This window comes from Juglans regia, chromosome 7, assembly GCF_001411555.2.
Source record: "Juglans regia cultivar Chandler chromosome 7, Walnut 2.0, whole genome shotgun sequence".
NCBI lineage: Eukaryota > Viridiplantae > Streptophyta > Magnoliopsida > Fagales > Juglandaceae > Juglans > Juglans regia.
The window spans coordinates 4,596,024-4,735,867 of record NC_049907.1 but is presented as its reverse complement, the minus strand read 5'-3'; the positions used below and the strand labels follow the sequence as shown (position 1 = coordinate 4,735,867).

General features: G+C 34.4%; 12 protein-coding genes across 17 annotated transcripts; 4 read left to right on the top strand and 8 right to left on the bottom strand.

The window, feature by feature from the left end:
• Positions 1–7,496: 7,496 nt before the first annotated feature.
• On the bottom strand, positions 7,497–8,141 carry LOC108981724. The gene has a single exon (XM_018952972.1). The coding sequence runs from the start codon at positions 8,139–8,141 to the stop codon at positions 7,497–7,499; it is 645 nt and encodes a 214-aa protein (XP_018808517.1).
• A 19,738-nt stretch (positions 8,142–27,879) lies between these two features.
• On the top strand, positions 27,880–30,534 carry LOC109021800 (protein FAR-RED IMPAIRED RESPONSE 1-like). Its single transcript, XM_035691376.1, has 4 exons — positions 27,880–28,745; positions 28,845–29,268; positions 29,852–29,926; positions 30,472–30,534. The coding sequence occupies exons 1-4, from the start codon at positions 27,880–27,882 to the stop codon at positions 30,532–30,534; spliced, it is 1,428 nt and encodes a 475-aa protein (XP_035547269.1).
• An 11,820-nt stretch (positions 30,535–42,354) lies between these two features.
• On the bottom strand, positions 42,355–45,954 carry LOC109021801 (disease resistance protein At4g27190-like). 2 transcript variants are annotated; one of them, XM_019004520.2, is made up of 2 exons: positions 43,651–45,954; positions 42,355–43,226 (listed from the first exon to the last, which is right to left on the bottom strand). In XM_019004520.2, the coding sequence occupies exons 1-2, from the start codon at positions 45,845–45,847 to the stop codon at positions 42,508–42,510; spliced, it is 2,916 nt and encodes a 971-aa protein (XP_018860065.2). In that variant the 5' UTR covers positions 45,848–45,954; the 3' UTR covers positions 42,355–42,507. The 2 variants fall into 2 exon arrangements, with proteins under 2 accessions (XP_018860065.2, XP_018860066.2); XM_019004521.2 differs by having other exon boundaries at positions 43,059–43,198.
• A 26,454-nt stretch (positions 45,955–72,408) lies between these two features.
• LOC108997975 (probable disease resistance protein At4g27220) lies at positions 72,409–75,756 on the bottom strand. Its single transcript, XM_018974367.2, has 2 exons — positions 73,511–75,756; positions 72,409–73,252 (listed from the first exon to the last, which is right to left on the bottom strand). The coding sequence occupies exons 1-2, from the start codon at positions 74,154–74,156 to the stop codon at positions 72,594–72,596; spliced, it is 1,305 nt and encodes a 434-aa protein (XP_018829912.1). The 5' UTR covers positions 74,157–75,756; the 3' UTR covers positions 72,409–72,593.
• Positions 74,647–75,741, bottom strand: LOC108997976 (disease resistance protein At4g27190-like). Its single transcript, XM_035691375.1, has one exon. It carries the CDS (start codon positions 75,739–75,741, stop codon positions 74,647–74,649), a length of 1,095 nt encoding a protein of 364 aa, XP_035547268.1.
• An 8,391-nt stretch (positions 75,757–84,147) lies between the features above and the next one.
• On the bottom strand, positions 84,148–93,606 carry LOC108987168 (protein FAR1-RELATED SEQUENCE 5-like). Its single transcript, XM_035691374.1, has 6 exons — positions 93,536–93,606; positions 92,717–92,933; positions 86,757–89,075; positions 86,557–86,646; positions 86,377–86,442; positions 84,148–84,375 (listed from the first exon to the last, which is right to left on the bottom strand). Exons 1-6 carry the CDS (start codon positions 93,604–93,606, stop codon positions 84,148–84,150), a joined length of 2,991 nt encoding a protein of 996 aa, XP_035547267.1.
• An 8,483-nt stretch (positions 93,607–102,089) lies between these two features.
• LOC108987177 (U-box domain-containing protein 5-like) lies at positions 102,090–108,122 on the bottom strand. 2 transcript variants are annotated; one of them, XM_018960052.2, is made up of 7 exons: positions 107,699–108,122; positions 107,520–107,635; positions 107,008–107,086; positions 105,857–106,042; positions 105,021–105,128; positions 103,270–104,474; positions 102,090–102,902 (listed from the first exon to the last, which is right to left on the bottom strand). In XM_018960052.2, exons 3-7 carry the CDS (start codon positions 107,062–107,064, stop codon positions 102,152–102,154), a joined length of 2,307 nt encoding a protein of 768 aa, XP_018815597.2. In that variant the 5' UTR covers positions 107,065–107,086; positions 107,520–107,635; positions 107,699–108,122; the 3' UTR covers positions 102,090–102,151. The 2 variants fall into 2 exon arrangements, with proteins under 2 accessions (XP_018815597.2, XP_018815596.2); XM_018960051.2 differs by having other exon boundaries at positions 107,520–108,122.
• A 2,783-nt stretch (positions 108,123–110,905) lies between these two features.
• Positions 110,906–112,756, top strand: LOC108987163 (protein RADIALIS-like 5). 4 transcript variants are annotated; one of them, XM_035691789.1, is made up of 3 exons: positions 110,906–111,009; positions 111,088–111,365; positions 112,531–112,756. In XM_035691789.1, exons 2-3 carry the CDS (start codon positions 111,130–111,132, stop codon positions 112,535–112,537), a joined length of 243 nt encoding a protein of 80 aa, XP_035547682.1. In that variant the 5' UTR covers positions 110,906–111,009; positions 111,088–111,129; the 3' UTR covers positions 112,538–112,756. The 4 variants fall into 4 exon arrangements, 3 of the variants coding, with proteins under 3 accessions (XP_035547682.1, XP_018815578.1, XP_018815579.1); XR_004801927.1 differs by lacking the exon at positions 112,531–112,756 and adding an exon at positions 112,311–112,522 and having other exon boundaries at positions 110,906–112,208; XM_018960033.2 differs by having other exon boundaries at positions 110,906–111,365.
• A 1,543-nt stretch (positions 112,757–114,299) lies between these two features.
• Positions 114,300–121,393, top strand: LOC108987182 (ATPase family AAA domain-containing protein 3-like). Its single transcript, XM_018960058.2, has 8 exons — positions 114,300–114,788; positions 115,236–115,331; positions 115,859–115,969; positions 116,069–116,378; positions 117,962–118,052; positions 118,897–119,230; positions 119,354–119,502; positions 120,454–121,393. Exons 1-8 carry the CDS (start codon positions 114,513–114,515, stop codon positions 120,965–120,967), a joined length of 1,881 nt encoding a protein of 626 aa, XP_018815603.1. The 5' UTR covers positions 114,300–114,512; the 3' UTR covers positions 120,968–121,393.
• A 781-nt stretch (positions 121,394–122,174) lies between these two features.
• LOC108987164 lies at positions 122,175–124,251 on the top strand. The gene is made up of 3 exons (XM_018960035.2): positions 122,175–122,524; positions 123,322–123,431; positions 123,530–124,251. Exons 1-3 carry the CDS (start codon positions 122,235–122,237, stop codon positions 124,084–124,086), a joined length of 957 nt encoding a protein of 318 aa, XP_018815580.2. The 5' UTR covers positions 122,175–122,234; the 3' UTR covers positions 124,087–124,251.
• Positions 124,252–128,312: 4,061 nt separating this feature from the next.
• On the bottom strand, positions 128,313–129,302 carry LOC108987169. The gene has a single exon (XM_018960039.1). The coding sequence runs from the start codon at positions 129,300–129,302 to the stop codon at positions 128,313–128,315; it is 990 nt and encodes a 329-aa protein (XP_018815584.1).
• Positions 129,303–131,958: 2,656 nt separating this feature from the next.
• Positions 131,959–134,476, bottom strand: LOC108987183 (zinc-finger homeodomain protein 6). Its single transcript, XM_018960059.2, has 3 exons — positions 134,073–134,476; positions 133,798–133,906; positions 131,959–133,476 (listed from the first exon to the last, which is right to left on the bottom strand). The coding sequence occupies exon 3, from the start codon at positions 133,319–133,321 to the stop codon at positions 132,257–132,259; it is 1,065 nt and encodes a 354-aa protein (XP_018815604.2). The 5' UTR covers positions 133,322–133,476; positions 133,798–133,906; positions 134,073–134,476; the 3' UTR covers positions 131,959–132,256.
• Positions 134,477–139,844: the final 5,368 nt, after the last annotated feature.

Sequence of the window (139,844 nt, the reverse complement as noted above, 5' to 3'; positions counted from 1 at the left end):
TATTTTTGTTGCTTCCACTTGTTTAGCTATGTCACTTTTCAGTGCGTATTACTTTTTGTTGCTTCTATCTCCTGATTTGGTTAGATAAAATTAAATTATATCATCTTATCTCATTTTATATAATTATTATAATTTTCTCAAACTCTCAAATAAGATATAATAAATAATTCAAAATTTTTAATTTTTAAAATAAAAATTATATTAAAAAATTATATTATAATAATATTTTATTTAATTTTTAACAAAATTTTTTTATTTCATTTCATTTGAACTGCGTAACCAAACGAGACTGACTGAAATTTATTCTTTTTTAAATTTTTATCCCATCTCTATGGTAAGATACAAGAGAAGTGTTAAAGATTTATAAAAATATATTAGGCGCGTAAAACTTATAAACTAATACTGTTAGATGAGATACATTAAATTTACTTTATACTAAAATCTTATAATATAATATATTATGAGAACAAGTCATATCAATTTATAAATTTTACTTTTTCATAAATTAAACATTTCTTAAAGAAATAGCTATTAATATAAAGTAAATTTCAAAGTATCCGTACAGATAATATTGCCTTTTAAGAAAAGATCATATAATAAGCTTGATTAATTTCATGGGTTAATATTAAAAATTAAAATGGAGTAGCAACTGGTATGTACTCGGCCAACCATCCTGTCTGACTGTTCTAGAACCTATATATATATATATATACTAGTTAAGGGCAACGTGCGCTGCACGTATGCCCAGTTGTCTATTATTAAATATTGTAAGATGTATAATAGGTAGTAAAATATGACTAATTCCAGATAGAATCATCGTGTAAAGCAAATCATCATATTATCACAAGCAACATATGAATAAGGATTTTTAACTAAATCATTTTCCTTTTTATCTCATATTATAAACCTTAATATCAATGCTTATATCCAATAGTATTTTTACGAGTTCTAGATAAAATAACGTATAATGAGAATCTTGAATCTTGTTAGGCAGCAAACTCAAGAATTGAATGCATTTAAATGAAATGTAGCATCCATAAGCAAATTAAGATTATTTCTTTTACTAAAAATAAAATATTATTTGGTTAACCTTACCAAAATCTCTTGTTTAAAAGACTAATGTTTCTATAATATTAAAAAATAATATTCTAACGATATTTTATTTAACTTTTAATTTTCATTTCAACTAATCCCATCTCAATTAGGATCTAAGCTATCAAAAAAAAAAAAAAAAACCTCAGTATCCAAACTCACCTAATCAGCAAAAGAGCAAAAACATAAGAGAACCGGATTTGATGAGAAAAAAGGAAAAAAGAGAGAGAGAGAAATTGATAAGAACACTGTTCATCCCTTACTTATTTTCAAATAAAAGTCTATTTGAAAATATATTTTATTCCAAAATTTTCATATCATATCCTATCTCCTTTTTAAACATAACTGAAATACAAAATTTTAAAAATAATCATTACAACTTTCTCAAAATTTCAAATTTCAAATAAAATATAATTTATCTTTTTAAATTTTAAAATAAAAATAATATTATAAAATTATAATCTAAGTGTCTGATAATATTTTAATTTTATAATATTTTTTATTTAACTCTTTCTCTTTTTCAATTATTTTTTATAAAATTTCATCTCATCTAATTCTCTTCAACATTATATAAATTTTCAGAGAAGGAAAAAATTAAAAATGTTCTAATATATATTAACATATTCTAGACCATATTATTTAACACTACAAATAATGTTAAATTATTGCATTAGTTCAAAGGCATTTTAGCTTTTAATTTAAAAATGCAAACCAAATCATCTTAATTTACTTCAAAAGTTTTCATAACTCTTTTTAATATTATTAAAACAGAAACACTATAAAAAAATAATAACAATAAAAAGCATTAATTTATTTAACATTTTCACATTTGGCTAAATAAAATAGTAATAATGACATATTATATTTTTAAATTATTAAGAAGTTATAATTTATTTTCTTATGAAAATTTGTAATTATACTAACCAATCTACTATTATTACTCTTAATAATTATAGTTGGATGCGCATGTTGTATATTTGTTATTTTCAAAATAAATATATAATGTGTCAGTTTTAAAATTCAAAACTACAGTGGTAAGTATTAAATAATTTAATTATATATTTTATAAAGTCTCATCCTTTACATTTAAAAAAAGGAAATGATAGGGTTACTACCATATTACTACCCAATTACTACTCATAGTTAATTTCAAGTTTTTTATTTTTTTTATCATTTTCTTTGAAATATTTTTTTAACATCCTTAATCGAAAAAATTAAAAAAATATATAATTTTATTAATAATCACTTCCTTAACCATTAAGTAAAATAAAAAATTAAAAAAAATCAAATATAAAAAGAGTAGTAAATGAGTAGTAGGAGAGTAGTAACCCTATCATTTTCCTTTAAAAAAAATTAAACAAACTATAGTACATTAAAAATTATAGATCTACCTCAAATAGTGTAATTAATTTCAAGTTAATTAATAAACTATTCAATTTATCCGAAAATGAAAAAAAAAATATTTAAGTTTATTTCTTAATAAATCATTAAACAAAAACCATTAATAAAAGAAAAAAATTAGATTTATACTGAAACTGTAACAATTCAATTCAATATTTACATAATTCAAAATTAAAGGAAATAAAACACAATAAAGACACAACGCTCCTATCAATAAAATAAAATTAAAAAAAAAAATGGTGCCGCGGCGGCTTGGATTCCTCGTGGCGGTTAACGGCGGCACGATAGGAGCTGATATTGGAAGGGGAGGAACGCCGGACGGAGGGGAAGAGAATGGGTGGGGCGGTGTTAGCCACGCCGGCGTGCGGCGGAGCACTGGAGGCGACAAAGAATCGGACGGGCCGCGGCTTCGATTCGCTCGTGGCGGTCAACGGCGGCACGAGAGGGGCCGAGATTGGAAGGGAATGGACGCCGGTCAGAGGGGAAGAGAATGAGAGCGGTGGTGTCGAGCACGACGGCGTGCGGCGGCACACCATAGCAGATGAAGAAACGAACGGGGGAGGAGGGGCTCGCGCGAGGGAGAGACGGGCAAAATGGAAAAATTATCAGTGGCAAAACCGTAATTTTGGAATAAAAGCAAGGGCAAAATTGGAAACGAAAATATTAGACGAAAACACTGTTCATGAGCGATTCGCACTTTTTATATATATAGAATATATATATATATTTTATGCGTTTTTTTATATGGTTAGATCAATATATATATATATATATACAGAGAGAGGGGGGATTGGACAATTTCTTTTCTTTTATTTTCTTTTGTTTTAAAGTTGAATATTCTAAGCTCGGTATTATTAATGGTATTAATATTATATCCAAAATATATCCTTCCTTACTTATGATATGTGTGAGTTGGAACGTTTCAAAGTCACTAATTATTCAACCTTTCCAAATACTTTGTTAACAATTAATGTTATCCACCAACGGGCAACATATATTTATTCTATTATAATAAGTGGCAATCTAATTGTGAATAGTAATTTTTATTTTTTTTTCGTCAACTTTTTTTATTTTTCCGTTAAGTCCATTAAGTTTTGTTTTACTAAAAAGCCCTTAAAACTATTAATCATCTAACGTGTAACTCTCTTGTAAAATTTAATGAAGAATCTTGTTTTACCAAAAAGTTCTTAAGACCCTTGACCATTTGACGTGTAGCTTTCTTATAGAATTTAATGAATGATCATGTTTTACCAAAAAACTCTTAATAGCTCGTGACACACATGAATTGATATCTCTTTTTCATGTCCTTTGTGTTATGATAATATGCTCATTTTCCTTTTTTTTTGTTTCAATTTTTTTAAAATAAAAAAAAATTAAAATGACTTTACTCTTTAGAACAGAAACGCTTTAGAACATTCTCATTATAAAATTCAACTTTAAGTAAATTTAACTAATAAAATACTTAAAAAACTCAATATATAATATTAATTAGAATATAATTATTATTAATATTTTAATTAGTAGAACTATAAAATGTGATAAAAATAAAAATTAAGAAAGTTATTAAATTAATAATATTTTATTATTATATAGAGAGAGTAAATAGATAATTCAATATGGATGCAGACCAATATTTATACTTTGCTGAAGTTTAGATTTTTTTTAATCTAGATTTTTATTTTTCTTTAATCTTGCATTTTTTTTTCCAAATAAATAAGCTACTGACTTTTTTATTTTTTTATTAAAATTATTATGTCCGGTACACCTTGGGGCTAACGCATGGCCCCACATATAATAAAGTTTTTCTACACAACCTCCACTACACTCCACACTCCACATTTTTTAAAATTTTTAATATTTTAAAAAAAAAAATTTGAGTTTATTCTTTTTAAATTATTTCAAATTTTCTATTCATTATTCATATAATAAATATTTGATAAAAAAATAATAAAATTAAAAATAATGTGAAGTGTTAAGAGGTTGGGAAGATTTATTCCATATAATATGTATGATGTCCTTGTGAAACATGAATGAGAGGTTTCAAATATCTGAATTAATGTAGCGAGCATGCACAACAAGTCAATATATGCTTGGACAGTACTAGGAATGCAATTATTTATAAGTCCTAATTAGCGTATGAATTTGTCAAGCAGAGGACAAGAAGTCAGCAACATTGTCTTCTGATCGCAAGAAATTATACATGTCTGTATCTTCTAATATCCATATGATCTATTCCCATTTAATATTGAATAAATCTTCACAACCTCCTTACACTCCACATTCCAATTTTTTTTTAATTTTTATTATTTTTTTCTTTTATCAAATATTTATTATATGAATAATGAATAGAAAATTTGAAATAATTTAAAAAAAAAAATTGAAGAATATTAAAAATTTTAAAAATTTTAAAAAATGTGAAGTGTGGAGTATGGTGGAAGTTGTATAGCAAAACTCTTTAATATTACATATTAAGTTAAAAACCGAGTCACAGTGAAGGGCTAGCTTAGCTAGCTATATTCAGAAGATTGATCATGTACATGAGAGTAATTTCATGATCATCGTAATTAGTGTGACATCATGTGTATATTTATTGCATTATTAAGAAAACATTTACGTATAATTTCAGTTAATAGGTAATTTACGTAGTACTTTTTTTCTGGTATGGTGTTAAATGTAAGATAAGATCATTGATCGAATTAGCTGGTGCAAGATGGTGGCCAATCGTTCTTGAAAATGATGTCTGAGAAAACCGGATCAGTGGGGCTCTCTAGCATGGACCTGAATCATCTCCAAGTTGGGGGGTGACATGAGAGGAAGGTGGGATATTCACGTAAAGTGATTACTTTGGGTAGTTTTTATCTAAATTTTTTAAAAGAGAAATGATACTTGCAGTTGTGAGTGTGCAAGTACCGTACAGTCATTTTGAAAAAAGTGAATAAATATGGGACTCACATAAAAAGAAATTAATGTTTTAATAGTTGACTCTATTTTTTTTCAAAGCGACTGCACGGTATTTACACATTTCACGATTGTATGTAACACTATTCTTTTTAAAATCATGTTAAGTGAGACAAATTAATAGAGCTAAAGAGGGATATATCTAATTAAGATGAAAGAATTAACAGAGACTTTCAAGTCTTTGTTTTGTTATTTTTTCCTTTTTTCACATTAATAGTCTAACCTCTAATATCTCATCAAACGCGTTAACGAAGACTTAACTACTAAAAGACGAAATATCGAAAACAAAATATATTAATTAAATACACTTACCTACTCTTCTTCTTCCTTTTTCTTCTCTCTTTTTTTTTTGCCAAAACAAGTTTCACAAGCCGGCCCCTTTGGCTCTCTTTGACTACCATTATGCTGACTTGTAACTTTTGATCTTCCCTCGGTCAAAATACATATATATAGGTTATAAAAATTCAAAGCCATAGAGCTTAGTCGATGCCACATCATGCAGAGCCGGCTATATTGAGTGAGTCGGATACCAAAAAGGGCATCATGTGTGCAATTAATGGACCCTACGCCCAGAAAGAGCGCAGAAGACACATGCATTCATATAATATTTATGTTAAGGGGCCGGGTGAGAATGCGTCCCTGCAACCGCAAGTTGGATCTGGGAAAGTTAAAATTTTCAACAAGTGGGCTTGATTTCTATTCATGTACTTTTTGTATTTATAACTTTGAAGAAAAGGCCAGGCCAGACCAGCATTCAATGCATATTAATATAATATCGAAGCTAGCCTGTACATCGAGTGGTAATAAAAGCAAGAGAAAACTAAAGGATAGTGGCCAGGGGTTGATGAGGCCACTACTTTTCCTTGAGGCCAATGGAGCTATATAGAGCTAGCTCTCAATCGTGCACTGCATCATATATACCATTGAACCAGTTTTGACTGCAAACGTGAAACGTCAGGCCACTGAGCAGCTTATAATGCATTTAACCACTCATGAACTGGTCGCAGCTGACTTAGTAAATTGCACTATTATTAGTTAGCAATGATACATACACATTAATTTTTACACAATTATTATACACCTTCGCCTATGCAGGATTGTTTGGATGAATGAACCCGGACGGCATGAGGATTTTTGGATTTGGAGATTTGAAATCCAAATGTCTTATTTGGATGATCATATATTAAAAGAAAAATTATATTTACAATATAAGGTTGCATATATAAGTTCCGCATATTCTTTTTTTTTTTTTTTTTTTAAAAAGTGGATATATCTTATCAAATCTGCATTAAAAAAATTACTTTTTTAAATATAATTGATCCCATTTTTTTAAAAAAAATAGTGTGTGGGGCTTGTATGCTCTAAAATTGTATATAACATTACACATATTAAAATTTAGATTTGTATCAAACCCAAATAAGCTTTTACACTTTCCAAGATTTTAGATTTGTGATTATAGTTAATTTTAGATCCAAATAATTATAATCCAAATCTAAATCTAAACTCAAATGAACTCTTCCACCTAAACGCCACCCTAATGATATTATCGTGTAATATTGAAATGTTTAGATACCATTATTAACTCAAAATAATGATATGATCAGTTTGAATAATAATTGTGAAAGAAGTGTATCTTTATTTTTTGTTTTTATCAATTGACCATTTCTCATACTAGATGAATTTTCTCGGCAAGTGTTTTTCTCGAAAGAATATATTATAATCATTGAAAAATTTGTTCAGTCCATATATAATTTAGTTCAAATTGATGAATTTGATTAGACATTAATATTTATTGTAATAATAACTCCCTTTAATTTATTGAGATAAATTTTCAACCCGGGATTTAAGTCTCTCGTCAGTTTCGTCATTTTTACATACAGATCATCAAGTATAAATCTATAAGTTTGGATGAAAGACAGCAGCCCCTTGCTCTATCTAATAGTCGGAATTTAAGCTTCTTTTTTTTTTTTTTTTGATAATAGGACTGATCTCATTAATCATAAGAATGATTTACATCAACTCAAGCTAAAACCAGGAGATAACAATTACAACATTTCCTTAGAGACTATAGGAAAGATACATGAAGGACAAGTTTCAAGATCATAGGTATCCTCTGTGGCTTCCAGTGCATTGTTGGCTAGGAGATGTGATGCCATATTGGCCTCTCGATATGCATGAGTCACAGACCATACTGCATACGAGTTGAGTATCTCCCGTGCATCTTCCACAAGACAGCCTTCCAAACTCCAGTTCCTGGCGCAGTTTTGCAATAAATCCACCACTTGCTTAGAGTCCCCCTCTAGACAGACCTGTGTTAGTCCAATTTCTTTGCAGAAAACAGCTGCTAGAAGTAGGCCATAAGCTTCCGCATCAAAAGGGGTCCCTTTCAGGTTTCTGCTTGCCCGTAAGCTTCCCATGACCAGTCCATCATGATCTCTAATGAGCACTCTAATTCCAATTCTCCCTTCCTCTAAGTTGACAGCCGCATCCCAGTTCACCTTTAAGGAACCCACCTCAGGTTTTTTCCATTTTGGCACCCCTGCACGAGCATTAAACTTAACTGCTCTATCCTCTGTAATAGCTTCCTGGTAGACTGCAAGATCTGTCTTGGCCTGTTGATGAAGAGCCGTTGGATGTTGGAACTCCTTACCATGGTAGGTGTTGTTCCTTCTGGACCATAGTCCCTTCATAGTTGCTGCCACCTCCTCTAGTTCCTCAGGCTAAGTATTTCTTCAAGTCTTGACCAAATTTCAAAAATCAGATCACTTTGAAGAGATAACTTTTGCACTTTCCTCATTCCCTGGCCCCATACATCTTTGGCAGCAATACATCCCCATAAAACATGACCTGAGGTTTCTTGCTCCTGCTTACAAACTGGACATAAACTGTTTTCAACCACTTTCCTTCTCTTCAAATTAGCTAGTGTAGGAATGGCTTCTTTGCAAGCTCTCCATAGGAACATCTTGGTAGCAGGAGGTACTCTTAGCTTCCATATGTATTTCCAAGCTTGTTTTTCCTTAGCTTTGCCTGAGGTCTCCCCTTCTAGTTCACCTTCCAATTCAATATTAAGGTGATATCCACTTTTAACTGTATAAATTCCATTTGGTGTAAACTGCCATACAAGCTTATCCTCTCTTCCCCCCAAACTAATTGGGATGGCTGTGATGTCAGCCACTTCCTTCTGGGAGAACATCTCATGGAGAATAGGTTTGTTCCACTGCTGCAGATGGGGGTCTATAAGGTCATAAACATACTCACACCAGCAGTCCACTTCTCGGGTAGATTGAATTCTATATGGGGGGTAAAGGGTATCCATTTATCAGTCCAGATCTTCACTTGTTTGCCATTCCATACCCTCCATACGAGCCCTTCTTTCAACAGCCTTAGACCAGCATATATGGATACCTCTCCAGGCAAATGATGGACCTGTCCCTAGCTGAGCTTCCAGCAACCCCCCTGATTTAAAATACTTCTGCTTGAGAATCCTTCCCACCAGAGAATTTGGATCTTGTAAAATCCTCCAACCTTGCTTAGCTAACAAGGCTAAGTTAAAACCCCTCAAGTCTCGAAAGCCCAGTCCTCCCAATTCTTTGCTGCAGCTTACTTGTTTCCAATTGACCCATTGGATTTTGGAAGAGTCTTCATTGAATCCCCACCAGAACTTCCTGAGTAGTTGATTTAACTTGTTTGTTATAGAGGCTGGTAGCATAAACATCCCCATGGCATAGGTAGGGATGGCTTGTAGGACAGCTTTTAGCACTTCTTTCCCAGCTGCCGAGAGGAACTTGTTTTTCCAGTTTGTAACTCTACTCCATGTTCTATCAGTTAGAGAGTGAAAAGAAGCTACCTTTGCTTTGCCCATCAATGCAGGAAGCCCCAAGTATTTTTCAAAGGTGCCAGAAGACTTCACCCCTGCTAGCTCCAAGATTTGCTGTTGAGTTCCCAGGCCAGTATTGTTGCTGAAAAATATAGATGACTTGTCTTTATTTAGAACCTGTCCCGAGGCCTTCTCATAAATATCCAATATATGGAGCACGGACCTAAGTTCCTCAGCTTTAGCTTGGCAGAAAAGCAAGCTGTCATCAGCAAAGAAAAGGTGATTAACAGAAATGGGGCCTCTTCCAATGGGGACTGGAGTCAGAACTCCACTAGATTCAGCTTTGTTTAGAAGTGCAGTGAGGGTTTCTGCACACAAAATGAAGAGGTAAGGGGACAAAGGATCCCCTTGCCTAAGTCCTCTAAAAGGTAAAAATGGTTTTTGAGCCTCCCCATTCACAAGAATTGAGTAAGAAACTGACTTGAGGCAGGTCTGAACTAAGTCAATCCAATGAATAGGGAAACCCATCTTGGACATAATGGCTTCCACAAAATTCCATTCCACCCTATCATAAGCCTTGCTCATGTCTAGTTTAAGGGCCATAAACCCTCTTTTGCCCTTCATTCTTGATGTCATGGAGTGTAGGATCTCATATGCTACCATAGTGTTGTCTAAAATAAGTCTCCCGGGTACAAATGCACTTTGGTTGAGAGATATAAGCTTAGGCAGAATGATCTTTAGCCTGTTAGCAATAGTCTTTGAGACAATTTTATAGACAACATTACACAGGCTAATTGGTCTGAAATCAGTCACTCTTTTAGGGTTTTTAATCTTGGGTATGAGAGAGATATAAGTATCATTAACCTCTTTTAGTGAGCCACCTTGGTTCAGGACTTTGAGGGCATAATTGCAGACTTGCTCACCCACCACCTCCCAATGTTTTTGATAAAACTGAGCAGGGAAGCCATCCGGGCCAGGGGAGCCTAAAGGGTTCATCTTGGAAATGGCTTCAATAATATTTTCTCTAGTGAAAGGGGTCATTAACCACTCCTTCATCTCCATATACAGTTTGGTTTCCAGGGCATGCAAACATGAATCAAAATTAGAGGGATTTGTGGTTGTAAAAAGTGAAGAGAAATAACCTATGAATACCCCTCCAATGTCTGCCTGCTCAGTTACAGCTCTTCCATGAGATGCCTCAATACTTTTAATGGTATTGGTTGTCCTTCTTTGACTTGCTTGCATATGGAAGTAGTGAGTGTTCTTGTCACCAAGCTTGAGCCAATGCTGCTTGGCCCTTTGGCGCCATTTTAAGTCCATTTTTGTCATTGAGGACACCACTTGCTCCTGTGTTCTTCTCAAGGTGGCAACATGATCACCTGTGCTAGTATCCTGGAGGTGACCAATTCTTTGTAGACCCTGTATGATGTCCCTTCCCTCCATCTGTTTTGATTTATGCTTCCAGGCCAGTAGCTCCTGTTGGCAAGCTTTCAATTTGTTTCTCATTAAGCTGGCCTCACAGCCTATTCCATAGCCTTTCTTCCAAGCGTCACTTATTACCTTTTGGCATTCTTCCTTTAGTTCCCAAGCCATCTCATATCGAAAACACTTTCTTTTCCTCCTTATCTCCTGTCTTACACTGTATGTATCAATGACAAGGGGTGAATGGTCAGATTTAATTGCAGCCAGGGCAGTACTCGATCCATGAGTGAAAAGGTCAGACCACTCCTTGTTCCCGAGGGCCCTATCCAGTTTCTCTTTTGTGAACTCCCTTCCAAATCTGTTATTAGACCATGTAAAATACAACCCCAGTGAGTGGATATCATTAAGACCACAGAACTCTATAGCTTGCCTGAAATCCTCAATTTGTTTGTAAGGTCTGCTTGCCCCACCCACTTTCTCCTTTTGGTGAAGGATCTCATTAAAGTCTCCAGCCACCAGCCAGGCCATGGTGCTGGCTTGTTTTAACATCTTCAAAAGCTGCCAGCTGCTGCTCCTCTTTCTAGTCTCTGGGTGGCCATAAAAGCCTGTGAATTGCCAACTTGGACCACTTTCCTCCTCCTGGACTAGTGCACTAATATGCCATCTCGTGAAGTTAATAACTTGGACCTTCCATCTTTCTTTCCATAAGAGAGCTATCCCACCACTAAGTCCCATTCCCTCTACAGCAAAACAACCATCCATCTTCAGAGACCTCCTGATCTCCTCCATCCTTCTATTTCTATTCTTAGTTTCCATTAGGAAAACTAATGAGGGGCACTTCTCCTTAGATATGTTTCTAAGGACATTAACTGTCCGAGGGTTCCCAAGCCCTCGGCAGTTCCACACCAAGATACTCATTATGTTGGGCAAGGCTGGAAACTAGCCTCTGCCTGTACAAGAGAATTTTCCTTTGGAACAACATGTTCCTTAAATTTTTTTGAAACTGCATTAACATGTGTTTTCCTTCTTTTACAGCCTCTGGTAGATCACTCTGCCTGGTTTATTAGAGATCTCAGCCAGTGAATTAGCACCAGTTCCATCCTCCTAGCTGGCTCTTTCTCGTGCCTTCCTCTTCCATCTTCTTACTGTGCTGCCCAAGACTACCCTCCCTGAAATCACGTGATCTCCAGATCTGTTTAACCTGTCTCTCATCATCTTCTTGTCAGAACTATGTGAGCTATGGGTGACTTGACTTCCAGACGATGGCAACTCATTACACTTAAGGGTTTCCATAATTACGGGATTTTCTGGAGGCCAATATCCGCCCCCATACTCATGTGCTTCTTTTGGAAAGTCAGGCCCTGGCTCCATACTCAAGCTGGTTTCATGTGTGACCTTTTCAAATGTTCCTCCCACGTTGTCAAAGCCATCTTGCACATGAGAGGAAGGTGGGATATTCACGTAAAGTTATTTTTCAAAAACATCTCATCTCATCTCATTTCATCTCACCTCATCATTACAACTTTTTCAAATCCCCACACAAAATAAAATAAACAATTCAACTTTTTCAAATCCCAAAACAACAATAAAATTAAAAAATATATTCTAATAATATTTTATTCAACTTTATAACTTTAATATCAATTCATCTCATCTCATCTCATTTCATCTCTGAAAACAAACGAGCCCTAGATCTCCTACCTCTGAGTTTTTATCTAAATTTTTTAAAATCATGTCAAGTGAGACACAAATTAATAGGGCTAAAGAGGGATATTACATCTAATTAAGGTGAAAGAATTAACAGAGACTTTCAAGTCTTTGTTTTGTATAGGTTATAAATAAGTATAGGTTATAAAAATTCAAAGCCATAGAGCTTAGTCGACGCCACATCATACAGAGCCGGCTATATTGAGTGAGTCGGACACCAAAAAGGGCATCATGTGTGCAATTAATGGACCCTACGCCCAGAAAGAGCGCAGAAGACACATGCATTAATATATTAATGTGTCCCTTCAAGCGCAAGTTGGATCTGGGAAAGTTAAATGCATGTAAAATTTTCAACAAGTGGGCTTGATTTCTATTCATCTACTTTTTGTATTTATAACTTTGAAAAAATGGATATTAATATAATATCGAAGCTAACCTGTATATGATGAATATTATTCCATGCTCGATCGGAGTCATAGATTTGGTTAAAATGCTAGGAATGATGATATCGAGTGGTAGTAAATGCAAGAGAAAACTAAAGGATTGTGGACAGGGGTTGATGAGGCCACTACTTTTCCTTGAGGCCAATGGAGCTATATAGAGCTAGCTCTCAATCGTGCATTGCATCATATATACCATTGAACCAGTTTCGACTGCAAACCGCGTGGAACGTCAGGCCACTGAGCTTATAATGCATTTAACCAGTCATGAACATGAATTTTTACACAAATATCATACACCTCGCCTGTGCAGGTTTGTTTGGATGAATGAACCCGGTCGGTAGGAGGATTTTTGGATTTGGAGATTTGAAATCCAAATGTCTTATTTGGAAGATCATATATTAAAAGAAAAATTATATTTGCAGTATAAGGTTGTGTAAGTTCTGCGCATTCTCTTTTAAAAAAAAAAAAGTGGATAAATGGATCAAACCCGCATTAAAAAAGTAAACTTTTTTAAATATAGTTGAGCCTACTTTTTTCTAAAAAAAAGTGTGTGGCTTGTATACTCTAAAATTGCATATAACATTACTCATATTAAAATTTAGATTTGTATCAAACTCAAATAGGCTTTTACGCTTTCCAAGATTTTAGATTTGTGATTATAGTTACTTTTAGATACAAATTATAATCCAAATCTAAATCTAAACTCAAATGAACACTTCCACCTAAACGCCACCCTAATGATATTATCGTGTAATATTGAAATGTTTAGATACCATTATTAACTCAAAAGAATGATATGATCAGTTTGAATAATAATTGTGAAAGAAGTGTATCTTTATTTTTTGTTTTTATCAATTGACCATTTCTCATACTAGATGAATTTTCTCGGCAAGTGTTTTTCTCGAAAGAATATATTATAATCATTGAAAAATTTGTTCAGTCCATATATAATTTAGTTCAAATTGATGAATTTGATTAGACATTAATATTTATTGTAATAATAACTCCCTTTAATTTATTGAGATAAATTTTCAACCCGGGATTTAAGTCTCTCGTCAGTTTCGTCATTTTTACATACAGATCATCAAGTATAAATCTATAAGTTTGGATGAAAGACAGCAGCCCCTTGCTCTATCTAATAGTCGGAATTTAAGCTTATAGCTAGCTACCTAGAAATTGCATGCCTTTGGGAATTAAAAACAAGCAATTGGAAGGCAACGCGTTAAAGAAAATAATTAAAAGAAACACGTACGCGTATTTGCTTTTAACATGTCAATTACAAGCATGCATGGATAAGGTGAGGTTTCTTATCTTTTAGGCCTTTTTGTCAATATTACAATTAATTTGATATATAGTCATCATCAGGTACCGTTTTAATTTAAAAGGCAATTACATTGCCTGTCAGTGTTTTGGACAGAGTACTCCAAAATTCTTTATTTCAGATATGAATTATAATGTAGGAAAATGTTATATTATCAATTTTCTTTCCATCAAAAAATAAAAAATATCAGACTATATTCATTTTTTTTAATCAAAAAATAAAGGCAAATGATCATATGCATGGATATTGTTTTATTATTTTTCTATTTTCTTCAAAAACAGGACAGTACTCTAATTTTTTTTTTTTTTTTTATGTATATGCAATATTATCAATATGGTAAGAACATCTTTGGACTCCTCGATCCGTAGTTATAATTATTCAAGAAATCTAAAAAGCAAATAGTCGTAAGACCTATATAATATCGTATTTGGACATCGTGGAAATTACATTTATTCAAGAGATCACTCAAAAACCAAGTTGCTGTAAAAAAAAATACTATACACTACCCTCTTGCTTTTATCAAAATTTTATAAATGCGGTACTTTTTTATCAAATATTTGGATCATTTTTTTTTAAAAAAATCAAAAATGGGATGAGCAATGCATGTAATCTCATTGAAATAGAATATAATGATAGGCTGGTGGTTATGCTACTCATCATCTCATACCAAACACCATATATATTTTAATTTTTTTAATTTTATTTATGTTAAACTATTTGAGTTGTTCTACTCATCTTCATTACACCACATACTTAATATGGAAAAAAGAAAAGAAATTAAAAGAGGTGTGGTTGTAGGATTATAATCTGTAAATCAATTTTTCATGATGTAATATGCAGAATTTTCTCTACTCAATTCCCTTGTTTGGTTTGTTTATGACAGACTTTTTTTTATATATACAAAGGAGTGAGGGGGTTTTGAGCCCAAATTTTTCATTTGGAGAACATGGTCATCTGCCGTCAAGCCATCAGACTGATCTTGGTTGTTAGACGTTTATTTAAGCTAGCTTGCTTGATATCATTATTGATAAGATTGAGCATGAAATTATTATTAATTTATCAGTCAAGTACTAATTGTATCTCATTTTGAGTAATGTTAGATACAGTAGTCCTAAGAGGTGCAAGTCTCGTGTATTTCATTTGAAAAAGAATGAGGACTACTGCTAAAAAAATAATTTTTCATATAAGTTTCATATTTATTTATTTATTTCAAAAAGAGTGCACAAGATTCAAACATCCGAGGGCTGTAGAAATCATTTCTTATTTCTTAAATGGGAGAAGCAGATTAATTTCAAGAATTTCCCTACCACCTGGGAGGTCAATGATTCCTCGAAATATTCTGTCGATCGATAGTCCATTGTTCTTGGTAAGATTTATAATTTGTTACGTTTACGTACATAACACAGTTACTGCTTTTCACAAACCACTGGATTAATGACCATTCGGGGACCAATAATATTGTAATTTGTTGCCTTCAGTACTCTTTGTACGTAATCGACAATCCTATAGATTTCTAACATATTGATTCTTTACGTCCCAAAACGGCCAGATTACTAATTCAATCTTCCAATCCTTTACTATTTCTCTAAGCAACTTAAAGTTTTCATATTCCTTGATTGGTCCAAATCCTTTCAAGGGAAGAACACGATACGTAGTTTATTTTAGATACGCTGTAAGCTGGAAGAGCTAGCTGCAGGAAGGCACCAACTGGCAACAACTGACCGCGACATTCAACAACTATGTTTGAACAGAAACCATCAACAAATTATATGCTTTATCATAGGCTTTGACAGGTGCATGCACAACAAAATCCAAAGAACTGCAAAAAAAAAACGTGTTTTAAAAGTTCTTTTTTCTTTTTTTGTCCTTTTACGCAGTGGAATCCAATCAAACGCGTTCAAAAAGTTTTTTAATCTTCTAATAAAACGCGTTTTTTTTTTTTTTTTTGACGAAGAATCTAATCAGAGCAAGCAGTGCTGCACCACCGAGGGTGTACACGACGGTCCCGATAAGATAAAAAAGTTTATTTTTTATTTTTTACTTTTTATTTTTTTATTCATTTTTAAAATATTTTATACAGTTTTTATAATATTATTAACAAATATTTTATTAATTAATTAATAAAAAATATTTACCGGGATCCTATCGGGAGCTGTGAGATTTTTTTTCCAAAAGTACTTTTCATAAACCCTCAAATGTTTTTAGAATATTTTATTATTATTTTTAAATTACTTTATACTATTATTTATAAATTTTTATAATTATTTAATATTCTATTTTTTTTTATTATTTACAAATATTTTTAACACTTCTCAAATATTCTCACTACCAAAATTAAAAGTTAAAAGTTGAATAAAATATAATTATTTATTTGATAATTAAAAAAATTAAATTATTTATTATATTTTATATAAAAATTTAAAAATATGAAAATTATTTTTTTCTCGAAATTGAAAGATAAAGAAGAAGAATCATATAATCGATAGAATGCCACCAAACTGAGTAACTCATAATATAATATCAAGAATAGGAATTTATTCATGAGTTGGGGAGAAAAAATTTGAATATATATTTCCTTAGAAAAGAAAATGGTCAATCAAAATCCTACCTTGAAGTTTCCTTTTATACATACAACCCCAATCAGAATTTGACTAATCGCTGCTCGGATTCAGACAAGTGACTAGTTCTAGGTTCGGTAATAACATAGCATTAATTTCTACAAATTCTCATTTCTAAAAAAGAAATGTCTACAAATTGTCAAATTCTACGTTGACATGTAATGACCCAGCCCATCAACCCAGGTCCAATTACTTAAAATTATTTGTTTTATTTTCATTTTTTGCTACCCATAATCTACCTCCACACCGCCCTCCCAATCAAACGCTCCCTTCTTGGTCACGACTCTCCCTCCCTTTCTATGTTGCCATGTTTCACAGTCCAAGAACAAAGTACATGGGTCATGGGCCATATGCCAGATAATTTCATTAGCAATTTCTTTTATTCTAATTCGATATCATATTTAGACTATAGTATAGTAAGTGGACTTGATCCATAGTTTTATTTTCTTTTTAAACTGTTAGTTCTAGTAGCTCGGGCTCATGTAAGAGTCATCCTTCCTATGGGTTGATCCTTCAAAAGCTTAATAGAACATATTTTCCAGTTTCTCTCTTCTTCCGTTCTTCTATCAGAGGTAAGGTCAACCTCAAATTTGATCTATTTTCTTGTACTTTCTTATATTTTATATTCACCTAAACACTAATCATCAGGTGTGTTACACCAAGCCGCTGCCCTCCATACTAAGCCAACGTCGGTAAGTACTTCACCCCATCTGCTTTTCCTTTTTCCCATGCCATCTCTGGTTTTCCCATTGTCAATTGCAACACCATGTCACGCCTGTAAGTCCTCCACCCATATTTCTCTTGTGCTCTCATTCTCTCTCTTTGCACCGCCCCATCGCAGTGGCCACCTTCGCAAGGCCTTTACGCCGCCTAGGTCCTCTGTATCGAACACCACTCCCCCATTTGCATCTCGCTCCTACAATTTTTGCTGTCTAGCTTGTCCTCCATTCTTGTTGTGTTGTCACGGGGCAACAACAACCCTCCCCACGCCGCCACTGCTCCTCACCAATTAGATTTTGGTGTCTCTCACTCCATCCGTCTCTCGCTTTATCTCACTTTTCTCTCCCTCTGTGAATAGGTCTCCCCTCCCCAAGTCGTCCCGTTCAGCCACCGTCTCTCTCTCTCTCTCTCTCTCTCTCTCATCGATCTCTCTTTGATTCTTGCTCCCTCTCTCTCTTCGCTTTCTCTATTTACTTTCTCTCACCCCATAAATCATCTCACAGTTTCTCTATTTTCTCTCAATCTCTCTCTCATTTTGTTCTCTCTCTGTTGTAGGATAACCCATTTGACCATGGAGGCCACTGGAGCTAGCTACATCGCCTCATCACGCCAAGTGGCTTAGACCACCACGAACCATCTCTAGGCAGCATCTCGCCTTGCTCTCGCATCTAACGGATTACCGCTCTGAGATAGTTTAATTTTAGTGACTTTGATGATTGGTGCCAACTCAAAGTTTGGGTTAATCTTTATTTACATATTGGAATTTGTAGATTTAGTGATTTCATGTTGGTTAATATTGGAGGGACTCTGTTTGTAATGTCATGGATGGAGGAGGGGATGGATGTAAAATTGTGGGTTGGTGTTTTGATGTGTCGGAAATATGTTTGTAAATGGTTATGTGCGTTGAAATTTAAGCAAATCTAAGGAGGTTGAGCTATTCTATTAGTGCAGTAGGGCGTGGACATTGTATTTGGACCATTATAAACCCGAGGCACCACGATGGACTATGTTATTTATGGGTTGTTTATGGGTTCACTATGACCTATAGTTTTGAGTTACAGAATTTTGTTAGTTGGTTTCGTATTGGCACAATTTATTAATATGTTAGCGATATCCAATTGAATTAGGTATTGATACTGCTACAATGCGGTTCAAGGCTTAGATATTACACTGCAAAAGTCAAGTAAGTGATGTTCCCATGCTAAACTTTGCCTAAAATTGATGAGATTGATTTTGTGAAAACTTGAATATTTTTGTTCTGAAAATAGTCTCGGTTATTTTTTACTCTAGTCTCTATTTTGAACTTTGAAATATGACATTTTATCCTGACTGCTGTAGATATAAGCAATTTTTGTAGTTTGTTTCTCTACTATATAAAATTTGAATATGAAGTCTGAAATATTTGATCCAATTATATGATATTTATCTACTTAGTACTTTGTTATGATATGATATTGCTTCTGAAAAATCTTAAGGCATAAGATTCTATATTGCTTTGGTTACACCCCTGCCATGGGTTAAGTTAATGGCCTCTACGCTCTGCCATGGGGGTAGGGAGCGGGCTGACCCCAGCGGGGCTCCGCTCCGCCCCAACTTATATATTTAATATTTATATATATAAATATATGTTTATATTTATATTTTACAAATTGTATATATATAAATATATATATTACAATTTGTTAAACTTGTTCACAAGAGTGTAAAACTTGTTCACAAGATGTACATTGCTCGAGTAAGACTCTTATATTACCTTGACCTCCTATATAAAAGTTGGCCTAGGAGGTCAATCCAATGCAATATTGTAAATAAGTCTAACATATTTGTGAATAGGTCTAACAAATTTAAAAATTGATAACTAGTTTTTATGTTCTCAGTTTTTAAATTATTGTTATATATTTTAATTTTAATTTAATATTTAAATTATATAATAATTTGGGTTTGGGTCAAAAAAGATATTTTTGGACTTTAAAATAATTTTTAGGTCGAATGGGATTGAAGTGGGCGGGGGGGATGGGATGTCTGTCCTCAACCCTCGGCAGCTGGATGGGGCCTCCCCCCCCCGCCCCCCCCCCCCCCCCCCCCCCCCCCCCCCCCCCCCCCCCCCCCCCGCACGCGCGCACATGCGGGTATCACCCCTAAGTGGCCTCTGGCCTAGCTACGAGTTATAGTAGTGGCCCCCATTTTTAATGTAATCACTTTAGTGACATAGTGATTTATATTCTATTTGACGATCCACAAATTGCACAACCCTGCCACGAGGTAAACATGACCTCTATTTTAATTGCATTACGTTGGTAACAAAATAGTAATTTATGTTCTGTTTAGATAACCATAGACATGTACAACCCTGCCCTAGGGGTAAACATGACCTCTGTTTTTTTTGCTTCTAATGTTCAATATGCTTCTACCTAAGGTATTTTGTATATATTATTATTGTAATGAAATTATTCTGATAATATCATTGTCATTTTTCTTGAGAACTACGTGTTTATGTATTCTGTAACTAACTCATATTCACACACTGGCATAGATTCGTTGCTTACTGTTGTAGGATAACTCGTCTGACCATTGAAGCTTGTCCAAGTTTACTCAAAAGTACACAACTTTTACACAATTCATTCTGTGGTACTATTATATTTTTACATGTATTTGACACAAATAATATTATACAAAATATGCATGTACATATTTGGGATCGGTCTCCGTTAATTGCTATCTACAATTTTACTTGATCTTTTGCGTCGGCCGGATTTGTGTCTGTTGATCTTAAAGATGCAATTTATTCCATAATGATTCAATGTATATTAATTTAGTTGCACATATTATTATCATTATTATTTAAGATATATAACTATTATTCATGTGCATTTCCAACTCTCCTAATTTTAAAAACAAAATTTAATGTAAATATGAAAGCTGATCATTACATCAAATGGAACTCACAAAATACACCAAAACACATAAAATATATGTTGGTATTGTTTTATAATAAATAGAGTTTGTTTTTAACGTCTTTTTTGAGAAGGGTCATTAACGTGGTTTTATTCCTAATCCGTTAATAGTTTTATTGGTTCAAGGGTTAATATACGTTACAGAGTTAGCTACGGTTTTTAAAGAAAAAATTATGTTTGACCATTGTCGGGTTTGAAACGTTTTTTTTTTTCATTTAGTTTTGTCACTTTATTTCTTACCGGTTCTGGGCTCTTGTGTTTATTGCTTAATACTCTCTTTGACCGGCTCTTTGTTAATGGTGTAATAAGTTAGTGCGGTCGACTATTTGTTAATTGGCTGCTATTAAGTATCATTGATGGCCAACGGTTTTCTTACGTTTGAGAGTTTCTTTTCATTGGTTGCCCAGTTGCCGGATGTAGAAAATCGTTTATTTTTTTTTATTTAAATGGTTGAGCTTATTGAGAGAAGTGGGGATTAATCTTGTACTGTTTTTCCATTTGAGTGAGGTGTTGTTTTATAGAGAAAAATCTCTAGAGAGATTAAAAAAGAGGGTTGTAACTAGATAATTTTGAGAGTTTTTTCAAATAAAAAAAAATGTGTTCTTTGAGTGGAGTTTTGGGCTCAACTACTTGTGCAGACTTGGTTCGGGCTATACGACGATCAGTTGGACTGTTGTATTCTGGAGGAGTCAAGTCAAGAAGATTTATGCTACACTGGTTAATTTGAGACTTTGTACACAGCAGAGGGCTTGAATCTCTTTAAAGAGTGCGATATTTCCGTGCCTCAGTCTAAACTGGCTTCGTTTTAATTTTTATTGTATTGTAATTTTTATTATATTATTGTATATTTCACCAACAATATATCATCGACACACATAATATAAATGGAAAATGATAGTATTTCTCCTCATTTTGTTCTCTCATTTAGATCGCTCATGTATTTATTTATTTATTTAATTGTTAAAGAAGTTATTATTAGTGTATTGATATTTTTTATTATTTTTTAAAAATATTTAAAGATATTTAAAAAAATATAAAAAAATAAAAATAAAAAAGTGAGATTTAGCCTAAAGGGATGCCCAAGGTCACTACTGGTCGGCACCTAGCAGTACCCAATATAATTATAAGATCTAGGTATAGACTTGGTAAACGAATCTTTGTACAAGTTGGTGTGACCTGCTGTTGTCAGAAATATTTTTATTAAAAAAAAAAAAGACAGAAATGAGAAGGAGAAGAAGAAGAAGAAGAAGAAGAAGACGACCAACAACTTCCCAGATCCATTTTCATCTCCCCTTCGTCTCCCTTCCCCCAGATCCCAACTCGATTGTCGGCCAACACCCATTTGTACGCAATCCCTCTTGCACCTCTTCTTTGTTTGTAATCATAACTGAAAAAAATAAAGATGAGCTATCGCGTGTCGGTATCACTTCATCATGCTAGGAAATCCTGATGCTGACAACATTTTTTTTTTTTTTTTTAACAAACAAAATAACAAATAAAAAAATGAAAATAAAGAGAAAAATAAGTGATGCAGCATCCTCGTGGCAGTGCTAGCTGGTGGGCTCACGGTGGTGGCAGGTGCAATTGCGCTGTGCATGGAGACTACAAAACAAAACAAAATTAAGTGCTGAAACTTCATCAGATAATTATTTTAGATAACTTTTAGATAGTTCGAAATTCTTTATGCTCAATATCTTTTTTTTGAATCTTCTATCCAGATCACTTGATATTTCCTATCTTTTCGAACCTTCAATCTTAATCAAAAAGTCTTTTGAACCTTTATCTATTTAACCATTTATCTTGGAATTCAATTATTCATAGATAAAGATAAAGACAAACATTTATCTATTAATCTACTTATCCTTGAATTTAAATATTTATAGATAAAGATAAAAGTAAATTACATTCATCCAATAATTCAAATAGATCATAGTCATCTAATCCTAGCCAACAAACTTTTTCATCAACAAGCAATATCAGACTCCATTAAAATGAGGGTAGACTTAGATCTGCATGTTCTATAACACTGAAAAGGATCATCTAAGTGTTTCTTAAAAAAAATAAAAATAAAATAAAATCTTCCGACATAATGCATCGCATGAGGACTGCATCTATGAATATTCCCCACGCATAATTCGAGTAATATAATAACGTCCGGGAAAAGTGGGAAAAAAAAAAAAAAAGACTTCACACTTGACACTTGACACATAACACATCGGATTTGCAAATACAAGATACAATGCTTCTGTCGAATATTAACTACTGAGAAAGTACATGCAACTCAAGCTATCATGAATTTTGCACTTTGCACTTTGATCGTTCCATTTTGACCACTAAAATGGACGAAATAGAGAGTACGACCCGTCAACGGGCTGAATTTGCCGTGAAATTCACCATGGCTACTTTTCCTCGTCCACGGCTAGAGACAGAGACAAGAGAGACAATCACATTCAGAGAGAGAGGTAAAACGAAAGAAGCCACACCAGCATCTCACAAGTGAAGGAACTCCGTGACAGCACTGTGATGGCTGTGCCCATTTTTCCACCGTCGATCGCAGAGATCTTGTGTTTCGATGGATCCCACTACACAGTCTAAGCGTGATTTGAGTGGACGGTGACGAGGAGAAAATTGCTGACATCTCAATGAGAGGCCGCGGCAGGCTCTATTGAACGCCATTATTCTTAATTCGAATATAATAAAAAGTTTGACCACACAATACCCACACCAATCAATTCCTCTATTTTTGTTGCTTCCACTTGTTTAGCTATGTGACTTTTCAGTGCCTATTACTTTTTGTTGCATTGGTACGTTATACAAAATTAAACTATCTCATTTCATTTTATTTTATATATAATAAATAATTTAAAATTTTAAAATTTTAAAATAAAATTTATATTATAATAATATTTTATTTAATTTTTAACAAACTTCTCATTCTATCTAATTTGAACTGTATAATCAAACGAGACTGACTGAAATTTATTCTTTTTTAAGTTTTTATCCCATCTCTATGGTAAGATACAAGAGAAGTGTTAAAGATTTATAAAAATATATTAGGCATGTAAAACTTATAAACTAATATTGTTAGATGAGATATATTAAATTTACTTTACACTAAAATCTTATAATATAATATATAATGACAACAAGTCATATCAATTTATAAATTTTACTTTTTCATAATTTAAACGTTTCTTAAAAAATAGCTATAAATATAAAGTGAATTTCAAAGTATTCATAGAGATAATATTGCCTTTTAAGAAAATATCATATAATAAGCGAGATTAATTTCATGGGTTAATGTTAAAAATTTGAAAATAAGCGTGATTAAACAATAAATCTTTTCAATCTCCTAACACTCTATACTCAATATTTTTTTTTAATTTTTATTATTTTTTTCTTTTATCAAATATTTATTATATAAATATGAATAGAAATTTTGAAATAATTTTAAAAAAATAAACTCAAAAAAAATATTAAAAAATTAAAAAAATAAAAATATAAATTATGATAGAAGTTGTGTAGCAAAACTTAAAATTAAAATAGAGTCAAATGGTATGTACCCGGCTAACCATCATGTCTGACTGATAGAGAGAGAGAGGATTGGACAATTTCTTTTTCTTTTATTTTAAAGTTGAATATTCTAAGCTCGGTATTATTAATGGTATTAATATTATATCCAAAATATATCCTTCCTTACATATGATCTATGTGAGTTGGAACGTTTCAATGTCACTAATTATTCAACCTTTTCAAATACTTTGTTAACAATTAATGCTATCCACCAACGGGCAACATATATCTATTCTATTATAATAAGTGGCAATCTAACTGTGAATAATAATTTTTATTTTTTTTTCGTTAATTTTTCTTATTTTTCCGTTAAGTCCATTAAGTTTTATTTTATCAAAAGGCTCTTAAAACTATTGATCATTTGACGTATAGCTCCTTTGTAAAATTTAATGAAGAATCTTGTTTTACTAAAAGGTCCTTAAAACCCTTGATCATTTAACGTGTAGCTTTCTTATAGAATTTAATGAATGATCATGTTTTACCAAAAAGCTCTTAATAGCCCGCGATGCACATGAATTGACATCTCTTTTTTATGTCCTTTATATTCTTACAGTATATTCATTTTCCTTTCTTTTTGTTTCAATTTTTTTAAAATAAAAAATAAATAAAATGACTTTACTCTTTAGAATAGAAACACTTTAGAGCATTCTCATTGTAAAATTCAACTTTAAGTAAATTTAACTAATAAAATACTTAAAACACTCAATATATAATATTAATTAGAATATAATTATTATTAATATTTTAATTAATAGAACTATAAAATGTGATAAAATAAAAATTAAAAAAATTATTAAATTAATAATATTTTATTATTATATAGAGATAGTAAATAGATAATATAATATAGATACAGAACAATACTTATACTTTGTTGAAGTTTAGATTTTTTTTAATCTAGATTTTTATTTTTCTTTAATATTATATTTTCTTTTTCTAGAAAAATAAATTACAGACATTTTTATTTTATTTTATTAAAATTATTATGTCCGGTATATCTCGGGGCTAACGCACGGCCCCACATATAATATGTATGAAGTCCTTGTGAAGCATGAAGGAGAAGGTTTCAAATATCTGAATTAATGTAGCGAGCATGCACAAGAAGTCAATATATGCTTGGACAGTACAAGGAATGCAATTATTTATAAGTCCTAATTAACGTATGATTTGTCAAGCAGTGGACAAGAAGTCAGCAACATTATCTTCTGATCGCAAGAAATTATATATGTCTCTATCTTCTAATATCCATATGATCTATTCCCATTTAATATTGAATAAATCTTCACAACCTCCTCACACTCTACACTCTATATTTTTTTTAATTTTTTTTTCTTTTATCAAATATTTATTATATGAATAATGAATAGAAAATTTGAAATAATTTAAAAAAAAATAAAGTAATCTTTTTTAAAATATTAAAAAATTTAAAAAAATGTGAAGTGTAGAGTGTGGTGGAGGTTGTGTAGCAAACTCTTTAATATTAGATATCAGTTCTGCTACAGGTACCCGTCTTCGGGTACCCGTTGCGGAATCGCTGACGTGGCATTAGCCACGTCAGCGATTATTATATTTAAAAAAAAAAAGGGCGGAAAGGCCTCGTTTCAGAGCGCCATTTTGATTTCAGAAACCATTTTTGCGAGCCAAATGCTGTGGGTTCATCGTTCTTCAGATTGTTCCGAAACCATTTTGCGCTGAAAGGGAAAATCCGTTCGTCGATCTTCATTGCGTTCAAGTGAGTGCCGTCGGACCCAGAAACCATCTTCTGCTCTGAGAAAAAGAAAAGTAGGTTCGTCTTCTTCGTCGTGTTGGACCTCTGGTTTATGGTTTTTTTTTTCTTCATCTTTGGCATCACCGGCTCCATCACCGTCAACTAGTACTGGTATTCCTCTTGGGTGTCTGAAGAAACGACACCCAATGATGCACAGTGGATATGGGCTTGCTCTGTCTCAAGAAATGCTAGTCTGAACAGCAGCCGATCTTCTTCTTTCTTCTTTATCATAAATAAATAGAACACCTACGGAGATTGAATGTAATGTTTTTTTTGTTATAAATTTTTTTGTCACATTCCTGGATATGGGTTTTCATATTCATTATTTTTTTTGTAGTAGATGTGTTTGTTGTTATGCCACGCTTATGGACGCACAGCCATTAACTTCTTCCTTTTGTCTGGTTAATGATTATTGGTCCTTAGCTTTAATGCTGTAGAATTTCAAGGGACGCAATTCATATTCTAAGTTCACAATGTAATCCGATCAAAGAAAAATATTACCTTGAGTATCATATGACTTGGGTGAGAAGGGTAAGCAAACCAGACATCATCTAATTCCACATCTCCATCTGGATTTCTGCAATCAATGCCACAAAATTATTGAGAAGAATAAAACTTAAATCTCAATTAGAGGATGAACACAAGAGGTGTTGTAATTTAACTGACCCAACAGGGCACTGATCTCCTGGTTTGGGCATGGCTGATACACGATCCAGGAGCTGAAAAACTCTCCTGCTTGCTCCTGCAGCTTTCATCGCTGTGGTATATAATCCTGATAAAGCCGATACTGAGGACCCAACTGTAGGAACAAATTTAGCAATGTTATAAAGTTATAAATTTATAGCAGCTATATAGAGAGTTGATTGAAAAAAAAAGCAGTTAAAAGCAACCAAGCAATAATATTAACAACATGCTAGCTTTGGCTTTATCACTACCAAGGTGTAATATTAACAATAATAATGGCAAGCTCACCTGTCTAGATGGTCCAGCTTAGCATGCGGAAATTTGAATACTATTTGTTCTGTTCTGCATATATGCAAGTCATAATGATAATGAGAAGATAAAACTTTGAAGTTTTGTGGCTAAGTATTTTTTTTATGAAGTAATTGATTGTGGAATTATGCAGTTCATCTCTTCTCGGCATGGGAAAAGGGGAAGAATACTCATCTCCTCAAATACCATCTAGCTCAAATCCCCCAACCACTGTATGTTATATTTTTTACAATGTTGCTTTATTTCTGTGTTGATATTTATTTTCAAAATACATAAATAACTTGTGTAATTATGTTAGGATATACCATCAAGTAACCGGTACTTTGTAGATTACACCAGTCCCGATTACTACGGACCACTTCCTGCGGCAATGCCTTTTCCGCCATATCCTGATAGCGGGCAATATCCAAGAAACATTCAAGTGGTGATTAAATTGGCTTATTGTTTTTTTGTTTGTATAAGTTGGCCCTTTTTTTTAGTTTAATGTCATTGATTTGTCAATTTCACATGGCAGAATGTTAGTGACCCGACTCCTCTCATGACTACATATTCCGCCACGAGTGAAAGAGTTGATATAGAGGAACCATCTAAATGTAGAGAAACTGATATTCCATGTACATCTGAAAGCAAAGAAGATAGACTAAATTCAGAAGAAACTGAGGATGGGATTGCCGGGACACCACATTTGTCGGATGAAGTTGGTGGTGATCCGATTCAACAGCCAAGTTCGGGAATGGAGTTTAATACTTTTGAAGAATTAATGGTCTATTATAAGCAGTATGGTAAGAAAAGCGGGTTTGGGTAATAATAAGAAGGACTGATAAAGGAGATGATGGAACTGTCCGATATGTTACTCTTGGTTGTGCCCGTGGTGGGAAGGCTCGGAATAGGACATTGAATGTCGCTAGACCACGTCCAACAGGAAAGACAGAATGTAAGACAACGATTAATGCCTTAAAAGTTGATGGAAAGTTCCGGTTGACAACAGTGAATAATACCCATAACCATGACCTTAGTCCAAATAAGGCTCGCTTCTTTCGATGTAATAGAGAAGTGAGTGACTCTGTAAAAAGAGTCCTAAATATAAACGATATGGCTGGTATTCGAATGAATAAGAGTTTCGGATCTCTCGTCGTTGGCGCTGGTGGATTCGAGAACCTCCCATTTTTAGAAAAGGATTGTTGTAATTATATCGACAAGGCAAGACATCTAAGGCTTGGTAAAGGTGGTGCAGGAGCGCTTCAAGAGTATTTTTGTAGGATGCAGTACAAAAATCCTGGTTTCTTTGCACTGATGGATTTGGATGATGAGGGGAGGTTAAAGAATGTCTTCTGGGCAAACCCTCGTAGTAGGGTAGCCTACCAATACTTCAGTGATGTGGTGACATTCGACACTACATACCTGACGAATAGGTATGGGATGCCCTTTGCACCATTTGTTGGTGTAAACCACCATGGGCAATCAATTCTGTTGGGAGCAGGGTTGATTTCCAGTGAGGATACAGAGACTTTTGTCTGGTTATTCCAGACGTGGTTGAAGTGTATGGATGGTATCGCTCCAAAAGCTATTATCACCGATCAAGACAGAGCAATGAAAAATGCAATAGCTATTGGTTTTCCTGAAAGCCGACATCGACTTTGTTTGTGGCATATACTGAAAAAAGTGCCCGAGAAGTTGTCCTTCTATGCTTCGTACAAAAGTGGGATGAAGAATGCATTGATGAAATGTGTGTATGACACGCATACCATTGACGAGTTTGAGAAATCTTGGGATGAGTTAATCGATACTTACCACTTGCATGATAATGTCTGGCTGAAAAGTTTATACACTGAGCGTGAGTATTGGGTGCCGGCATTCTTGAAGGACTGTTTTTGGGTTGGGATGAGTACAACGCAGCGCAGTGAGAGCATGAATGCTTTTTTCGATGGTTACGTTCATGCTAAGACAAAATTGAAAGAGTTTGTCGATCAGTTTGATAGTGCGTTGAAAAAAAAAATTGAGAGTGAAAATAACGCGGACTTCCACTCATTTAGCGTTACCATCCCTTACATATCTAGATCTCCTATCGAAAAGAGATTTCAAGAGTTGTACACAAATGCTAAATTTAGGAAAGTTCAGATGCAACTTACCGGCATTATCGATTTGGATCCAGCATTACTTAAGAGGGATGGTGCAGTAAAGACCTATCTGGTAGAGGATGAAGTTCGTGTGGAAGAGTTCAGTAAGTTGGTTACATTTTCTGTGGACTTCAATGAGGAAGATGCAGATGTTAAGTGTTCATGTGGTTTATTTCAGATGAGGGGTATACTGTGTCGGCACATTCTCGCTGTATTTAAGTGTAACGGGAGAAAATCTCTGCCCGAGAAGTACATTTTAGACCGATGGAGGAAGGATATCAGAAGGAGATACACGTTAATCGATAGCAGCTATGATGCAGGGGATCAGCGGCCAGATGCTTGCAGATATTCTAGTCTATTAAAAGTCTGTTATCAAATGATTACTTATGCAGTGGGTTCAAAAAAACATACTGAGGATGCCACACATAAGTTACATGCAATGATTGAATTATATAGTGAGAATTAAGAACCTCCATCAATTACCCTCACTGGTTCTAATGTTGGCTGTACTCAAAATGACACAATCACTGTGGGTAGTTCAAAACAAGTACTCAGTCCATTAGTTGTCAGAGGGAAGAGCAGACCCCCGTCTCTTCGGAGAGCATCCAGGATGGAGAAAGATATGCGAAAACTTAAAGGAAAGACAAAGAAAGCACCAGTAAACCGGAAACGTAAACAGGTTAACATTATTTTAGCTTTAAAAATATATTTGTAAATGGGCTATTTTATTAATGCAAAAACTTACGTTCTTGCCAATGCTACTTGTTTATTAGAGAGATGGAGGAGATACACCAGTGCCAGACACGTGCAGGAATTTATTTGGCCCATCAGTGTTAGATATTTCCAATGTTGGTTATGTGCAATTATATTACTTTTGTTAAATTTATACTTGAAATGTTATATTTATGTTTTTATTTGATTTTCATATTTTTTTTTTTTATCACCAGCTTGTTCAAGACAAATCAGCTGTTGTCAGTGATGGAACCCAGATTGGAGAAACAGTGGGTGGGACTCAAGAAAGTGTAATATTTATTAACTTTTCATATGTCTATAGTAATATTGACATTATTCTAATATATGCAAATTAATCCTTACAAAAGCTATATGGGTTGGATGGATCACAACCTGAACAACTTGGATTGGATGATTCACAATTGGTTCAACCATAGTTGGCGAGCCCAAGGAACTAATTCCAGGTACTACGAGCTAAGGATATAGATTGTTTTGTTATCGTATGCAAAGAATTCTACTGGTGGCAGTTTTAGTGGCGGTAGTTGTAGTACTACTCACAATAGAATTTCATAGCATGAATGAAATAAGTTTAATAACTTGACTCTCTAGGCTAACATATAAAGGTGCTTAAGAAATCATTTTTATTGGAGCATCTTTTACTGTCCCAAGTCAGGATTTGATATTGTAATTTGAGCATGTTATTGCTTTGAATAAGAAATGATTAATTCCTTTGTACATTAAATTTGAATGTAAAAGTTTACATTGGGAATGTTTTACATTGGGAATTGGCTTCTATATCAATTATATTAATATTTTTATCTTACTTCACATGCAGGAAACATTGGGGTTTTTTGGTAGAAACATTGGTGAAGGATTTTCAAGAGCTGCAACGATATGATGGATTAGTCATTTTTTGTTTATTGGTAGAAACATTAGTGATTTTTGTAAGTTTATCATGTTCTACTTAGTGGTGATATGGCATGTAAGATCTTATGTTGGTTGTTTTTTTGTTAGTTGTAAATGTAATTTTTTTGGAAATCTTGACGAAAGATACAAGATTTTTGGCAATGGTTTTTTGTGTAGTTGGAACAAATCATAACATTATTTTGATTTGTTATGATAGTTTTTCTTCCAAGAATGCGCATGGTTGAATTATTTACTGGATTGATGGATTTTAGTACCTATTGGTATGCTATTTTAGTACCTATCTAAGCCAAAGAGGCCACTCAATATGGATACAGTGAAAAACCTATGAATTTCATTTTGGGCGCATGACTCTGAAGAGGCCACTCAGTTTGGGTATTAGTCACATATGGAATTGGACATATTATTGTGACTATACGCTGCAATTGGACCACTCGGTTTGCGGGGCAATAATTTTGTGATTGGAGTGTTATTTGGTTGGCTCATTCCTTTTGTGTGCAGCTTTCAACTTTGTCCAATTATCCAAAAAATAAATAAAAACAAATTAAATATACACTATATACAATCAGACTAAAATACTCCACAAGTCATTAACATAAAAAAAATGCAATTAGACTATACAATCAGACTAAGTTTTAACATCACCAACCAACATATAAACAACTATTTGTAATGGTATCACTTATTTACAAGACAAGTAACATGCTACAACAAATGCGGCAGCCCAATACACCCGGAGTAGTGTGCGTGAGCGTCTGATTTCAGCTTCGCGTACAATAAGCGCCAACTCCTTCTTCACAACCTCTTCATTTCTATTGGATAGCGCCATCTCTCTCATCTCGATGTCCTCCGCTTTCCTACGGATATCAATCTTGCTCTTTTCGATATCGTCAAGTATCTTCTCCAACTCTTTCTTGGCTCTTAACAGTTCATTGTGAGTTTCTCTTAGATCGGACTTGATGTATTGATCCTCCTCTACCCACTTGAAATACTTACAATATGGTAATCCCTAATTATTTTAAACATATTTTAGAAACATGTTAGATGCACATAATAGTGAGAATTTTTTATTAAACATGAATGTAGTTACCTTTGTGTTGTAGTTAGGACACCCTAAGAAGGGTCATCCTGGATTTCTTGTAGTAGATAAGTATCTTAGTTGGGCTTCAATTTCACAGAAGCATAATAGTTGACCTAGACTTCGTTTACCAGAAGATGAAGAAGAGTCCGTTGTGGATCATGAGATATTCTTAAACTTAAGGCGAATAAGAAACAAAAGGAAAATGGACAATCAAGAACAAAACTAAACTTTCAGCATCTTCTTTAAAAGACTATCAACTATCTAATTATTTTAAAGTCTCCACACATTTAAACTAAACAAATCAAATCTTACTCTCCAAACATTTAATAAGATATTCTACATGTTGGACCTTACAAATAATTAAAGTCTTCCGCTTCCCATCATAACCTAGATTCCTTAACCTCCAAAACCTAGATTTAATTTTGTATCATTTGCTCCTATATGTGAGACGAGACAAACAAAGGATGGCATGTTCAAAATCTGAGACATGATATTCCATGAATATCAATCACACAATGCTTATGAAAACAGCACACAAACCCATCCTAGTAACATTGTAACACGTCTTGCAAAAGAAATTATATAGTCAAGATAAAACACAACTAAGAACAGATGACGGAATTAAATTATTCCTTGATACTCCTCAATCTAAGTTTGAAAAGTTAATGTATAATTTAAAACCATAATAAAGATATGACATAACATCTATTACTTATCATCCAGAAAAACAATCCTAGTAACATTGTAACACATGTACAAATAAAGAAATGATTAGTTAAGATAAAAGTCTCAATCTAAGAACAGATGAAGGAGACAGAAAAATTATGCTCGTACATCCATGGCAATATCCAGAAACAGCACACACAATCCTTCACCTACTCCTTTTTCAATCCCCCAATGCTTTCTATGTTTTTGGGATCCAAAACATTTTTTTCCTTTTTGATTTTCCTACCAAAATAAAGATCATACCTAAGTGAAAATGCCTTCATTTTAGTTTTTTTTTTTTTAGATCAATCATGCCTACTGCTACTCAAACTGAAGGAGACAAAGAAACAACCATGGTAAATGAACAATCAAGAAATGATAAACGAAAAAAAAAAACAGAGTATTTATATTTTTCTGCTCGATTAGGACTAGGGTTTCGAATCTACAAGTATTTCGAAATAATTTGTAATTTCGAGTCTAAATCAAGTGCTATTTCAAAATCCACAAGAATTTCGAGATCTCCCATTATGGTTAGGGTTAGGGTTCGGGTTAGGGAAAGTTTTAGGGTTAGGGTTTTCAGTTATTCAAGATGAATGTGTACTCACAGATTTGGTGATTTTGGAAAAATCAAAATCATCTATTCAATAAAGAAACCCAATGGGAGATTCGGTTGTGGTCATGCGAATCGATAGATACAATCAAGATGACAAAGAGAGTACCTCCCTTTGTGTATCGTCTTCCTGCACGTCGGTGGGGACGTCGCTCAACTGAGCTGAAGAAGATGACCACCCTCCGTGTTTCGTCGTCTTCATTGCTTGCTTGGGAAGGTTCCCATGTTCCGTGCGGGATTCCATGGTCTTCGTGGCTGAACTGAAACTAGGGGAGGTCGTCTTCGGGTTTGAAACGGCTTCGTCGTTTCGAGTGTCTTGCCAATTTGAACGAGCGTGAACGATTATTAAAACGAAACCGCACCGTTTTAATAATCCCACGTGGACTCCCGGGTACGCGGTGGGTGCCCCTCCCGTGTACAATTTTTGATTAGATATTAAGTTAAAAACTGAGTCACAGTGAAGGGCTAGCTAGAAGACACATGCACTCATATAATATTTATGTTAAGGGGCCGGGTGAGAATGTGTCCCTGCAACCGCAAGTTGGATCTGGGAAAGTTAAAATTTTCAAAAAGTGGGCTTGATTTCTATTCATGTACTTTTTGTATTTATAACTTTGAAGAAAAGGCCAGGCCAGGCCAGCATTCAATGCATATTAATATAATATCGAAGCTAGCCTGTATATGAATATTATTGCATGCTCGGAGTAATGGTTAAAATGCTAGGAATGATGATATCGAGTGGTAATAAATGCAAGAGAAAGAGAAAACTTAAGGATTGTGGCCAGGGGTTAATGGGGCCACTACTTTTCCTTGAGGCCAATGGAGCTATATAGAGCTAGCTCTCAAGCGTGCACTGCATGATTATATATACCATTGAACCAGTTTCGACTGCAAACGTGGAACGTCAGGCCACTCAGCTTATAATGCATTTAACCACTCATGAACTGGTCGCAGCTGACTTAGTAAATTACACTATTATTAGTTAGCAATGATACATACACATTAATTTTTACACAAATATTATACACCTTCGCCTATGCAGGATTGTTTGGATGAATGAACCCGGACGGCATGAGGATTTTTAGATTTGGAGATTTGAAATCCAAATGTCTTATTTGGATGATCATATATGATAAGAAAATTGATATTTGCAATATAAGGTTGCATATGAAAGTCTACTATTCATTTATCAAATCTAATTTTTATTTACTTTTAATCTCTAAAGGTTTTTTTTATTCACGTTTAATCTTCAACCGTGTTGTAATAATAATGTAAAAATCAAATTAAATTATTAATCAACATATGATTAGTGTAATTGTAAAATATGAAAAAAAATAAAAATATTTTTATTAAAAAAATAATATTATATTATTATTTTGATGAATTCAATGGCTAATTCAATATAGAGTTATGATTAGAAAAGTTTTGGATTTATAGAAATTATGTACTTTTCATCAAATTTTAGAAATAACTTTAATGAAACCAATACCAATGCTCTTGTAATAGTCGGAATTTAAGCTTATAGCTAGCTAGCTGCCTAGAAATTGCATGCCTTTGGGATCGAACTAAAAACATGCAATTGGAAGGAAACACTTTAAAGAGAATAATTAAAAGAAACACGTACGCGTATTTGCTTTTAACATGTCAATTACAAGCATGCATGGATAAGGTGAGGTTTCTTATCTTTTAGGCCTTTTTGTCAATATTACAATTAACTTGATGCATAGTCATGATCAGTTACCGCGCTTTAATTCAAAAGGAAATAGAAAAAAGCCCTCCAATATTTCATGCACACTACTGCCATTTGACAGTGCCATCTCAAGTACTCGTGACCACCGTACGTGATCAACGTCTATATATGGTTCACTACAACAATTTTGAACTTTTGGGATGATTTTTCTTTGAAACGAAATGAAAGTCATCCCAAAATGTAAGATTTAAGGATGGAATTCTGATTTCGTCCCAAAAAATTTTTGAAACATACTTTCGAACGGTATATTTAGGGATGATAAATTTTGTCCCTAGTAAAATAATCATTTGCAGTTAGGGGAAAAATAGGCAGGTCATTTGTAAGAAACTAATTTACCATTCAAACATCCATTAAAACCATTCGAACATTAAAATCACTATTTTTGAACAGCTTAATGTTAGAACGGTAACACTAATTTAATAAAACATTTAATCAATTAAATAATTAATAATATCAATCAACAATTAATTTATAAAAGAAAGATATAATGCATAATTAAATAAACTTAGAAAATATCAAATATTTTCCATACCAAAAATAAAATAAAAGATATAAAATATTATGTCCCCAACTCTTTGAGGACATCCTCGATTGAATCTATTTTTGCCTCTATCTGTGTCAACCGAGTAGATATCATTTTTTGAATCCGAGACACGCGATCAATAGCACCCATGAACTCTGTACGTAGGGGTGTAACCGGTCCGGTCCGGTCCGATTTTGGATAAAATCTAGGACCGAACCGGTATGTACCGGTTTTATATTTTTCAAAACCGATTACGCACCGGTTACCCTCCTAAACCGGTACTTCCGGTTTTACCGGTTTCCGGTCCGGTCCGGTCCGGTTTTCCGGTTTTTTTAAAATATAAATTTCACAATTTGTCATTAAAAATTTGTTTATAAAAAAAAAAAATTTGATTTAAAAAAAACTGTTTTATACTTTTATTAATATATTAGACTATATAATAGTATTAATATTAGACTATTGGTATAGTTATAAGTTATATATTAGTATTAGTTATAAACTTTTAGTGATTTAGTATTAACATTTTATGTAATAATTTATAAATTATAATAAGAAATTATTTTATATATGAATATATATGTTATATATAAAATTTCACATAAAAATTTATAATTATACATTATATATAAAACTTATATATATTAATATTTAATATATATAAAATATTTTGTATAAAACTTATATATAAAAATATTATTTTTTATTTTTTTTAATCAACCGGTCCGGTCCGGTCCAAAAAATTCTGGAACCGGAACCGGCCGGTTTTTACATTTTAAAAACCGGTTCCGGACCGGACCGGTTCAAAACCGGTAAAACCGGTCTGGTTCGGTCCGGTCCGGTCCGGTTTTCCGGTTTGAGTTTACACCCATATCTGTACGTAAGCCTCCAAAGGCAATCTGGATCTCCGTACACACTATATTAGCAATCTGATCAGCAATTACAATGCATGATGCCCCGGGCTGCGTGGATGTCTGATTAACTGATACTCTATGATCAGTCAAGTGTGCATCTCTAGTCTGAGTATTGATCGGCTCTGTAGTAGGAGTACAAAGACGAAGTCTCGAGCACCCTGTGCTCCGTGACAGGGACAAGAATACCCTCAACAACATCAGGTAAGACCCCAACTGACAATAGGAATTGTGTGATCAGGAGATCGAACGGCAAAATATCTATCATAACGTATGAAACCTCTGGTCACATCCTAGTAAATATATAACCCACTAGGTCGATAGGCATTATACAAGTGACACGTATCATAAATCTCGCCCTATCCATGCCAACTTTCATCTTGTGCTACCAAGGGTCAATGTTGTAGACGATGATTAAGTTCAAAATCTTGAAAAAAATCTAATAAATGAATATGTTTGATGGTCTTCATCCCATCATAAAGAGGAGCATCTGGACCAACAACCAACTGCCTCACATTTGCATCCGAGAGGCCATCCAGTTCATCAAGATCAGTGCCCTCGTCCTTAACTGTCTCTTCACCAGCTGTAGACTCCATGGGCACCACGTTTGGATATGCAGTCTCCAAACGTGCAATACCGATAAAAGCGGCAAGTATGTCTCCCGAGAACGGGAATGAAATACCTCATATGTCGATAATATATTTACCATCAGCATCCAGACTGGAGGCACTAAGCCCTTTATAAAAGTCGGTGATGAGATCAATATATGCCACAAATTGGAACCCCGCGTCCCTATTGTCCAAAATCAGAGTCTAACCGCGCTCCATGAATACCGATGTCAAGGAGAGGCCCTCTAAGAGAAGATCTTGAAAATCGTCGGTCTTCACTTGATGCTCCAATAAAACTTTACGCCTAACAATGTATCGACCGTACTACTAGAAGAACCTAGTTTTCCTGGTCTGGCACACTCTGACCTTCCCCTAGCAGACATTTCAACCTAAAATTTAAATAATAAAATTAAAAAGATTAGTTACAAAATATAATATACAAAACAATCATAAAATTATATAATTAATGAAACAATGTAAATATGTTTGGAGTGTTTACTTGTTGGAACGCTACAAATATGTTCGAATGGTTTTGCTTTTGGGTTATAACCGTTCGAACGCTGACAAAGAGTTCAAATAGTGTTATATATAAACAGTCGAACGGTTGAGACACCGTTCCCAAGAAAGTCTTTTGAGTTCTACTCATTCGACCGACATAAAATCATTCGAACAGTGTTGTATATAGACAATCAAATGGTTGAGACACCGTTCCCAAGAAAGTCTTTTGGGTTTTAATCATTTGAACGGTTGAGATGCAACTCTAAATGCAGACGTTTATGCAACAATTCAGACCTTCAAGCAATTGATTTTCGTGTTTTATATAAATTTTAAGATTTATAAAATTATGTATTGATAACATTATTACTATTATTACTATTTTATTTATTTAGTTCTGACTTATTATATTAGTTTTATTTATATTGAAAATTTTGTAATGTATTTTTGAAATATAAATATCTATTTGGTTTTAAATTAGTATTCTCGAATGATCATCAAACGTTTGAACATATATACATTGGACACAACCATTCGAACATCACAAATTAGAGTTTGAATGGTAGACAAACGTTGCAAACCGTTCAAACAAGTTCGAACATGCAACTCACTCTTTCCATCCCAAATATGTTCGAACGACTTATTCAATTATAAAAATTAATATAATTTACGTTCGATCATCAATTTGTTTGTTTGAACATTTCCTCATGTCTATTTGGTTGAACAGATTGATAGCGATCGACTAGCCATGAAGTACTTGTTCACGTACATATTTTTCGAACAATTTTTTTTTATACTGTTCGAACGACTTCCAAAGACAAAATTCAATCGTCTCAGAATAAAAATTCCGTTTGAATGTGATCAAACGGTCCAGTAAAATTTCATCCCAAAAGATATTTTTTTAGACGAAATTGTGATTTTTATCCCAAAATACGTTTTGGGACAGTGATATTGGGTCGACCTCCTTGAGACCCTTTATTTTCATCCCAAAATATATTTTTGGACAAAACTTTTAGTCCCAAAAGACCTCATCTATTGTAGTGTTTTAAGATCGAGGAAATTACATTATATATATATATATATATATATATATATATTATCTGTTAGTGTTTTGGATAGTGTACTTCATATTTCTTTATTTCTGATTTGAATTATAATATAGGAAAAGGTTATATTACCAATTTTCTTTCCATCAAAACAGAAAAAAGTAGTAAAACAAATTGACCACGATAATCATTTAAAAAAACAATTAAAGGCAAATCATATATATGGATTTTTTTATTGTTTTTCTATTTTATTGAAAAACAGGACAGTACTTTAATTTGTTTAATGTATATGCAATATTATCAATAGCTCAATATCGTAATAACATCTTTGGACTCCTCGATCGGTAGTTGTTATATTTATTGAAGAAATCTATAAAGCAAATAGTCGAAAGACCTATATAATATCATATTTGGACATAGTGGAAATTACATTTACTCAAGAGACTCAAAAACCAAGTTGTTGTAAAAAATAACCTTTATTAAAAAAATAATACTACACCACCATCTTAGTTTTATCAAAATTTTATAAATGCGGCACTTTTTTTTTTTATCAAATATTTGGATCATCTCTTATTTAAAAATAAAATAAAAAGTGGGATGATCAATGCATGTCGCCTCATCAAAATAGAGTATAATGATAGAATTATGCTATTCAGCATCCCAGACCACAAACCATACATTTTTTAATTTTTTTCATTTTATTTATACTAAATTATTTGAATTATTCTACTCATTATCCGTACACCACATACAGTCATTTTTGTATACTTCTTGCGCATTCCACTGATGTGATTGACCAAAGTACTTATTTTATATTAAAAAAATGACGAAGTCAAACATGTTAATGGAGTACACAAAAAGCATGCACAAGTGACTACACAAAGTTTTTGTTTATTGTTAAAGGACCGTGTTCTTCACCTCCATCTCTCTAGAAAGAGAAGCTCTTCATTCTCTCTAGAAAGTCCAAATCACTCCAAGTGCCTCTGTCGGAGAGGTGTGAGAGTTGTGTGAATATGTTTTCCACCCTCCACTCCATCTCCATTTCCTTTCCACTACCACTATGAATATACTTCTATAGTAGTGTTTTTTTTGTCTCTCATCCCCTCCACCGGTTCGGTTTTCTTCAGATTATTGCACTCTGGCCACCATCAGACGACACGCGCCCCACCGTGCAACTCTACTGCCGTTGATCTACTAGGATGACGCGGAACCTTGCCAAAAATCTCGGCACGTGACCCTCACACGCGGCTTGCTTCTACGCGTGGTATTCACGTGCCGCCGCACCTCGACGACTTCGTTGGCTATCCCCACCTCACAATCTTTCAAATCTTCCCCACCTCACCTCCCAACCATCGACATGTGGCCACCACGCGCCACCACCAAGGTGAGAGAAGATAGATGATTCGTCACAGATTTGTCCATTTGATGTCAGTCTTTCTACTATGTTATCACTTTCACTAACCAATGATCTTGAAAAAGAAACTACGGATCCCTCCAAAAAATATCTCAAGACAACAAACTGTAGTGCTCCCACAGCTTACACTGCCTCCAGTGTTGGTTTACTTAAAAACCATCTTTTAAGATGGCGCCATCTTTGTAGGGCATGGGTGAGGACCAAGAAATTGGTCTCAAAACCCGTTTAATTTTCCTTCTTTTCATCATTTTTGCACTAGAGTTATTGTACTAAAGTATTTGTTGGGGAACTTCACCCCCTCCACGTATATCATCTTTTCCTTTATCAAAATTTTATAAATGTGGCACTTTTTTATCAAATATTTGGATCATCTCATATTTTTTTGAACAAATCAAAAGTGGGATGAGCAATGCGTGTCACCTCATCGAAATAGAATATAATGATAGGGTTATGCTACTCTGCATCCTACACCACACATCATGCATATTTTAATTTTTTTTATTTTATTTATATTAAACTAATTTTGTTGTTCTACTCATCATCCATGCACCACATACTTGTTATAGGAAAAGTGAAAAGAAAATAAAAGATATGTGGTATGTGGAATGATAATTAGTAGATCAAATTTTCATGATGTAATATGTAGAATTTTATTTACTCAATTCTCTTGTTTGATTTGTTTATGACTTGTTAGACGTTCTTTTTTTCTTTTCTTTTTTTTATACAAGGGGGGTTTCGAACCCAAATTTTTCATATAGAGAACTGCCTCATATGCCATCAGGCACTTGGATGTTAGACGTTTATTTAAGCTAGCTTGCTTGATATCATTATTGTTAAGATTGAGCTTGAAATAATTATTAATTTACCAATCAAATACTAATTGTATCTCATTTTGAGTAATGTTAGATACAGTAGTCCTAAGAGGTGTAAGTCTCATGTATTTCATTTTAAAAAAAAAATAGATTTTACTATTAAAAAAATAATATTTTTTTATATGAATTTCATATTTATTTATTTACTTCAAAAGTAGTGTACGAGACTTACACATCTAATGACTGTAGAAATCATTTCTCATTTCTTAATTGGGAGAAGCAGGATTAATTTCAAGAATTTCCCTACCACCTGGAGGTCAAGGATTCTTCGAAATATTCTGTCGATCAATAGTCCATTGTTCTTGGTAAGATTTATAATCTGTTACGTTTATGTACGTAACATAGTTACTGCTTTCCACAATATTATGTCGATCAAAAGTAGGGGAAGAACACGACACGCAGTTTATTTTAGATATGTTGTAAGGTGGAAGAGCTAGCTGTGGGAAGGCAGCAGCTGACCGCGACATTAGTTTAGCATGTGATCTGTGGCTGAGATGGCATGCAGAACAATGGGTTAATTTTGTAGATAATGCCCGATCAATAAGATGAAAGGTGGATCAAACTCTCTCGACCCATTGGAATTGAGTGCTAGATGATGGCCGATATATCGAAATGACTAGTTAGCCTATTGCTTTTGAAAAATGATGACTGATGTCTGGTTTGATTATACAGTTCAAATAGTCAATTTTATGTTATCTTATATTATTATTATAATTTTTTTTAATTTACACATAAAATATAATAAATAATTAAATTTTTTAAAATTTTAAATAATAAATAATATTAAAAAATTATATTTTAATAATATTTTATTTAATTTTTAATTTTTATTTCATCTAATATCATCTCATCTGTGTAACCAAACGAGATCTGAAAATTCAGTAGAGTTGGCCTCGATTTCCAAGTTGGGTTGACGGATGAGGAAGGTGGGATATCGATCTGAATATTAACTTCGAGACTCTTCGATCTTGCAATTAAAGATGGAGCATGGCATTACATCATCTATATATCCTATAGATTTTTTGGACAATAATAAATATTATAGAAGTAATTTCATGTCTTTTTTAACTTTGGCTTTCAAATTATTCAAGTTAAAACTTGACATGATATATATTGATTTACAATTATTGAGATATAACAAATGGTAACTTCAAAGTGAGGTTGGATGTCGGTCGATGAGATTCTGCATTGCAACGTGCTTTTAGTCATGTGTCTTATTGGTATAAATAAAATAATGATAAAAAGCAACTATTAATTTGTAAAGCTATTTTACAATTATGAGGATATTTTTTTTTTTTATAAACATAGTCGCAAAAATAACATTATTTAAAAAAATAATTGTAAAATATTTAAAAAAGAGTTGTATTTTTTTAGGCTCATGTACGGTCCTATTTCAAGCCCAGCAGAAGGTATCGATGGGCAAATACAAAACAAATAGGAAAGTGTCGTAAAATATTTATTATTTAATAATTAATACACCACAAACTCAGCGCTTCAACATTTTTTTTTTATTTAACAACGCTTTAACAACTTTTAAGGCAAAAGCTGATATGGTTTTATTTATTTAGGTGTCATAAAATAACTAATTTTTATTTATTAGTTATTTATTTAAGATCAATAACGTCTATATGTTCAGGTGCATTTCCATCTCTCCTAACTACTTTAAAAACAAAAGTTAATGTAAATAAGAAAGCTCATCATTACATCGAATGTCACTCACAAAATACATCAAATTTATCTTATATATATAGACATGCACACGTAATATAAACTTCCAAAAAATTATACATTAAGTAAAAAAAAAAATATATATATATATATATATATATACATATATTGCACACCTCACTCCAACAAAAACACGTAAAATATTATTTAGTGTCGCCTGCATGCATTCGGCTCCAATGCATTTCCCTCCAACTAGTTTCCATCTCATTATTGCTCAGTGCTCAAAAGATTGCAGTTGCGCACGTCAACCTCCACTTTATTACCCGGCCAGGTCTTTTCGTCCCAACAAAGATTCCTTAATTTGGGAAGGTTCTCCAATTTCAATTTCTGTAGTTTTGGGGTAATAGGATCTGGAGCTATATTGATCTCATGCAATGGAAGATAATTGAAGAGCTCTTCTAAATTGTAACAACTTCTTACCACGATTTCTTCTAAGTTTGGCATTGTGCGAATGGAGTTTCCAAGGGAGAGAAGATATTTCATCTCCCCACCGTCGATCACAATTATTGTTTTCAGTCTCTGAAATGTCAGCCCGAGATGCTTGATTAGTTCTGAAATGCTTTCAACGCCTCCAAATTCTATCAGATGAAGTTCCTCCAAATTGGGTAGTAGGTCATACTGTGCTGTACGTCCTTCAATCCAAAAACTGCTGTGAGAGCAACAAATCACAAGATTTTTTAAACATGCAAAGCTGCCAACACTATTAATGACCAAGTCTTGTAGCATCTCATCCAGTCCTAGACAACTTTTTAAGCGTAGATAACTTGCATTACTCAACCAGCACCTGATCTGTCCTCCCGAGAGATCAATCCCATCCATAAGCACGCATCTTTGGGCTCGCGATGGTTGAGATAGAGGTGGCACGAGTAGATTTCTCCTTAATTGCTTAGTATATACCCTATACGGAATTGAAAGGAATGGTCCACCTACAATTATTTTACAATTATTTTATAATTAATTTACAATTTATTTTAAATCAATCAATATAATTGTGACATTTTATTCGAGGATAATTTCAATTTTACTTAATTACTCTTCATTTTAAATAGAAGAGTACACTGGTTGTAGACTAATTATAAACTTATAATTTTCTAAAGTAGTGCTGTATAAAATAGTTTGTAAATAATAATGAAATATTTTAAATTAATATATTTTATTATATTTTGAAAGTAGAGTCATAAGAAAATATTGAATAAAAATATTATAAAATTTAAAAAAAAAATTTGAATATAATTTTTGAATATTTTTTTTAAATTATATTTTATAATGATTAGATGAAAAAATAAAATTTTAAATTAAAAAATAATTTTATTTGAATAATATTTAAAATTAAAATATCTTGAAAAATACCTGGTAGAGGAGATACGATGGCAATTTGGAAAGCTTTTAATCTATTTGTCAAGGAAATAATTGTATCTTGGGAACTGTGAGACGGGTTCCATTTCAATCTGATGGATAAGACTTGTAACCGCTCTAGGCATTGGAGCTCTTCAATGCATGCTTGTTCCTCATTCACCCCTCCCTTCAATTTCCAAATGTAGCCACTTTCTGACATGTCTAGAACTTCTAAACTAGACAACTTGGATATGATTCCAGCTTGAACCGCTTGAAACAGTCCGTCAGTCCGACATAAGTTTAGATGCCTTAAGTTGCAGAGTTGCTCCAACCCTCTTGGCAATTCTCTGATACAAGTCCCAGAGAGATCAAGCACTAGAAGTCTACTGAGCCTTTCCAGCGAGGGCAATTTTTCGAGATACTTGCAATTATTCAAACGAAGAGCACGGAGATCATCCAGTTGAAGTAGAGAAACGGGCAATGACTTGATGCGGATCCCACTGATATTCAAGACTCTCAGTGCTTCAAATCCTTCCAAAAATCTTTCAGGAATTAAGTCAAGGCGAGAATTATTTTCTAGTAGCAAAGTTGATGCCTCTGAACATTGTATCACAGAGTCATCAGGTAGTCTTTCTAAATCGTTGTTCATGAAAGAAACTCTTTTGAGAGAACTTGATAGCTCAGTAGCTGAAATCTCTTTCAACCCATTCCCTGAACGAACAAGGGATTTACTTCCATCCTCACTGCAGGTTGATGCAATCCATATGCTAACATCACGAACAACGTCATGCATCTTCACGGTGCCCTCTGAGGAACCGTCTTCCAACAAACAGGAGTCCTTCAGATTTTCAATCAAACTAATTCCTCTACTGTAGAAATCATCATACTTTTCTCGATCATCTATCAAACCTTCCGCCAGCCAGTACCATACTAGTTCATCTATTTTAATTGAGAAGTCCTCTGGAAACAAAGAGCAGTAAAGGAAACAAGTTTTCAAGTCTTTACCTTCTAATGAGTCGTAACTCCACTTCAAAGGCTTATAGAGCTCCTCCTCAACGCCTGCTGCACAAGGCACCGATCTTCGCAATTGATTCAAAGCATGTTTCCATACCTCAGGATTCTTCTTTCCTCTCATTGCAGCTCCCATGGTGATGATGGCCAAAGGCAATCCCTCACACTCTCTACAAATTGCCTTTGCAAATGGTGTGATATGATCTGAACTAACCACATCCGTCGCATACCGACTAAATAGTTGCCAAGCGTCTTCATCCCTCAAAACGCTCATTTTAACTTCAACATCAGTCAGCATATCCCTACATACATCCAAAGATCTAGATGTCAATATGATCTTACAACCCCTATGATCTTCAGGCCGTGGGACACCCAATTTGTCCAAATCAATTTTCTTCCAAACATCATCGAGAATGAGAAGAAAACTTTCCTCCTTTAGTCTTCGATGAAGTTGAATAGCTATTCTATCCGCTCCCGAACTTTCTTTCAGATCATTCAAACCCAGTCTGGACGCTATTTCCATCTGGAGCTTTTTTATGTCCAAATTTTTGGACACTGTAACCCATAGTACACATCTAAAAGGCATATTTGAATTATTTTCGAGCAGCTCATTGTTCAAATTTCTCACCAGATTAGTTTTGCCGACGCCTCCCATCCCCCATATACCAATTATCCTGTTTTTATCTTCAGACAATAGAGTCATAATTTTGTCTACATCTTCTGATACTGATGCTGTTTGATCTTGAATTGAAGGTCCAGGAATATGCTCCACTTCTTTGACCTCTGAATAATTAAAAGCCACGGAACCAGCAAGGGAACTGCCCCCTTCTAAAAGCCTTTCTATCTCTTTGAGATGTTCTGCCACCTTCGTGCTTATTCTATACCGCTTAGTAATGCAACTTAAGAAACATCGGGAACTCTTTGCTTCTTGAATCTGATCACACTTACGCTTCAGCTCGTCAACCTCCCCAACCCACGCAGTGGCTTGACCTTTTATTACCCTTCCTTCTCTCTCAGCAAATTCCATTTCTTTTGCTGCATCATCTCTACGAACCATAAGGGATTTCATATGGCTTTCCAATAGATCAAGCTGTTGTACTGGGCCTTTGACAATTTTCTTGATCGTAGAATAGATAGAGCCACAGAGAGGCCGACCAGTTTCTACGACCGCTCCACTGACAATCGAAGCCACGACTTCCATGCCGGAAATTTTGCTCTGAAAAAACTCTCAGGCGAAGAACTGCTGATCAAGAACCGTTTTCGCAGCTTCTGATTAAAAATGACAATTATTGCTTTCAATTTTTTTTAGTGGTGAAACTCAAAATCCAAAGAACTGCAGAAGAAAACGCGTTTTAAAAGTTTTTTTTTTTTTTATCCTTCTATGAAGATTCGAAAAATCCAATCAAACGCGTCTTTTCTTTATTTTAAAGTTGAATATTCTAAGCTCGGTATTATTAATGGTATTAATATTATATCCAAAATATATCCTTCCTTACTTATGATATGTGTGAGTTGGAACGTTTCAAAGTCACTAATGCGTTTGGTTAGTAAACTACTTTCAACTCATCTCAATTCATCATTACAATTTTTTTAAATTTTAATATAAAATATAATAAACAATTCAATTTTTTCAAATCTCAAAATAATAATAATATTAAAAAATAATATTTTATCAATATTTTATCATCTCAACTTAACTCAACTCAACTCACTTCAACATCCAAACTCACTCATAATTATTCAACCTTTCCAAATACTTTGTTAACAATTAATGCTATCCACCAACGGGCAACATATATTTATTCTATTATATATGTTTATGAATAGTAACTTTTATTTTTTTTCGTTAATTTTTTTATTTTTCCGTTGAATCCATTAAGTCTTATTTTACTAAAAAGCCCTTAAAACCATTAATCATTTAACGTATAGCTTATTTGTAAAATTTAATGAAAAATCTTATTTTACCAAAAAATTCTTAAGACCCTTGACCATTTAAGGTATAGCTCTCTTATAGAATTTAATGAATAATTATGTTTTACCAAAAAGCTCTTAATAGCTCGCAACGCACATGAATTGACATCTTTTTTCATGTCCTTTGTGTTCTGACAGTATGCTCATTTTTCTTTCTTTTTGTTTCAATTTGTTTAAAATAAAAAAAATTAAAATGACTTTACTCTTTAGAACAGAAACGCTTTAGAACATTCTCATTATAAAATTCAACTTTAAGTAAATTTAACAAATAAAATACTTAAAATAATATTAATTATAATATAATTATTATTAATATTTTAATTAGTAGAACTATAAAATGTGATAAAAATAAAAATTAAGAAAGTTATTAAATTAATAATATTTTATTATTATATAAAGAGAGTAAATAGATAATCACTACAAGAAAACTGGGCTATTGCGGCGAGTTTTTGGTCGCGGGAAATAATATTGCCGCAATAGCCTAGTTTTCACGGCGAGTTTGTGCTTCGACGCTGGTTTAAAGGGGTTCGGTTTTAATTTTATCTTTTGCGGCGATTTTAAACTTTTTTGCGGCGGATAAATGTCGCCGCAAAATTTATTTGATTTCACGCGGCGAGTTTTATGATAGTTGTGGCGAATTTAACAGCCGCAAAATTGTAAAACCTTATACCGTCGCAAAATTTCGCCGTAATAGGGATTTAATAAGTGGGCGCCAACACCCCAGAAAAAGTTTTACATTTCCCCCCCAAATCCCGAACCCCTTTCGTCGTCCCCAACCCCTTTCGTCTTCTCCCTTTCTCTCTAGCTACAGATTACTCACCGCCCACACGAAATTGACACCTTAAATCATGAACCACCAAACAGTCCAGTGATTCTCGCGTAAGCATTGTACGCGACTCCGCCCCATCGAAAACCCACTAATCGGCATCTTCTTGAGTTAGTGCGGAGTCGAGAGCAGAGAAAAAAGGTCCCGTTTTTTTCACTCCGAGGCTCTGTTTCCAGCAACATCGTCGACCCTTTTCCGAGGCAAAGTAGGTTGGAGTCGAACATTCAGCGTCCCATTCATCGGTATTGATCCACTCAGCTGCCGTCGATTTCCCAAGGTAATTTACTCTGTTATATTTTAATTTATTTACGTGGACTTACACCGCTTCTTTTGTGTGAAGTTGATAAATTACTGATATTCCTTATTTTGTGTTCTTTAATATTTATGATTTATCAGAAAGTGCTTATGATATTTGCTGTACACGGGTTCTTGTATACTGATTTAGTATAGGGTAGGCCAATATAAGAATCCTGAAGTAGATTAGGAAACATAATCTGGGGTTTATGTATTGTCTTCTTACATTTGATTATCCAATGACATGTATAGCACAATGCAATTCGTTAACTATATTATAGACATTTTGCGTGGTTTGTGTCAGACAATTTGTTTGCAACGGTTCTATGAACCATGTTAATCAATATTCAAAGTAAATACGATTGGGCATTGTGGAACTCTAGCCAAAATTAAAACATTATTTGCCCAAACAAAACCATGCAAATGTTTTTGTTATGCTATTTATCTAAAGCAACACCCTGCAAATATTGTTGTTGTTATTAATCTATTTACTTTTATCTACCTTTGCTTCAGGACAGATTATTCTAGACTTAGATGATCAAGACTTTGATTTGTTTTGGTTTTTCAGGATGAGAAATATTTGATTTGGTTACAATGGGCAGAAGGAAAAGCAATTGAACATAAGCTCAGTTAAGGAGATAAAATCAGGACAAGTATGTGTTATTTTGCTCACGCCTCTCTTTTGGTTATCCCATCATGTTGTGATCAAGGTTTAACTTAATTACCTAGCTAGACAATTGTCAAAACTAATTAAATCTAAGGCAAAATAGATTTATGAGTACTATATATTAATTTTCCAATTAAGTACTAACATTCTTTTTACTACATGTTTTAATGTTGCAATCTTTAATTCAACGTGTATTATAGTACGTTATGATCAACAAACCATTATACCACTAGATCTCTAATTAATTAATGACGCATTTTTCATATTTTTGTTGTCACGGATCACATCCATATATAAGCAAATTTCATTGCATTTTGATAATATTAGATACCATTTCCCTTTTTTTCCTTTCAATGAATAATTCATCATGAGTACTTTAATTATTGCTGCTTCCTCAAACCTATATATAATGAAACAACAACCAGCCCGGCGATAAATCCTGGGAACAACAAAGTGACAGGAATTATAATATATAAATGATCATCCATCCATGGGCTAATTACGTTAATTTAAGTCTCAAGTCAAAAAAATTCTAATGGCATTTTCATGTAGATGCCCCCCTTTATGTGATTTTTTCAATAGCTAAGAACCTATTCTTCAATAAATGTTGGCGAAAGCCTTTGAAGAACATGGATCTTAGCTCCACAAACATCCATACATTGAGATTTGGTTCTACGAGAACAAGCATTGCGAAATGCTGGAAGGTGAATATAATTTTCTGTCAAATTGTATCTCATGAACCTACCAAGCTATTTGACAACATAGATGAGAGGCATATAGTAATTCTGTCCCGTGTTATGTAAGTTTGTTTGGTGTTTTCCTTTTAAAAGTTAAGAGGTCATACTTTATTAAGTAAGAGTATATCTAGGTGCATTTTCTCAAGGTGCAAGCACATGCACACTTATTTTACAGTTAGATTAGTAACTGATATTTCACCTATCATTGTTACGAGGACCTTATACCTTGATATTTATGCCATATATATGAGGTACGTAGGTAGCCAGCTGACCATGTCATATATATATATGAATTTATGTGCAAATTGTCGCTCTTTATCTTGTTCTTATCCACATTTTGCCTTTCCTTATGCAAGGTCTTGCATGATTGACCATCCCCATCCTTTGTCGGGGTCATCTTCCTCACTCCCATGTCACTTCATCCTTTGCAAAATACCACTTTCCTTGTTTCATGTCCTATTAGAGTCTCTTTCAAGAAATATAAAATAAAAAAGCATTTTAACCCAATTTTCAATACGATGCAGTGGTGCTGTCCATTAACACACACATATATCATTTTTGCAAGAATTGGGATCTTGCTGTTTGATACCTAGGAATATATAATACCCAATCTCTACATGCAGTTTTTGCATGCCCAGGAATGTAAACATCTATATACTCAAACAATATTTCCAATACGGGTGGTGCGTACACCACAAACATAGCACTAATGTTGATGATTGAGCCCAGATGTTGAACGCAACACTAGAAGAAAAATGGTCTTTACCTGTGAGTTTTAAGTCGCTGCAATTTAAACATCTAAAAGCGAATATTTTCGCCAACTTTAGGTGAGGCTATCTCATATAAGTGACACATTTAGGAAGCTTAAAAACTGTTTCAGTGGTACTTTTACGTCTATAATCATATTTGGTCTATTTTTATAAGATCATAATAGTTAATTCCTAGTTATATTTCAGTTGTGTTATATATTTAAGTGTATAACTCAGCCATAGTCTCACTGAAAACCATAAGATTCATTATTAGAAAAATAAAAAACTTCTTATAATACATGTTGATTCCCTTGAGGAGAACATGAATGGAAATCTCTAGACAAACTCTAGAGATTTCCATTGATCCAGATATTTTCCCAAATCTGTTATTATTATAAAAAAAGGGAAAGAGTCATAACTTCTACGAATATATTTGCTTGTTAACACATAAAAATAGACCTAATAACTTAAAATAAAAAAAGCAAAGGTAAACAACATCTAACTGTAATTTAGTGGAACTCTCTGCTCATCTATTGGCAACATCTAGAAAATAGAGTTTTCCCTTTATATTAGTTATAATCGATCTGCAATCTTAGCTATGGTTATGGTATATATAACCAGCCTAATTTGCACAAAGTGGACGTTGATATTTAATCTGTAAAATTAACATGTAGGATATTCATATAAGTTAGACTTAGGCTTTCAGTATATGGACCAATAATAAGACTTGTGCATGCTTGTTCAAATCGATTGACATTATATATATATATATAAATTCTTCTATCTCTAATGTCCTATTATAATGTCTAGCTACTGCACTAAATTAATGTATGTCATTGAAATTATAACAGGTGCATGGATGTTCTAACACTTTTCATCATTGAATATATATGGAAAATGTACATATAATTGGATTACTAGTTATAATAATATTAGCTTGCAATTGTTTGATCATAAGACTCATGTATAAGCTGCATGCTTACTTGCCGGATGGGGGTTTGAGATCAGGATGTTCCCCTAAAACATGTTTAATTAAAGAAATGATCAGTGAAAGGAATGAACACTTGCTAAACTGATCTTATACATGAATAGACTCTAAAGAAAGTCATGAAGTACTGCCTGATGGGTATATATGGGGTACGAATTAATGCTATTAGTACGTACAAGATCAGTAAGCAAAAGAAAACAGTTATTTGATGAGCACTGCATGCATTCTAGCAGATCAACTCTTTCAACTTGCTATTTGCATCATATATATATATATATATATATATGAATAGGAACCAAAATCCAATTTTGCCACACTCATGAATCACGATCCCCAATATCCCCTAAACTAAATTAATTAATTGCATGCCTTTGTCATGGTTCAAAATTTGTTTGAAAAAACTAAAGTTGGCGAAGAAACTCGGATGTTATTTCTTTGTCTCTTTGTTGTATATGCTTTTAGGTTAGAAGCCATTTACGATTCCTTTTTTTTTTTTCCCTTTTTTAGGCACCAACTAGCAATCCATCTCATGAAATTTCTGATTAATATGACTTTATGAGATTCAAATTCCACTAATGTATCAAGAAATCCTGAATCTCATTTCCCTTTCAAAACATCAGAATTACTTTTTTTTTTTTTTTCCCCTTTCTCATTTGTGAAAGAACCACATATATGTCTAGAATTTGGTGATAGAATCTTAACAATCTGCTGCCTGCGATAACGACGAGATATTAACTGATTATTGTTCTCTCTCTTATCTTTAATATTGGTCTCTATGTATATGTTTTGCATATTAATATTAGATTCAGGGAATTAATTATATGAGTGATGGTTCTTTATGCAGTATTTTTTAGCTCTCACAACATTAAGTGCTTCCTAAACAAATGCTAATGTGTGTTCAATTAGGACAATTGAACACATGCCAACTATGTGAATGGAGCTTTCCTTTGTGCATGTGCTGAATAGAAGATCTTATTAAAGAGGCAGGGGGCCCTTTTGAGGTAATTACTTTCAATTTCTAAGTTGTAATACACAATGGATTAGGGTTTTCTTGCAACAAATGAGTCATAATTAGCTATTCGAATATTTCCTAGCGTTTTTACTTAATTGTGGTTTGATTAAAGTTAATGCGTATTTCTTTGTGGTATTATGGCGTGTAAATCTGTTCATGGATGTTGATATGTTTCATCGATAGTGGAGATCATTAAGTGCAGTTTCGGTCTATGCGGTTTGCTAGCATTGGTTGTGGCATAATTCTCTTTGTTGTATGTGTGCAAGTTAGAAATGAAGAACCAACATGGGTGGGTTTTCCGAAATTAGTTTTGTGATACTCATATTTTTAAATCAAACACTATTTATGGTATAATTACATAGTTTAGCTTGGTGGGTCAATGTTATTTGGACGGGGTATCATTAAACTTCTCAACCAATTATAGGTCCATTTGCATTAATTGGAAGGAAGTTCCAAGTACTTTGGACATATTGTTGTTTTTAGAAGTTTAATAGTGGATGATGAATAATAAAAGAACTGAGTATTAAGTCTTCCTAACCTTACTGTAGCATTATTGAACGTGTGGCCAATTTTATTTCTCTCAATGGCAATCTATAGTCTAGCTTCTATCTTACTCTACACGTCTTTTTTTTCCTTGGTATAAGCGGTAACTCCAAAGTTATTCACACTAGTCTAATGTGACTGGTACCTCAAACCCCCATTATATTTACTTTAAAGGCGGGGAAGAGGCCACCATGAAAACACGTTCATGGACCCTGATTATACCTACAGTAGTCATTAAACAACACATCATTGTAACAAGCATAACATGTATCTCCAAGATTTTCCTTTCAAGTAACGATAATATTCAACCATGCCATCTACAAGCAGCCCTAACCTTCAAAATATGTCCAACTCTTCTGTATCTGTACCATCTAGTTCTGATCTTTATGTCCACCTTCTTTCTGTCCTATACCAACAATGTTCACATATATGACTATGTTTAACATTATGTCATATATTTTCTACAGCACTTCACTACTCCCAGAATAAACATAATCAACAATTCACCACTACCACTCCACAACGATCTTGATGACAAATCCGGTGAGTATCGTTTATTCCATTTTCTCCAGTTTTTCACATGCAAATCACGGCTTTTCCGTTGTAGTTTTCCTCATCAATGCACTTTATCAAATTCGTTACCCATCCGCCATATAACTAAAACTTATCCTTCTTTCTAATATGTTGTTTTTCACCTTTTTAGTTGGACAAAAGTTGGATGAACTTGCCCGATAGGCTTCGTTCACCTGCATACGCCGAAGGGGTTAACACTTTCCTGACCCTAGCCAGAAACCACTCCCGAGGAATTGATCGTATTCGGTGTCCATGCCGTGAATGCCGTAATATGTTCTTCTTGCCTATATTTGAAGTGGAGAGTCACTTGTACATTAAAGGGATCAATCCAAATTATACCCATTGGATATTTCATGGGGAGGAGGATACACGAAGTATCAATGCCGACGACGAAGATAGTGAAAGAGATGTAGCCGACGAGTACATTGATGACATGGTCCATATGTTAGATGACATCCGGTCAGGCACAATGCATGATGTGCCCCAAGATCATACAGATCCATTGCCAACTGGTGGATCAATACCAGATGATCCTTCCTCAAGTTCATCTTTCGATCAGCTACTAGAGGATGCTCGACGTCCACTTCTTCCTGGCTGTACAAAGTTCTCAAAACTATCATTCATTGTGAAGTTGTTGCACATTAAGACACTGGGTGGATGGTCAATAAAGTCGTTTGATATGCTACTTAACTTGTTGCGGGCTGCCTTTCCCGATGCTGAACTTCCACAGTCATATGAGGAGTCAAGGTCAATGGAGCGGAGTCTGGGTTTCAACTATCACAAAATTCATGCATGTCCCAATGACTGCATCCTGTTTTGGAAGGAAAATGCTGATCTTAATGAATGTCCTACCTGTAAGGCTTCAAGGTAGGTGCCTAATACTCATAAGGCATGTCTTATCCCTCAAAAAGTGTTGCGGCATTTTCCTTTGAAGCCAAGATTGCAACGTCTCTTCATGTCTGCAAAGATAGCAAAAGATATGAGATGGCATAAAGAACAACGGCTGCCTGATCAGGATATGATGAGACATCCTGCAGACTCAGAGTCCTGGAAGAGATTTGATGAAGAACATAGTTGGTTCGCTCGGGATGCTCGCAATGTAAGGCTTGGGATGGCAAGTGATGGTTTCAATCCCTTCAACAATATGGCTAAACCGTATAGCATTTGGCTAGTAATCCTAGTCCCGTATAACTTGCCGCCCTGGTTGTGCATGAAAGATCAGTTCTTCATGACATCCCTCATTATTCCTGGGCCAAAATCTCCAGGTAATGACATCGATGTTTACTTGCAACCGTTGCTAGATGAATTGATTGAATTCTGGGAACATGGGGTACCTACGTTTGATGCCTCTACAAAGGAAACCTTTGTATTGCATGCTGCTTTAATGTGGACAATTAATGACTTCCCTGCGTACGGGAATCTTTCTGGCTGGTCGACAAAAGGAAAATTGGCATGTCCATCCTGTAATGAGGGCACAGACTCAAATTGGTTGAAGTATGGTAGGAAACATTGTTATATGGGACATCGTCGCTTTTTGCCGCCAGATCACATGTGGAGAAGGAGAAAACATTCGTTCAATAGTAAAGAAGATCATCGCATGCCACCAAGTGTTTTAGATGGAGCTGATGTTTTAGCTCAACTACAGATGCTTGGGGACGTGCAATTTGGTAAATCACGTCGAAAGAGAAAACGTACTGCTGAAGAGTTGAACTGGACAAAGTATAGCATATTCTTCAAACTACCGTATTGGGCGACCCTGCGTCTTCGACACAATCTAGATGTCATGCATATTGAGAAGAATATTTTTGATAACATCTTGTGGACTTTAATGAATGTTCCTGGTAAAACTAAGGATAACATCAATTCTCGACGTGACTTGGAGATTTTGGGTTACAGAAAAGAATTACACTTGAAGTGTGAAGGTGAACGTGTTGCAATGCCACATGCATCGTACACATTACACGGTGATGAAAGGAATAAATTTTGTGAATGGTTGGCTGATGTGAAATTCCCAGATGGTTTCGCTTCCAATATCTCGCGTTGTGTTTCTATACAACATTCATGCAAAATCTCGGGATTGAAAAGTCACGACTGTCATGTTTTCATGCAAAGACTACTCCCTATTGCTGTTGGGGGGTATTTACGAAGTGATATTGCATTGGCCTTGACTGAATTGAGCACTTTCTTCAAGGAGTTGTGTGCCCGAACCCTAGATGTTAACCGTCTAGAGCAGCTCCAAACTGATATCATCACAATCCTATGTAAATTGGAGATGATATTTCCCCCTTCTTTTTTCGATATCATGGTCCACCTAGCTGTCCACTTACCCCGTGAGGCCATACTTGGGGGTCCAGTACAATACAGGTGGATGTATCCATTTGAGAGGTATCTCGGCAAGTTCAAGAGGTATGTTAAGAATAAAGCCCGCCCAGAAGGCTCAATAGCCGAAGCCTACATTCACATCGAATGCTTGACTTTTTGCTCAATGTATCTCCAAGATATTGAGACGAAGTTTACTCGAATGGATCGCAATGTTGATGGTGGAGAAGCAGAGAATATAGATGGATTCAAGATTTTCAACCAAAAAGTTCGACCCATTGGTATGGCTTTAAACTTGCAATTATCAAATAAACTCCTTACGGAAGCCACCTGGTACGTCCTCAACAACTGCGATGAGATTGCATCCTACCTAAAGTAAGCATCCATTATGTATAAAGTGATTAATTATTTTCTTATGGCTTTCTGGGGACAACCCATTTATTTGTTGTAGGCCGAACACGTCACTTACGTGTATTGCTTAAACAATTTTGTGTTCTCCAAATGCAGGGAGCACTACGAGAAGTGTGATGTGCATAGTCCAAACCATACCGATCGAAAGCATCAAACTGAGTTTCCATCTTGGTTCAAGCAACGTGTAAGCTAGCTTGCTCCCTCCCTAGTTAGTTCAACCTGAATCTTCCCGATTAAGTTAAAGAAATTATAAGTGATTACTAAACTTCAATATTGTTGTAGGTTCAGGAGCAGCGTATCACCAACCCACTTGATGTGACTGCTGATATGTATGCGTTAGCTTGTGGTCCTGAACGTTATGTTGCATCCTATGCTGCTTGCATTGTAAATGGCAAAAGGTTCCATACGAAACAACGTGAACTTCAACGGCGTACACAAAATTCAGGGGTATTGGTAATTGGTGACGAAAGTGCTAATAATGTTGACTTCTACGGTGTTATTAATGACATCGTGGAGTTACACTACATGGGGCGGCGTCGGGTGTACTTATTCATGTGTGACTGGTTTGATGTGGGGGATCAAAGACGTGGGGTGCGAGTTGATAACCATATGACTAGTATCAACATGGACAGGATTTGGTATAAGGATGAACCATTTGTATTGGCATGTCAGGCGTCCCAGTGTTTTTACATCAGGGATGTAAGGGCCCAAGGGAGATGGTTTGTGGTGCAGAAGTTCACGAATAGGAATGTATATGACATTCCACCGGTGCCGAGGGTGTTAGAAGATATTGATGGAGAATTTGGTGATGATGATGCCTATCAAGAAGATGATCCATCACTGACATATGCACCATTGGAGTGTGATGCATGTCCAGTGTCAACTCCACTTAATAGGAATGATATAGAACCTACTAGCATTGATGCACAAGATGTCACTGTTCCGGCCATAGAAGACATCAATTCATTTGATTTTATTGATGATGGCATGGTTGCTTCTAGTTCAGGAGATGCTTATGCCAGTGACGAATATTCTGATGAGGAGGAGTTAGACACAGACGACGACTGTGGTTCAGAGTAGACAACAAGATCATTAGTTGAGTTTTTGTTGATTTACTTTTTTATGGCATTTTTGTAATGGGTTGTGTCCAACAACTCAAGTACGAAGAATTAAAGTAATGGATGGAAACATTTGCCAAATGGCCTTCTAATGTTTTATTAAATGCATGTTTGATTGCTTATGTTATACCCTTATAAATTATTCTTTCGGATCACATGTCGTAACTGTGACTAATAATTATCATCCTTAATCGCTTAACCACTTATGTATTATTACATGTGATGTCCTTTCCTACCTGATTTGTCAAATTATCATGACTATTTTTCTCTTCATTCTATGGCCAGAATCGGGTATTGAAAAAGTTTAACCATTCCCATAGTCATTCTGGTGGAAATGAGGAGTTTTAATGTTCAAGGTAGATATTTCGACTCAACCTACTTTGCCCAATAGTAGGTTTATTTTTGATTTCATTGCATCCTTAATTTGTGGCAACACATTCTGCACTAATGAAATGTGATGCACTTGTAGGTGATGCAAGTGTTAAGAGCGTCCGAGGAAAAGGTGTTGGACGAGGTATTCGGGCCAAACGATTTGTCCCATACTTAACCAGAGCCAATCGACCCCGAGGAGTTAGTATCAATTCCTACCATAGTTCAAGTTCAGATGCGGATCACTCTGGCTCAGATGACTCAACGCAGCCTCCTAGTCGGCCTTGGGAGCCTCCATGTCCCATTCCTCAGCCCCCACCCCATGCCAATAGAGAATCCTCACCCGTGCGAGAACCTGAACCGAACAGAGAAGATATCGGTATGGTTTTGGGTTTGCCCTTCTAGTTCATTAATTATTGTTGTTTGAACCATATATTTGTAAACACCAAAGAGTAATGAAGACCGAAAAAAATAGTCAATTTTTTGTTTTCTTGAAATACAGATACAGTCGCCCCCACAGTGCCTACAGCTACCCAGGAACAGACCAAACGTAGGCGTGGGCCTGCTAAGTGCACTGAGTTCGAGAAGTTGAGAAAGTATGGAAAAGTGCCGTTGAAGATTAATGACGGCGAGTCGGGACCGTGTTGTGAGAACGCATCTATGTTCACGACACGGATAACGCAAATAGTTAAACAACATTGTGACATGAGTTATGGTAGATGGACCGACGTGCCGCAGGCTCAAAAGGACGAGTTGATTGAACGTGTTCGGGTAAGACAGTTGTTTTTTCAATTCTCAACTACGGAAGCGGGGGTAGAATAACCATCAGGGCTTCAAAACATTTTGTTCATTCTTGTAGGGCGACTTCGTGTTGGATTGGGAGTTGGCAAATCATAGATTGACGGTCACAAAACATCTACGTAAGCGGTTCAATGCATTCCATCACGAACTACACCGCAAATATTTATCATACAAAACTCACGAAGAAGCATTGGCTTCTGGGGGTGGCATGGTCGACCCGATCGTTTGGGAGAAGCTGTGTGCGAGGTGGGGAAGCGAAGACTTCAAGGTATATATTGTATATGCACCATAAAAAATATATATCAACAATAAGTCAAGATTTTGCTATCTTATTATGCATTTTGTATTGGCTAACATTGGGTTTTAATGATAGAAAATCTCAAGACAAAATCAGGAAAATAGAAAGAAGCAAACTAATAACCACACAGCAGGCCGCAAATCCTTTGTTAGGATACTGGAGGAGAAGGTATAATCTGTCATTTAATGATGGTTGACGTAATCTATATGGTCACTACGAGCTGATTTCCTTTTACTAATGTTTCCAATTGATCATAGCTAACTATACAAATTCCAAACTTGTAGCGGGCGACGAATACGACTTTGGTGGAGTTTTATAAGGAGACTCATTGGTCGAAGAAGAACGGTAAATTTGTCACCTCAGCCACCGAAGAGAACTATGTGAGTACGATCTTTTATGTTAGAATATTTCCTACACAAAAGCGTAAAGGTTCAATTAGGTTATATTTGTGCATGAAAAATTAATGAGGCATTAAAGGACTTAACAATGTTCCTGTAAATTGTTATATTATGGCAGAAAAAGATGGTTGACAAGCTGGATGATCTAGAGCCTGAACGACGTACCGAGGACGCAGCAGCGAGTGTGTTTAGGGAGGTACTTGGGCATAGACCAGGATATGCCCGGGGGTTAGGGGAGATGGTCATCCCGGAGTCGACGCGACAACGTGACCGTGAACGAGAAAAACAGTACCAAGCCTTAATTGAACAACACAAGAAAGATGCCGACACCTACAAGAAAGATGCCGAGAACTACAAGAAAGATGCGTTGAACTACAAGACGCAACTTGACGACATGAGGGATGAAGTGCGCGCACTTCATGCGAGGCAATATGAAACGGATAAGATGTTGAGGGAATTCATGCAAAATTTCCCGTATAACACTGAGTCTCTCCACTCTCGTGGAGAGACTCAGTGAGGTACCTTCAAAACGCATGGGAAGGGCTTTTTGTGTATTTTGGAAACTTTTTGGTGGTGGGGGATAGTGGGTGGCCAATATATATATATATAACCATATATATATATATATATTTTCAGAAGAGGTAGGATATTTTGTTGTATATATCCTACCTCAAGGTTGTCTACTTTTGCATTGATTCCCTCATTGGGTAGTTGAGGGAATTTTTTGGTCAATTTGCTGTGTGGATGTATGGTTAGATGTTCAATGGGTTGTCCCAATTAGCTAGAGGGTGTTGGGTAAGGATCGGGATGTTGTGGCCATGGAAGAATTGCAGCAGGTGATGAAAGAATATTCTTCGCAGGTTTAGTGAATAGTGAAAGAGATGTAGCATTTTTTTTTCAATGTTAATCACTGATTATATGGATGCATGTTCAGGTGTGTTTACAACCTTATTCCAACTCTTTTGCAGATACCATGCTCCACATAATTTCCATCTGATGTTGGTAGAAATGGATACATTGAAGAGGCATCTACCCATTTCTGGTCAAGAAGGTCATGCATGTCCCAAAGGAAAATAGCCATCAGGTTTGAGGAAAAGATGTTTACTGCTGTGCACAAGTCAGGTACATCCATCATAGTCGGTCCCTTCATTTCATGATTAATGCACATGTAGAGAGTATCTATACAAGCAGAATACAAAATACCTAGGAATGGTCAAGGTTATCATTGTTCTATCAAAGTCTTCCTAACCCAGTTTGTTGATAGTTCCCACAAAATTCTGAGGTGACTCTTTTGTTTTTTACCTTAAATTTACGGTAGAAAAATGGCTAGGACCATCAAATAAATAAGAACCATATATTTTTGAACATGTAACCTTCAACACCTATATTATCAATTAAGTGTTCTTTAACTGAGTGACCCCATGCCTTCAAATGTCCTATTATTTCTAGCTTCAATATTAAACCAAATAATTAGACAAAGGGGTTGCTACTCTCTAACTATAACAGATAAAAAAAAAAACTATATAAAAAAATTGATCATTCGGAAGGATCATTGTCAATACCTGCCCAGCATACCTATAAAAAAAACTATAATAAATCTCCCACTTCCAACAATGCCTCTTTAAGCTGCAAAAATTTCAATAACTTTGGCATGGCCCATTACACCCCACAAAGAAGGAGAAGACCAATGTCGAATGCACTAAGCCACCAAACAATGTCATAGCAAGTGATCAATCATATCTCCAAACCATTTACCACCATATCCAATTAATCGGTATTGCTTTTCCTTTTGCCTATTTATCTGTGGTAAGAACGCGTTCCAAGGCTTCTATCAATGCAAAGATAGACACCCTTTGCAGGAAAATGTTGCATAAACACTCTCTCTTGAGAGAACAACAAAAAAGAAAAAAGAAAAGAAAAGAACAGTCATGTCATCATTTTTTTCTGGCATTCATTGTAATTGACCACGTTATCCACCACAAAATATCAAGATAAACAAAATGACATCTGCTTTCTCCAGTTTTTCAGTATGTTTGCAAGGAGAAAAAAAGCACTAAGAGTCAGGCCTGGATGTTATTGTCGGAACATTTGAATAACTAACATTAAATATAGCACTATGCTTAAGCTTTTAAGGTATCCTTTTGGTTAACACAGTGCTAGAACTAAACACCATGCATACAAGACCCATGCTCTCCCAAGGTAGTCCTCCCCACTCCCAACAAAAAGGATTTATGCACATGGACGGCAGAGATAAGAAGCACCACAACTTACCATGCAAGAGATGCTACGAATGATCAACTTTCCAATTCTCTCACAACTCTTAAGGCAAAATTCATGACAAGGTTAAGATTTATTCGTAATAGGCAAACTTTGTCATACAGTCACAATGCTCAGAGATGTATAACTGAAGTAATAATGCAAAAAGGATGAAAAAGGGTCTAAGATATTTTAAAGGGAAGTTGGTCACCCACTTATTATGTCCCAGAGTTTTTTCTACTAGTTATTTTTGCATGCACTTGGCATATATGCTTGCCTTGGTATTAGACCAAACAAATCTGGGGGTGGGTTTTCTGCCATTAACTTTTGCCAGCAGCCTACTCAAAGCTGCTTTCTCGTTCTCCTCAAGGGCCAAAATCAAGATCCTTGGTCGTATATAGAGCTCTAATGGCTAGCTCTATATACATGTTTTATTCTAACTGCATGTGTATATCAATCATATATGTTATTTTAATTAGATGCTGCCTAAGCAAGAGGTATGTGGTGCAGAACGTTTACCCTGTATGTTGCATGTAGACCAGCACGCACATAGTAGAAGATGTGCAAATTCTGGATAGTTTGCCATCAGTTTTTTCTTGGTATCATAATTTAAACTTCATATATATATATATATATATATATATATATATATATAAGATGTTTCCTCTTAAAATGATCTGTGTAACATTTTAAGAGATTTTAGAACTCAGTATTATATGCTGGCCTTGATGATAGATGCAGCTACATGTAATGCTGAATTTCCGGAAGGTTAATATGCCATTATATTGAAACAATGAAACAATGAATGAAAAAATAATTTCACATGGGAGCACCAAAATAGGATAAAATAAAAGAGAGACAATGGTATCTATGGCATCCTTCTATAATAACATGTGAAATGATTATAGATAAATGAAACATCTAGGAATACAAAAGAAGAAGTTAAATGGAAAACAGAAAACAAGTTGTGATGGCTATATATATATATTCAAACTGATTTTCTATCTGCATCATCCGCATATCTATTGTTAATTAAATATGAAGAAAGTACTAAAAGAATTAAGAGAACTCTAATCAGAAAAGGGGCAATTCATACTCAGATGAAAAAGATAATATTTAACCAGGCCAGCATGATCAGTTGCATGTGGTCCTGATCTTTGTCAAGTTTGCATGTATGTTAATTTGAGTTTTTTGGGTTTATACTTGCAGTTATTGAAGTTTGTGAGAGGCTTTCCTAGGGAGATACAAGACCATCGCCATTTTTGCTGCAATACAAGTTATGGTATGTAAGTTTATGTCTAATAATATGAAGTACACTATCTATATATTCGATTGTTCAATCTCTAAGTCTGATTTATATTTATGTTCTGAGTTTCCTCATCATTAATTGCCAGCTCCAAGTTTCATATGCATAAGTAATTTCAGCACGCCTGTGTAGGTGTGCTGAAACATACATATGCTATTGGCAAAAAAAAAAAAATGCCTATGTAGTGAAACTAGCTTTAGCTTATGCCTGCTGCATTGGATGCATACTACATATTACATAAATATGTTAAGGCCTCCATAACAACTTTGCCTTTACCTTTAGGACCCATCAGGTTCATAAATTTAGGTGGTTTCTCTTCACCCAATCGTATGCCATGGTAGGAGTAAAGCTGGAATTTCTGATACTGTTGGGGCATGTATCATGATTGAGTTGAACTCGTTGGTAGTATTTGAGGGGAGTCATGATTGTTTTTTATTCTTGCAACCATTCACTAAGTTGTATGCTGGAAATTCACGAATCATTGTGTCCATGAAAGCAGGTAAATTCTTCATATCAGTTTGTGTATGAATCTGAAGCATTGTTGCATTTTTTTGCCTCATCAACCAATATATTTGGCTTTGATAAAAGTGGCAAAAGAAGTGGAGGGGTAGTGGGACTGGTGGAAGGTTTGGCATGGGATCCTTGGTAGGAATGGTTGTACTTTTTTATATAAGACCGAACTCCATTCTATGGGTGTTGGATATTGGAAGTGTTAAACTGATCTGTTGTTCATTTGCTTAGTGACATGCTTTCATAGATTGCATTATGTTGGTTTAAACAAATAGAGAATGTTTTGTTATTTATAACTAATCCTTTATATATAACTGTTGTAATGGTGTGAATTGATGCATTTTATTTGCACTTGTCAGATTTTCTTTTTTGTTGAGATGGAAATATTTCAGCTTGTGGCGGCGCATTGATGCAATCTTGTAAGCCATGATTCTGCCCACCCCTCATGCCCAAGTCCCATTTTGCTACTTTACGGCACTAAATATATTTGAACAATGTATTCTCAATATTTAGTAGTTAACATTGTAAGTTTTGGGTTCCGAATGGTCCACCCTAGTGTATTGCCCATAATTACATTAATGTGCATTCCCAACCTGAATGGATGAATTGATACTCACTAATTTATTATCTTAGATGGAAATAGTGCACTCAAGATTTGGAAATTAGGTTCCTACATCTTCTCAAGGCATATATAATGAAAGTTCAATATTTTGATTTATGTTTCCTGTTTCTAACGGTTAAATATCATAAGGCATGGGTTTAATATGACAATATTATTTTAGAAGTCAACATTAAGTGCAGTTTATGTGGTTACAATACTATTTTTCTTATTATTTCAGGTTGGTGAAACAATATTAATTAAAATTGATAATATTACTTAAAACATCAATTACTTATAATTGATGTTTTAAGTAATATTATCAATTTTAATTAATATTGTTTCACTTACCTGAAATAATAAGAAAAATAGTGTTAAATACATAAACTGGCACTAGGAAAATAAAATGCAACAACGAATCTGGGCGAAGAGCAGGGGGAAAAAAAAATTAAAAGGGAGCAATTGCGGCGAATTTTCAGCGCCGCAAAAACTGGTCTGAATGTCCAAGTCAGTGGCGAATTTAGCAGATCGCCGCAAGATCTTCTTATTGCGGCCACATTCAATGCGCCGTAATTGACGGAAATACGGTAGGATATCTATAGCGGCGAAATTTTCAAATCGTTACAATGATCCTTTTGCGGCGATAATTTATCTATTACGGCGAATTTATCTCCGTTGAAAGTATACTTCTATCGACGAAAACAAGGTTCGCAGCAAATGATAGTCGAGTTTTGCAGGGAACAGGTAAACATTTCCGGCCAAATAAATTCGCCGGAAAAAATCTAATTGTGGCGACAGAATGATATCGCTACGAAAAAAAATTATTTTGCGGCGACTAATTGGGTTATCGCGACGGTATATATCGTCACTATAAGTCTAGTGTGGCGATTATATTGGACCCGGGAACCTTTATCTCGGCGCTTTTTCATATGATCTGTGGCGATAATTAATCGCTGCAAATAGGTGCAGTTGTGGCGATTTTTGTAATTCGCCGCTATAGAGCGAAAATGGCTTTAGGATTGTGGCGATTGTGCGGCGATCTGTTAATCGCCACATCTGATCAAAAACAGCGATTATGAGGCTCAATTGTGGCGATTTTGGGCGCCGCAATAGCCCAGTTTTCTTGTAGTGAATTCAATATGGATGCAGACCAATATTTATACTTTGCTAAAGTTTAGATTTTTTTTAATCTAGATTTTTATTTTTCTTTAACCTTATTTTTTTTTTCCAGATAAATAAGCTACTGACTTTTTTATTTTTTTTATTAAAATTATTATGTCTGGTACACCTTGGGGCTAACGCATGGCCCCACATATAATAGAGTATTTTTACACAACCACCATCACACTTCACACTTCACATTTTTTAAAATTTTTAATATTTAAAAAAAAAATTTGAGTTTATTATTTTTAAATTAATTCAAATTTTCTATTCATTATTCATATAATAAATATTTGATAAAAAAAAAATTTAAAAATAATGTAAAGTGTTAGGAGGTTGGGAAGATTTATTCCATGTAATATGTATGATGTCCTTGTGAAACATGAATGAGAGGTTTCAAATATCTGAATTAATGTAGCGAGCATGCACAACAAGTCAATATATGCTTGGACAGTACTTGGAATGCAATTATTTATAAGTCCTAATTAACGTATGAATTTGTCAAGCAGAGGACAAGAAGTCAGCAACATTGTCTTCTGATTGCAAGAAATTATACATGTCTGTATCTTCTAATATCCATATGATCTATTCTCATTTAATGTTGAATAAATCTTCACAACCTCCTCATACTCCACATTTCAATTTTTTTTTTCTAATTTTTATTATTTTTTTCTTTTATCAAATATTTATTATATGAATAATAAATAGAAAATTTGAAATAATTAAAAAAAACTAATTTCTTTTTAAAATATTAAAAATTTTAAAAAATATAAAGTGTAGAATGTGGCAGAAATTGTATAGCAAAACTCTTTAATATTAGATATTAAGTTAAAAACCGAGTCACAGTGAAGGGCTGGCTAGCTAGCTATATTCAGAAGATTGATCATGTACATGAGAGTAATATCATGATCATGTGTATATATATTGCATTATTAAGAAAACATTTACGTATAAGTACTTCAGTTAATAGGTAATTTACGTAGTACTTTTTTTCTGGTATGGTGTTAAATGTAAGATAAGATCATTGATCGAATTAGCTGGTGCAAGATGGTGGCCAATCGTTCTTGAAAATGATGTCTGAGAAAACAGGATCAGTGGGGCTCTCTAGCATGGACTGTGGGGGTGACATGAGAGGAAGGTGGGATATTCACGTAAAGTGGTAACTTTGGGACTGTTCTAGCAAACGACAGCTGCAATTAGATCTCCTACCTCTGAGTTTTTATCTAATTTTTTAAAATCATGTCAAGTGAGACACAAATTAATAGAGCTAAAGAATTAACAGAGACTTTCAAGTCTTTGTTTTGTTATTTTTTCCTTTTTTCACATTAATAGTCTAACCTCTAATATCTCATCAAACGTGTTAATGAAGACTTAACTACTAAAAGACGAAATATCGAAAACAAAATATATTAATTAAATACACTTACCTACTCTTCTTCTTCCTTTTTCTTCTCTCTTTTTTTTTTTTTTTGCCAAAACAAGTTTCAAAAGCCGGCCCCTATGGCTGTCTCCCATTATGCTGACTTGTAACTTTTGATCTTCCCTCGGTCAAAATACATATATAGGTTATAAAAATTCAAAGCCATAGAGCTTAGTCGACGCCACATCATGCAGAGCCGGCTATATTGAGTGAGTCGGACACCAAAAAGGACATCATGTGTGCAATTAATGGACCCTACGCCCAGAAAGAGCGCAGAAGACACATGCATTCATATAATATTTATGTTAAGTGGCCGGGTGAGAATGTGTCCCTGCAACCGCAAGTTGGATCTGGGAAAGTTAAAATTTTCAACAAGTGGGCTTGATTTCTATTCATGTACTTTTTGTATTTATAACTTTGAAGAAAAGGCCAGGCCAGACCAGCATTCAATGCATATTAATATAATATCGAAGCTAGCCTGTATATGAATATTTGGTTAAAATGCTAGGAATGATGACATCGAGTGGTAATAAAAGCAAGAGAAAACTAAAGGATAGTGGCCAGGGGTTGATGAGGCCACTACTTTTCCTTGAGGCCAATGGAGCTATATAGAGCTAGCTCTCAATCGTGCACTGCATCATATATACCATTGAACCAGTTTTGACTGCAAACGTGAAACGTCAGGCCACTGAGCAGCTTAGAATGCATTTAACCACTCATGAACTGGTCGCAGCTGTTGCACTATTATTAGTTAGCAATGATACATACACATTAATTTTTACACAATTATTATACACCTTCGCCTATGCAGGATTGTTTGGATGAATGAACCCGGACGGCATGAGGATTTTTGGATTTGGAGATTTGAAATCCAAATGTCTTATTTGGATGATCATATATTAAAAGAAAAATTATATTTACAATATAAGGTTGCATATATAAGTTTTGCATATTTCTTTTTTCTAAAAAAAAAAAAAAAAGTGGATATATCTGATCAAACCTGCATTAAAAAAAATTTACTTTTTTAAATATAGTTGATCCCATTTTCTTCTAAAAAATAGTGTGTGTGGCTTGTATACTCTAAAACTGTATATAACATTACTCATATTAAAATTTGGATTTGTATCAAACCCAAATAGGCTTTTAAGTTTTCCAAGATTTTAGATTTGTGATTATAATTAATTTTAGATACAAATTATAATCCAAATCTAAATCTAAACTCAAATGAACTCTTCCACCTAAACGCCACCCTAATGATATTATCGTGTAATATTGAAATGTTTAGATACCATTATTAACTCAAAATAATGATATGATCAGTTTGAATAATAATTGTGAAAGAAGTGTATCTTTATTTTTTGTTTTTATCAATTGACCATTTCTCATACTAGATGAATTTTCTCGGCAAGTGTTTTTTTCGAGAGAATATATGATAATCTTTGAAAAATTTATTCAATCTATATATAATTTAGTTCAAATTGATGAATTTGATTAGACATTATTTATTGTAATAATAACTCCCTTTAATTTATTGAGATATATTTTCAACACGGGATTTAAGTCTCTCGTCAGTTTCGTCATTTTTACATACAGATCATCAAGTATAAATCTATAAGTTTGAATGAAAGACAGCAGCCCCTTGCTCTATCTAATAGTCGGAATTTAAGCTTATAGCTAGCTACCTAGAAATTGCATGCCTTTGGGAATTAAAAACAAGCAATTGGAAGGCAACGCGTTAAAGAAAATAATTAAAAGATACACGTACGCGTATTTGCTTTTAACATGTCAATTACAAGCATGCATGGATAAGGTGAGCTTTCTTATCTTTTAGGCCTTTTTGTCAATATTACAATTAATTTGATATATAGTCATCATCAGGTACCATTTTAATTCAAAAGGAAATTACATTACCTGTCAGTGTTTTGGATAGAGTACTCCAGAGTTCTTTATTTCTGATATGAATTATAATGTAAGAAAATGTTATATTATCAATTTTCTTTCTGTCAAAAAATAAAAAATATCAAAAAAATTGACGACTATATTCATTTTTTTAATCAAAAAATAAAGGCAAATGATCATATGCATGGATATTGTTTTATTATTTTTCTATTTTCTTCAAAAACAGGACAGTACTCTAATTTTTTTTTTTTTTTTTTATGTATATGCAATATTATCAATATGGTAAGAACATCTTTGGACTCCTCGATCCGTAGTTATAATTATTCAAGAAATCTAAAAAGCAAATAGTCGTAAGACCTATATAATATCGTATTTGGACATCGTGGAAATTACATTTATTCAAGAGATCACTCAACAACCAAGTTGCTGTAAAAAAAAAAAAAAAACTATACACTACCATCTTGCTTTTATCAAAATTTTATAAATACGGTACCTTTTTATCAAATATTTGGATCATTTTTTTTAATAAAAAATAAAAAGTGGGATGAGCAATGCATGTAATCTCATTGAAATAGAATATAATGATAGGCCGGTTATGCTACTCATCATCCCATACCACACACCATATATATTTTAATTTTTTAAATTTTATTTATGTTAAACTATTTGAGTTGTTCTACTCATCTTTCTTACACCACATACTTATTATGGAAAAAAGAAAAGAAATTAAAAGATGTGTGGTTGTGGGACGATAATCAGTAAATCAATTTTTCATGATGTAATATGCAGAATTTTCTCTACTCAATTCTCTTGTTTGGTTTGTTTATGACAGACTTTTTTTTATATACAAGGGAGTGAGGGGTTTTTGAGCCCAAATTTTTCATTTGGAGAACATGATCATATGTCGTCAGGCCATCAAACTTATCTTGGTTGTTAGACGTTTATTTAAGCTAGCTTGCTTGATATCATTATTGATAAGATTGAGCTTGAAATTATTATTAATTTATCAATCAAGTACTAATTGTATCTCATTTTGAGTAATGTTAGATATAGTAGTCCTAAGAGATGCAAGTCTCATGTATTTCATTTGAAAAAGAGTGAGGACTACTGTTAAAAAAATATTTTTTCATAAATAAAACACTACTCGATCCATAAAAATTCTGAGTCCGGGTGTTACATCAAGTCTTTAGTGTTTTCCTTAAAGAAGTCTCTTTGTGTTAGCCCCACAAAAAGATACACACACATATATATATATATATATATATGCCAACTTTTCAAGAAAACTAAAATTGTTTCTTGGATGTCTTCAGAACTTTGGAAATTCAAGGCTTTGAATCTCTTGGTGACTGCACCAAGGAATAGTCCCAATACGGATGAAATTCATGTTATCGAAACACAGAACATTAATTTTCATATTGTGTTATCAGAACAGGTACACTCCAAAAACAATTAGGACTAGAAACTTGAGATTATCTATAAATTAGTCACAACTAATTACTATAAGATGTATTGGCAAAATATCTATTTCTTACAATAAATTCTAAACTGGGTGGGAAGTATGCTCATAGACATTTTATTTGTTGAAGGTGATGACTGTATTTTACCAGCCGCTAGGTCAAAAAATGTTCGAGCCACGGGCATTACACGTGGACTACAAAATGCAGATATACATGCAAACTTTGTGCAAAAAAGGGGTAGATTTCACAACTGCACACCTCAATATTAGTCTACAAACAAAAAGCTTGTAATTTTGTAAAGAAACATGGGCGCAAAATCGATTCATTAAAAATCCACTTCTAAGTTGCAGCCATACCTGTGGTGACGGAAGGACCCACGCTATCCCTCGACTGAATCTCGACCAACCTCAGTTGGAAGCAACTGACCCGAATCCCACAGATTCAAAGAGACGAATCGCACGGCACAGTATTATTTCAGAGATTCTGTCTCGACCGTAGCTTCCACGGGAGGAAAATGAGGTAAAGGAGAAACCTTTGGGTGGTGCCACGAAAATGGAGATGAAATCGTTCGAGGGACGTGGATGGAGTTAAGCTGATCTCTTGGAAAGGCAAATGGAGACGGAACGGCGAAGAACAGAGAGAAGTGGAGAATGAAAGAAATCGGTGGGAAAAATAAAGATTTTTAGAAGATTTGGCGCCTAGACCTACTTCGGCGACTTCGAGCGCTGCAATAGATTTTTTCTTTTTTGGCGAAATAAATCGTTGCAAAAATACTTATATTCGCTGCAACAAATGTCAATAAGGGGCCCACTTCCTATTGAATCGGCTGTCTCAGCAAAAATAGGCGGCGATCAAAAACAGGGCGCAAAAAGTGATCTACTGCGGCGACTCTTCTTGCAACGCTATAAAAATCGCCGGAACTACTCATTTTTCTTATAGTGTAATTATAATTATTCAAGAAATCTAAAAAGCAAATAGTTGTAAGACCTATATAATATCGTATTTGGACATCGTGAAAATTACATTTATTCAAGAGATCACTCAAAAACCAAGTTGCTGTAAAAAAAAATATATATATATATACTAAACACTACCATCTTGCTTTTATCAAAATTTTATAAATGCGGTACTTTTTTATCAAATATTTGGATCGATGAGCAATCAAAAGTGGGATGAGCAAGGCATGTCATATCATCGAAATAGAATATAATGATAAGCCGGTTATGCTACTTATCATCCCACATTACACAGTATACATATTTTAATTTATTTTATTTTATTTATGTTAAACTATTTGAGTTGTTCTACTCATCATCTATACACTACATACTTGTTATGGGAAAAAGAAAAAAAATTAAAAGATATGTGGTTGTGGGATGATGATCAGTAAATCAATTTTTCATAATGTAATATGCAGAAATTCTCTACTCAATTCCCTTGTTTGGTTTGTTTGTGATAAACTTTTTTATTTTTTATTTTTATATACAAGGGAGTGGGGGGGTTTCGAGACCAAGTTTTCCATTTAGAGAACATATGCCGTCAGGCCATCAGACTGATCTTGGTTGTTAGACGTTTATTTAAGCTAGCTTGCTTGATACCATTATTGATAAGGTTGAGCTTGAAATTATTATTAATTTATAAATCAAGTACTAATTGTATCTCATTTTGAGTAATGTTAGATACAGTAGTCCTAATAGGTGCAAGTCTCATGTATTTCATTTGAAAAAGAGTGAAGACTACCGTTAAAAAAAATAATTTTTCATATAAGTTCCATATTTATTTATTTATTTCAAAAAGAGTACACAAGATTCAAACATCCGAGCATTCTAGAAATAATTTCTCATTTCTTATTTCTTAAATGGAGGAAGTAGGATTAATTCCAAGAATTTCCCTACCACCTGGGAGGTCAAGGATTTCTCGAAATATTCTGTCGATCGATAGTCCATTGTTCTTGATAAGATTTATAATTTGTTACATTTACTTATGTAACACAATTATTGCTCTTCACAAACCACTAGATTATTGACCATTCGGGGACCAATAATATTGTAATTTGTTGCCTTCAATGATCTCTGTATGTAGTCGACAATCCTATATATTTCTAACATATTGATACTTTACGTCCCAAAACGGCCAAATTACTAATTCAATCTTCCAATCCTTTACTCTTTCTCTAAGCAACTTAAAGTTTTCATATTCTTTGATTGGTTCAAATCCTTTCAAGGGAAGAACACGACCGCGACATTCAACAGCTATGTTTGAACAGAAACCATCAACAAATTATATGCTTTATCATAGGTTTTGACAGGTGCATGCAGAACAAAATTGAAGAAAACAAAGGTCGGTATTAATAAAAAAAAAAAAGTTAAAGAGGGAATTGGATCGTGTAGATTGATTTGATGCCGTAGATGTTCTGCGTGCAAGCAAAGCATGTGATCTGTGGCCGAGATGGCGTGTGAACAATGGGTTAATTTTGGAGATATTGGACCAGGCTCGAGAAAACATTAATGCATGGTATGCTAGCTGCCAGATAGATAAGATGGAAAAGGTGGATCAAACTTTCCTGGCCCATTGGAAGTGACTAGTTAGCCTATTGCTCTTAAAAATGATGATTGATGTCTGGTTTGGTTTTACTTATTAAATAATCTATCTCATTTTATCTTATATTATTATTGTAATTTTTTAAATTTATATATAAAATATAATTAAATAATTAAATTTTTTTTAATTTTAAAATAATAAATGATATTAAAAAAATATATTCTAATAATATTTTATTCAATTTTTAACTTTTAACATCATCTCATCTGTATAATTATTATATAAGTAATTTCATGTCTTTTTAACTTCGGCTTTCAAATTATTCAAGTTGAAACTTGACACGATATATATTGATTCACAATTATGATCTAGATATAGCAAATGGTAACGTCAAAGTAAGGTTGGATGTCGGTTGCTTAGATTCTGCATTTCCACGTGCTTTCAGTCACGAGTCTTATTGGTGTAAAAATATGAGGATATTTTTTTTATAAAACATAGTCGTAAAAATAACATTATTTTTAAAAAATGACACTCCAAATACATCCAAATACATAAAATTTATCTTAATATATATAGGCACACGTAATATAAACTTCCAGAAAATAATACATTTGGTCCAAAAAAAAAAAAATACATATATTGCACACCTCACTCCAACAAAAACACGTAAAATATTATTTAGTTTTCACCACATGTCACTCCAATGCAACTCAGTTTCCATCTTATTATTGCTCAGTACTCAAAAGATCATAGCAGTCGACCACGTCAACCTTCACTTTATTACCCGGCCAGGTCTTTTCGTCCCTACAAAGATTCCTTAAGTTGGGAAGGTCCCTCAATATCAATTTATGTAGCTTTGGGGTTAATATAGGATCTGGAGCCATATTGATCTCATGCAATGGACGATAATTGAAGAGCTCTTCTAAATTGGAACACGTCCATACCTGGATTACTTCTAGGTTTGGCATTGTGCGAATGGAGTTCCCAAGGGAGAGAAGATATTTCATCTTCCCACAGTCCGCCACAAATATTGTTTTCAGTCTCTGAAATCTCAGCCCGAGATGGTTGACGAGTTCTGAAATACTTTCAATGCCTCTCATATCTATCAGAATAAGTTGCTCCAAATTGGGTAGTAGGTCATACTGTGCAGCTCGTCCTCCAGTTCGAAAACTGCTATTAGCGTAACGAATCTCAAGCTTTTTTAAATTTGTAAAGCTGCCAACACTGTTAATGACCAAGTCATGTAGCATCTCATTCAGTCCCCGACAATTAGTTATTCGTAGTTCAACACTTGCAATACTCAACCAGCACCCGATCTGTCCTCCCGAGAGATCAATTCCATTCATTGTGACGCATCTTTGGGCATCTGGAGAATATAATTTTTCTGCAGAAAATAATTTGTAAATAATAATGAAAACTTTTGAATTAATATATTTTATTCAATTGTGAAAGAGTAGTAAGAAAATATCGTATAAAAATATTATAAAATTTAAAAAAATTATTTAAATATAATTTTTGAATATAATGTTTATTTTAACATTATAAAAAAATTATAATAATTAGATAAAATAAAATAAAATTTTCAAATTTAAAAATAATTTTATTTGAATGATATTTAAAATTAAAATAACTTAGAAAATACCTATATCAGTAGAATGGTCCGGCCCTAAGATGGCAATTTGGAATCTTTTTAATCTATTTGTCAAGGAAATAATTGTATTTCGGTAACTGTGACACGGGACCCATTCCAATCTGATGCATAAGAATTGTAACCGCTCAAGGCATTGGAGCTCTTCAATACATGCTTGTTCCTCATTTACCCCTTCCTTCACTTTCCAAATGTAGTTATTGCCTAACATGTCCAGAACTTCTAAACTAGACAACTTGGATATGACTCCACCTTGAACCGCTGCCAAATTGATAGTCCACGATAAGATTAGATGCCTTAAGTTGCTGAGTTGCTCCAACCCTCTTGGCAATTCTCTGATACCACTGAAAGAGAGATTAAGCATTTGAAGTCTACTGAGCCTTTCCAGCGGGGGCAATTCTTCGAGATCCCTGCAATTATTCAAAAGAAGAGCACGGAGATCATCCAGTTGAAGTAGAGAAACGGGCAATGACTTGATGCCGGTCCCACTGATATTCAAGACTCTCACTGCTTCAAATCCTTCCAAAAATCTTTCAGGAATTAAGTCAAGGCGAGGATTATTTTGTAGTAGCAAAGTTGATGCCTCTGAACATTGTATCACAGACACATCATCAGGTAGTCTTTCTAAATCGTTGTTCATGAAAGAAACTCTTTTGAGATCAGAATTTGATAGCTCAGTAGCTAAATCTCTTTCAACCCATGCCCTGAACGAACAAGCTGGGATTCAATTCCATACTCACTGCAGGTACCTGATGCAATCCATATGCTAACATCACGAACAACGTCATGCATCTTCACTGCGCGAGAATAGGAACCATCTTCCAACAAACAGGCGTCCTTCAGATTTTCAATCAAACTAATTCCTCTACTGTAGCAATCCTCATACTTTTCTCGATCATCTATCAAACCTTCCGCCAGCCAGTACCATACTAGTTCATCTATTTGAATTGAGAAGTCCTCTGGAAACAAAGAGCAGTAAAGGAAACAAGCTTTCAAGTCTTTACCTTCTAATGAGTCGTAACTCCACTTCAAAGGCTTAAAGAGCTCCTCCTCAACGCCTGTTGCATAAGGCACTGATCTTCGCAATTGTTTCAAAGCATGGTTCCATAACTCCAGCTTCGTCTTTCCTCTCATTGCAGCTCCCATGGTGATGATGGCCAAAGGAATCCCTTACACTCTTTACAAATTGCCTCAGCAAGTGGTGTGATATGTTCTAAACTAACCACATCCGTCGCATATCGACTAAATAGTTGCCAAGCGTCTTCATCCCTCAAAACGCTCACTTTAATGTCAACATCAGTCAGCATCATGTTCCTACATACATCCAAAGATCTAGATGTCAATATGATCTTACTACCCCTAGGATCTTCAAGCCGTGGGACACCCAATTTGTCCAAATCAATTTTCTCCCAAACATCATCGAGAATAAGAAGAAAACGTTCCTCCTTTAGTAGGCTTTGATGAAGTTGTGTAGCCATTCCATCCGACCCCGAACTTTCTTCCAGCTTCAAACGCAGTCTGGAAGCTATTCTCATCTGGACCCCTTTTATGTCCAAATTCTTGGACACTGTAACCCATATTACACAGCTAAAACGCAGATTTGAATTATTTTCGAGCAGCTTATTGTTCAAATTTCTCACCAGATTAGTTTTGCCGACTCCTCCCATCCCCCATATACCAATTATCCTGTTTTTATCTTCAGACAATAGAGTCATAATTTTGTCTACATCTTCTGATACTGATGTTGTTTGATCTTGAATTGAAGGTCCAGGAATATGCTCCACTTTTTTGACCTCTGAATAATTAAAAGCCACGGAACCAGCAAGGGAACTGCCCACTTCTAAAAGCCTTTCTATCTCTTTGAGATGTTCTGCCACCTTCGTGCTTATTCTATACCGCTTAGGAATGCAACTTAAGAAACATCGGGAACTCTTTGCTTTTTGAATCTGATCACACTTACGCTTCAGCTCGTCAACCTCCCCAACCCACGCATTGGCTTGACCTTTTATTACCCTTCCTTCTCTCTTAGCAAATTCCATTTCTTTTGCTGCATCATTTCTACGAACCATAAGGGATTTCATATGGCTTTCCAATAGATCAAGCTGTTGTACTGGGCTTTTGACAATGTTCTTGATCGTAGAATAGATACAGCGACAGAGAGGCCGACCAGTTTCTTCGACCGCTACACTGACAATCGGAGCCGCGACTAGTTCCATGCCGGACATTTTGCTTTGAAAAAACTCACAGCCAAAGAACTGCTGATCAAGAACACTCGTTTTCGCAGCTGCTGATTAAAAATGACAATTATTGCACTCAATTTTTTTAGTGGAGAAACTAGTACGGGAATGGCACAATCCCAGAATTTCGCTTTGAAGAGACTCAAAATCGAAAGGACTGCAAAAGAAAACGCGTTTTAAAAGTTGTTTTCTTGTTTTTGTCCTTTTACGGAGTGGAATCCAATCAAACGCGTTTTAAAAGTTTTTTTATCTTCTACGAAGAATCCAATTAAACGCGTTAGATTGGATTCCACTTCAACGTCCAGCTTTAAGAAGTAGGGACAAGTCACAAGAGTACCAGTAGGTTGTTCTACCGATCTTTGAGAGTGAAATACTTTTTATTCAGTTAAAAAAAAAAAACTCAGTTTTTTTAATCAAAATAGCCCATGGTTACATCAATTCCTATATAAACAAGAGTACTATACAGCTATATGTCAAGAATTCGTGAGACCATTTACGAGTGGAAGAAGAAGAGGCGGACGAGGAAGAGGGTAAATTGAATGCCATTGAGGAACAAGTTTATGCAATTCAATTCTGATACAGAGAAGACGTTCACTAGTCTTAGAGTGTGTTTGGATGTTGAAGTAAGTAAAAGATGATAAAATATTATTAAATATTATTTTTTAATATTATTATTATTTTAAAATTTTAAAAAATTAAATTATTTATTATATTTATTTTAAAATTTAAAAAAATTATAAGATGAATCGAGAGGAATTGAAAGAAGTTAAAGGATCCAATCTCAACCTTTTAAGTAGAGAAGCAGACGCAGCTTTGCACAATTATTGAAAAAGGAAAAATAAATAAAAAAAAAAAAGAAACGAAAAGGAGGAGCAACTTCTTTTCAAGCCTTTGAGATGCCTTTCGGTGGGATTTGTCGTTAGCGTGGACCAGAAGTCGTTGTCTCTGTTCAAACTTGTTGACAAGTTCCAGTTGGATTCGTGGAAATCTCACGCCACCTAAGAGTATTGGCAATGGCCTAGTCTAAATTTTAGTTAAAATGTTGTATTTTAACTATAACATGGATTTATAGCTAAACTAGTCCACATTAGACTAGCTATCTTGAAGTCTAAATAATAATAAAATATTAAATATTTTAATAATAATTTTTTTTTAATATTTTACAAATTTAATTAATAACTTTATTAAAAAATAAAATTATTATTTTTCAATTATTTTTTCCCTCAACCTAATTATTCAATAAATATATTTTGTAAACCATTCACCCAACAATCATATATACAAACATACCAACATTTCTTCTACCCATAAAAACAATCCACTAAAATTATAAAACAATCTACAACCATTATAAAAATAGTCTACTAATCCATCAAAACAGTCCACTAATTACAAAACAGTCTACTAAAATTACAAAACAGTCCACTAATCCATCAAAGCAGTCCAATAATTACAAAACAGTTCATTGCCATTACAAAAACAGTCCACTAATCAATCAAAACAGTCCAATAATTACAAAACAGTCCACCATTCCATCAAAACAGTCCACTAATTACAAAACAGTCCACTAAATATACAAAAACAGTCCACTAATCATCAAAACAGTCCAATAATTACAAAACAGTCCACTAATTACATCCCACATGTGGCTGGGCAGCCACTAAATGCTCAAAAAATAATGTACTACCAACATTAGAAGTTAGAAACCTCCATAAGGTGTCGAAGGAGATGTAGATGTACATCCGGAATGGAATTTCGAATCCTTAAAAATTGCCAATTGAATATTACTGAAATATTCTTGTTGCATGGCATTCATGCCACGTACATCTAGCATCATTATCTTTAGTTCAAAATTCTTCTGCTCTAGTTCAAATTTCTTCTGCTCTAGTTCAAACTTCTTCTTCTTTAGTTCAAATATTTTGTCACTTTTTTCGTCTGCTTTCAACATAGCATTTCTCCGCTCTTCCATTGTCGTCGCTCTATCCTCGGTCATTTTAGCTAACGCTTTTTTGATCTCTACCTCTTTGCCTTCCATCGACTTCCGCTTCCTCTCCCTTTCTTTCTCTACTTTTTTGCCTGGAGGTCTCTCAGTAAGAACCTCCAGGCCCTCCTCGGCTAAATTAACATCAACTTCACCAACATATTTTTCTTATGGCTTTCTCTTCTTACCAAAGGTAGATACGTGTTGCTGCCATTTTGGTTGGTGTCTCAAAAGACACCAACAATGTTCCATTGTAAAATTAGACCCTACCATCTCTTTATACAACATCTTGGCCTTCTCAATCTATAAAGGTGAAGGAATATGTTTTAGTTCATAAATAAGTCCAACATAAATTCATGATTAAAAATCCAATAATTACATACCTTGTCTTGCTCGGTTGCACCACTCGGGTGCAATGACTCTACCTGTGCTATATATGCACAGAACTTATTTGTCAATTTTTGAATCGTGGACCATCGATTCATCAATGAGCCCTCAGAACGGTCAACAATGTTTGGTTTTTTATATTCATGGTAAAATGTGGTAATTCTTTCTCACATTTGAGTTGACTTTTGATCAGTACCCCTGATCGCATCGATACTAATGTTGAGCCAAGCTGACACGAGGAGATTATCCTCCTCTACAGTGAAAGATGCACCTCTTTGAACTTTTTTTGAATGATGCCTCTTTTCACCGTCAGTTGTGGTTGCTTGGATTACAACATTAGAATGTTGCGTTGGGGTGCTATTACAACCTCCTCCCCCACTTTGTAATAGAGTGGTGAAGAAGGGGTCATCCTCAAAATGTGTGTCCATCCTTGAAAAAGATGAAATTTTCAAGGAGTCAGAAAATTGACCCAATATAGGTCCAAATTCACAAGATTCCAGCATATTCTGGAACAGTGACTGAAACAGCCAGTATCAACACTATAGAACTCCACAAATGCAACATATATATTATTTGAAGCAGTACAAAACAGTGAAGAACAGTCTATAACACTTCACCTTCTATACAAAACAGTCCACAGTTTTATTTGAAGCTAACTCTATTTGATTAATGCCTCTATTTACTGGAAAGTAAAGATGAATGGATTTCAAATCTGGATTGGTTATTGGCGCACATGTATTGAGTGAATTGAGTGAATGAGCTTCAATTTCAGTTTTAATTTTTTGAGTGAATGAGCTTCAATTTCAGTTTTAATGGCGCACATGTAATAGAGTGGTGAATGAGCTTCAATTTCAGTTTTAATTTTTTGTTCAGCACAAACATTATGCTTCTGGTCCTTACAGTTTACAAAATTCTTCAGATTTTGAGAAATCTGAAGAATTTTGGGGACATGAGGCGTGCATTATCTAGTATGTATTATATGCAGCTTTCACTTTCCTAGAAGATGGTCTAGTATGTATTATATGCAGCTTTTACTTTCCTAGAAGATGGTTTAGTAGATTCTTTTTCTTCCTACTTATGAGTTGATGTTGCTAGTGAGGTTGCGTTACTTCTGAGTAAACAGTGAAGAAAGTAAAATGGACTTGAGGTTTGAGATGTTTTGGCTACTACAAAAACATTTTTCTGTTTCCATCTAAAATAATAGAGATCCTAGTTGCTTGTAGCGCTCTACAATGCTGTTTATTGATCCAAGCAGCAAACATTAACAAAAAAATTCATGTTGTTTCTGAAGGGTATAGCCCAGCAAACATCAAGGTCTAGCCCAAAAAGTATAGCACAAACAAATAAATTCATGTTGTCATGGGGACTATGGCTGCCATGAATAACCTGGTGTCCCAAAAGTATAGCACAAACAAATATGGTACAGCCCAGCAAACATCAAGGTCCAGCCCAGCAAACCTCAAATTGCATCTCTTGTATATATTCCAAAGATAACTTATCATATATCAATTAACAAAAAAATTCTGGAATTAAAGATTTATAGATTTATAGATTTTCTGGAATTGATTCAGCTTGCAATGGTAATAGGCATTCTCTTGTAAGACAAATTTTCTGGATTAAATATGGCACCATAGAAACTTTAATTTGGTCTTGCCTCATTTTCTTATGAGTGTACCTCTACATCCAAAATGATGTGCAAGAAGAAATCCATTTAGAAAGTATGGCACCATAGAAAGTATTTATTTTCACAGGATAATGCTCATCCAAGCTTAAAGATAATGCTCATCCAACGTGCAAAAGTAATTGGCCATGAAAGTCTAGCTGAAAATTTTGATCTGAAGATACTTCGAGCCCTTGGAATGTCTTTCTCTGTTGCTCTTATATGTCTATCTTTCCTCATTTTTAATGTTACTCTAGTTAGGAACAAAAGATATTAAGATAAAGTCATCAGTTATTTTTTTTTTTTGATCGGTAATAAAGTCATCAGTTATTTAAGTCTACTTTGTTATGTTGTGTAGTTTAAGTTGATTTCTGCAATATTTGTGTTACATACTGATGTATAATAGTTTGACCCTCTCCATTCATAACTTATCAAACATATTGTAAAGCATATTGTAATTGAATACTGTTTTATTAAAAATAAGTTCAGACATGTTCTGCTATTTGATTATTTGACTCTATGCATTCTTAGTACAACAAATGTTTTGTTTGGCCAGCCTGGGGAAACTACTTGTATATATATATATATATATATATATATATATCTAAAGGTGAAAGAGATATTGCTATTTTCTATTCATTTTCTACTCATGAATTGCTTTATAAAGTAATATGAACAATCCCCAGCTTGGTCAATCCATATGAATCACTTTCCATGAAACCGAATGTCTGGATGGAAAAAAATGATCATGGATCCCCACAAATGGCTTGGAATATACATAAAGAATTCTCAATTTCTTGTCACTTTACAGTCTATGTGATACCATCATCACCTCAAGGATCTTTCAAACTCAGTTCTTATGTGGGACTCAAATTCATTTGTTGTGGTGTATTAAGTTAATGGTCTTATAAGTAGCAATGATCTTATGCACTACTGATATGTGTCTATACTTTCATAAAATTGGTGGCATGTTAAATATAGATGATATGTGTCTATAGAATAGTCCACGAGGTCAGCAAGTTATGTCTACCAATTCAGAAACCACAATACCCAAATCTCAAATCAGATTCCAGCACAAAAATACCAAAATCACAAACCAAAATACGGAAATCTCAAAGCAAAATACTATAATCACTAAACACTACGCATGACCACAGAAAAATACCCAAATCACAAACCAAAATACCGAAATCTCACGAGGGTTACACGAAAATACCCCAATCGCGATTTTGAAGTTCAGTTTGTAGAGGAAATGTGCAATCTTTGGACGAGGATTCACGGGCAATGCAACCTTGTGACAGAGTTCCGCGCAAACCCTAAACACAGTGTCAATCATTTGATGAAATGTGAGAAAATAGAAAGAGAAGAGGGAGAGGAAATCGTCGCAGAGAAGAGGGAGGGAGGAGCGAGGAAGAGAAATTACCTTTTGGGCTGGAAGACGCCGGCAGGACGACGGAGAGAAGGCGTCTCGCGCTTGAAGAAGACGAAGGCGTCTCGCGGGTTGAAGAAGGCGTCTCGCGGGTTGAAGAAGGCCTCGGGCTACGGAGATCTCTGTTTCGGGAAGCAGAGATGAAAACGAGATGAAAACGAGGGAAATAGACCAGGAAAGAGAAAATAACGTGGGAAGTAGATGAAATAATAAAATACTAGTATAAACCATGAACAGTAACTCGCTATATTTGGAGAGGAACTTAATTTTACTGTAGCTCAAGTCTTTAACTTTATATTTTTAGCTAGTCCAATGTAGATGTTTTTTTTTACATTTAGCTAAATTATAGACTTGCATTGGCATTTGGCTAGTCCATTGCCAATGCTCTAACGCTTTAATTCCGAAAACCATTAAAGAAAAAACTGAATTCTAAGTCATTTTTTCAGTCATCTGAGGATATTAGCATTGCTCTATACATATATATATATATATGTAAAATTATATTTATATAATATGATTTAAAAAATCTTTATATTAATTTATGTATATCTAAATATTTAACTATTTATAAATAGTATTTATTTAAATTTAAATAATTATTATTCATCATACAAATCATATTTTAATCAATATTTTTCTCTCATTCTACTCTCTCTTCTAATCCTTTCATTTTCTCTTTCCTTTAATAACATAACAAACATTCATTTACACATTCATTTTATTATTATAATATATTATATATTTTTTTTTCATTTTATTATATTTTTAATATAATATATAAAAAAAATTATATTTTTTATTATTACATTTATATTATTAATGTCAAATATATATAGTGGATGTTAATTATAAAATATATATAAAAAAATTAATTTTAGCAAAAAATTAATAATAATATTTTATTATTATTTTATTTCAAATATACATAAGTCAATGTGAAAATTTTACTTAAATGATAAAATGAATATACAAAAAAAATAATTTTACATATGTATATGTATATGTATACATTAATGCTAATGATATGGACAAGAAGGCATTGATAAAGAAAAGAATTTACTTTCAAAAAATAAAAATAGAAATAAAGAAAAGAGTAGCAACTTCTTTCTAATTTTCGAGCCACTCAACGTTTTGATCACGAAAACGCGTAGCTGAATTAAATAATATTAATATCAGAACCATTGAAGAAAAGAAAAACGCTATACGCAGTCGCTTGGGGGAAGCGCCGCGCAAGCGGCTGCTGATGTGGCCATTAAATGAAACGCAGCGTTTTGAAGTGGTCATAGATTTATCGTGCACTGGCCGTTTCTCTTCTTTCAGCCTCGTGACCCTCATCTAGCCGAAACATGAAACCCATTCTTCTTCCTCCCTCCTTCTCTGCTCCCTCTCTGCTCCTCACGAGGCCTCTTTCTTTGACCCCTCGAAGCCACGACCCTCCACTCAAAGCCGCCTGTTACGGCCTCCCTTCGATACCTCCTTCTCCTTCATCCCGAAAAACCCTAACTTTCCTATCCCGAAAAACCCTAACTTTCCTTCCCCTTCATCGCGAAAAACCCTAACTTCGTTTAGTTCGGGAACACAGCTCCACTTCTGGCACACAGCTCCACTTCCGGTACGCAGCTTCAAACCCTAACGTCTACTACCACAAATCTAAGGTCCTATTTAAATGGGTATATTTCCTTTTAACATTCCATAATTTTCCTGAAGGATTTTTTTATCTACGAAATGTGTGATTTTTTTTATCTACAAACTGTTAGGGTTTTCAGGTTCTTTGTCTTTGTATTACTGATTGCTATTTTCTTTTTTTTGCTTATTTCTTGTTGAAGTTTGTACACCCCTTAAGAAGATTTATTGTTGGGAAACTTCGAATTGATCTTTGAGAATTTTGGGGGTTCACCTTTCGGCCTAATTTTGTGGGTTTGGGTTCTGTCAAGTAGTGTATTGTGCCAGATTTCAGATATTTAATTTGGTATAATACAAGTATCGGTTGCTTGAGATTTCAATAATATTTTTAGGTTCTAATAAGGTTATTGAATCTGTATTTCGTTGGTTGCAAATATTTGGTAGTGAATTTATTCTTGGGAAACTTCGAATTGATCTTTGGGGCATTTGGCGGTTCACCTTTCGGCCTAATTTTGTGGATTTAGGTTCTGTCAAGTAGTATATTGTGCCAGATTTCAGATATTTAATTTGGTATAATACAAGTATCGGTTGCTTGAGATTTCAATAATCTTTTTAGGTTCTAATAAGGTTATTGAATCTGTATTTCGTTGGTTGCAAATATTTGGTAGAGAATTTATTATTGGGAAACTTCGAATTGATCTTTGGGGCATTTGGCGGTTCACCTTTCGGCCTAATTTTGTGGATTTAGTTCTGTCAAGTAGTATATTGTGCCAGATTTCAGATATTTAATTTGGTATAATACAAGTATCGGTTGCTTGAGATTTCAATAATCTTTTTAGGTTCTAATAAGGTTATTGAATCTGTATTTCGTTGGTTGCAAATATCTGGTAGAAGACCAATACAGAAATAAGACCACCTTTCGACCAATATTTCTGTATTTCATGACTAATAACTAAATAATTCATTGAAATTGTAATCACATCTCTACTATTTTTCTTTGTATCAAATGTCTTGAGTCATCAACCCGTGAGGCGAAAATGTTTATAATTGACCAATATTGTAATAGTTTGGAAAATCAAGATATAGAAATAAGACTTATTTTATGTGTCTCTCTCATGCATGGACGTAGTCTTCAAGTAGTTAAACTGCTGCCAATAAAAAAAAAATATTTCAGGAAGCCTAAAAACTTTTATAAGCTTATTATTATGATTGTTTTCATAAATTGGTAAGCTATAAAAGTAGCTGCCAATTTTGTTCACTAGCTGCTCAGGCTTGTGCTCGTTATGGAAGTGCTTGTTTAGGTGCTTGAAAATCTTAGATTTCCCTGTTATGTTTATCCTTGGAAAGAAAAAGAATACTTGATATGTTTTCAAATGCATCAAAACTTGTAGCTGTCAACCTCATTAACTTCTTGTGAGTAGTCAAAGAGAGTTTCTTAGCAGCAGACTGTTTCACATTCTTGATACAAGAAACTAAAAACTGCTGCATGAGAATGTCCTCATCATCACTGTCTTCTTCACCGTCAGCGAAACCATCGTGCTTCTGTAATATTGAAACTACATTGAGATATTCAAATACTAAAAGAAATCCAGGACGACCCTTCTTAGGGTGTCCAAAGTACAACACAAAGGTAAATAGTACTCTTCTAATGTAAGGTTGAAATAATATATTGATTATTTTTACGTACCTAACAATTTTTTATATATGTGTTAAATATTAGGGATTACCATATTGCAAATATTTCAAGTGGGTTGATAGTAATCAACACACATACTCGGAACTACAAGAAAAAGAAATTCAACTCTTAAGAAAGGAGGAAGAGCTCGAGAAGAGACTCATCGATGTCGAAAGGAGGGAGATTCAGCTCCGTAAAATAGTAGATGAGATCGAGAAGAGAGAGATGGTGCTATCCAGTAAAAATGAGGAGGTTCGAAAAAAGGAGTTGGTCCTTCTTGAGAGAGAAGCACTCCTAAGGCGTTCACGCATGCTACCCCGGCTATATTGGAGTTTTGTGATAATTGTTTGTTGTTACTTGTTGAATTGGTAGTGGTTTATGTTATAAATCATGGTCTGAATTTGTAGTGTAAAATACCTTTTGGAAATTTGGAGTCCAGTTTCTATGTACATAATGACTAAATTTCAGTTTGATGTCCTTTTAGATTGTAAACTGAGTTTGTAGATGAAGTGTAAAATAAGTTTTGCAACCTGATTTCCATATTGTATGTACAGAATGTATAAATTCCAGTTTGATGTGAATTTAGATGCTTGTAGAATGCCAGCTATGTCGTTATTATGATGGATATACTCATCTGTTCAGGTTCAGCTTAAAAACAAATAAAATGTAAAAGTCACAAAATGCCAAACGATTACTGGGCAACCCGCTGCCTATAAACAAATTGAAAACCAAGCTTGACTCAGTTTACTCATCTGTTCAAAATTCATTTCCTTCATTCAAAACAAATTGAAATGAAGGGCCAAAAGCCAAAACTGGAAGTAACAAGTCACGTACACCAAAACCTTCCGCATAGACTCACGTACACCAAAAGCCAAAACTGGACTCCAAACTCACGTCAATATCCCACAACATAATTACAACTATCCTGAAAATGAAGAGCTTACAAACTTACAAAACTTAATTATCACAATAACTCAAAATGAACTTATAACTAGCATATGTTTCTTCCCACACAAATAAATTACAATTTTATATGTGTGTCATGCTTTCTTCCCATAAAAGTAATTACAACAATTTAAATAGTCCTCTTGCAAGCTTCATTCACAAGAAAAACACAACAATTACAATTTTCAACTTGTAATGTTTTCTTCCAAAAATACTGTACTTACAAAAAATATTCATTGCCAAGCTATCCTTGCCACCAAAATAATTACAACTTCCACGACTTCCATTCTTTCTTCCCACCAATATATTTACAAAAACTACAAGAGATCCAAGAATTCTTCCAAAAATATACATGGAAAATATATTGGGGCAGCTATGGAATCCTAGAAATCATGAAGTTTTGGTTATCTTGGCTGTGAACCGATACTTGCAACTGTAGGGAAACCAAAAAAAAAAAAAAAAAAATTTAGACAATAAAACAATTGTAAATAGAAAATTGTATAAATAGAAAATAACAATAGCTATAAGCATTCTACAACAAGTTGCTAATCTTTTTCCAAATGCCAATCCTATGCCCAGATTTCAATTGATGGGTTTTCATTATAGACATGCCAAATGAGAAGAGCTTAATGGAGTGCTCCATAATAAGTATTTTTTCTACCAAAATTTTTAAAAAATTATCAACATTCAAGGCAAGCATATTCAACAAGAGATCACATTTTGTAGTGAAAAATGCTACATTATGGCATTAGAAGAAGTTGAAGTTAGAGGTATGCTCAATGTTGCAAGAAGTCCGAACCATATCATTTGGGTAAATGTTGTGATCCGTCCAAACCAAGTTGCATCTGTAAAGAATAAATAGTAAATATTAATGTGACATCAATTTATTAATATTAAAAATACCTTAGGTTTAGAAATCTTACACTTTCTTGACTCTCAACCATATTTTGGAATCCACTAATGTCAAAAGCTGAGTTGACTGGAATAGTCTAAAGATATATAGAACAAAACAAAAATTATGAACCAATATAAGTCTATCGCACGTATGTGGCAAACACTTGTCCAAATATAAGGCAGAAATTTTCTAACAAAAATATGTATACCTGCACGTTTCCTTCAGAATCAAGATCTATCTCAGATGGGCCAAATAAATTCCTACACGTGTTTTGAGATTCTATATCCCCTCCATCTCGCTAATAGTCAAGTAACAAGTAAAAAATCTATATCAGCACTCCATTAGCATAAATAAATCAATCCAAATAAATATTTGTCTCAAATAAACTTGTTATTATAGATATCGAACCTCTTTACTTTTTCCCTTTACAGTTGATTTCTTCGTCCTCGCTTTAACCTTCCGCATTTCTTGCTCCATCCTGGATGCTCTCCTCAGAGATGAGGGTCTACCTTTTCCGCGCACAACTCGTGGACTGAGTACTTGCTGCGAACTACCAACGGTAGGTGTGTCATTTGTAGTTAAACCAACATTGGACTGAGTTTGGGTCATCGACGGGGGTTCTTGGTTGCCATGATATAAATCAATCATTGCATATAACTTCTTAGTTGCATCTTCAGTATGCTCTTTTGAACCCGCTGCATGAGTAATCATCCGATAACAAATATTCAGCAGACTTGAATATCTGTTAGTATCTTCCCGTTGATTTCCTGTGTCATAAGTACTATGGACTAACGTATATCTCCGTTTGATGTCCTTCCTCCATCGATCTAAAATATACCTATCTGGCAAGTACTTTATCCCGTTGCATTTGAATATGGCCAAGACATGCCTACAAAGTATCCCCTTCATTTGAAACAACCCACATGAACACTTTACATCGCAATCTTCCTCATTAAAGTCCACGTAATATGTAACATGTTTCGTGAACTCCTCAACAGAAATTTCATCTTCTACCAAGTAGGTCTTCTTCACACCATCCCTTCTACGTAGAGAAGAATCCATATCGAGTACACCCATAACTTGCTGCTGAACTTTCCTGAATTTTGCATTCGTGTACAACTCTTGGAATCTCTTCTCGATTGGAGATCTAGAGATGCATGGTATCGTAACGCTGAATGAGTGGAAGTCCGAACTGATTTCATTCTCAATTTTCTTTCTCAACGCATTGTCGTATTGGTCGACAAACTCGTTCAAGTTTGTATTCGCATGAACATATCCGTCGAAAAATGCATTCATGCTTTCGCTCTGTTGTGTTGTACTCATGCCAGCCCAAAAATATTCCTTCAAAAATACTGGTACCCAATGTGTGCGCTCAGCGTACAAACTTTGCAACCAAACATTTTCTTCCAAGTTGTACGTCTTAATTACCTCTTCCCACGATATCTCAAATTCTTCAATAGTTTGAGTGTCATACACACATTTCATCAGTTGAGTTTTCAGGCCACTTTTGTAGGCACGATGAGAGCCAAGCTTCTCGGGAACTTTTTTTAATATATGCCAAAGGCAAAATCTATGTCGGGTTTTCGGAAATACAATGGCAATAGCATTTTTCATTGCTCTGTCTTGGTCAGTAATAATAGCTGGCGGGGCTATACCATCCATACACTGCAGCCAAGTCCGAAATAACCAAGTAAAAGTCTCTGTGTCCTCACTGGAAATTAACCCTGCTCCCAAGAGAATGGATTGCCCATGATGGTTTACACCAACAAAGGGAGCAAAGGGCATCCCGTATCTGTTTGTTAAATACGTGGTGTCAAATGTTACCACATCACCAAAATCTTGATAAGCTGCCCTACTGCGTGGATCTGCCCAAAAGACATTCTTCAATCTCTCATCATCATCTAAATCCATCAAGGCAAAGAATCCGGGGTTCTTATACTGCATTCTACAAAAATAGTCTTGAAGTGCTCCAGCACCACCTGCTCCAAGTCGTAGATGTCTCGCCTTATCGATGTAATTGCGACAATCTTTTTTCAAAAATGGGAGATTCTCAAATCCTCCCGCACCCACAACAAGAGATCCGAAACTTTTGTTCATTCGAATGCCAGCTATGTCGTTAGTATCAAGTACCCTTTTTACAGTCTCACTAACTTCGCGATTACATCGGAAGAAACGAGATTTCTGTGGACTCAATCCGTGATTGTGGGTATTATGAACAGTGGTCAACTGCATCTTCCCCTTAACTTTTAAGACATTAATCCTTACCTTACAGTCAGTCTTTCCTGTCGGGCGTGGTTTGGCGACATTCATTGTCCTATTCCGAGCTTTCCCCCCACGGGCACAACCAAGAGTGACATATCTGACACTCCCTTCGTCATCCCTTTCACTCCTTTGTGTCATGGATCCAAACCCACATTTCTTAGCATATATCTTATAATAGCTCATTAATTCCTCAAAAGAATCAAACTCCATCCCCGCTTTTGGCTCCTCAATCATATCACTACCATCCATTCGGTCTAACGGAGGTGTCTCGGCAGTGCCATCGCCAGTTTCCCCTAAATCTGGCCTATCCTCTTCACCTTGTTCATCAAGCCTAGAGGAGAAACAAGGCGCTTCAGTTTCCCTACACCCGGGTGTATCCTCTTCAAATCTTTCGGTTGTTCCGGAGCTTGTAGCCATGGGAGGAGTCGGAGGTCTCATCCCATATTGAAATGGATAACCAGTATTCTGCTAAAAAAGAAAGCAATTAAACTTCCAACAAACAGGAAAAAAAATAAAAATAAAAATAAACAACAATCAAGTAGCATCACCATCTGAATGTTGCTTGGACATTGGTATGCATTTGAATATGTGATAAAAGCTGGTGACCATGCAGGTCCTGTTCCGTAACCGTGCATGTAATTTGAAAATTTTGGAGCAGTTGTTGGGATGTTCTAACATAACAACAATAATAATGATAATTAGCAAGTACGAGGTTTTCAAACTCCTAACAAATATTAGGAATCATGTAACATACCGCAGTTGAGGGATTTGAGCTACATGGTATCGAGAGAGATGGGTTTTCTTTTCCTTTTTCCATGCTGACATGCTGCATTAAAAATAATTGTACAACCATTTTTATAGGAGGAAAAAAGTTCAAAGAATTCAAAATCTTTGAAAAAAGCAGCTTTTTTAAAATTTTTGCAACAATTCAAACATTTAATTTAATTTACTTCCCCAACTAATTATTTCATGTAGACAAGTAGTAGATAACTCGATAACCATAGCAGGAAAAAGTTAATAATTATTGTATGCATGTTCTGCTACCATAACATGCATCCACAAATTTCTATAATAATAGGGACTTAAGATTTGTGTGTTGTGAGGGCCAATAGCAAGTGAATCTGATTCCTTCCAGATCCAGGTCAAGGTGTACATATGATGATAGTGAAGGTGTACATATGATGATATAACTTATATAAGTTAAGATCTGTCTTTAACTATTACGGAACATCTTTTTTTCTTAAGAATGAAATAAAAGAGTATTTAGTTGGAACGCAAGGAATATTTGATTCCGAATTAAGACAACATAAAAACCTTCGAAATTCTTTAATTAATGAATGGAAAAACTGGCTAAAGGTTCATTATCAATATGATTTATCTCAGATTAGATGGTCTAGATTAATATCACAAAAATGGCGAAATAGAGTCAATCAATATCAATGTCGTATGACTAAAAATAAAGATTTAAACAAATGTGATTCAGATGAAAAAAACCGATTCATTGAATATGAAAAACAAAATTCTTTTGAAGTAGATTCATTACTAAAAAAAAACAAAAAAATTAAAAAAACAATATCAATATGATCTTTTATCGTATAAATCTATTAATTATGAAGATGAAAAAAACTCATATATTTATGGATTGCCATTACAAGTAGTTAAACCAGATGTGATACGGTGGAATAAAGGAAAGCAGAGAAAGCAGAGCTACTAAAAAAATCCTTCTTGAAAGAGATATGTTTCTCACTGAATCACGTTGATTGTGCAGATCCTGTTAAAGACGCTTCATGTTCTTCTGATGTTAATATGCTGGCTTGTCATAGTCTCCTAGAGGAAAACAACAGATATGAACGGCGCACATGTTAATGTGCAGAGCTTCAAAATATAGCTTCAAAACAGAGGATTTTCGGTAGAGTACTCTGATTGTTAATGTGCAAGCTTCTCATAGTCTCAAAGTTTTATGATTTCTTACCACACGGTGAAGAAGAAGAAGGCGAAGACCGGTAGAGTACTGTGAACAGCGCGCACGAAGACCCACCCCGTGACGACGACCCCGTGAGACGACGATGCTTTCAGACCCACACCGTGATTTTCGGTACAAGAATATTTCGGAACCGTCGATTTATCAAACCGACGATGATTCCCAGTATTTTTCTCACTTTCTTTCAACAAGCAAACCAATGTTCTGAAACTTTTTCCGCACGGCCAAAACCCAGCACTTGTTTCCTGGACATTCGGACATGAATAGCTTGGAGAAGAAGCTGCTGTTTTCATCTTCCCGCATTTTGAAATTTTGATTTTTTTTTTTTTTTTAATTAACGTGGCAAAAAAAATTTTTTTTTTTTTGCAGCCGACTGTGCGCCGTTTGCACATGCCGACTGTGCCTAGCAGAATTGTTGAAGAAAAAACACGCTTACAAAGCCCCCACACACGTGATGCTCACACAAAATATTAATATCAAAGCCCCATTTGTTTTTGTATTAAATAATATTAATATCAAAGTCCCACTACTTGTGTTAATTCACATATATGTATAAGAATAATATTAGTATATCTTTTCATTTTATTCTTTTATTTTGACTGTTTATATATTTAATTTTTTTTTTACTTATTGATTAAGGGAAATGACTATTAGGTTGGGTTTGAATATTGAGATAAGATGAGACGATTTTATATGAAATTTGAAAGTTGAATAAAATATTGTTAAAATATTATTTTTTAATATTATTATTATTTTGAAATTTAAAAAAATTAAATTATATATTATATTTGTATGAAAATTTAGAAAAATTGTAATTATAAGATGAGATTAGATAAAGCACTTCACTATCTCAACGGAGGTTTATTATAATTTTTTAAAAAAATTAAAAAATTAATTATTTTTTAATATAGTCAAGTGTTTAAATTAACAATATGGTGAACGTGTAGAACAATAAAATTTTTAAATAGGTATACGAAAAGGAAAAATGGATTACAAAATTGTACAAGAGCATTCATAATAGTTTCTTTATCTTATCTTTTAAAATACATAACCAAATTTCATTTTTTCTATTTTACATAATGACTTCTACAATTTATCATACATAAGTTTATCTATTTTGTCTTCATATCATTTAAATAATTTTTTTATTCTTTTTAAATATTTCATTTCTACCAATAAATTTGCAATATCCATATATATATTTTTTATATTGGCAATATATTTTTATATACAATGTAATATAATTCTATTCTATACATACAAAATAAAAATATATAATCCAAATTAAAATTAAAATTAAAATTAAAATATGAAAAAATTAGTTAAAAAATATTTCCAATATTTTTTTTTGAAGAAAATGAAATAGATGTGTTTAAATGACAAACAATAAAAAAGACTTTGATTACATGGTAAAAATCATAAAAATAGAAAATAAATGAGTAAATAAAATATAAATAACAAAAAAATGTTTACATGATAAATAGTACCCGCCACATGTAGCAGGTAACTTTAGTTAATTATATTTTAAATTTCTTTTTATATAATTGGATGGAACTCATTTTCTAAACAATTCTTCAAATAATTTATATTTTTTGTATAATACATAAGTCATTGACAATGCTAAGGGGCAAACCACAATGGCACCATTGAGACAATTATTTTCTGTTTTCTCTTTATTTATTTTTAAAGACAAAAGAATTGTACAAAAGAATTCCACATATTGACGTGGAATTAATATAGTCGTTGCTGCCTTAATTAAGTTTTGAAAAGATTATGATATAGACGAACGAGAAATTAGAAGAAATCAACACTTTTTCTTTCTCTCCAAACAATTTTTTTCTCTACCCAAGCAACCAACTATCTCAGCCTCTCCGCCTAGGGGGTGGAGTTTCGGCTCCTCCCTCCCTCCGACTATCCAGCCATCGATAGCCATATATATCGATTTTTTTTTCGATTTTTTTTTTGTTCTAGTTTTTCGGCTATAGCATCAAGATATTTCGATTTGCTGCTTACCGACCTTCTACGACCGCCATGTGCCCCACCATCGGACTCCCTAGCCGTTAATCTGTCGGACGGAATGAGAAAACAGTCCAAACATGCGGCGCGTGTCTCGCGCGCAGCTTACAATGCGCGTGAAACCCACGCTCCACCGTGCCAAGGTGAATCTTCTGCCACCACGTGCAGTACCATCGGGGTTAACAGTTTCGGATCTCTTAGATCCAAGTACTACCTTCTTCCCTAGAGTGGCGCGTGAGCCGCACGTGCCACCATTGCTAGTGACAGTCCTACTCTGACGTCTAGGCTCATCTTCATGTTGTTGTTTCCCTATGGTCTTACTTTCCCTAACCAAGGATCAAGATAAAATGGTCGTGAAAGTCTCATTCAACTAGACTAGATCAACAAAATGCAGCACACAACTTTCAACTACGGCTTTTAGTCGTAGTTTTATAGTCTGTTTATCAGACTATGTTAAAACCGCTTTAAATGGCTTACCCATAGTGAGAAATGTGTGGGAGTCAAACTTTTACCACTAGATCCTGCTTTTTTGTTTTCTCTTATGTCGTTTTTGCTTATTTTGGGATGATTGTTAGGGTCTCCCATTCTATTGAATCTTGTATCTTTGTAACCAATTAGTTAATTTATATTATGCTTAGAAAATGTTTTGAAAATATTGAAAAATTTTAGAAAAAAGCTAAAGTCACTAAGGGTGGGTCCACACACAATTTTTTTTTTTAACTTAGTAATTAAAAAAGTACTTTTTAATGATGTTCTTAATTTTTTTTCAAAAATGTTTAAAAATGTAAAAAATGAATGAAAAAAAAATTCAAATGGTCTTATCAAGACCCATCCTCGGACTACACCCTTGGTGGGTGTAGCACGACTCAAAATTTTATTTTGAAAACAGTAGCTAGCCCATCCCATTTCCCTCATCTTCTCTTTATACCAGTTTCTTCCCCAGATTTCTTTCCTCCATTTTTTCACTCGCTTGTCATCCATATGTAGCTCCGCCCTCATCGTCACCATGCATGGCTTTCTCATCTTCTCTTGATACCCATTTTTTCCTCCACTTAAGAAATGTACTTTTAAGATACCTGTAGGAGATAAAATATCCCAAATCCAAATAAACCAAAACTAGTTCATCAAAGGGTCTCCACTAGAAAACAATAGGAACAGAGAGGTAGAAGAGACATAGAGAGGATAAGAAAGGGACAAGGGAAAATAAAGTGTCGGAAGAAAGGAAATGTGGCCACATAAAGAAAAAATGAGAAAGTGGAGAAAATAGAGGTGGTCAGACATGCAAGGAAAAGGCTATCATTTCTCACCACTACGGAGGGGCACGTGGAAAAAGGCCTCGAATAAAAAGGGGACGGCTAGACGACTCCAGGAGGATGGCTTAACTACTTCAACCTAGCAACGAGAGCTTTAGAGAGAATATCTCTCTCAGCAATAGATCTCCGACTTTTATTGTACAGTGAGAAATGAGAGACTGTAAAATACTCATGTTATAGTGGATTTTTCTTTACCAAACCCCCGTGGACATAGACATTATGCCGAACCATGAAAATCTATGTCTTAATTTTTTTATTTTCTCTGCATTTGCTACTTATTCACTACCATGAATGTACGTTGGATGCCGCACAACCCCACCGAACCATTACCGGGGGATTCAGACCACACCGATCGAGGCCTAAATCGCTACTAGGGGCCGAAAATGACTCTTTCTTCCCTTTCGACCTATTATGAGATTTTTTCAACATTAACAATTGGCACTGTCTATGGGATCTGAGTTACTTTCTACACCGAGCAGGAGAGACAATTTTCCGATGCGCTAAATAATTTCTAAAAAAGTAGATAAAAGTTGCCCAAATAAGTTTCTTGGCTTTTCAACTTTTATTTTTATGAACAATAATGTTGTAAAAAATGGGTGAGTGAACCTTTTCTCGCCTAGGCGAGAACCCAAGTTAGTCGTCACTTAAGCTGCAAATGCTCGATGCACTTTGAGTGCAAAGTGCACTACGCAAAAAGAAGGGGAATATATGGGCGAGTACTCTGCACTTAAATGCACATTGCGCATCCCGAGTCACTGGCATTATGCACCTGCACATGGTAGGCATAACACTACGCACTTATTTCCACGGTGCCATGCATAGTGCACCATGGGTGCACATCGCCGTGCAACCAGAGGCTCCCGGCATCTCGATGCTAGCCTAATTGATTTGTCGGCAGTCACCACGTGGACTGCCAGCGATTTCTAGCTCCACCACTACGTCCCCATGAACAGTGCACCCTGTGTGCGCCTTGCCGTGCGCACGGGACAACAACATGGCCCAACTGGGTGTGACCTAGGGAGGGTGCCAATGGCTTTTATTATTACTTTTCACCTATTTTCTACTACTATTCATTACTATTCAATATTCTATTATTACTTTTTGATTACTATTCACAAACATTTTCTACACTTCTCATATATTCTCATTACTCAAACATACCCAATTGAAGAATAGTTATATTGCTAAAGGACTTTTGCTATGCATAAGTGATACCTTACTATATTATTTTTAGTGAGATTAGTTTGTCGTTTGAATAGTGAGTTGAGATAAGTGAGATAAAGATAAAAGTTAAAAGTTGAATAAAATATTATTAAAATATTATTTTTTAATATTATCATTCTTTTGATAATTGAAAAAGTTAAATTATTTATTATATTTTGTATGAAAATTTGAAAAAGTTATAATTATAAGATGAGATTAGATGAATGACTTTCACTATCTAAATGGAGTCTTATTATAATTTTAAAAAAATTAAAAACTTAATTATTTTTTAATATAGTTAAGTTTTTAAATTAACAATATGTTGACGTGTACAACAATAAAGTTTTTAAATAGGTATACCGAAAGGAAAAATGGATTATAAAATGGTACAAAGAGCATTCACAATAGTTTCTTTATCTTATCTCTTAAAATACATCACCAAACTTTACTTTTTCTATTTTACATAATGATTTTTACAATATATCATATATAAGCTTATCTATTTTGTCTTTATATCATTTAAATAATTTTTTTATTCTTTTTAAATATTTCTTTTCCACCAATAAATTTGAAATATCCATATATATATTTTTTTATATTTGCAATATATTTTTATATATTAAATAGACTGAAGTGGAGCTAGGATTCGAGACCTGTCTTATATCATAATAAACCATTGCTTTATGCAAAGTTAATGTAATAGAAAGATATGAATTAAATGGAGAAAATGTACTTAATAGATTTGTAAAGGGAAGAGTTGGATTGCAACTGCCAACAGCCGACCATACTAATAATTCAAAATAATTTATTAATATATAAATTATTTGTGCCTGTATTTTTTTAAATAAATACAAAAAAAAAAATACTAATATTTGTATTTTACAAAAAAATAATGCTACTTTATTGTCTCATTTTGCTCTCTCATTTTGTCCTTCATACATTTAATTTTTTTTTCTTAATGGTTAAGCAAGTGACTATTAGTATATTGATATTTTTTTATTTTTTAAAAATGCTTAAACAAATTTAAAAAATATTTGAAAAAAAAGGAAAATGTAATTTACACTAAAAGTACACCAAGTAGATAAATTGAAAAGGTAACACTATTTTATAAAGAGAAAAGATATTTGCAACTGTGAATTGTACAGCCGCTGCGTAATCGCTTTGAAAAAATTGAATAAAATATAGGACTCACATGAAAAATAATAATTTTTTAATAGTAGACCCCACTCTTTTTCAAAACGATTACGCGACCTTTATGTATTTTACGGTTGTATGTAGAATTAGGTTGCGTTTGGATTTTGAATTGAGTTAAGATGAATTGAGATGAAAATTGAAAATTAAATAAAATATTATTAAAATATTATTTTTTAGTATTATTATTATTTTAAGATTTAAAAAAATTGAATTGTTTATTATATTTTGTGTTAAAATTTAAAAAAATTATAATAATTAGATAAAATAAATTGAAATGAGTTAAGAAAGGTTTGACATACAAACTAGCACTTAACTCTTTTATAAAACACTACTTTATCGATCTATTAAATATTTTTCAATTGAGTTTTATTATTTACAAACAAGTTTACGTATTAATTTATGTATTAATATTATTGTTATTATATTCTAAATTTAAATTAATATTCTTTTTAATAAAATTTATTTTTTAATCAATTATATTGAATAACTACATGTATTAATACATATAATCACTTATAATTAAATTTTTTCTTTCAATTTTCAAATAGATTCCGTTCACTGGTGGCCTTGGACAGCCATCAGTCCTGATCAGGCCTACCAAAGGATGGCCACTGGCTTGTTGTCGGCCACTTGCTCGTTAATTATGATAATTGTTGCTTTCACTTTTTTTAGGGGAGAAAATACTGGACTGACACCATCCCAAAAATTTCGTTTTTGAAAAGGAAAACTGTAGACGTACAATTATTTTTATAAATTTTATAAAATTATATTTTAAATAAAACGAAATTTGAAAAAACTCAAATTCAAAGAATGGCAGACAAACAAACACGCCTTTCAAATGGAAGAAACCAGCGAAATGGCAACGGGGAAGTTGTTTGCTGCTTTCATTTCATTTATTTCTAGTGTGCCAGCTTATTTCTAAAACAGTGAGAGATGAGATAAGAGATAAAAAAATGAAATAATTTTATATGAATGGAATAAAATATAATTAAAATAGAATTTTTAATATAATTATTATTTTAAAATTTGAAAAAATTAAATTATTTATTATATTTTGTATATAAATTTAAAAAAATTGTAATAATAAAATCAGATCAAATGAGATGAGTCAAGATCACTTTTCAATTCAAACGGGAGTATTAATACACGCAATACATTTTCACAATATATTTCACAATAATATTGTAAGATAAAATTATTTTTGTAAAGTAATGTTAATTTTATAAAGTGTTTTATAAAATTACCTTTCATTTAACACATTATTGTAAAATATATTGTGTATAAATCATTTTCCTATCTCTAAAGTGACATTTTTATTTTTTAGTTCCTTTAGGGCACTAGTAAGGGCCTAGTTAAAATTTGACTAAATTTTGATTAGGAAATTCACTTTTCTAAATTTAGCTAACTACTTTTCAATAACACTAAGTAACAAACTCTTCAAATCTATTACTATTATATTAAAATATTAATTTTAACATTTTCATTTATTTTAATTTTAATTGTAATTGAAATATTTATTTATTATTAAAAAATACAGATTAATTTCCTAATATTTGTATTATTCCAACTGATATAATTAACGGTCATTTTGAAGATTTGAGAATTTTGCAAATGTGGAAAAGATATTTTAGATTTTTTACTGGGAAACTGAAATTCTAAACTCTAGAATAGCTAAACACATACCATATACGACTTTCCTTTATTTTGGAATAGCAAAACTCATGAGTTACTGATTTCGTTTCTCCCACAAAGCTGAAATATTATTTTAAGGCCAAAAAATAATTTGGCCAGCCAAGAAGATGATGAACAAATTTATTGTAGATTTAGCTAGTTTGATGTAAATATTTTTAAGCAAACTAGCTCAAGTTAGCCAAAATTTAACTATGCCTAGTTTACTACCAGTGCTTGGCTTTAATCTATACTTGGGACCCGTAGATTTTCAAAATTTTTTAGATATTTTTTTAAACATCACTCAAATACAAAATATTTTTTAATTTTAATTTTTAATTTTTTCATCTAATAATTACCTCCTAATTATTACAACTTTACCAAACTTAAAAAAAATCAAAAATAATTTTTTTTTCAAATTTCTAAGCAAAAATTATATTGTGAAATTTTTTAATTTTTTTTTCTCTCATTTATCGAAATCCAATAAAATATTTTTATTCAAAGAATTTCATTACTATTCACAAATAATTTTATAACTATTGATAGATATTTTAAGTGTCCAAACGAGACCTTAATCTTCCAGTCGTTTTCCATTTCACGAAGCAGCTTGTAAAGTTGTTGTCATATAAAATCAAGAGTAGTACTACAGTCACAAAAAAATTCTATAAAAATAAATCTATAAATTAACATGATTTTATATGAAACGTTCGATTTACTTTATAATAAAAATAGCTAACATATTTTCTCTAAAATAAAAAAGCATCTTACTATAAAGTATTTGATCAATTTTCTCCGGGTGCTGCTACTTAGCCCCTCATTAGCCACCTCATAGTTACCGTTAGTTCAAATTAATTTTTCGTGTATTTTTTTATTTATTTTAAATACAAAAATTCACTAGTGTAACATGTTTAATCATTTAAAAGAATAAGAAAAATAAAATGGACTGATGATAATTTTGAAATTATTCATTTTGTCCCAACAACACTTGTTGGCAATGCCAATGATATCAATAGTGCAGAGTTTGCCAGTTTGGATTTAGAGATGAGATGAGTTTGAGATGATTTTTAAAATTTTTGTGTATTTGGATTGAAAGTGAGATTAGATGGTTTTAAGTTGTTGGAAAGGAGATAAATGTGGGTCCCACATATGATTGTATAATATTTGTAATGATTTTGTTTAATAAGTATTAATAATTTTGTAATGGATAATTTTGTAATGGAAAATGACCATTTTGTTTTTACAATATAATTCATAATAATATTATAAAATGGCAATATTTTTATAAAATCAAATTCTATAAAAAAATATCAAATAAAAATATATTTTATTTATAATATTCTTAAATAATTATGAAATATTTATAAAATTAGTTTATTTTATTGGTTTTTATTATTATAAAAATTATATCGAGCAATAATTACACCTAATAAATTTGCATATAGAATTAGAAAAATAAGTAATCCATCACAACACGCATCTTGAAAAATAATCAGAAAAATAATCAAGATGGCTCACGAGAGAAGAAAAAATTGTGCAAGCGGAAAAATTTTCAGACGGTGGAAGCTGATGCCGCAAAGGGTCTTCTGAAATTGCCTACAGAGGCAACAGTCGAATGGCAGACATGTTCAGTAGACATGTCTTTTTTTACCGAAATCCTTTACCGAATACTATAAAATTTTTATTTATTTATTTTATCTTTTCTTTCACTATTTTTTAAACTATTTAAATATTTTTCAAAATAAAAAAATCACGTATTTATTTAAAAATACTTCTTTAATTATTAAATAAGAAAAATTTTAAAAAATTTTAAAAATTTCGGTAAACATATTCTGTAGGCATAATGTTTTCCATACATTTTCGCTGGAAAAGCAGCCATCAGTTGTGTGTGCGTTTGGAACATAAACTATTCTTAACTTATCTCAATTTATCATTATAATTTTTTCAAATCTTAACATAAAATATAATAAATAATTCAACTTTTTCAAATCTCAAAATAATAATAATATTAAAAAATAATATTATAACAATATTTTATCATCTCAACTCAACTCAATTCATTTCAACATTCAAACTCACCAGCTCCTCTGAAATCGAGAGCATCTCTCCATACAGAGTGGGATGATTGAACCATCTCATCTCTGAATTGAATTAAGGGCTTAAAAGTCGTTGGTTTGAATAAGAAGTTGAGATGAATTGATATATGTTGAGATGAAAGTTAAAATTTAAATTAAAAATTATTAAAATATTAATTTTAATATTATTATTATTTTAAAATTTTTAAAAGTTAAAATATTTATTATATTTTATATAAAAATTTAAAAAAATTATAATAATTAAATGAGATAAAACACTTTCTAGATCAAACCGGGCTAAAAAATGCGTTGTAGGAATCCAATTCACATTAACTAATGTGATGAGCGTGTAAAAAGTTAAAATTTCTAAAATAGATCTTCTATTGCTAAAATAGTTATACGAAAAGGAAAAAATGGGTTACAAAATGGCTCCGGAGAAGCGCACCATCGGGGAAATTGTTTCCTGCTTTCGTTTTATTTATTTTTTAGAATTGTTATAGACATAAATAAATTATATAAAAATAAATTTATAAATTAATTTGACTTCACTTGATGTGTTAAATTTATTTTATATTAAAAATAATTTGACAATTTGATATATTGCATCAAATCATATCAATTTATAAATTTATTTTTATATAATTTTTTTTATAGTTAAAATATTTCTCTTTACTTTTAAAGCGACCACAAAAGACTTGTACAAAAAAAATTCCACATATTTTCTTCGTATTAAAGTCTGTCACTACCACCTTGAAAATATGAAAATTTTTATTTTGAAATCAGTAATATCTCGTTAGTGATGCTGTAAGGTAAATTGTTTTTATAAATAATAATAAAATAATTTGTGAATAATAATGAAGTAATTTTGAGTTAAATTTTTTATTAAATTTTAGAAAATAAGAGAAAAAATTAAATATAAATATAAAAAATTAAAATATTGTTAAGATATAATTTTTTAATATTATTTTTATTTTCATATTTGAAATACTTAAATTGTTTTTTATGTTTTATACGAAAATTTAGAAAAATTATAATTATTAGATAAAAAAATATAAAAGATAAATTGAAAAATATTTATATTTAAATAGTATTTAAATGTTGAGATGAGATAGACCAACTGTGTATCCAAACGGTCTAACCCATCCCCTCATCTTCTCTTTGAGTATTGGCACTGATTTCATCAAAGTTATATCTAAAATTTGATGAAAAGTACATATTTTTCATAAATCTAAAATCTCTCCTCTAACTATAACCGAACATTAGATTAGTTATTGAATTAGTCAAAATAATAATATAATATTATTTTTTAATAAAAATATTTTTAATTTATATTTTCATATTTTGCAAGCTAATTAATAGTTTTGATGCTATTTGATCTTGAATTGCAGGTCCGGGAATATCCTCCAATTGCCACGGAGCCAGCAAGGGAACTTCCCACTTCTAGAAGCATTTCTATCGCTTTGAGCCGTTCTGGAACTTCTTCTAGAAGCCAGCAAGCTCCTCAAGCCACACAGTGGCTTCAGCCTGTATTACTTTTCCTTCTCTCTTAGCTAATGCCATTTCTTTTGCTGCATCATCTCTAAGAGCCATAAGGGATTTCATATCCTTTTCCAAAAGATCAAGCTGTTGTTGGCCTTTGACAATGTTCTTGATCGTAGAATAGATAGAGCCACAGAGAAACCGACCAGTTTCTACGAATGCTCCACTGACAATCGAAGCTACCACTTCCATGCCGGAAATTTTGCCTTGGAAAAACTCAGCCAAATAACTGCTGAAGAACACTCGTTTTCGCAGCCTAAAGTTTAAAACGACAATTATTGATTCCACATTGTTTGCTATATGGTTAACTTGTCACAATCTACTTCTCTCACCATTTGTAATTTTAATTTAGTTAAAACTGTATATTCTTGCCAAGCTATTATAAATAAGAATATGCAAGGTCCAGGTACACAAGGTGGTATACAAGAGATAAAACCTATCTAGTTGCTAAAATAGAAAAAAGAAAATCATGTACATTTAGGCATCAAAATCATGGCATCAAATCACACGATTTTTCCTGGAATCTTTAAGTTTAAAAGGAGTTGAAGACAAGTTTCATTTCTTTTTGGGTTTTGAAAAGATTGATATCCTTCCAAGAAATCCGGATGCCTTTGATGAATTTCTTCCTTTAGAGAGATTCGTAGAGTCTCTAAAGGCACCCATATCAGATCCAGAGCACTCTCGATCATCATTATGCTTGACATCTCTTAAGCACCGCAGCAATCCCCTTGCACTCACCTTGCCATTGTCACTACCATTGACGGATATATCAAAAAGTGCAGGAATGACATCCTCCTGCGTGCGCATGACTAACTGACGATACTGAACACGATGAGAGCACAGTGAAAGGAGAACAGAGACTGCATTTTCTTGTTCCTCAAGACTACCAGCTGCAACTAGTGCAGCAACAGAAGCAACACAACCATTAGTTTCAGCAATAGAAACCCTACCTTCATCTGTACAGCATAAATTCTTCAATATAATCACACAATTTCCTGCAAGAGTGCTGTCAACTAAGAAAGGAACCAGTTTTGGGATGCATTCCAAAGACACAATGTGAGAGCAGATATCACAATCTGAGGACAAATTGCATAGAATTTTGATAGCACGTTCCTGGCAATCTCTATTGTCGGAGTTGAGCATCTTTAGGATGGAAGTTAAAGCACCAGATGCTGCAATTTTAGCCTTGCAATGCGGGTGGCTTGACAAAAATTCCAGTATGTCTAGAGCTTCTTCTGTTACTTCTGAAATAAGAAAAGTGGCCAAGAGACTAAATGCTTCTTCGCATAAGTATGAGATCCCACTTCTGCATCAAGCAACACAAAGTGATCATAGTATGCATATGAGCTCATGCATAAAGGAAACATAGCTGCATTTAAAATCCAATGTGAAATCAGGACAAGGACTTACAGAAGAAAACTAAAATTACGTAGTGCAAAAAAAAAAAAAAACTCATGCAGGGAACTAGGTCGGGACCTAAACCAACAAAAATTCTTACGGCAAATCACCTTGTCAACTGGCTAAAGAATTGATAGAAATTCACGTGGAATCGAGTGATGTATTTAACTTGCCACAACCAGTTTAACATGATAATAACAACCTTAAATCAAGAGATGCAAGTTGCATTTGAACATGAGGCATCGTGACGAATACCCATCAAAATGACTAGATACCTGTTCTTGCGCACAAATGCCGACAACAACTGAGATCCAGCTTGCTGAGCTTTTACATCATGCAGATGAAGTGCATCCTTCAAAAATCTAACAAGGGGTCTAACAAAATTGTCAGATGACATAGAATGACATGCTTGGTCACTTTCATTCAGATGGTTTTTGACATCTTCAACAACTTTGCACTGGCTCTGCCACTGAAGTTCAGCCAGTTTAGATAGATATTTCATATCTATCTCATGTATCTTTGCATACGAGTGGCTTTTTTGCACCTCTTTTGTCGACATGGTGTGTGATGAATCCAAAGCGTAACTTTGAGATGAATCCAAAGCATAACTTTGTGATGAATCCACAATGTAACTTTGAGATGAATCCAAAGCGTAACTAGAATCTAAAGATCCGACTGACATATTGCTGAGATCCATTGGAAGACGTAGATCATTCATAGAACTGCCAAAGCTAACAATGGAAGTGGAAGAAGTTTCCCAAGAGTTAAGAATTTCTGATGGCATAGTTGGGTCAGGAATGGTGACTGCATTCGCCATGCACCACTTTGTTATTAAATCCTTCATGGCCGTGTTTGGTGTCAATGACAAATGGGCCAGTTTTATTTTAGTCTTTGGGCATATTTCATTACCTCCATCAAACCACTTCTGTATGTTCATCCTCTCAAATGTTTGTCCAGAAGCAATTACAACAGGATCACGCATCAATCTTGAAGATATAGGACACTTAAATTCCTCAGGAGGTATACCTCTACTTGAGAAGTCAATTTGAACTTCATGATGCTGGCATCTGATCTGGGATTCGACTTCCACAGATTGGCTATAGGTTGAACTACGTCCGCACTTCTCAAAAGCAATCGCTTCTTCATGCTGAACGCCATTTGCCGATGGCTCTTGCAGGAATAAGTGTCCATACTTCTTTAGTAGATGCAAAAGTGAATTTAAAGTATCTTTATCTGTTGGGTCACTGTACTTATCTTCAAGCCTCTTATTGATGGACTTTTTCTCTCTCCGGATAGCATCTGGGGATGTGATATCAAGCGTTGAAGCTGCCAGTTGAAGAGCTTTAATTTCAGAGGTTTCCATTAAGTGTGATGCAGAAGCGATCTGCAGGAGAAATCTTTTGACAGCCTTGGTAGCCTCTTCTTCAGATGAGTTCAGGGTAAAATTTGCACCCGTAAGATCATCCGTGATGTGAGAGATCTGTAAATGAGATTTAATCATTGGCATCACCAAGTAACTGAACTCAGAAAAAGTTCCTTTTTTTCTTTTTTGAGTAGAAAAAAAGGAAGAAATTACGGAATAAATATAGACAAGTTGATACCAACATAGTGTTTGGGATCATGAAAACCTCCATCAGAATGTTGCTGCGAATTAAAATGTGGGGCAAAGAAGGATTTGTGTGAAGTTGCCAGAGGGAAGAATAATTAACAAATAGACCAAAGGCAAGCAAACCGAGAATGGGACTACATCCTCTTTAAATTTTTCCAATTTGGGATACAAGTGTCAGAAACCAGAGAATTGCTTATGGGATCAGTTACAGCCATATAACTAGCATGTTTTATAATCCAGGAAAATAGATTTATATATTTTCAAACTTTATATAACTGAGGAACAGCTCTGATAGCTTTATCAACTAATTATAGCCCTCTTGAAGTTGTATTACATCTTCATTCTTTCTTTCTTGTTTAGGGGGGTTGAAAAGGAAGGCAAAAATATAAAGCAAAAGAAGGTGTGTAATTGACGAACCTCTTCAGCCAACTCATGTGGAACCATGGTTTGAATTTGACCTAAACTTTCCTCCAACAAATTCTTTGATCTTTGACATATTGAGGCTATTGTTTTCCCTCTTACTGCCTGAATGTAATTTGCAAGCCTTATCAGCTATGACTGAGATATAACTCCAAAAAACCGATATCTTAACAACAAGACAGAATGTAGATGAAGAAAGACTAGTTACTTCCACCAGTTTTGACACATCAACTAGATGTGACAGAAGAGGAGCAAGCAGTCAAACATACGGATATGCAAACACCTAAAAAGAAACATAATATATATATATATATATATAGAGAGAGAGAGAGAGAGAGAGAGAGAGAGAGAGAGAGAGAGAGGCAAGCTAATTGAAGTGGTCATCAGGAACAACAATATTAACATGCTTTAGCACAGCAAAATTCCCGTTGGAAACAATGGAACACATGGTTTTACAAAGGATTTCTGTTTGCAAACCCCTCTCTACACAATCAATTAGCATAAGCAGGTTATCCAAATCTTATTATTTTATTTCTCCAATAAAGAGAGATATATAATTAGTTTTGTTCTTTAACAGCAGCAATTTTCCTTCTCATCTCCAGTCTACCAACATAGACAAACTCCTTGAGTCATTTGTCCTTATAATGTATTTATAAACTTTTGCTAGACCACTCAGACTGATCAGAAATTGCTAACCTCAAGATCAAATGGCTAGAGTTTGTTTCTATCATCTTCGTTTTAATTTGTTTTAACGACTACAACTTTATGAAATACAGCAAGTAGTTCACGTTAATTCATATCCTTCATTCTTATTTATTGAGAAAATTACGAACCAGGTAAAGTTTACTGGATCTTGAGCAGGACTTGTAAAATTGCATGGCTTTCTCAATTGCAACGTTTAACGAGCCTAGTGCCTCTATTCCTGAAGAGCCTGGAGGCTGAGCCGCTTCTATAAGTGGAAGTACTGTTGATATTCTATCAAGCAATTTCTTCAGTTCTTTGTACTTTAATAATGGCAGCTGCAATCATGAAATAATATACAGAATGTGGAAATTTGATTTCATATGAAAAAACGGTTGAGTACAAGCAAAGACAAATTTTGAAGACACAACATGAGCTCAATTAAAGAAGATTTCATATGGAAAACACAGTGCTCGTCATTTTCTCAAGAAAAAGCATCCTCTCCAACAGGAAAAAAACATGATATAATATCATTCTCAACTTGATCGAACATAGAGTTGTAGACCTTCAAAGAATCAGCATTTTGGGGTGAGTTAACAAATTGATCAAAGAATGCTGAAAGCTGGTTTTCCAGTTCCTAGTTTCACTTCCATGACAAGAATCTCTTTGACACTATCAAGGAAACAAAATATTCTTCTTTGAAAAGAAGTAGAAATTATATTTACCCTGTACATATAAACTTATCGATGTGATAAAGAACAGGATCTTACCAATAAACTAACCGAGATACACACTCAAGAATCAGAGAGTAATCCGATTATCTATGACAATATGTAATTTTGAAGCATGAAGCTACTAAAAGTTAAATTTGAAGGAACCAAGCCATTTTTGCACATTTTGTAAGAGCTTCTGGTCACTCTTCACTCAATTAAATTTTGTGAGGTTTCTCACTGCAAACATTGAAATAAAGGAGAATAAGAGGAAAAAAGATAAAAGGTAACCAATCAAATGTTGAAGATCAATATAAGTTAATCTTAACAATTTTTCAAAAGTTCAATTAGTTTATTGTATAATGGCTCAAGATATACTAACTTAGTTACAAATCATATTTTTATTTAATAAATTAGCTATTTTTGCGCATCCTGCAGATCTACAACCAATTTATGATAATTATGTAAACATCTTGTATCATGAGTGAACTCAACAAGACACAATTATGCTGCCAATTTAGTAGGACTGCAGATTCAAACAAACAAATTCCAAATGAGGAATAAAAGACCTTCATGATAAATTGAAAAGGTACCTTAAAAGCATAAGGGTCTGGCAGTTTGTCCACTACTTCAGCAATATCAGACCCCATTAAAATGAGGGTAGACTTAGATCTGCATGTTCAATAACAATGAAAAGAATCACCTTTAAGTGTTTCTTACAAAAAAAAAAAATCTGTCCATTGTATCTAACATAATGCATCGCATGAGGACATATATGACTATTCCCCACACATAATTTGAGCAATATCATCGGATTTGCACATAACACATCGGATTTGCAAATACAAGATACAATGCTTCTGTCGAATATTAACTACAGAGAAAGTACACTTTGCAACTCAAAATTATCATTAATTTTGCACTTTGCACTTTGATCGTTCCATTTTGACCACTAAAATGGATGAAAATAGATGAATGGTTGGATCTTAATGGAACATGACAAAGGACGCCCTTCAGTTACAATTTCCAGAAGTGGAATTTAAGATATCGTTAGAAAAAATATATTTGAAATAAACAAAAAAAAAAGAAATAACAAAAGCCTTACCAAGTGCAGTGGAAACCAGAACAACGAACAAAAGCTCTATGCCTGTTTACTAGCAAGCAATCAGACTCTGAGATTTGTCTCCATCTACACAGGTAGCGGGTGAAGTACCAAAACCCCTACACGATCCAAATTAGTGCAACCCAATTCTTAAATACAAGATTTCACACAAATATACCCACCTTAGAGAAAGAAAAGTCAGAACTTTCCCAGTGTCTCAAGCCACAATAGCTGCTGACTCTGGAAATTAGTGACGATCCGGCCCTTAAACCATAGGAGTTCCTTCGAACTGTTCCATATTTAAAAAAGCTAAGTTTTCAGAGTATCTTCAAAAGCTCTGTAAAAGAACAGTTGAAAGACACAATCTTCTTGCTCATGACACACCGAAAATCCTTCGTCGATAAGAGCAGAGAGAAAACCATATCACATAATCAAACCAAGGTTTGGTTTCGCAAAAACCAGGGAAAGAAAAGGCACCAGTCCAAGTAATTTGGCTTCCAAGCATTAGATTACCAGAAAAGCTAGTACAATAATTGTTATTGGCTGCAAAACATGCTGATAAACGTGGTAAAACTTTTTTGTTCTCGGGATAACAGTGTTGTCACGTCGAACAAGGAAAGAGAGAGAGAGCGCGAAAAGTTTATGGAATGATTGGTAGGTACAAAGTGAGGGGCAACATATGTTTTTGACGTCTCTCTCAATGGAAAAAAATAGCTCTCCCTTAAACCCTTTAAAATTAATTTAAAAAAAAAAATCAGTTGTTATTATCACCAATTGAGACAACAGGGTACAGGGAAAAACAAAACCAACTCGAGTCAATCAGCAATCCCTTGTTTCAACTGATCAAGTTGTTGAGACCAATTGATTGCTGTTACATGAGCTTCATGTGTGTTTTTAGCTATCTGCTCATGATGTTTATGAAACAAACCACTTGGAGATGCAGATTCAGGATTCGGGTCTTGGGAAAAAAAAAATCTGTATTCAATCAATTGTTCTTGTTTTCAGAGGTTCCCTCGAAAAGTGATTCTCATGCTTATGCTATTAGATGTGGACCAGGTAAAAGTTGTGGAGGGATACATTCATACATACATACACATATATGCCGAGCTCAGGTGCCAGGCATGTATGTATGTTGAGTTTCTGTATAGGATCTAAGTAGGCATCTTCCATTGACAGACACAGTTATCACTCCCATCAAATTATGTGTAGTAAAAACAGGGAATTAAAAAAGTCCATAAACGAGGAAAAGAACTGGAATCCACAGGCATTATTCCAAGAGGTGGATGGGCGGGCCATATGAGGTGATAAGGATTCCATATATCACGAAGATTGTATTCCACTACCAGTACAGATTCCTTTCTCTTTTTCAAAAGTCCCTCTCAACCAATGATGAGTCTCCCAACCCCAACACTTCATATTCTTCCGATTACACAAACTAAACCACTCAATCCAGAACTAATAGAACCAACCGCATCCAAAACTCCCATCAAATTGTTTGAAACTTGGAGATAATAAAAAAGTTATTACTTGATGCAGTTTTATCATATGACTGGATTGTTATGGCAACAGCTATAAGCAATATAATGAAGAAATGTAATATGTAATTCACTCTTACCTTGCACTTTGAATGCTGTTTATGAATGCTTTCAGCTTAGGCTACACCTGGGTACAACCCAAACCCATAGCACTTAATCATGTATTACAACCGGGTTTATTCAGTGGGGAAGTTCATTTTTCCGTACCTACTGTGTTCCTATACTGCAGAAAGCAATTTCTGGATTCTAGCAGTAAGACTGATATGAAGAATCCCGCTTTCAAAAGGTCAGCCCTTGGAACCGACTAATTGCTCCGTCGACGAATGAGGATTTGGGTATCTTCTGAGATATCATCTCAAGTTGAGAAATATACTTCATATTCCAAGCAGCTGCTTACTTTTTGGCAAGAAATTATGGTCCATATCTTCGTTGGAATAATAGCAAGTGGAAGAATCAAGGTGCACAATGTGTGTACCAATCCAAATTTTATTTCTTTTTCTAGCTTCAATTGGGAGTAATTTCCCCCAACTCACCATTACTGGCTCCTCCAGGACTCTTTTACTGGAACCTTTCGCTGGTTTTAGCTATGAAGAACAGCCACCATGTTATCCCAGCATCATGATCTTTCCAATTTTTGTGATAGCAATGGTTCAAACAAAGTATGAGGACTAGAAAAGCAGATGATGTAGTGAGAGATGATCTATAACGGTATTAACCATGAATCAAATAAGTCACTTCTAAACATGTTTCTCACAGCCTAGAGTGATCCCTCCACTAAGGTTTTCAAAGATTAACCAAATTGTTGACTAAGGTATTAAGTCTCACATGTTATATGGAGTCCCATGGAGCATTTATCTATAAGTGGTTCCCAATATACCAAACGTAGTCTCCAAAAATCCCTCCAAACAGAACACAAAAATGAAGAAAATGACAAAAGGGAGAGAAGAATCAATGATAAGGAGGTGAAACCTATTGCCCCTTATACAAAACGGCTATCACTTATTGTTCTTTATCATCATGATCGTTTTTCATTGTTGGCGTTCTGATCCCTTTTTTTTTTTTTGGTTGTAATAATGAAAGAAATCCGTCCACAAACAAATTTTAACCCCTCGGAAATACCACGAGGGGCTTTGTGCCCTGCTGTGTGAGGAATTACTAATGTCTTCCCAAGTAGTCACAACCAGACAATGTTTTATAAGCCGCAACATTCCACTAGGCCAGCTGGAACCATGATGCCATGCAGATTGTAAACTCAGTACTTCCCAAAATGATAGAAATATGTGAATTTGATTATCAAAGTTATACACAAAGATAAATTATCAAATGCCCCCAAAAACTCAAGCTTACAGGAAATTTATACTATAAAGGTTGAGAAATTGGATATGCAAGTGTATAGAATTTACAGAAATTAATATGTAAAAGGGAAAATCTCTCAAATTGACAGGTGAGACGATGAGAGCACACTCTGTTACCAGATAAAACTTCCTTTTGATTTGAGCTGGCCTTAGACGAATGACCCTTTAACCCTAACAAAAGTAGATTGGTTACTTTTGGGATCCTTTTATCCGCTGACGTATAACTAATAAAGGAAGTTCAACTTGCTAGTGTAATGAAGGAATATTGTCTAGTAAAATTTTATAAAGGGCCCATCCTTTATCACTGATTCTCTCCTCTTTCACTAGATGTTCCTTGTCCTGCTACATCTTGTGGTTCCTGAGGGGGCGTGGTTACTTTTTATTTTCAACCTTTCCCGAGATATATTCGCCCAACTGGCTGAACCCCACCACCCCTTTTCATCCTGCTTATAAGGAGCTCCCTTGGTCATCTCTTTCCCATACCACACTTGACGTTCAATTCAGTCACCTTCCTTGACTGAAACAAACCATTCTATTATCTCCTTCCCTTTTGTGGGATTCACTCTAGCCAGCCAGCCGGTACTTTACCATTCACATTTAAAGGTTCCGACTTCCAACCTATTTCCTGACTTTGTTATCCTCCAGAGCCTGTCAAAATAATACCCCTTTTACCTTCTGCAGTTTCACCATTTTCAGGTAGTGTATTAAAACATATATCCTCCAATGGCATCCAACTCTCTTGCTTCTTCACGTACCTCTAGCTCCTCTTGGACCCCTGAGGAGAACAAAAGGTTTGAAAGGGCCCTGGCTGTTTATGATAAGGACACCCCTGATCGCTGGCAGAAGGTTGCCAGAGCTGTGGGCGGAAAATCTGTAGAGGAGGTGAAGAGGCAATATGAGATTCTCATTGAGGATGTCAGGGACATTGAATCTGATAGAGTCCCAATTCCCGAATACAGGTGAAAGAAAATGTTAAGTAAGGCTATGGCTTTGAGTATGAAGAGTAGAGGTAAATTCACTAGTAACTACTTGCCTTCTACTTAATACCAGAGCCAAATACTCGCTTTGCACTTCAGTTTTCAAAACTGCCTTCCACATGTATCTCTCTCACTTTTACATTTCAGCTCTAAGTAACCCAGTTAAACGTACATCCCTACGTAGCTTGGGAATAAAGAATAATGCTTTTGCTCTTGAGTCTGGCTTTTTCTAAATCGTGATCAATGACAACAACTTCATGTCACTTATGCTTTCTTTTTTCTGATTTTATTGATCAACCTTCGCTTTTGTCGGGGAATACTTTTTACGAGTGAAAAGTTTGGGGTTACAAGAAAATCCCAAAACCAAGGTTCGAAACAATCTAAACATAAAATTATACTGGAAGGATGCTATTCATTCAATAGAGACATCGTTTAAAAAATGATATGTCGGCAGCAATGCATTTTAAGCTTCTTCCAGGTCCTCTTAACCGTAGAAGATCCAGTTAATTCCTGCAACATCATGGCCTTGTCCTTAGAATTAAGCAATTCCTGCTGTAGGGCAAGGCAATAATACTATGAACACTGAAGAGCTAGTTCTACGTACGTGGTCCATCAATTTCTCCAACTGACGATAAGTCTAACATCCTATACACCAAACTGCTTATTTTCACTTTATTTAATGAAAAAAAGCCAACGCCTGACCACATTCATGCAACTTCTTATCCTGTCACTAAGCAGAAGAAACCCCACATGAGATATGATCCTACCAATTCTGGATAACATGTCAATGAAAGTCCAATGCTCATCAGTTCAAAGAACTGCCATGTGAGATACAATACTTTGGCCTCTCTTTTCTGATTCGGACGATATTGATTCTTCTGCAGACACAACTCAATATTTTAATACTCTCTCTTTTTCATTCTTCAGGAAACTTTTGTTATTTTCCCCGTCCACTGTCCTCAGTCATTCAGAACCAGTTCTTTCTGAACCCCTCTGAAACTTTTGGTTGCAGTACTGCTGCTTTAATTGACAGCTTTTCTAGAGTTTGGATGTTTTCTGACTTTCCCATACTATTCATAACCTTTGCCAGATTAATAATTGTTTTCCTTCAGGCTAAAACTACTTTTCATTACTATCTGCTTGGCAGGTCTTGAAGCATCCAGGGTTCCAAACTTCCAATGAAGATCAAGACAATCTTACTGCATATCATAAACAGATTGTAAAAAAATACCAGATTTGCGAAGAAGCATCCGATTATGTAATTATGTTGTTTCCCCTTTTGTATACAGTTGTTTTTGTGTCTGTCTTGTCCTACAGTGACACATCTAATCCTGTTTAGTCTGTATGAAGCAAGCATTATTAAGCATTTGAGATTTCCACACATTGGTGTAAAGATTGATCTTTTCTATAGTACCTGTTGTAGAGGTTGAGTTCTGCATAAAGATAAGCAGGAACTAAAAATACCCAAAAGAAACATTCTCGCTGTGTGTAGATGGAGAATTTCTTCCCCATAATGCCAGGGGGAAACGAGTACTATTTCAGAAACAAAATAAGAATGCCGGCCAAAAAGCTTAATGTAACCTGAAAAGGTGGGTGTGAAGATCCTATGGCTGACCTTAGCATCCCCAGAAGCATTCGACAAAGATAGCTTAGGATATCTCCATATCCCTCGAATAATTCATAATTTCATACAACATTATTAATGAGCAATGCGACTCTTCATCTTATATAAATAAAATTGTTATTCTTCAGTTTCGTTTATTTTTACAACTATTCTCATCATTATAATTTTTTTAAATTTTTACATAAAATAAAATAAATAATTCAACTCTTTTAAATTTCAAATCAAAAATAATATTAAAAAAATATATTAAAACAATATTTTATTCAATTTTTAATTTTTATCTCAACGTATCTTATTTTATCTCATCTCATTTGCGAAAACAAATGAGACCATCATAGATTTTATTATTCTCAATTATTCTTATTATGTGCTATATTTTAAATAACTTAAGATGCTATTTGTCAACCACTTAAATGATATCCACTTATAACAAGTGTAATAATAGTATACAACAAAATGTAAGATGAAAAACAAAATCTAAGATGAAAACAACAGTGCTAGATTGCTAGACTTCCAGAGAGACCTCACAAAAATGTAGATCACAAACTGATGCGGTCTGTTGTTGTACATTAAATTGTAAAAAAAATTTACTGTAAAGAAGACTTAACATATCATATCTAGCCATCATCGCTTTATGAACTTTCCTTTTTTAACAAAATATTTTTATTTTGTACATTAGGCCTAATTTGAATATTGAGATGAGATTAAATGAGATAAAAAATATGTAAATATGAGTTAAATAATTTGTAAATAGCAGTAAAATAGTTTAAATTAAGATTTTTTATGAAATCTTAGAAAATGAAAGAGAAAATGTTGAATAAAAATATTATAAAATAAAAATATTTTTAAAATATAATTTTTTAATTTATTTTTATTTTGAAACTTAAAAATTTGAATTTTTTTTTTATATTTTATTTGAAAGTTTGAGAAAATTATAATGATTAAAATTGTTAAAATAAGATGAAACTATCTTAATATCCAAACGAGAACTTATGCCTACATTATAATAAAAACATTTAATAACAAGCACATCAATTTGTGAGCTCTATTTATACATGAATCTCTTTGTGAACCACTACACGTGTATATCTATTAATAAATTTTACGGAATTGTGTTTATTTTATTTAATCATTAAGAAAGTATTTTTTAATAAATTTATGAATTTAAAAAATATATATATTTAAAGGAACTTAAAAAATGTTTGGAGAAAAAAAAAAAAAAAAAAGCAGGAATACGAATCCATACGAGGCCAAACAATCCATAAAGCTAGGCCCCACTTGGATTGTTCTCCACGCAGGCCCTCGGCCCTCCTTCCTAGTCTAGCGACTCCCGCTTTCAATATATTTTCCGTTTAAACCCTAGCTATGTGGAACCAGAGGGTTTAAGGCTAGACCGGCAACTGAACTAAACCCTTTCCGCCAAATGACCTAAAATTTTATTTTATTTTTCGATTTCGAGAAACCAATAAGGAAAATCTGATCAGAGCTCGAATTCTCACATACCTATGGCCGCTTCCAGATTATCCTCCTGCGTAGCAATGGCAGCGGCGGTTGCGTCCTTGTCCACGCTCCCCGACCGCGCGTACGCCGACAGTCCCTTTCGTTTTTTTCCTTTCTATTCTTCTTCGTCTTCTTCTCCTCAGGGGGACCAGAACTCTAACTCGAGGTCGGAGGCGAAGGCCGATGCCGAAGAGTCCAAAGGCTCGGGTTTCGATCCCGAGTCGTTAGAAAGAGGCGCCAAAGCTCTTCGTGAAATCAACAGCTCCCCGCACGCTAAACAGGTTTTGTTTTGCATTCCGTTACTCTTTGTGAATTGTTTGGTAGTTGAGAAATGATGGGAAAAGAGAAGAAGAGAAATTTTAACTAATAAAGATTTTGAGTCCTAGGACTACGTGTATGTGCCGAGGAAATGATGCTAAGAAAGATTTCTCTTTTTGTCTGTGAAACATCCCATAATTTGGGAGCCGAGAAAAAAAGAAGCTGCTTTATACAGCCTAATAGTCAATGAAATGAAAAATTCAATCAGCCAATTTTCATTCTCGAAGTCCGGCTCTTTTCTGGTATGGAACTGCGTTTTTTTAACAAGTAGCAAAATAGCGATTAAGAGTTTGAAAAGCAAAATAACATTGCAGAATTTTTTCTTCCTTTATATTTGCTTTCTCAGTTTGATAAGCAACCCAAAATGTGAACCAGAGGTTTTCTTGCATGGCTTTGTTCTGTTGTGCCAGGTTTTCCAAGTAATGAGAAAGCAAGAAGATACTCGCCTTGCAGAGATGGCTGCCGAGAAGGCTCATTTTGAAGCAATTCAAGCTAATGCCGATATCGTGAGTGATTATGCCTTTCAGTCAAACCACTTATTTTAGTCGCATGATGTGGTTTCACTGCATATTTTCAACCAATCTCACTTATCAAATTAAGAAATATTTTCAACCAATCTCATTTGAGTATGCATGTTTGAAGTAGACCAAATGACAGTGTTAATTTAATTTTTCTTAAACTATTGTGTTTTACTTAACAAAAAATTTATTTTTTCTTAAACTGCTGTGTCGAAATATGCCCATGATATGCGATGGCTCAACCTCTAACAATCCCTGCCTATTGCTTTGCATAATTATAGAGTGGTTCCTTGCGGTGATAGGAATGGTTGTTATTTTTGTTGCACCTTACACTTTTCATCATGTGGATGCAGATACTCTCAAGCTTATACCCTTTAGGATTGAACTTTTCAGTTATACAAAATGCTCATTTAATTGTAAAAAGCAGCATGTCTGATCAATCTTGTTAGAGTGTCAGTGCGTTATGACCCTTCCATTGTGAATTATTACTTAATACATTTTTTTTTCATTTGCAGGAAAAGCAGCGTAAATTACATGAAGAGCAAAGAGATCTGATACAGCAACAAGCACAGGCAAAGGCACAAATGCTGCGATATGAAGATGAGCTGGCTAGGAAAAGAATGCAGGTGCAGATAGTGAATAATTATATACATTTTTCAAACTACAATTAATAAAATTTTCGCTGCCAAACAGCTTGTTATGTTTTATTTTCTCATTGTTTGCAGACAGATCATGAAGTTCAGAGGAAACATAATGTTGAACTGGTTAGGATGCAAGAGGATTCCTCTACACGGAAAGAACAAGCTAGACGAGCTACTGAGGAACAGATCCAAGCTCAGCAGCGCCAAACTGAGAAAGAGAGGGCTGAAATAGAGAGGGAAACAATAAGAGTTAAGGCCATGGCAGAGGCTGAAGGCCGAGCCCATGAAGCAAAACTGACAGAGGAACATAACAGGAAAATGCTTATAGAACGTATTAATGGCGAAAGGGAGAAATGGCTTGCTGCAATCAATACAACTTTTAGTCACATTGAAGGTATACACGACTGAGAAACATGTATTTGTATTGTGTTGTTCGATCACAAGGGTGATTAATTTGGTCCACATATAAATGGTTTCTTGGATGAAGAATTATGCCATGTGCTCTGACTGGTTAGCTGCTTTTGTGTGTTTCATACTTCTCTATGAATTGGGGCTCATGGCCATTTTGTCACTTCTATGTTCTAACATCTTAATTCTTTCCGTAATTTTATTGTTTTTATTTTTAAATCTCCGGAATTTTATTGTTGAAAAGGCAGCAATGTTATGCAAAATAATTCAGTGTTATGCTCTATCTTGATGCAAACTTTCTATCTTCACAGTTACTTTTGCTTCTTAAGATATAAGGGTTCAAAATTATTAAGTGTTTCGTACCCATATAAAAACATATATTAAATTCTTGAATAATTTTCGGCATAAGGGAAAGTTCAATATACTTAAGTGGGCACTTAAAGGTCTGGTTTGGATAGCAAAGTCCTCCCATGTCATCCAATCTCATCCCATCTCATCTCAATATCCAAACACCACAAGCACAAACACTTTTCAATTTCAAATCTTCAACTTTTTCATATAATCATTACCTAATCATTACAACTTTCCTAAACTTCTAAGCAAAATACAAAAAATAATTCGACTTTTTCAAATCTCAAAACAAAAATTATATTCTAATAGATCCAAATGGACTTAGAAAACACTTTCCCAAAACCCATTAAAACATATAAACTCAAACATTTCACTACTATTCACAAACCATTTCATTACTATTCACAGATTATCTCATCTCACTATCCAAACAAGGCCTAGAACCTATATTTCTGTCTTGTATGCAGTAAAAGTATGATAACTTCATAGCTTTCTGATATTAAACAGCCAATGCCCTGAAGTGTTATACTCAAAGCATCTTACCTTGAACTTAATAAATTAATGTTTTTTGTGCAACACTTAATTTGTCTTAAAGTGAAACTTTCATTGTGATTATTTTACATTTATTGTTTAGTCAATATGGATATCAATGTATAGCAGATTGCCAAATATTCAGGACTTCCTGTATATGTAATTCTTTTTGTTCTTGTTGCTAGGTATCTTTGTTGTGCATGTCTTTTCATTGTTTGTCAAGCCTATAGTGACCTTAATGAGAGAAAAAAAAGACTCATTGAATTGTATTGAGTTTGACTCATGGTGTAAATAGTATGTGAATTTAATACCTCCTGTATAGAGGAAAGATGGTATTCCTAGCTTATTATCAGACAATGACCTATTCACAAAGGTCATGTGGGAATATTATATTTCATTTTCTGTCTCATAGAAAACCCATTTTGCTCTGTTTAGCCCTTTTGAACTTATTGATGTATGTTTCTGCTTCACTAATTAGTTCTTAATGTTACATGAATTGATAACCTTGGCATCTGCTATTTCCTTTTCATAAAATATTTTTGGTCTTAGATACATATGCTTCAGCATTTGTTTGGGATCTAATTGGGGAGTGGACTTTTAAATTATTGTCAATTTTATAATTGCCATTTAGGTGGCATGCAGGAGGATATCTTAATGACATGAACATTCCTCCACTCTCACCTGCAGGGGGTTTTAGGATCCTACTGACTGATAGGAATAAGTTGCTTATGACGGTTGGAGGAGCCACTGCATTAGCTGCAGGAGTTTATACAACTAGGTTTGTATGTTGATTTTCTTCTTGCATCTTTTTTAGTCACTTCAGTTTAAAGTATATTTCTCTTTTTTATGTGGGTGGTATTTCTCTGTCATGTCTATCTTTTTCTTGGCAGTTATTAGCTTTAGAAAGATATAAAATGGGATTTATGTGCCTGTTGCTTGGTTCAAATCCAATATGTTTATCTTGAGTTGTTTTTACCTATCAATTGAAGAGAGAGAGAGAGAGAGAGAGAGAGAGAGAGAGAGAGAGTTGTATATTGCTTGGTCCATCCATGATTGACAATCTGGTTGGTTAGAAATTTGTAAGTATCTGCTTATCTAGCGTGTTGGATGTGTACGTCCTAGTGACATAATTTGTCCTGAAGAGATGTTGAATGTGGATACAACTTGGACTTCCCTAAACAACCTATGTTTATGACAAGGCATGTACGAAACAAGGAAAGTATTGTATATCTGTCATGTCCACAATCTTTCACGCCACTCCCTCTGCCCCACCCCTCCGTCAGGCATCCATCACTACCCACCCCAACACTACAACACCACTACTTCACTATGACATTCTGTAACATTTGTTTCACCTCTACCGTTGTGTTATTGGAATAATAAAGTGTACCCTAGCAGCAATTTGATAGACTGATCGGTTCAGTCTGAGATGACTATCATGGATATCTTTCTTATCAAGGCCTCATTAGACAATGACCAGCAGAGTATTTTTGTCCATGTGACAACTCAATTGATGTTGTAGATTCACAAGTCATGATGATTTATTCTTTTAATTGGATGAGTTATTCTTTTAATTGGATGAGCCATTTGATCCTCTTTGACGATCTTTGATATGTTTACAGAGAAGGAGCTAGAGTAATGTGGGGATATGTTAATCGGATTCTGGGGCAGCCATCACTTATTCGAGAATCCTCCATTGCAAAATTTCCTGGGTCGGAATTGATTTCTAAGGCTAAAAATAAAGTTTTTAAATACAGTACGTCAGCTGGGGCTGCAGGAAGTAAAAATGGTCTTGGAAATATTGTTCTCCATCCTTCGTTGGAAAGGAGAATACAGCAACTTTCTCGAGCTACATCAAACACCAAGACTCATCAGGCACCTTTTCGCAATATGATGTTTTATGGGCCCCCTGGCACTGGAAAAACTTTGGTTGCAAGGGAGATAGCTCAGAAATCAGTATGCTTTTAAAATCTTGACATCATCTCACTTTCTTTTTATCACTGCTGCCTGTCTTATATGTGCCTTGTTGGACATTTATTTTATTGGTGCTCCCATTGACACTTGAATCTTCTCATACAGGGTTTGGATTATGCCATGATGACTGGAGGAGATGTTGTGCCACTGGGTGCGCAGGCTGTTACCAAAATTCATCAGATATTTGATTGGGCTAAGAAATCAAATAAAGGTTTATTGCTTTTTATTGACGAGGCAGATGCTTTCCTATGCGAGTAAGTTTTTCTTTTCTTTTCTTTTCGTTTTTGAAGCTTAAAGCTGCTCTCTGCGAGTTAGAATTTTCTCTAGTTTCTAATCCTCTAGTTTTCTATTGTAAGCTGTTGCTAAGTTTTTGAGAAGTTTAACTGTTATGTTTCATGAAGTTACCACTGCTTATTATGCAGTTAGAATAAGTAGTTGTATTCGAGATTCCCATTGTTATGATACTATGTTCATGTCATAAATGGTCAGTTTGATTGTGAGTATATATGGCAGCACCTGAATATATATCCTCAGTCTTTTATGTGCCCTTATGTGTGAAAAACAGTGTTGTGAATTTCGTACCGTACCGGCCGGTACGGCCAAAATTTTTTGTACCGGCCGTCCAGCCGGTATAGGTACTATATCTATTTCATACCGGCCAAAATACTGGCCGGTACTGATTTCGGCCTGTACCAGCCTCAATTTCGGTCTATACCGGCCGATATTTTGGTCAGTGTTTTTTTTTTTTTTCGTTTTTTCAATCTACAAGCTTATTTTTTAACTCCCAATTCAGACTAGACTATTTATAATTTATATATATATGTATTTATATATAATTTATTTATATATAGACTATTATTTTGGAATATAATTTGTATATATAATTTATTTATATATCGACTATCCCGAAATGTTATCCCAATACGGTACTAGTATTGAAATATTTCGTTCCAGTGCCTTGACCAGTACGGCGTCCGGTACGGTATTCAAAACATTGGTGAAAAATGCTAAGCTCTGTGATTACTGTAGCTTTCTTATGTGCAATTAATTTAAAACTCAAGTTCATCCTGGTTATTCTAACCACTTGGTACCTTTTCTTGGCTTCTATTTTCATGGTATTTATTCAAATAATGATTTTGTTCTCTGCAAGAATATAATTTTTTCTGGAAACCCATTTAGTAATCATGGTTATCGATCCAATGCAGGCGCAACAGTACACATATGAGTGAAGCTCAAAGAAGTGCTCTGAATGCATTGCTCTTCCGAACTGGAGATCAGTCTAGAGACATAGTTCTCGTTCTCGCAACAAACAGACCAGGTGATCTTGACAGTGCTGTTACCGACCGAATTGATGAGGTCATCGAGTTTCCACTTCCGGGAGAGGAGGAACGTCATAAACTACTGAAGCTCTACTTGTACAAGTACCTGTCGGGTGAAAGTGATCAGAACGCAGCTAAGTGGGGTCTTTTTACCAAGAAAAAGCCACAAAAGATAACTATAAAAGATGTATCGGATGATGTGATCCGAGAAGCTGCCAGGAAGACAGAAGGGTTCTCCGGCCGAGAGATAGCAAAACTAATGGCTAGTATCCAAGCAGCTGTTTATGGGCGCCCGGACTGCGTGTTGGATACCCAGTTGTTTATGGAAATTGTTGATTACAAGGTCACAGAGCATCATCAGCGAATAAAACTAGCAGCTGAAGGTGGTGTACCAGCTTAGACTAAGGACGTGCAATCTCAAGACGTCAGATGCAAGAGTAGGGAAGATGGCTTATTTTTGAAAGCCCAAAAATTGGAGAGTTTTTTGCAGTGTTTTGATGATTATTTAACATTCTTTGTATATTGGAATATTGTGGTTCTTTTTGTTGTAGTGGTCGATAAGTCGATCTCCCTTTTCCCTCTCATTTTCATTTCCTGAGATTTTTGTTGAAGTCGTGTGGTATCTGTGGGGAATGTTTGTGTGAGGGAATGAGCTGCAATTGTCATGGCTTACATAATACTTCTCCCTCAGTACCTGGTGACCCAGACTACCTAAGCATCTATAGTGCTTATTGGACGACAATACGAGATGGTGGAAACTTCTTGTAATCATTCGAAAGCAGACTCTCTTCTGTTTTATTTCCCTATAAGTATGCATATTCTCTTTTTCTTTTTTTCTTTTTAATTGAGATGCCTTTTTCTAAAAATATCAAAGAACATGAAATGAAGTTGAACGTTGAAGCATACATTGTGATTTTTTAAAAAAAAAATTGATATCAGACCATTAGATGGATGAAAGCTAGATGATATGTCATATGGCATAGTTTTAGAAAAATATGAGATTTATATGAAAATCTAATTTTTTAATAATAAGAGGATTGTTACATTTACAAAAGAATTATACAAAAATAATCGTATAAATTGATGTAGTTTTATTTAATCTATTAGATCTATTTTATAATAAAAGTAAATTTTAATCTGACAAATCATATTAAGTCATATCAGTTTGTAAAATTATTTTTGTATAATCATTTTATTATAAAATATTTCCTAATTTTGAATGAGAGATTATGACAGGTTTGGGGTGGGATGAGACATAAAATTCTCATTTCATCTTATTATTACATCTTTTTTAAATTCACATACAAAATATAATAAACAATTCAATTTTTTCAAATCTTAATTCATATTTTTCAAATCTTAAAATAATAATAAATTAAAACATAATATTTTAAACTCAAATAAAATACAAAATTTTCATAACCCCGAACCTGCAGTTTCCTTTTTCCAAAGACTCCACTTTTGGTGGCGGAACGAGACCCGTAAAAGGCGACAAAGACCGCACGGGACGTGCCCAACCTCAAACACACGTGGCGCAAGGACAGCAATCGCTCTTCCTTAACCGTCCCGAATAACCGCCACGTTACCCCAATGCGCCACGTAGAGACCGGGCCGAACACCAACGGTCTCTCCAATTTTTATTCAGGATCTTGGAACTTTCAGTTCCGATGCTTTTAATTTGGCTCTTCAGTTCTTACACTTACTACTGTTCGTTGAGAGAGATGGCGAAGACAAGGGCATGGGTAGTTTTGTTGTTGTGCGTGGCGGTGCTGTGGCCGGGAATGTGTTGGTGCTGGGGAGAGAACGCCATGGATGATGCTAAGGAGAGGATGAATGCGGCGGCAGAGACTGCCGGGGTGAAAGCGGAGGAGGCCAAACAAGGCGCTGCCGAAGCCATGCACGATTCCAAAGACAAGATGGATTCCTGGGTCGATTGGGCTTATGACAAGTTCAACGAGTATATATATATATTCTTCTCCCTTCGCATTTTCCTTAATCCATGTCATACATATTTCTCTTCTTTTTTTTTCTATATTTTGTAGGACAATATATATATATATATATATATGTAAGAATCGTCTATATTTATTATTGATTATTATAAAAAAAGTAATGAGGTAGGAAGAGAGTACTGTTACATTTCCACAAACTTACTAGAATATTTCTCTAAAAAAAAAAAAAGGAGAGAAAACGAAAAGCCAAAATTCTATAGCCATTTATGTGTCGTTAGGTCACCTAATAGGTAGCATTAATTAACGTTCAATGATCAACGTTTGGGGGGAACCGGAAAATAAAGAGAGCTTGAAGATGTAATATTTTTCTTTCACTTCTCCTGAGAATTTCTCATTCGATCCGTGATAAGATCAATAGTAATTAATCTTTTTATGTCACAAAATAATGCCGTATAGGAATTTTGGAAGTTTCCAACATGTTTTTCAGTCATATTGAAGACCAACATGACAATATATCCATGTCGTGTCTGCACACCTTATTACACTTTCACAAAGAAGAGATCAGGGTTGGAGTACTCGCACTAGACACATTAACTGGTGACTTGGAATAGTTCTAGGGTTGCATGACCACCTGCCTTAAGGGGGGAAATCATATTCTGCACAAAAGGTAAATTAAGAGAAGAATGATGTGTGATTAATACATCTATGTTTGAACTAGAATAAGATCTTACTTGCCTGAATATTTTTTCTTTTCTGCATGCTTTGAAAGGTTATTGACTAATATGATGGAATGGTATGATAGGGGATTTGGACTTGGACAGAACAATGCAAAAGAGGATGTTCAAAATGCGATGGATAAAGCTGGGTATGCAGCATGGAGAGCCACGGATACAATAAGTTCTGCAGGATCTGGTATTAGTCCGGACTTTGTTATCGGACAACCGGTGGCAATAAAAAAAAAAAAAAAAAAACTAATGTTTTCAGTCTTTTTTTAATTTGTCCTCTCCCAGATGCACCAAAGTATGCTTCCAAGACGGCGGGTGATGCAAAACACTTCGTCTCTGAGAAAGCCGATCAAACTATAAGAATGGCTACAGACAAGGTTGGTGATGCGGAGGAGACAATGGCAGGAGCGATGGCATATGGGAAAAACAAAGGAGCTGATGCTTACGATGGCGCTAGTTCGACACTGAACATGGCTACTGAAACGGCTTCCAATAGGGCTGGGGATGTTCAAGAGAAGATGTCAGATGCAATCGGGTATGCAAAAGATAAAGCAGCAGATGCCTATGATGGAGCTAAGCAGAAAATGAATGTAGCTTCAAATGTGGCCACGGATAAGGCCCAGGATGGGGGAGAGATGATGAAAGAAACAATGGGATGTGAAAAGGAGAAAGCAGCCAATGCGTATGACAAAGCAAAGCATCATGTGGAGGATTCGTACATGACAGCGAAGGAGACCATGACAGAACATGCCAAGACTAATTACGAGGCTGCAAAGGAGAAAGCTTCGCAGGCTGCAGGAGATGTTGGGGCTAAGATGAGGAACATCAAGGCAGAGATATGAAGGGAGGCCAGGGATGATTATGATGACCACTTTTATCATGTTATAATCTTCCTGAAGCCATCTGTGAGTTTTATATATGTTTATTGTTATATATATTTCTGTCATTCTACATTAATAATATGTTTATCTTTAGTAGGGAATTAATTTAAGATAATGAAATTTGTATCCGAGGAATAACTTTTTTCCCATTTTAGAAAGGAAAATGCTAGTTAATGGTTAAGGAATTGAATATTAGTGAATTATTATTTTATGGTTTAAAAATATTTAAATATGTATAAAAAAATATTAAAGAAAAAGAAGAAGAAAATAAAAAATTACATTTGCACTTATGTGTTCTTCGATTAAAGTCTCGGTCCTTGTAGTACGATCTTTTTAAAAATGTGATTTAATCCAAAAATTTCTGGTAGATTTTTTTCTTAGCTTTTTCTTTAGAGTATTAACATTGGTCTATGCATATACATATGCAAAGTCATATTTGCATAAAATCTTCCACATTAGCTTATATATACATATCCAAATATTTAGCTACATATGAATAATTTTTATCTAAATTTGGATAACTATTATTCATCCTACAAATTATATTTTAATCATTATTTATCTCTCCTCTCACTCTCTCTCTCTCATAATCCTTTTTTTTTCTCCCTCCTTCAACAATACAATAAATCTTCACTTGCACATTCATTTTATTATTATAATATATTATATATATTTTTTCATTTTATTATATTTTTAATATAATATATAAAAAAATTATATTTTTTATTATTGTATTTGTATTATTAATGTCAAATGTATGTAGTGGATGTTAATTGTCAAATATATATAAAAAACAAAAATTTAATAATAATAAAATAATCTCAAATATGCATAAGCCAATGTGAAAATTTTACTTGAATGGCAAATTGGATATACAAAAGAGGTAATTTTACATATGCATATGCATATGAATAGACCAATACCATTACTCTTATTATGGGGAGATGGGAGACATAGTTAAAGGCATCTTTGGACAAATCAACAATTCTCAAAATTTCTTATAATTTCGTTTTCAAACATTATTCAAATATAAAATATTTTTCAATTTCAAATATTCAACTAATCATTATTCAAATACAAAATCAAATATTTTTACAAACTTCAAAACAAAATATAAAAATTAATACAAATTTTAGGTCAAAAATAAAATTAAAAAATTATATTCAAACAATTTTTTTTTTTAATTTTATCAATTTTTTTCAACTTTTTCTCTCTTATTTTTTTAAACTCAATAAAACATATTTACTAAAACTATTTTATTATTATTCACCAAAGTTTAAATAGTCCAAGTCATGTCCAAACAGACCTGTCCATCTTATACCAGTGGTTGCGCGCGCCAGCACATGAGTACTGTGCTTGCCGTCCGGGAATATGAAACAAAATGTAGTAAGCAGATTCTACTGTTGGGAAATATTGCCACTGATCCAGTGGAGAAATTCGAATGGCTTGACCATGATGTTGATAAAATGTCAATAGAATTCAGAATGTATTTGAACTCGAAGCCGAAGGTCTTAAGTGAAAAATAGAGATGTATAAATTAGTAAGCCTTAGTATATATTTTATTATTGTTTGTGTGAATTTGTCAAGCAATATTAAATATTTGATAAATATTTAGGACCCATTATTTATGTGTCTATCTATCTATCTAGCTCCCAGTATGTTAAACAATAGTTTGGCTGAAATTGATTCGTATTATTTCATTGAGAATAATATATAGAGCTATGTACGGTGATGTTTTACATGGAAAGAAATCAAATAATTTACATGGAAAGAAATCAAATAATGCCGTTACAAATAAATCAAATATTATATAGCAAAATTGGTGGGATGTGCAAGAATCATGGAGATGGAAATTCTGATATGCTGTAATACTCCCTCTCAAGTTGGCGCATGAAGATCCATAATGCCCAACTTGTGAGATAAGTGATGAAAGAGATCAGAACCCAAGGCTTTGGTGAAGATGTCAGCAATCTGCTCTGAAGAAGGAAGATGAGCGGTGGTGAAGAGACCCGAATGAAGTTTGTCACGTACAATGTGGCAATCAATTTCAATATGTTTGGTACGCTCGTGAAAAACTGGGTTTTGAGCAATGTAAATGGCAGATTGATTGTCACAATAGAGAGTCATAGGGTCTTTGTGAGAGATGCCAAGATCATGAAGTAGCTGTTGAATCCAGACTAGTTCACATGTAGTGACGGCCATGGCACGATATTCAGTTTCGGTAGAGGAGCGAGCAACAGTTGTTTGTTTCTTAGTACGCCAAGAAATGAGACTAGAACCAAGTGTGATAAAGAAACCGGTAGTGGAGCGACGAGTGGTGGGACAACTGGCCCAATCAGAATCAGTATAAGCACTAACATGCAGATCATTAGAGGAAGGGAAAAAAATGCCTTGGCCTGGGGTGCCTTTAATGTAACGAAGGACACGTGTGGCAGCAGTCATGTGCGGAACCCGGGGGGCATGCATAAATTGGCTGAGAATGTTCACTGCAAAAACAATGTCGGGTCGGGTAATGGTGAGATAAATGAGTCGTCCAACTAACCGTTGATAGGAGCCGGGATCAGGAAGAAGATTGCCATCAGTGTCGCTGAGCTTCAAGTTTTGTTCCATAGGGAAGGAAGCAGGGCGAGAACCAAGAAGGCCGCTATCAGTAAGGATGTCTAGGGCATATTTCCGTTGATTAAGAAAGATGCCAGAAGGAGAGCGAGCAACTTCAAGTCCAAGGAAATATTTGAGAGGGCCAAGATCCTTGGTTTTGAAGTGAGTGGAAATAATGGTCTTGAAGTAGGTAACCTGAGAAAGATCATTGCCGACAACCAAAATGTCATCAACATAAACAAGAACAATGGTGAGGTTGGTAGCAGTGATCAAGGTGAAAAAGGAATGATCTGCCTGAGACTGAACAAAACCTGCAGTAAGAAGAACAGATGTTAGTTTAAAAAACCAGTTACGGGAGGCCTGCTTGAGGCCGTAGAGGGATTTCCGTAGACGGCAAACCCGTGTCTCCCCCTTAGGACAATAACCGGGAGGAAGTTTCATGTAAACTTCCTCATCAAGATCACCGTGTAAGAATGCATTGTTGACATCCATTTGGTGAATAATCCAATTTTTGGCAGCAGCAATAGCAAGAACACTTCGAACTGTGGTCATTTTGGCGACTGGGGCAAAGGTTTCATGGTAGTCAATGCCTTCAACTTGAGTGTAGCCTTTGGCGAGGAGGCGAGCTTTGTGACGTTCAACAGTACCATCTGCTCGTAATTTGGTCTTAAAGACCCACTTGCAACCAATGGGTTGTTTACCAGGAGGGAGTGGTTCAAGAGTCCAAGTAGAGTTTTCCTCAAGAGCACAGAGTTCAGAGGACATAGCTTCACGCCAGTGAGAGTGGCGAGTAGCTTCTGAATAAGAGGTAGGTTCAACAGAGGCAGTAAGGGCAGTTAAGAAAGAATAATGAGCAGGAGAAAAACGAGAGTAAGAGATAAATGCAGATAAATGGTGAGAAGTACCTGAGGACTGTGCAACGGTTGAAGTAGCAATGGACTCCGTGGGTATGGTGGGACAAATATAATCAAGGAGATATGTAGGTCGGGTGATAGTACGACGTGGGCGAGAAGCGGGAGGGATAGGGTCGGGAGATATGGTGGGAGGAGAAGTGTTAGGAGAGGTATTAGGAGTAGTGGGATTTTCAGGAACATGTAAAGGGAGAATGATGGAAGTAGACTGAGGTGGAGACATAAGAGTTTGGAAGGGAAATTGATTTTCATGAAAGGTAACATCTCGGGAGTAGAAAATGACATGGGTGTCCATATTGTATAACTTATAAGCTTTGCGGTTGCTCGGATAACCAAGGAAGACACAACGCGAGGCATGGGGTGAAAATTTATCACGATGAGCAGTAAGAGTTTGAGCATAGCAAAGGCAGCCAAACACACGGAGATGTGAAATCACCACTTGTCCCAAAAGCTTAAGCTAATGGTAAGAGGTAGATTTTATTATTTTATATCTTAACACTCCCCCTCACTTGTGGGCCAGACTTTCCCTCAATGAGTAGGCCCAACAAGTGGAATATTTAATTAAATGGGATAGAGTGTAGAGTCAGGGTTCGAACTCAGAACCTGGCTCTGATACCATGTGAAATCACCACTTGTCCCAAAAGGTTAAGCTAATGGTAAGAGGTAGATTTTATTATTTTATATACCAACAAAATTTGCCGTCGATGGAGGGGTTTGTAAGAGATTCATGAGCTGTTGATAGGTTTCGGAGGAGAGTCCTGGAATCAGGCTGGACGAAGGACCAATTGGAACCGGGTTGGAAGCAGCGAGATGGACGGTGGCAGAAGGAGGTTTCCCGAGCAGAGATGGCCTTTGGGTGTTGCGTGGTTCACGGCCCGGTGGGTAGCCGATAATACGCCAGCAGCGATTCCGTAAGTGGCCATCCTTTCCGCATTCGGTGCATTTGAGAGGTGGCCGTGGATGAGAGGAACTCCAAGCAGCAAGAGCAAGATTTTCTGGGTGGAGATGAGATACTTGAAGGAGCCTCTGTTGTTCTTCTTGAAAGAGGATGGAAAAAATTTTATTCAGAGATGGAAGAGGGTCAGTGGCAAGGATTTGGGACCGAAGAGCAGAGTAGGAATCATTGAGGCCGAGAAGAAATTGAAAGACACGTTCATCTTCAGCCCTTTTTTCCAAGGTAGTAGCATCGGTGAGAGGTTGGAGATTTCCCAACTCATCCCAAAGCTGTTTGATATTGTTGTAGTAATCGGGTATAGAAAGTTGGTTTTGATGAAGGTTGGATATTTCTCTTTTGAGATGGAAGAGGCGAGCATTATTTCCATGGCTAAAACGAGATTCGAGATCAAGCCAAACATCTCGAGGATCATCGTGATAGTCCAAGGAATTGGCTAGGGAAGGGGTGATTGTGTTGAGAAGCCAAGTTAAGACCATGTCTTTGGTGCGGCTCCATTGGGCATAATCAGGGGAGGTTTTGGCAGGGGCATGGAGAGTACCATCAACGAAAGAGAGTTTGTGTTTAGCGTTGAGTGCACGGCGAATAGCACGCTGCCATTTTGGGAAATTGTCACCTGTGAGGAGACCGGAAACCAGAACGAGACTAGGAGAATCAGAGGGGTGGAGGAGATATGGGGAAGAAGATGGAGGAGGATCATCGGTTGAGGAAGCCATCGGCAATGAGAGGTGAGTCAGAATCTGTTTTGGCCTGATACCATGTTAAACAATAGTTTGGCTGAAATTGATTCGTATTATTTCATTGAGAATAACATATAGAGCTATGTACGGTGATGCTTTACATGGAAAGAAATCAAATAATTTACATGGAAAGAAATCAAATAATGCCGTTACAAATAAATCAAATATTATATAGCAAAATTGGTGGGATGTGCAAGAATCATGGAGATGGAAATTCTGATGTGCTGTAATACAGTACTTGAGACTTTCAAATTTCATCGAATTTCTGTCCCCTTATGCTGTACTCGAACTTGACTTTAGAGGATTTTGATTAAAAAGACATTGAAGAAACTTAAAAAATATTAAGGGATCTTAATGCAGAAAGCTGGTAGAGGAAATTATCATTCTAGGAATGACATATGATCATTAATTAGACATGATTTTAGAAATGAGTAAACAAAAAGGGAGAAAGTAGAAGGAAATCTAAACATTAGATAGTACTTTAGACTAGATTATATATATATATATATATATATATATATATATATAGTACTGTAGTTGAAATTACTATCTAGAAAGTGATCCCGTTTGTTTTTTTGTAATGATATGAGATGAGTAATTGAGATTTGAGATAAAAGTTGAAAGTTGAATAAAATATTATTAAAATATATTTTTTTAATATTATTTTTATTTTGAGATTTGAAAAAGTTGAATTTTTTATTTTATTTTATGTGAAAATTTAAGAAAATTGTAATAATAGATAAGATAAAATGAGAATGATTGTGAAAATAAATTAGACCGTACGCGGAATGATAGAGCTACGTACTGGCTACCATAGTTATATATATATATATATTATATATATATATATATATATCTGAATGGGTACTATATATTAATTATGTCATAAGTTTATGACTTTGTAGCTTTTAAGTTAAATTAAGCTTCATCCCAACTTAGGGGGCATGCGATTATCCTTAAGAAGAAAAGAACCTAGCTAAGGGACAATAACATGATGTCGTTAGTTCTATTATTAGGTGTTCAACATATTAAAGATAGCATAGGTAGGTTATCAAGAAGATGGAGGAAAGTCCTTTTTAAAATCCCATGAATTTATTGTTTATCCTCTAGAATTCCACAATAAGTACTACTGATCTAGACCCATGAATCCAAATTGTTTATTGTCGGATCCAAGCCGTAGACATATATAAATCCAAAATAATAACTTGTTTGGATTTCTTAATTGAAATTATAGCTTTTCCAGCTTACACATTCATGTAATGTGCATTTATTAAGTTTATAATCTGTCCTCTTATGATCACGAATCTTCACCCAGTTGTCGGTCTATTGAGTCCTGTTTGATTTTAAAGTAGCCGAACTCTCCTTGTATTCTGCTTCTGTCATTATCCCGCGAGTCTCTACATTCGCTGGATTCATTTTTCTTTTTTTGCTTCTCTCACTTGTTGCTCTTAAATATATATTCTTGTTGGTGTTGGTATTTTTACTGTTAAAAGTGCTGTATCTCTGATGATGACCCTTCATTCAGATATAGCAATATTGAGCTATTAAACAGGGATGCTTCCATCTTCTGATCAGAACTCTTTTTACACACACACACATATATATATATATATATGGTATCTTTCGTACAAGATTGCCTCTAGCTAAGTCCAGTACTTTTTTCTGCAACCATGAATATTTTGCACGCGCTAAAGAGTAATAAAGACAGATACTGTTTAGATCCTTTCCAAGTCCATAGTACTGCATGCTAGTAATGTTGTAAGTCTTTTCTCTCAGCCTTTCCAATTCCATAGTGATTTCTTATATATGAGAATGCCAACATTTTTTTACATCAAAATTTGGAAAGTTAAAGATCTGCAGATTTGACAGTAGTTGAACTTGCATTAGGTTTCATCGCATCTTTTTTTTTTTTTTCCTCCGTAAAGGCTTCCTAAATTTATTTGAAAACTGGCCTCTTCATCCAGGCCGTCATGAATTATATCCCGAATCAAGCTAAATTATAACCCTATTTTTAATTTGGACCATCTTCCAGCAAAACTCCCTATATGACAGCTCCTCCATTGATGTTTTCTCCGGCCTGGCCAGTGGCCATGGGCAATAAAGTCGTTTACCGTACGAACTTTGGTTCAGATTGACAGACGCCTCTCCACGTGCAACAGTAAATACATGACAGAGAAAACTTATCTAGTTTTGATAGTACTGAACACCCACAATAGGAGTCCGCGGATGGTAATTACAAATTCTCAAACATGGTAAAAGACAACGCGACCGGAACTTATATAGTGTCGGTATTTTTTTAAAGTACTGTTTAGTGACACCTTCAGTCCCGTTTGATTCCTGAGAAAGATGGAAGTAGCATATATAGGGTTTTACCAAAGCAATTACTTTACTAAAGGGTTAAAGTAAGGAAGTGAGATAGTAAGAACTACTAACGAATGTTAAAGAGAGAATTTTTATTACAGATGAACATGTTTTAACGAACATAAAACCCATCTTTCATATTCATCCAACAAAACCAAAATTAAGCTGTATCATTTTTCTATCTCTACCCTTTTTCCCTGATTTGCCTCGATCCGTGGAAACTTGAGCTAGCTAGTTTTGGAATAAAGAAGATGAGAGACAGAATATTTTCAGTACAAAGATAATAAACATGGGCGTACCAATTATTGAGAGAATATTAATTATGATTACCAAGAGTCGCCAAATTAGAAGAAGATTTACAGATTGATTGAGGTTAATTTATAGCATCACTGCGAATTGCACCAAAAAAAAAAAAAAATTATTGCTAATAATACGTACAGTAGTGGGTGGGTAATCTAACTCCTCCATTCTGTAGTACCTCTGTGCATATCTAATCTAATCATTCACCAAATATATGCATTTGCTGATCAGTAAAAGTAATCTCAAGGGTTTGAAGAGTTTGATTTGCCTTACATTTGCTTCTTCTTCATGGATTGTTTATTGTTGTGCATCCATACCTTGAAAACTTGCCTCTTTACACCCACTTCCGAACAGAACTGCTGGACTTCTTGGTCGTCATGTTTCTGGATCTTCCACCCCAACTTCTCAGCAAATTCCATCATCTTATCTTTCTGTTCCTGAGTAAATTTTGTCCGAAACCTCCTTTTGGATTGCGGCGCTTGTACGGAAGTTTGCATACCAACATTAGACCGAAACATATTGAGATCTTCGCTCGAAGACTCGGCTGGCGCTCCACCGCCGCCTCCAAAGGCCATCATCATCGGCGCGGTGGCTCCGGTCAATGGAGCTGTGGATAGAACATGCGGGAATTTCTGGTGATGGTGAAATACATGAGCCGAGGGAGGAGGGAATGGAGGATGATGTTGAGTAGGTACCATTTCTCTTTGGCCATTGTTTATGCTGGGGTTCGGGTAGTAACAATTGGAAACATATTTAGAATCACCCTCGACTTCTTTCCGATGGAAATTCCGGTGGCATTCACAAGCTGCACACTTTAAGGCCTCCGGGGTGCCTTCCTTCCCGCTTGACATGAATTCTCCGCAGCCATCCACAACGTGCCCGCCCGTGCTGGCCACGTGGTTCTTCAAACATTCTCTATATCTCACCTTTGGTGCAGCCCTAATGGTAGAGGTGCTTCGTGGGAGTGGTGATTTTAATGTTGATGCGCCAGTACTGGTTGGTGTGCTTATTGCACCTGTGGCTGCAAGAGCTGGGACTGGATCTGGATTTGGGTCTGGATCTCTTCTGGTTTTGTGTGCATCTTGCTGTGGATGTGGATCTGACTGTTGAGGAGGAGGAGGAGGAGGATGATGATGATGATAAACAGGACGATGATCTAGGGCTTGAACTGGGTTAACGATCGTGTTACCATGAACAGTTTGATCCCTTCGTCTTTCTCCCACAGCTGAAGCTACAATTGGAGAAGACAGCTTGTTGGTTGACTCTCTGTGGGATGGATTATAGCTCAAGGTGCTCGGCATCCCTATTTCTTTATCTTGGCCTCTCAGTTCCATTTTAAATCTGATTTCTGATGTGAATCCTTGATCTCAGTCTCCCTTTGTGTTTTGAAAATAATAAAAATGATGACTCTCAAAACATCCTCGTTTCCTTTCTGATTTCTGTTTGTTATGGAAGTTGCTGTATTCCTCTCAACCCTAATTCATCCCATCTAATCAAAACAACAATACTTAATCAAACATATAATCACTACCAAAACCCAAAATTATTCTTTCTTTCTCATTCTGATCTTGACATTTTGGGTGCTAAACCCACTACCATAACACTAATTTCAACCTTATTTCCAAAGACGTAAGCAAGTGATCGAGCAGTAAATTGACCGATGGAATAGACGGATTTAATAGAACGAGAATCTCTGACTAATCAAGAAATTAACGAAGTAAGAAGTAAAAATGGAGGAAGAAAATCTCTAGAGATGTAACTCAGATTGGGAGGGGGCCCTACAATATTAGCTAATTAAAATAGAACTTACCCTGAAAATCAGACTGTAGCATTAAAAGAGAGGGAGCTGTGATTGCCTCAGCTTAGAAGCAAATATAAGAAAACTTGGCCTGAGCGTGAGCGTGAGCGTGAGCGTGAGCCTGACAGTTGATTAAGGAAGAGATCTTAGATCCTAATCTTAAATTACGAAGAAAATGTAAATGTGAGACGTTTGTGTATCGAGAAAAAAATAACAAAAGGAGGTGGAGAGGAAGATCGTGTGTTTCCCAACACCCATCCAATCTAATAAAAGAAGATGTAGGTAACTTTGCACTCAAACTGAGTTATGACTACACTCAGAGAGGAGTCTTGCAGAACAACCGACAAGGTCATGTTAGTCCTCTCCCACGGCCTGCACCCTCGTCCAGTTCTCAATAATTGCCCTTGCCCTTCTGTGGGACTCTTTCTGAAACCCTAAAAATCAACCACAAAATGAACGTTGTTTTATGTGTAAGACACAGAGAGAAATAGAGAGGAGGGGGTCCTCTGACTCGACGTAGCCCTGCTTGCTTTGCCTGGAATCTTCCTGCAACCTCAAATTCCAAGATTAATGGTTTCTTCAGAAGCAAAACCCAATTAGAGAGGCTCTCAAAGAAGGTGTTTAGGAAAAGTAATCAGAGAGAGAGAGAGAGAGAGTTTGTGTATATACGTGTGCGTGTCTGAGTGATACAGTGAGAGGTAGACTTTTTTGTTCTTTTCTTGAAATCTTAGAGGACGGAGGGCCTTGAGACTACTAAAGTGAGAGAATGCATGGTCCACTCCACAGCACTTGTCCAGTTAGTGTGTGTCAGATTCTCTCTCTCTCTCTCTCTCTCCTCGAGGTTTTTCTTTTCTTTTCTTTTCTTGTGTGAATGTATTATGCGCCTGCTGCTGCATTTTCTGCAACTATCCACTATTTCACCAGCTACCAGATGACTCCTCCCAACAATATCTCTTTTCCCACTTTTCGTCGTATCTCGTACGCTTTATTTTATGCTTCATCTCAAATTTTATTCTTTTTAATAACATTTTTAATGATATTATGTATAAATTATTCAATGTGTATTAATATTAATATTAATATGTAAGTTTAAAAACAATATAATTTAAAGGGAAAAGTATTTGAGTGTAATTATTTAGTATATGCATGCAATTAGATATTTTTATAATATATATGTAAAATATTTTAACTATAAAAAAATTACACAAAAATAATTTCATAAATTGACATAACTTCATCTGATACGTTAAATCTGTTTAATATATACATCTTCTCGCAATATATCATATTTTTAAAAATTAATGCTTACAAATATCATATCATTTATACTTCTAAGAATTCTTTTTTCGACTTTTTGGACAATATACTTGGAACTCACTCAATCGTTTATATCCAACCAGATTCACGAATGAAACTAATTCCATCGTAATTGTAAGTTCAAGGAGAATTAAAAGATATCCATTATTAAAGCAAAGAGAGGTCAATTTTTCACTCCCCACAACATTTTTGTTGTTGTTGTTGTTGTGTTTCTAATTAACTTTGCTAGCTCCTCATCAGTTTGATCATGATCTTTTTCCAGGTCCAACGGTAATTAATCCCTGGCCTGGACATTTCAATTGCCACAAATCCCAACCCTTAATTTGATCGAGTATGATTTAACGCAATTGCACCATGCATGCATGCATGCATATATATATATCGGAGCATTCCTGCACAATTATGCTCTATCACTTGACTCAAAACTTCTAATTAATTTAATGCAAAAAATATATTTAACTATTTAAAGTTAGAATACTCTTTCTAAATAAGTGACCCGACATATGGAATATTAGTAGCTGTTTTTCTCCTTGCTGAGATATTAGTTGCATGGTTTAGTATTGCATGCCTTTAGGTCACTAGGCTAGCTAATTTTGGGAGCTAGCTAGCTTTCTATAGCTCTTGATTTCAATATTTATACTTATAACCTATTCAAAAATAAAAAAAAATTATTGGGTATAATTGATACGCAAAATGGGCACCCGAAATTATATTCCATGGTAATTTGGTTAGATTTTTATGATTAGGAATCGGTATATATAGTACTCATTCCTTAAAATGAATTTCTCTAAAAAAAAAAAAAAAAATTCTTTGAACCTAAAGATAATTATGAAAAATAGTGAATATTGTGATGAGGTGCCAGCCACTCAACCCCAAAATGATATAGCTAAAGTTATTTTTTCTTCAAGTTAAAATAACATAAATGCCTTAATCACAAATGACTTTCACAAAAATAAACTTAACTATATAATGATATGGTGCGTTAAATTATAAAATTATTTTTATTATTATAAAATAGATATAACAGAATACGTGCGGGAAGCTATATTAATTTATAAATTTATTTTATGAAATTTTTCTATAGAGATCAGGTGTTTTTTTTAAAAGTTATTGACAGCCAACCACAAAAAAATAATAGTTTTTTTAAAAAGTCTCTACTTTCTAGGGATTGGGTATTTGTTGAAGTTCACATGAAATTAATCTTAGGTGATGCCACCAAACAAAATTAGGAGTATAAATGAACATTACCATTCCTAAAACCCAAAGTAATTAACCAAAGCTTTCTTTCTAATATCCATATGTATTTTGGCATGCTCGATTCAAAAAAAAAAAAAACTTAAATTATGAAAATATACGTAGGTCAAACAACAAGTGAAGTATAAATTACCGTTTTATTGTTTATAAGGTAAGTTTTAAAGTAAAAATTAAAAATATGATGGAAATATTTCTATTGTCGTACGTTAATTTGTCTTTTAATTTGTCGTTTGATGAGGGTTCTCATAACACTAGCATTGGTTTCTTTATATCATGTATATGTAAAATTACATCTTTTAGAGATTGATTTTGCATATCAAGAAAAACTCTCACATTGGATTATGCATCTTTGAACCAAATAATAATAAAATATTATTATTTTTTTATTATTTATTTTTTTCCTAAATTATTTTTTCTTTCGGATTTCTTTTCAGTGGTGTCGAGAGAGAGAGAGGGGGAGAGAGAGAAAAAAAACAGTAAAATAAGATTTGGAGAGTGAACAGTACATCTTCAAATTTGTAGATATATTGTTCATAGCTATGCAAATTTTTGGATATGCATAATCCAATGCAGTCCAATTTAAGGTCATATTATACAAATATGTAGATGCATATGTTGAGAGTTGTTTATTACCTTAGTTGTACCATAGCATTTACTGTAGCATTTTCTGTACCACGTATTTAATGTATTTTCCCTCCATAGTATAAATAAGAAATTGAAGAGAAGAAAATATTAATATGTGGAAAATCATTTCTCTATTCTATTTTCAACTTGGTATTAGAGCGTTCTTGGGATTGTTAGGGTTAGACTAGTACCAAACTGTGGCTCACGACGGCACTGTACAAACTGTAGCAGCGGCAATGGCAATGGCAATGAAGTCGAACCCATGGGTATGATCGAAATCTTCTGGAAACCCCATTGACCAAGCTTTAAGGTGAACAGAGGACTTGGCAGTGATTTCAAAAAGAGAAAAGAAAAAAAAAACTTTGGAAGATTGAAGCGATCTGGAGTTGGAGCTTTTCCATGACTTTGAGCTTCCAAATTCAGCTCAAGATGATGATATCAGCCTTGTAGTGGTGTTTCTAAAGTGGAATTGAAGCGTTGAAGTGTGGAGTCAAAGCCTCAAAGCTATTTTTGGTTTCTTTGAGATAACTCTTACGCTCGCCGAAGTTAAGATTGTGGAATTCAACCAGTCCCTTACGGTGGTGGATGTGGGACTTGAAGATGGAGTCGGCATCTTCACGATGAGCCCAGACCATGCGATCCATGGTAGGAGTCACGGCTAAGGGGAGAAGAAACTCTGGATAGATTAGGGCCCGAGGAAGAAGAAAGCAGGATGGTCAGAATGACATCCCGTTTTGTTGCTGCCTAGGTATACAACATGTCATGTAGGAGCAGAGACGACTTGTCGTTTAGGAGATAAAAAAAAAAAAAAAAAGGAGCTATTTGGTTGGTTTCTGTGGCTAATCCAAAGAAAAGTGAAGAACAGACTAGTAGAGTAGAAAGCCAAGTGGTCTACTCAAATGAAAATCCAACCCTCCAAATATCAACAATGAAATTAGACGGACTCAATTATTTGCCTTGGTCTCAATCTACACTCTTGTATATCAAGAGTAGAGGGAAGATAGGATACTTGAATGGCAAGATTCCCGAACCAAAGTCGGATGAATTTGCTTATGATAGATGGGAAGCTAAAGATTCCACAATCATGTCTTGGTTACTACACTCTATGCAAGCTGATATTGGTAATGATTTTTTACTTCTCCGCATTGCAAAAGAGGTGTGAGATGCAGTTACCCAGATCTTTGCAAAGAAGGGAATGCAGCTTAACTCTATGTATTAAAGTGACAAATTCACGGGATGACCAAGGTGAGTTATCTGTGCCTGCTTACTTTCATCAACTACGGGCTTTTGTGGTAAGAAGTGGATCACTATCAGAATTTTCAGATGTAGTGTACTGTTGATTGTGTAAAAATCCATAAGATAATAAAAGAGGAACGCATTTATGCTTTCCTTGGAGGGTTGAATGAAGAGTATGATTCAATTTAGATTCAGATTCTAGGAAAGGATCCTCTACCATCTCTTCGGGAGGTTTTTTCTTATGTTCAAAATGAGGAGAGTCGTCGTGGTGTGATGCTCCATTCTCTTCCCTAGGATCGATCTGCCCTGCCTTACTGCTACTTAGAGTCTTGATAAGCCAAATAGTGGCCGTGATGGGGGAAAAAATATTACAAGTGTGAAGGATAAACTGTTTTGTGACAACTGTAATAAACCACGACACACTCAAGAGACTTGTTGGAGACTTCATGGTCGTCCTACAAAAGGTAGAGGAGGTCGCTTTGGTGGTGGTACTAGGCCTCGTGCTAATCACACTTTGACTGTGGACTCTACACCTACTATGTCTATGCCTAGTCCTTCTAAGCTGGACTCATCCACCACTTCATCCTCCTCCTTTGCTCACTTAGGTAATTTAGCCACATGTCTAAGTGCATCATCCATTGAACATAATGATCCCTGGATAATTGATTTGGGGGCATCCTATCATATGACTAGTTTATCATCTCCTTTCACCTCATATCACCTCTATTTAGGCACAGATAAAGTTAGAATTGATGATGGATCCCTATCCTTTGTGTATGGTAAAGGTTCAATTCCTGTAACTAAATCTTTGTCTCTTTCAGATGTTTTACATGTTCCCAACTTTACAAATAATCTTCTCTCCATGGCCCGAATCACTCTAACCTTAAATTGTCGAGTAATTTTTTTTATCCTAACCAATGTTTTTTCCAGGACCTAGCCACAGGGAGGATGATTGGCAGTGGTAGCTTGAAGGATGGTCTTTACTATCTGGACTCACAGATCAAGACACCTAGACAGCTCAAACAAGCTTATCATACCACCCGCATTCACGACTCTAGGGCTATGACATGGCTTTGACATCAAAGATTAGCGCACCCTTCTTTCTTCTTATTACAACATGTTTTTCCATATTTGTTTTATGGTCTTGATGTATCTTAGTTTAAATGTGAGACGTGTGAACTTTCTAAACATCATCGTCTATCCTTTCCTGCAAATAACAATAAAAGTTCATAACCTTTAGTCATTATTCATACTAATGTTTGGGATCCTTCTTGTATTGTTTCTTTATCTGGTCTTTGTTGGTTTGTCACTTTTATTGATGATTTCTCTCGCACTACTTGGGTCTACCTTTCAAAGGAAAAAAGCGAGGTGTTTTCCGTTTTTCAAACCTTTTATAAAATGGTTCAAACCCAATTTGGTACCTCTCTTAAAGTTGTTCATTCTAATAACGGAAGCGAATATATGTCTGATAACTTTCAAGGTTTCTTCCATGAGCATGTCATCATTCATCAAACTACTTGTGTTAATACTCCATAGCAAAATGGTGTTGCTGAGAGGAAGAACATGCATCTCTTAGAGGTCACCCATGCCTTACTTTTTTCCATGCATGTTCCAAAATCTTATTGGGG

Coding starts and splice junctions, on each gene's coding strand:
- LOC108981724 (XM_018952972.1), bottom strand. CDS start 8,141: ATGAAGGGACTATGGTCCAGAAGGAACAACACCTACCATGGTAAGGAG.
- LOC109021800 (XM_035691376.1), top strand. CDS start 27,880: ATGGCTGGTATTCGAATGAATAAGAGTTTCGGATCTCTCGTCGTTGGC. Junction 29,269..29,851: donor GATATTCTAGTCTATTAAAA/GTCTGTTATCAA, acceptor TTTTATCACCAG/CTTGTTCAAGACAAATCAGC. Junction 29,927..30,471: donor TGGGTGGGACTCAAGAAAGT/GTAATATTTATT, acceptor CTTCACATGCAG/GAAACATTGGGGTTTTTTGG.
- LOC109021801 (XM_019004520.2), bottom strand. CDS start 45,847: ATGGAAGTCGTGGCTTCGATTGTCAGTGGAGCGGTCGTAGAAACTGGT. Junction 43,227..43,650: donor CATCGTATCTCCTCTACCAG/GTATTTTTCAAG, acceptor AAATAATTGTAG/GTGGACCATTCCTTTCAATT.
- LOC108997975 (XM_018974367.2), bottom strand. CDS start 74,156: ATGAACAACGATTTAGAAAGACTACCTGATGATGTGTCTGTGATACAA. Junction 73,253..73,510: donor GGACCATTCTACTGATATAG/GTATTTTCTAAG, acceptor TATTTTCTGCAG/AAAAATTATATTCTCCAGAT.
- LOC108997976 (XM_035691375.1), bottom strand. CDS start 75,741: ATGTCCGGCATGGAACTAGTCGCGGCTCCGATTGTCAGTGTAGCGGTC.
- LOC108987168 (XM_035691374.1), bottom strand. CDS start 93,606: ATGAGGGCGGAGCTACATATGGATGACAAGCGAGTGAAAAAATGGAGG. Junction 86,443..86,556: donor ATTCTGAAGGAAACGTGCAG/GTATACATATTT, acceptor ATATATCTTTAG/ACTATTCCAGTCAACTCAGC. Junction 84,376..86,376: donor TGGTTGAGAGTCAAGAAAGT/GTAAGATTTCTA, acceptor TCAATATTACAG/AAGCACGATGGTTTCGCTGA.
- LOC108987177 (XM_018960051.2), bottom strand. CDS start 107,064: ATGGGGTCTGATATTGCTGAAGTAGTGGACAAACTGCCAGACCCTTAT. Junction 106,043..107,007: donor CAGACCCTTATGCTTTTAAG/GTACCTTTTCAA, acceptor TCATGATTGCAG/CTGCCATTATTAAAGTACAA. Junction 104,475..105,020: donor CACATGAGTTGGCTGAAGAG/GTTCGTCAATTA, acceptor TCTCATTTACAG/ATCTCTCACATCACGGATGA.
- LOC108987163 (XM_035691789.1), top strand. CDS start 111,130: ATGGCATCCAACTCTCTTGCTTCTTCACGTACCTCTAGCTCCTCTTGG.
- LOC108987182 (XM_018960058.2), top strand. CDS start 114,513: ATGGCCGCTTCCAGATTATCCTCCTGCGTAGCAATGGCAGCGGCGGTT. Junction 114,789..115,235: donor GCTCCCCGCACGCTAAACAG/GTTTTGTTTTGC, acceptor CTGTTGTGCCAG/GTTTTCCAAGTAATGAGAAA. Junction 119,503..120,453: donor GCAGATGCTTTCCTATGCGA/GTAAGTTTTTCT, acceptor GATCCAATGCAG/GCGCAACAGTACACATATGA.
- LOC108987164 (XM_018960035.2), top strand. CDS start 122,235: ATGCTTTTAATTTGGCTCTTCAGTTCTTACACTTACTACTGTTCGTTG. Junction 122,525..123,321: donor GCTTATGACAAGTTCAACGA/GTATATATATAT, acceptor ATGGTATGATAG/GGGATTTGGACTTGGACAGA. Junction 123,432..123,529: donor AATAAGTTCTGCAGGATCTG/GTATTAGTCCGG, acceptor GTCCTCTCCCAG/ATGCACCAAAGTATGCTTCC.
- LOC108987169 (XM_018960039.1), bottom strand. CDS start 129,302: ATGGCTTCCTCAACCGATGATCCTCCTCCATCTTCTTCCCCATATCTC.
- LOC108987183 (XM_018960059.2), bottom strand. CDS start 133,321: ATGGAACTGAGAGGCCAAGATAAAGAAATAGGGATGCCGAGCACCTTG.